General features: G+C 47.6%; 1 protein-coding gene across 1 annotated transcript; it reads left to right on the top strand.

The window, feature by feature from the left end:
- Positions 1 to 53,732: 53,732 nt before the first annotated feature.
- Positions 53,733 to 126,098, top strand: LOC144805767 (uncharacterized). Its single transcript, XM_078672254.1, is given in 3 exon segments — positions 53,733 to 55,457; positions 123,538 to 125,687; positions 125,689 to 126,098. Coding segments are annotated over 3 exon segments (4,014 nt in total). The 5' UTR covers positions 53,733 to 53,870; the 3' UTR covers positions 125,966 to 126,098.
- Positions 126,099 to 144,179: the final 18,081 nt, after the last annotated feature.

Raw genomic sequence — 144,179 nt, 5'->3', positions numbered from 1 at the left:
GAGCGATGACGTCTCTTCGACTTCTTTTTTGAATGCCTCGACTTACCGGAGGACTTGGAGCCCGACGAGTCGTGGTGACTCGACGAGCGGCGATGACTGCAGCTCCGCGACCAGTCCCTCGACTTCCTCCTCGACCGGGACCTCGAGCGGCGTGGAGCCGACTACAGGAGCACGAGCAGCTTACAGGACCGCTCCCGTTTAGCCTTCGAGGTCAAGGCCCGGCAGTCGGGGCACGACTTGTCATCGTGGTCGGGCCCGAGGCAGTAATGCCACCGACGGTGTGGGTCAGTCACCGTCATCAGGAGGTGACAGGCGTCACAAGGCTTAAACCCAGGCATCCCTATTGGCACTGCGAGTCGAAGTCGATTCGAAAAAGTGATCAAAACAGATCAAAAAGTTAGTCAAAAAATGACTAGAGTACTGCTCTTCTCGGATCTGTGCATGCTGGCGTGGAAAAAAGAAGAACTGACGTCAGCACGGGAGAGCGGCGTCTAAGTACTCCAATGACGTCATCCTGGGGATCACGACGCCGACGACGGACGCGGAGCCGCAGACGACGCTTAGCGATGTGCAGGGGTACTGCTGACGAAAACTTTCCAGATCCAGCCTTATGCCTAGGGATATTCTAAGGAAAGGAATCTAACACTAACCTGTTTCTTTCAGATAAGGGTTTACTTGGTCAGTTTGTACAGCCTTACTAGGACAGGTCTTGTGACATCAAATGAAAGTGACCTCAATGCAGTAGCCCCTGCCTATCCCGTGGCCCCGGAACTGGACTGAACACAGAGGCGGGACTGAAACTCGCTTGCTTTGTCAAGCTGAAGTTTGGTCCTTTTATGTTTTCTAGACATTTTATTTTATTTTTTGCTTTATTTATCTTTTTCCAGTATGACATGATTTAACATAACCAGTAACTTGTTAAGCTGACATTGCAGAGATAAACCAATGAGAGTTATATAGCAGATTTGTTTTTAAAAAGGCAGCGTTAAGGTAAGGAACACAGCAGCGCATTGTCATTTACTTATTCACATACAAGGAATTACATATAGGCAGCATTCTAATTAACTCTCTCTTTTCTCTATTTGTCATTTGTCAAGGCTATGGGTTTGATTTAAAGTCCAAAGGGTCACCCGATTTGTTAGAGATCTCTGCTGGCCCTGTGGCGCTCTCTGTCCCTTCAGAGGAGCAGCAGCCATGGTGGCTCCTTTGAAGGCACCGCAGGGGTGGTGAGCGGCTGCCATGTTTCAGGCGACTATTCACCAACTTTTGTGTTTTTCAAAAACAAGCTTCCAAAGCTGGAGTTTGTTTTTAAAAACCAATAACTTATCACCCTCACACCCTTGGAACTTTCTCCCTGATTAATATTCCCCCAGGAAGTGGGGTTCGTTTAAAAAGAAATTCTCATCACGACTGCCAGGTATTCCCTGGTGGTCCTGAATAAAAGAAAAATACTTCAGACTGCGTGATCATAAAAGGAATGGCGTCCGATGTATTTATTCCGACGCCACCCAAGAAAGGCTGGACACAGGACAATCCACCTGACTTGCACTAGATCAGGCAGACCATCTGTTTGTTGGACAGGATACTCCACCACGCGTGTGAAGGAGTACCCTGCTCATCAAACTCTAAATCAAGACCTTTATCTTGTCTGTGCTATGCTTGTATCTCTAGGTCTGCGTCATTATGTCCATCAGTCTTTGTATTATCTACCTGTTACTGAGGCTTGTGTGGTTTAATCTTACGGTGTGTGTGTGGGTTTATTTGAACACTGTGGTTTAATCTGCACTTGTTGTTTATGTGGTGTTATGTGGTGTTGTCACACCCTTGTAATTATAAAAAGTATGTTACAGGCGACCAGGTGTCTCCTGCCCGTGACTTCTGAGGAAGTAAGTGTGCACAGTTAACAGCAGCAACATTGCAAAGTGTCAAGAGCCTGATTTAGAGTTTGCTGGCCGGGTTACTCAGACACAAACGTGACGGATATCTTGGCCGCCGTATTACAAGCACCACTGAATATAATATATGGGAGCCTCATTTCTTTCTTTCGTACTTTCTATTCCCTTGTTTTTATTATCTTTATTTTACTCTTTCTTCTCTTTCTTATTTCTTTTTCTGTTTCTCTCTATTCCTGGTTTATCTTTCATTCATTTCTTAATTTAAGAATGCTTAGCCTCCTAAAGCATTTTATTCATTCATTTCCATTTCTTCTTTCCTGTCATGGGGATGACTGCACAGATATCCTTACTAGTAGGATCTTCTGCATTCTGCATGAACCTGTTTATTAATGTCCTAGTTGAAGGTGTCATTTAGAAGTTAAATATATGTTTCTTATGTGAGGTAGGGAGGGTATGTGTGAGAATGTGTGTGTGAGAGAGAGAGTGTGTGTGTCTGTCTGTCTATGTCTGAGTGTGAGTACTTGAGCGTGGGGAGTCGGCTCTCACTATACTATACCAAAAAGAGGTTTAGTGTGCAGAGAGTCCAGTGGATCTCCAGAGGTTTTACGGAGGCTAAAGTAGATAATACTAATGCTCTTTTGTGGTAGTGGGGGGAGCAGTTAGACGTATCCGAGGGTAGTGTTAAGCATTTGTTGTAAACACAGTGGCAATACATGACACACAGTGTTGTACACAAAGGGGCAATAAATAACACACACTCATGAATAAATTTGAGAACAATTTATAGAATGACACTTGGTTAGAATTATTTTGGGGAACACCAGAATTTTATCTTGAATAAATACATTTTGCAATAGAAATTCTCGTCAATATAAAAAGTGGACAACTAGTGCAATTTCCAGACTTTGCAATGTTAACCTATGGGGTGAAGAAAACATTCAACATACATACAGGGAATATCTCCTTACAAGACCATTCTTCGGAAGTTAAGGTTAGTATTGGACAAGGTTCCGTTCAGAACCAACAGTGCACCACCAGCGGCAATGGGGCGCCCAGGTGCAGGTGCAAGTTCAAGGTTGGAAACCCAATACAAATTAAGGGGGACTGGGGCAATCGGACAGAGGCTGCTTACAGGTAAGTAACAGCGGCTTGGGGGAACTAGTCTCTGGGGGTTGAGGCCAACACTGGACATGGCCCAAGGCAGCACCATGACAACACCACACCACCAGCGGCACAGGGACGCCCGGGTGCAGGATGCCAACACAGCATCAAAGACAGGCCAAATTGGAAAAGGTCTGCAGGCTCGGGCCAGGAGGCCGGTCGAAGGAAACCAAAAGCTGTCATCGTAAGTTTTGATTCTTGAGGATGTAGCAACACCTTTTGTCCTCTTCACCAAAGCCCAGGACGGATGGATACAAGGGTGCCTTTTGGTGTCAGAAAAGGCATACCAGAGCAGGTCACGGTTTAGGGGGTCTCCCTGCAGAGGCTGCAGGTAACGTTGAGAAGTCCATAAGAGGTCAGCTCATGGTGGACTCTCGCTCTAGACTGCTTGGGATCGATCCTCTAGAAAGGAGCTAATCCAGCTAAGGGATGAGCCCTGAATGCCAGCCTATTTGACACAATCCACCAAGATACCATGGTCGACCGTGTCAAAGGCGGCAGAGAGATCCAACAGCACCAGGGCCTGAGGAGTACCCCTGTCAGTCTTCTCTCGCAGGGAGTCCAATAACGCCAGAATTACGGTCTCCATTGAGTGGGCAGGCTGAAACCCAGCTTAATGTGAGTCGCAATAGTTGGATTGTTCAATAAAATTGGACAGGCACTTCGCCACCCACTTCTGCTAGACCTTTAGTGGTACGGAGTATTGTCCTGAGCAGAATAGACTATTGTAATGCACTCCTACTGGGTGCTCCAGGCTCCTTGTTAAAGAACTTACAAAGAATACAGACTATGGCGGCTAAATTGGCATTGACCCGGCCACGTGGAGCCTCAGCCTCTTTGGCCTTAAAAGATCTCCACTGGCTGCCTGTTGTACAGAGAGTACACTTTAAGGCACTCCGTATTGTCCACAGGGTTGTACACAAAACTGGGCCTAAAATCGTACAAAGGAAATTTGTATGGTATGCCCCCGCCAGATCCCTGCACTCTTCCTCTGCGCATCTGGTCTATGTCTCCCGAGCAAAAAAGGTTTGAATGGGTGGAAGATCGTTCAGCTTTACAGCTGCCAGGCTGTGGAATGATCTTCCCCTGGAACTTAGGCAACTGAATGCCCTGTCCCGGTTCAGGAAGGAACTGAAAACTAGACTTTTCCCCAGAAAAGTGATCTTGGACAATTCTGCTCTGTCCCTGCTTGTTGGTAATCTTTAAGCTCCAGGATACCCTTTGGGTGACAGCTGAGCTATACAAGTGTACATTACATTACATTACATTACCACATGAGCCTCCAGTACCTTTGCAAAGTACGGCAGCAAGGTGAATGGGCGGTAATTCAACAGGATCTGGGGGTCTGCCCCTGATTTCTTCAGAAGGGGAACCACAATTGCCTCTTTAAAGGCCTTAGGGACACAACCCTGGACAAGGGACTCATTCAGAAGAGAGCGGGCTGGACCCGGGAGGCCGGTGAAGGCTTCCTTTAGGACGTGTGGTGGGCAGCAGTCCATAGGGGATCCAGGTTTTACTTCATGGTTTAAATCTTTTATTATTTTCATCAGAACAGAAAAAACAAAGAGACCACAGTTGTCAATTGGTATATCAGTACTTAGCCACAAACAAGGAGCTTCTATCATTTGGAATGCAAAAGAAATACAAGCGGCGTCCCTGGAACAGGGCCCCTGTCGTGGGAAGCTTGGGTCTCGATTTCTGCCCCCTCCCACTCCCTCCCTCGTCCCCTCCTTGTCCAGTAAGGCAAAGCCATAAAAAGGAAAAAGAAAAACCAAGTGCAGGGAGATAGTCCTCCATCTCGGGCATGGGGATGTATGTTAAACCCTGGATATGGACTCGCGCTTCCGTGGCCGGGCGTCTACTTCCTCAATTGGGGTGTCAGCCTGTCGCAGTAAGCGCAAGTAACGGGGCAACTTAGTTCCCTGAATTCGCCAGTAAGCAGAGTCAGGAACGGCCGCCAAAGAGTCGCAAACTCTTCGCTCTGTCCCGTCTTTGCTAGAGATAACTTTTCCATCCCCAATATTGTCCAGAGTCTGTGTAGCCAGCCAGTGTGCAGGGGCGGTTGAGCAGACCGCCAGTGTGCCACAATGTTCTGTACAGCTGCCCCCAATGCTATTGCTATGAGTCGCCCTCTCCTGGACTTCAATGGGTGCATTAGCGTGTTAGGGAGGCCGAACAAGACATATGCTGGGAATCTGGGAAGTTGAGTGTCTAGGTGGGAGTCTATCTCATCTAGAATGGATTTACAGTAGGGCTGCAAGCAGTCGCAGCTCCATAGTAGGTGCTCCAAGGTGCCCTGTTCTCCACAGCCCCTCCGGCACCAGTCACTAACACAGGAGTCCCATTGGTGTAGACGTTCTGGTGTGTGGTACCAATAGGTGACTACCTTAGTAAGAGTTTCTGTGAGGCCTGTGTGGTAAGCTGAGTGTCTGGCCCTGTGATATGTACCCCCCACTCCTTGTGTGTGAGCTGCCTTCCTAAGTCTCTCTCCCACCGGACCCTCCCCGCGTTGTGTGTGAATTTGTTGGTGAGGAGGAGTTGTTGGTATAAGTCTGAGATCAGTTTCTTATCTGAGGAGCGCGTCAGGAGCCACTTCTCGTATGCGGTGAGGAAACGTTGTGCACCAGGTCTGACCGTGGGTTGTAAGGCCCAATGACGTACCTGTAGGTAGGGCAGACGATCCTCTTCCGTAATGCCATAATCCTCTTTTACTTTCTGAAAGGGTAGGATCCCATTTAAATCAAACATGTGTCCCAGTTCCCTGCAGGGAGTGCGTCTCTAATCCGTGAATGCCCTGGGGTCCAGGCCCAGAGTAAAGTCGGGGTTATCAAAGAGCAGGGTCATCGGTGAGGGGGATGAGGTCAGTTCATGCCGGACCGCCACCTTGTCCCATATCTCCAGGACTGTGCTCGTGATGTGGGACGCATAGAGGTTAGGTGGTCTATGTCCCTTAGGCAGAAACGGGATGCCCTGAAGAGGCTTAGCTGCCACCGCATGGTCTTGGAAGAGCCAGGTTTTGCCTGACTCTAGCTGATGCCATTCAACCAAGGTGCGGAGTTGTGTTGCTTGGAAATACAGAGTGAGATCAGGAACCCCCACACCTCCGTGTTCAGGGGGAAGCGCTGCGATCGTGTGTTTAAATCGTGGACGGCGGCCGTTCCATATGAAACGTGCCAGATCTGTCTGTGCTCGTTGAAGCCATTCCACTGGGGGGCGCAGCGGGAGTGTCTGGAACACATACAGAAACTGTGGCAACAGGGTCATTTTGACGTCCGCTATCCGACCCAACCAGGAAAGTGAATGCGGCTTCCACCTCCTGAGTTCGTCGGTGAAACGGGAGCGGAGCCTGGTGTAGTTCGCCTCCGTGGTAGCTTGCAGGGTCGAGCCCAAGAGGACTCCCAGATACGGGATCGTGGAGTCGGACCATTTCAGGTCAAATTCTTCTTTGGCGTCGGCGAGCACTTCCGCAGATAGGGATATGTTTAAGGCCTCTGATTTCTCAATGTTGACTTTAAAACCTGATGCCGCTCCGAAGGCATGGAGCTCAATAAAAAGGGCCCTAAGGGATTGCATCGGTTCGGTCAGAGAAAGCAGGACGTCATCAGCATATAGGCTAATCTTGTGAATGTCCTCGCCAAATTTGATCCCTTTGATGAGGTCGTGGTGTCTGATCCGCTGCGCCAGTGGCTCCATATAGAGCGCAAATAGGATCGGGGAAAGGGGGCACCCTTGTCTGGTGCCTCTGCCTATCGGGAATCTCGGGGATGTGTGGCCGTTGACTCGAACCGTAGCGTTAGGATGGTGATAGCAGTTGAATATGCGGTTACAGAGCGTCTCTCCCAGACCAAATCGCCGCAGTACGAGCTCTAGATAGGGCCAATGTACCCTATCGAAGGCCTTTTCTGCATCGATCGTGAGCAGCATGCAGTCCGGCCGTGCCCGAGATCCTGCCTCTATGAGATGAAGGACTCGTTTGGTGTTGTCACTGGTCTGGCGCTGGGGTATAAAGCCTGCCTGGTCAGGCTCCACTAGTTGCTGCATATATGGTGCCAGTCTATTTGCGAGAATGCCTGTGTAGAGCTTAAGGTCAATATTCAGGAGGGAAATCGGCCTATAAGAGCTACATCGGGTAGGGTCACGGCCTGGTTTGGGTATAACTGATATCGCCGCCTCCAACAAATCCCCCGGGATCGCCCCTGCTTGATCAAAGGTGTTGAAGAGGTCTCGCAGAATCGGGGCCACCTGATGGCAGAGTGCCTTATAGACGGCCGCTGGGTAGCCGTCAGGGCCCGGTGATTTCCCTAGTTTGAGGCGGGATATCGCTTTTATCACCACCTCCAGTCCGATGGGCCGATCCAGGAGCTCCGCCTGTGCCTCGTTCAACGCTGGGAGAGACACTCCGTCCAGGTATCCCTGGCTCGCTAGCATATCGGGTGCATCTGCCGAGTCAGCGAATGTCGCGGCAATGGCCGCATCATCCGTGATCTGCTCTCCCTGATCTGTCCTAAGCGTGCGGATACCCTGCCTTTGGCACTGCTCTCGTAGCTTGCTCGCTAGTAATTTCCCACATCTGTTCCCTCTGGTGTAGTAAGCGTGCCAAAGACGTAGTGCGGTGTATTCTGCACATCCTGGTCTAGGGCCGCCAACAGCTTCCTCTCTACGCAGAGTTGGCGCCACGCTCGCGCCGCCCCCGTGCGTTGATGCATCTGCTCCTGCTCCTTAACCCGCTGGGCTATTTCAGCCCGTTTCTGAGCCTGTTCCTTATTGTTGGCCGAGGCTATGGAGATAAATTCTCCCCTAAGAACTGCTTTAAGCGCAGCCCATTGGGTGGCTTTGGTATTGTCTTCATTAGTGTTATGAGAGAGGAATTGAGAGATGGCGGACTATATCTAATTAACGTTAGGAGGGCTCTGGAGCAGATTGTCCCGAAGGCGCCAGTGCCGTTGCGGGCCGGGTGGGCTCGGGAAGAGAAAGGATGCCAGCATCGGGGAATCAGAAAACTACAAAGGGGTGGCTCTAATCAGTATGGCTGAGCCAGTAACTATAACAACAAGAAGGGGATGCCAGTACTGATACAAGTAACCATTTAGTAATTTAAGACACTCAACCTGAAGTAAAATTCAAGGCTTGGAGCTGATCAGTAGCTTTTATTATTTTGCTTAATGTTATCAAAAGAACAATTGGTTCAAAATTAAACAGTATTACATGCTAGGTACAAAAAATGTGGGAAGGAAAAATCTATCGTTCTATCAGGCATGTCACAAGCTTACAACAATCAATCATACAGGGACAGTGGGGGACATGGAAACTCATATATTACAGTGGACAGTATTTACAGTGAACAGACAAGCACAAAAATAGTGCAATAGGCCACAGTCTGCTAAATTTCTAAAAAGTTTAGTTATAGAATTATTTACATAAACTGTACATTCCTAACGCAAGTTCTAAATAATCACAATTTTTGATGCAGTCAACCAAAAAGATGAATAAGGTAATGTACAACTAAGGGTGAAAAAGTGGCAAAACAATTCAGGTCAACTTGTCACCCAGGCAGACTTAGAGGTGGTGGAAGGCCTACGCGTTTCGAATCCTACAGGTGTACGAGGATTCTCATCAGGGCCTTTGGTTCAAAACACGGTGTTATAACATCCGAATGTAGTTTTTCACAGCATATATACTGAAGGGGGTATTTTGTACCTGCTACCGTGTTTACAGATGATGCTTTACCAGGTGCGGGGTCACTTTGGAAAGGCTGAAGGGTTCCTAATATTTTAAAATCTCTATTCTTATTTATAACCGATGTCCCTGTCCTTAGGGTAGCCGTCGCTTTATTTGAGACACTGTCGCCGTGGGAGTAGAAGTGAAGTTGGATCAGAGGCCGTGTTTTAAATTACGGCGGGCGTGGTCCGCTAACCGTGGTTGCAAACGTTCAAACCATTCTACGATCCGTCAACATTACACAGCACGCTGCAGAAAGGTGAATTATTCTTTCAAAGGTTCAGGCTGGCGACCTTAGCGACGGCGAACGCGAACAAAGTGGTAACCTTCAGGCAAGGGCGCCCTTGCCTGAAGGTTACCACTTTGTTCGCGTTCGCCGTCGCTAAGGTCGCCAGCCTGAACCTTTGAAAGAATAATTCACCTTTCTGCAGCGTGCTGTGTAATGTTGACGGATCGTAGAATGGTTTGAACGTTTGCAACCACGGTTAGCGGACCACGCCCGCCGTAATTTAAAACACGGCCTCTGATCCAACTTCACTTCTACTCCCACGGCGACAGTGTCTCAAATAAAGCGACGGCTACCCTAAGGACAGGGACATCGGTTATAAATAAGAATAGAGATTTTAAAATATTAGGAACCCTTCAGCCTTTCCAAAGTGACCCCGCACCTGGTAAAGCATCATCTGTAAACACGGTAGCAGGTACAAAATACCCCCTTCAGTATATATGCTGTGAAAAACTACATTCGGATGTTATAACACCGTGTTTTGAACCAAAGGCCCTGATGAGAATCCTCGTACACCTGTAGGATTCGAAACGCGTAGGCCTTCCACCACCTCTAAGTCTGCCTGGGTGACAAGTTGACCTGAATTGTTTTGCCACTTTTTCACCCTTAGTTGTACATTACCTTATTCATCTTTTTGGTTGACTGCATCAAAAATTGTGATTATTTAGAACTTGCGTTAGGAATGTACAGTTTATGTAAATAATTCTATAACTAAACTTTTTAGAAATTTAGCAGACTGTGGCCTATTGCACTATTTTTGTGCTTGTCTGTTCACTGTAAATACTGTCCACTGTAATATATGAGTTTCCATGTCCCCCACTGTCCCTGTATGATTGATTGTTGTAAGCTTGTGACATGCCTGATAGAACGATAGATTTTTCCTTCCCACATTTTTTGTACCTAGCATGTAATACTGTTTAATTTTGAACCAATTGTTCTTTTGATAACATTAAGCAAAATAATAAAAGCTACTGATCAGCTCCAAGCCTTGAATTTTACTTCAGGTTGAGTGTCTTAAATTACTAAATGGTTACTTGTATCAGTACTGGCATCCCCTTCTTGTTGTTATAGCATCGGGGAATGGCCCGATAGTGAGGTCGGTAGGATGTCGACATCTTGTGCGCGGAGGACCAGCTGTGTGGAGCATAAAAAATAATCAAGTCTCGCGTATGTCTTATGAGCTGCCGAGTAGTAAGTGCATGCCGTGGTTTGAGGATGAAGGTGTCTCCATAAATCTGTCAAACCCAGGTCAGCCAGGTGTGTGCGAGCTGCCTCAGAGAGTGCCCCTACTTGCCCGTATCGCTGGTGAGAGCGGTCAGCTGTGTTGTGGAACACTATGTTGAGATCTCCGCCTAGGAGCAGGTGTGGGTGCGTGTTGGCGTTGGCTGACTCTAGTGCTGCGTGAAGAAATTTCTCCTGGCCCTCATTAGGTGCGTATATGGAACCTATTAGGAATGCGTCCCCCCCATCAGAAAGCAGTGTACTAGCAGCCTACCCTTGAGCTCTGCTTCCTTCTGTAGGGCCTAACCGGGAAAGGACCTGGACACCAATATTGCTACTCCTGCCACTTTCTTAGCTGCTGAGGAGAAAAACTGCAAGGGGAAGGCTCGGGATTTAAGGCGGTGGTGGTCCTTTGGCAGCAGATGCGTCTCCTGTAGAAGGCATATATCGGCTGCAGTATATTCCAGGAGGGAGAGTATCACTTGGCACTTAATGGGGTTATTGAGCCCTCTTACATTGAGGGAAAGAATAGTCAGTGGGCGGGACATTCTAACTGGTTAGAGTGGCCTGTGCTAAGTAGCGTGTCCCGCCAAACAGGACTTGGAACTTCAAAATAAAATGGGCTTGGACAAGGAGGGCCCGCCCCACCCCTTACCCCCCAACACCCCCACCCCACAACACCCCTGGATCCCACCCTAACCCCAACTTCCCAACGCTGCTCCCTCCAATAGCCAGAGATAACCCCCCCAACCTTAACTTGTAAGTCCCAAATTTGAGTCATAGTCCCAGGCCTATCCAGAGTCAGACAGGCCTGTAGAGTCAGTAAATGAAGGTTCAATGTAGAGGAGCGCGGCAACATTAGCTCCCATGGCTCCCCGGTCCCCCCCCACCCCTTCTGTGAATTTGATGCATTAAATCAACCCCCAAACCTCATTCCGTCAGTCCGGGCTCGTTGTGTCCTTGACCACCTCCTGGATAGCAGCAGCCTGTTCCTGGGCTACTGTTTTAGGGTCTGGTTTGAGGCCTTTCTTAGGGTGGCGTTGTCTCCTTACTTGCTGCCATCCATCAGCTTGCGATGAGGAGGGACCCCCGCCTCGCCGCCTCTGCGACAGTCCCCCAGGCGGCTCCTCCTCCTCAGCGTCGAGGCCCAGCAAGGTACAGGTGTCAACGAAGGATCTCATCTGGTGTAGGGCACCCTGCCACTTGAAGATTATTCGAAAAGGATGGCCCCATGAATATGGTATCCCTTTCTCTTGGAGAAAGGTCGTGACAGTTCGGAAGGATTTCCGTTTCTGTAGTGTGATGGCCGAGAGGTCCTGAAATAAGGCCACCGAGTGGCCTCGGAAGGTGAGATGCTGCTTCTGGCGTGCCTCCCTCAGGTTACGTTCTTTCAGCGGGAAATCGGGGAGGAAGGCCAGAACGTCTGGTGAAGGGGCAGGGCCCCGTCTGTTCGGCCCCACTCTGTGTGCTCGGTCAATGCGGACCTCAAAGTCGGCTGGTTCCCCAAGGATCTCCCTGAAGAGCTCTTGTAGGTGGCATGCTACGCTGTTCTCCTCAGCTTTTAATGGAATTCCCCGCACGCGGATGTTGTTCCTCCGGGAACGGTTTTCGAGGTCCTCCGCGTGCGCCTGAAGGTCTACCTGTTGTTCTCGGAGCTGGAGCACCTCTTGCCGCAAGAATTCAACTTCTTCGCTGCGAGCTTGGTCTGTGGTCTCTACTGCCTCCACCCGTTCACCCAGGCTGTCCACGTCTCTGCGGAATTCTCGTTGTTCCCCGGCCAGATCCTGTTTCAGGGCCGTAAAGTCATCCCGCAGGGTATTGAATAGGGTTTCCAGGAACGCCTTCGTGATTGGGGCGCTACCGTCATCCTGCAGTGTAGCGGTGTCCTGGGTGGTAGGCGATGGGGGTGTGGGGGCCTTATCTCCTTTTGTGGCGGTCTTGGCTAGCATGTCCTGTATTATGCGTGCTTCTCTGCGACTTGTGTTTGCCATAACCCCAGTCATCGGGGTGGATCAGGAGGGCTCCAAAGGCAGAGCGTTTCCCAGAGTCTCAGTGAGTGAAGCTGGGTGCAAGTGGGTGCAGAGGTGACGCTTTGGGGGGACTACGTCAGCCAGTCCAGGATGGTGCTGTGCAGCGGGTTAGGGCCCGAGGTATCTTCCACCCACCGCCCAGTCCGGTGTTCCTTGGGGTGCTGCGTGCGGCTGCAGGCAATGGGGGCCGGTGGGGTGGTTCTATCGGTGCTTGCGTGTCCCCCTCTCCTATGGTGTAGGCCTCTCCGGGTGTCTGGGTCTAGTCTTTTATTCCTTGCGCAGTCGGGCCAGGTCCGGCAGGGTCAGCCCAATGGCAGCGGGACACCAGCAAGGCTTGGCTCAGCTCAGCGATGGCAGGGACCTCGGCAAGGCGTAGTTCGCTTAGGCGCCCTGAGCTTATTCCCTGTGATTTCCGCCGTGTGGGTCAGAGGCCGCAGGCTCCGGGGTCTGGTCAACCGCTCTCAATAAGCCGCTTTGGGCCGCTTAGGGTCAAGCTCCCAAGGCCGTGCCTCCTGCGGTATTGGGGGTGCACCAAGGCGCCGCTGCACTGCCCTGAGCTGGGGGTCCTCGGAAGTGTGGGCCCGACTTCATCAGGACCGGGTTCGATAGCCCACCGGGGCGTCGCTGCCAGTCGTAGGCGTCAGTGGTGCGATGCCAGTGTACAGGTGTAGGCCCGTCTGTGCGCTCGGGTACAGCTGGAGGCCGCCTGGCCGGCTATGTTCTCCCGCCTCCCGACTAGGCCCGGCGCCGGGGTCTCATTTGGGGCCTATCCGCCGGGAGGGCTGCTAGCTGGTGTGTGGGACTCGGCCCTCCGGGTCTGGACCCCTCGTCTGTGTCTGGGCGCGGGTCATTGCATCGGTGCAATCTGCGGGCTGCGTCCGCCCAGGGATGCTGCGTGGGGGACTCCGATTCGGCACTCACCTGGGGTCGAGTCCCGCAGATGTCCAGGCTAGGCCCAACGCCGGGGCCTCAGGTAGTGGAGGCCGGCCGGGGCCGTAGGTGGTGCTCGGGCCCGTCGGACCCGTCGATCGCCCAGGTTTGGCCTCCCGCTGCGCCGGCGGTCCAGTTGCCCCTTAAGGTCCCCGGCAAGGCAGGATCCCACTCCAGCGGATCGTCGTCAGGCCGCAACAGGGTCATTTTGACGTCCGCTATCCGACCCAACCAGGAAAGTGAATGCCGCTTCCACCTCCTGAGTTCGTCGGTGAAACGGGAGCGAAGCCTGGTGTAGTTCGCCTCCGTGGTAGCTTGCAGGGTCGAGCCCAAGAGGACTCCCAGATACGGGATCGTGGAGTCGGACCATTTCAGGTCAAATTCTTCTTTGGCGTCGGCGAGCACTTCCGCAGATAGGGATATGTTTAAGGCCTCTGATTTCTCAATGTTGACTTTAAAACCTGATGCCGCTCCGAAGGCATGGAGCTCAATAAAAAGGGCCCTAAGGGATTGCATCGGTTCGGTCAGAGAAAGCAGGACGTCATCAGCATATAGGCTAATCTTGTGAATGTCCTCGCCAAATTTGATCCCTTTGATGAGGTCGTGGTGCCTGATCCGCTGCGCCAGCGGCTCCATATAGAGCGCAAATAGGATCGGGGAAAGGGGGCACCCTTGTCTGGTGCCTCTGCCTATCGGGAATCTCGGGGATGTGTGGCCGTTGACTCGAACCGTAGCGTTAGGATGGTGATAGCAGTTGAATATGCGGTTACAGAGCGTCTCTCCCAGACCAAATCGCCGCAGTACGAGCTCTAGATAGGGCCAATGTACCCTATCGAAGGCCTTTTCTGCATCGATCGTGAGCAGCATGCAGTCCGGCCGTGCCCGAGATCCTGCCTCTATGAGATGAAGGACTCGTTTGGTGTTGTCACTGGTCTGGCGCTGGGGTATAAAGCCTGCCTGGTCAGGCTCCACTAGTTGCTGCATATATGGTGCCAGTCTATTTGCGAGAATGCCTGTGTAGAGCTTAAGGTCAATATTCAGGAGGGAAATCGGCCTATAAGAGCTACATCGGGTAGGGTCACGGCCTGGTTTGGGTATAACTGATATCGCCGCCTCCAACAAATCCCCCGGGATCGCCCCTGCTTGATCAAAGGTGTTGAAGAGGTCTCGCAGAATCGGGGCCACCTGATGGCAGAGTGCCTTATAGACGGCCGCTGGGTAGCCGTCAGGGCCCGGTGATTTCCCTAGTTTGAGGCGGGATATCGCTTTTATCACCACCTCCAGTCCGATGGGCCGATCCAGGAGCTCCGCCTGTGCCTCGTTCAACGCTGGGAGAGACACTCCGTCCAGGTATCCCTGGCTCGCTAGCATATTGGGTGCATCTGCCGAGTCAGCGAATGTCGCGGCAATGGCCGCATCATCCGTGATCTGCTCTCCCTGATCTGTCCTAAGCGTGCGGATACCCTGCCTTTGGCACTGCTCTCGTAGCTTGCTCGCTAGTAATTTCCCACATCTGTTCCCTCTGGTGTAGTAAGCGTGCCAAAGACGTAGTGCGGTGTATTCTGCACATCCTGGTCTAGGGCCGCCAACAGCTTCCTCTCTACGCAGAGTTGGCGCCACGCTCGCGCCGCCCCCGTGCGTTGATGCATCTGCTCCTGCTCCTTAACCCGCTGGGCTATTTCAGCCCGTTTCTGAGCCTGTTCCTTATTGTTGGCCGAGGCTATGGAGATAAATTCTCCCCTAAGAACTGCTTTAAGCGCAGCCCATTGGGTGGCTTTGGTATTGTCTTCATTAGTGTTATGAGAGAGGAATTGAGAGATGGCGGACTATATCTAATTAACGTTAGGAGGGCTCTGGAGCAGATTGTCCCGAAGGCGCCAGTGCCGTTGCGGGCCGGGTGGGCTCGGGAAGAGAAAGGATGCCAGCATCGGGGAATGGCCCGATAGTGAGGTCGGTAGGATGTCGACATCTTGTGCGCGGAGGACCAGCTGTGTGGAGCATAAAAAATAATCAAGTCTCGCGTATGTCTTATGAGCTGCCGAGTAGTACGTGCATGCCGTGGTTTAAGGATGAAGGTGTCTCCATAAATCTGTCAAACCCAGGTCAGCCAGGTGTGTGCGAGCTGCCTCAGAGAGTGCCCCTACTTGCCCGTATCGCTGGTGAGAGCGGTCAGCTGTGTTGTGGAACACTATGTTGAGATCTCCGCCTAGGAGCAGGTGTGGGTGCGTGTTGGCGGTGGCTGACTCTAGTGCTGCGTGAAGAAATTTCTCCTGGCCCTCATTAGGTGCGTATATGGAACCTATTAGGAATGCGTCCCCCCCATCAGAAAGCAGTGTACTAGCAGCCTACCCTTGAGCTCTGCTTCCTTCTGTAGGGCCTAACCGGGAAAGGACCTGGACACCAATATTGCTACTCCTGCCACTTTCTTAGCTGCTGAGGAGAAAAACTGCAAGGGGAAGGCTCGGGATTTAAGGCGGTGGTGGTCCTTTGGCAGCAGATGCGTCTCCTGTAGAAGGCATATATCGGCTGCAGTATATTCCAGGAGGGAGAGTATCACTTGGCACTTAATGGGGTTATTGAGCCCTCTTACATTGAGGGAAAGAATAGTCAGTGGGCGGGACATTCTAACTGGTTAGAGTGGCCTGTGCTAAGTAGCGTGTCCCGCCGAACAGGACTTGGAACTTCAAAATAAAATGGGCTTGGACAAGGAGGGCCCGCCCCACCCCTTACCCCCCAACACCCCCACCCCACAACACCCCTGGATCCCACCCTAACCCCAACTTCCCAACGCTGCTCCCTCCAATAGCCAGAGATAACCCCCCCAACCTTAACTTGTAAGTCCCAAATTTGAGTCATAGTCCCAGGCCTATCCAGAGTCAGACAGGCCTGTAGAGTCAGTAAATGAAGGTTCAATGTAGAGGAGCGCGGCAACATTAGCTCCCATGGCTCCCCGGTCCCCCCCCACCCCTTCTGTGAATTTGATGCATTAAATCAACCCCCAAACCTCATTCCGTCAGTCCGGGCTCGTTGTGTCCTTGACCACCTCCTGGATAGCAGCAGCCTGTTCCTGGGCTACTGTTTTAGGGTCTGGTTTGAGGCCTTTCTTAGGGTGGCGTTGTCTCCTTACTTGCTGCCATCCATCAGCTTGCGATGAGGAGGGACCCCCGCCTCGCCGCCTCTGCGACAGTCCCCCAGGCGGCTCCTCCTCCTCAGCGTCGAGGCCCAGCAAGGTACAGGTGTCAACGAAGGATCTCATCTGGTGTAGGGCACCCTGCCACTTGAAGATTATTCGAAAAGGATGGCCCCATGAATATGGTATCCCTTTCTCTTGGAGAAAGGTCGTGACAGTTCGGAAGGATTTCCGTTTCTGTAGTGTGATGGCCGAGAGGTCCTGAAATAAGGCCACCGAGTGGCCTCGGAAGGTGAGATGCTGCTTCTGGCGTGCCTCCCTCAGGTTACGTTCTTTCAGCGGGAAATCGGGGAGGAAGGCCAGAACGTCTGGTGAAGGGGCAGGGCCCCGTCTATTCGGCCCCACTCTGTGTGCTCGGTCAATGCGGACCTCAAAGTCGGCTGGTTCCCCAAGGATCTCCCTGAAGAGCTCTTGTAGGTGGCATGCTACGCTGTTCTCCTCAGCTTTTAATGGAATTCCCCGCACGCGGATGTTGTTCCTCCGGGAACGGTTTTCGAGGTCCTCCGCGTGCGCCTGAAGGTCTACCTGTTGTTCTCGGAGCTGGAGCACCTCTTGCCGCAAGAATTCAACTTCTTCGCTGCGAGCTTGGTCTGTGGTCTCCACTGCCTCCACCCGTTCACCCAGGCTGTCCACGTCTCTGCGGAATTCTCGTTGTTCCCCGGCCAGATCCTGTTTCAGGGCCGTAAAGTCATCCCGCAGGGTATTGAATAGGGTTTCCAGGAACGCCTTCGTGATTGGGGCGCTACCGTCATCCTGCAGTGTAGCGGTGTCCTGGGTGGTAGGCGATGGGGGTGTGGGGGCCTTATCTCCTTTCGTGGCGGTCTTGGCTAGCATGTCCGGTATTATGCGTGCTTCTCTGCGACTTGTGTTTGCCATAACCCCAGTCATCGGGGTGGATCAGGAGGGCTCCAAAGGCAGAGCGTTTCCCAGAGTCTCAGTGAGTGAAGCTGGGTGCAAGTGGGTGCAGAGGTGACGCTTTGGGGGGACTACGTCAGCCAGTCCAGGATGGTGCTGTGCAGCGGGTTAGGGCCCGAGGTATCTTCCACCCACCGCCCAGTCCGGTGTTCCTTGGGGTGTGCGTGCGGCTGCAGGCAGTGGGGGCCGGTGGGGTGGTTCTATCGGTGCTTGCGTGTCCCCCTCTCCTATGGTGTAGGCCTCTCCGGGTGTCTGGGTCTAGTCTTTTATTCCTTGCGCAGTCGGGCCAGGTCCGGCAGGGTCAGCCCAATGGCAGCGGGACACCAGCAAGGCTTGGCTCAGCTCAGCGATGGCAGGGACCTCGGCAAGGCGTAGTTCGCTTAGGCGCCCTGAGCTTATTCCCTGTGATTTCCGCCGTGTGGGTCAGAGGCCGCAGGCTCCGGGGTCTGGTCAACCGCTCTCAATAAGCCGCTTTGGGCCGCTTAGGGTCAAGCTCCAAAGGCCGTGCCTCCTGCGGTATTGGGGGTGCACCAAGGCGCCGCTGCACTGCCCTGAGCTGGGGGTCCTCGGAAGTGTGGGCCCGACTTCATCAGGACCGGGTTCGATAGCCCATCGGGGCGTCGCTGCCAGTCGTAGGCGCCAGTGGTGCGATGCCAGTGTACAGGTGTAGGCCCGTCTGTGCGCTCGGGTACAGCTGGAGGCCGCCTGGCCGGCTATGTTCTCACACACCGACTAGGCCCGGCGCCGGGGTCTCATTTGGGGCCTATCCGCCGGGAGGGCTGCTAGCTGGTGTGTGAGACTCGGCCCTCCGGGTCTGGACCCCTCGTCTGTGTCTGGGCGCGGGTCATTGCATCGGTGCAATCTGCGGGCTGCGTCCGCCCAGGGATGCTGCGTGGGGGACTCCGATTCGGCACTCACCTGGGGTCGAGTCCCGCAGATGTCCAGGCTAGGCCCAACGCCGGGGCCTCAGGTAGTGGAGGCCGGCCGGGGCCGTAGGTGGTGCTCGGGCCCGTCGGACCCGTCGATCGCCCAGGTTTGGCCTCCCGCTGCGCCGGCGGTCCAGTTGCCCCTTAAGGTCCCCGGCAAGGCAGGATCCCACTCCAGCGGATCGTCGTCAGGCCGCGGGCTCCGCTGGGCAGTTCGGCGCCGCCATTGCGCCAGTCCCGGCTTCTACGGTGTGAAGGCACCTGCCACCGTTGCAGAAGTTGGCGAAAAGTGCGTCGCTTCGTGGCCCAGCCCTGTCCCAGCGGCGTGGAGGAGTTTCAGGGGGATTTCACAGCTATTACTCAGGATTTTCGGGGTTAGGTCCGGGGAGCCACGCGAAACACATCCGCTCAAGCCGCCATCTTAGACACACCCCCCAGGTTTTACTTTAGACAAAAGGTCCTGGAACACCTGTGTACAGTAGTTCTCTGCAATCTTCTCTGCTGGTGCAGATCGATAGTGCCTGGCTCTTCTTAGGTCGTCCGGAACTGAAGTTGAGGGACTGGGGATGCCACCTAAAAACTAGATTTAAGGGTGTTACAAGAGAGTGACAGGTAGTGTCCAATGGGCCCTTTGCCTGGGTGTCTAGGTCCTCTAACATGCCCACCTTCTGTGAGAGGAGGACACAGTCCTAGCCCTAAGTGGATAAGTCCCATCATCTTCAAGATGGTGGGCACTGAAAAGTGTACTTGACCTAGCCTCCAGCACCCGAGGGGTGTAGTTGGCAGAGGTGGGCACATCTCCTATTCTACCAAAGGTTTCCGGACTGTCCTGCCGCCAAAAAGGGGGTGAGGACAGGATGGAGGCCAGCTCCTTCGAACAGGAGAGGCTGGGGTTGCATTACAAAGGAGGCAAGACCTCTGAAGCTCCCCACCACGGATGGCTCTTCCTGTCCAGGGGAGACGTGAACACCTCCACCCAGGAAAGGCATTGTTCTCAGCCTCAGAGTGCGCAGGCTCTCTCCCCTGAGGACAGAACACACTCTGGTGGTAGCAGGCTGGCTCAGGCCAGTCAATGACTGAGAATAACAAGGACCCCCTGGGCAGTGAAAATCTATAGACTCCTAGGGCAGGGTAGCAACAGATGCGAAAAAATTCCTAGGACGTCTAGGTATGTCAGTGTACATATAAGTTGGGCCAGCTATCAAGAAGGAACAATGGAAGTAAATGGCAAAGGTATATAAAAAGTTTACAATTTACTTCCTGAAACACAGTTATAAAAACCTGAACAGTATCCAAGGCTTGTGCTGTTCAATAAGAACTATATCAAAAATACAGTAAAGACCCAGAACACTTATGCTGAAGGCCTGGCAGAATATTCTTTTAATAAACAGTTTTCTCAAAAGATAATCTGCAACTGATACATAACCTTTGTATGCTTATTGTGTGCTAACAGCTCTAAGATTGAGTCTGAATGTTATTTAGAAGTGATTCTACTTCAGTCCTTAAATGGGAATCTGATGGTATTCCTCTTTATTATAAAATGGTACTCGCGAAGACCAAGGGGTGCTATTCGTAGTTAAGTCAGTTATTGTACAATTGACAGACATTATGTGGCTTATCAGAGGCCTTCAGTGTACATAACAATAGTCATGGTCAGCTTTTGAGTTAGGAATAAGGTTTTTTAACATGTTAGTAATAATGTTGGTTTTATAAATTCTATGCATGTTGAGATAATAGAAATATTCTTTTTATAACTGTGTTTCAGGAAGTAAATTGTGTCTCCTGAAGAAGGCGGTCCCCTGCCGAAACGCGCGTCGAGTTCTTATGCTTGTTTTATTTCTGTGATTATTTGTATATTTTTTTGTCAATATATTGCTTTATTTTGTGTATTATGCAATTTATGTGAACCTTTTATGATTATTGCATGTAATGTTGTCATAGATATTTTTACCTATCCATCATATTGTGTGACCGTTGGTCAGTTTCAATATGGTTTTTAATACATAAAAAATAAAAATATACTTTTTATATACCTTTGCCATTTACTTCCATTGTTCCTTCTTGATAGCTGGCCCAACTTATATGTACACTGACATACCTAGACGTCCTAGGAATTTTTTCGCATCTCAGGCCAGTCAATGACCACACTAAGGATTGGTAGGTTTCAGGGGACCCGTCTAAGGGGCACTCTGTGTGCAATGTTTAATAAAATCTACACTGGAATCAGCACAAGTTTATTATGTTGAGAGGCGTGGTGCCAAACATCACATATTTCAGTGAAGCCATCATGGAGCTGGCGAACTCATAGTGACGAGTGTCCAGCCTATGTACTTACTATGACTTCCCTGGTCACTTACAATATCCAAGAATGGACTAGGATATTGTAGGGGCATCAGGGGCATTTCATGCAGATATGCCCTCACAGGGGGGAGAGGATGTGGTGCAGCAGCCAGAGCTGCCGACTCGAGAACTGGGGATCCGGGTTCAAGTCTCTGCTTCAGTGCAACATCCCGTGATTCTGGGCAATCACTGTATCTCCCGGTGCCCATAGACAACGTCTGTAAACCCTCACAGGTGATGAGCTGCAATATATAAATCTGCGAACTTTAACTCACTGCCTGAGATATGTGTAAGACATCCCTCTAGCAGTGTTCATGGGAATGGCACACAGGGATGTGTGCCAGGTCGGCTCTTCAATTTTGTCAGTAGGTGACGGAGTCTGAATTTAATAATTGTCCCACTCAGTAAGGAGGGATCAATCACCCACTCCCCTTCTTCTCTGTTGTCGTCAGTTGTGTGTGCGTCCTCCGGGTGATGAGACATCGATGCCACCGGAGGGGGCAGCCCGATGATTGATGAAGGCAGAGGAAGAGGCGTCTGTGGGACAGATGAGGCCGACTCCGAGGGAGGAAATCGGCGGTAGTAGTCATCAAGCACATGTTGCAAGTTAGTGATGAGAGACATGGGCATCTGCACAGTTGGATTATCAAGTGGTGGTTGAGTATTAGGCTAAGGGTAATAATCATATCCTTGGTCATCATCAATATCTTGTCATTTGATGAGAAGCTCGGAAGGAGTACAAGTAGCACGGAACCGGTCATCCTCTTCCGAAGCCTCCTCATTAGCCCCATAGTCAAAAAGCTCCACAGAAAGATTTGGAGATGGTTGAATTGGCAATAGATCCAAAGAAGAGTTCCTTCGTCAACATTGAAGTAGGAAAACATCTGTCGTTCCTGAAGGTGGCAAAAGTGTTGCTGAAGATTTCAAAGGGACTAGAGACATCAAAGCTGAGGGTGGAACCAAGGATGCGCCGCCGACTCAGCGGTCGACGACGAAGAGCGTGGTTGAAGTTCCGTAAGGAAAGGCGTCTGTGCTGTCGACAAGGCAACCGTCGACGAGGCAACCGTCGGCGAAGCAGGTGGAGCCTTGAGAGCCATCGACCGTCTCGTCAGCGAGGAGGCATCCGTCGACGACTGACTGGAGACAGACCTCTTTTTTGTCGACGACGAAGTGAGGGAGGTGGCAGACGAGTAAGGCTTCACCAACATCATGACAAACGTGGACAGAGAGGACACTGACGACATAATCATTGTAGGTTGAGGAGAAGAGAAGGTGGAAGTCGTCGTTGTATCAGTGGCGACGGAAGTCATCGTCGACGAGGAACTCATTTTTTAGGCAAATTTGTTGCAGGAATAGACTAAGACGTCTGAGACTTAGAGGCAGATCTCGGAGGCGTAGAGGGCATAAGTGGTCCCTTAGAAGGAGCAGGAGCCCTTTTTGAGGAAGAAGTCTGGCCTACATGAGTAGAGGTGTGGTCTTCCTTGAGCACCTTAGCCTTAGCAGATACCATCTCCGCCTCACAAGCCCTCTTCTTAGGGATGACAGTCTCGAGGGAGGATTCACTCTCAACATCTGATAAGGGATTATCCTTGGTGTTGAGTTTCTGTAACCATAGAAGTAGACGTCCCTCTCTGTCTCTTAAAGTCTTTTGAGGTAAAGTCCTGCAGATTTTACAATCTCTCACCTGATGTTCAGGGTGGAGGCCGTAGATACACGTTTTGTGGGGGTCTTCGGAATGAAGCCGGAGTTTCCCACAAGACTCACAGTGTTTTATGAGTGACCTCTTTGTAGTAGACAAAGCAGTGAAGATATTCTGAAGAGTTTCTGAAGGGAAAAGGTAAATGTGCTGAGCAGAGCTCAGGGAGACTCCCTTCACACGACGTGCGGTAGAAAATCTGAGAGCCTGAGCCTCTGAGGAGAAGGTTCCAGAGGGTGCTGTAGCCTGATTGGCTGGAGTTTGTACCATATCTAATGACTTGGACAAGTTATTAAAGTGGCAACTACCAATTGTCTGTATCTACTCGGGTCCAGAGATATATCCACATTCAGGATCTTAGGTCTTCCCATTTGAATCCCCTAGCTACTCCTTCCTTTAAAAGCTAGAAATTGGGGGAACTAAGATTTGCGGTCCTGGCCCCTCAATTTTGGAATTCTCTCCCTCAGGACATTAGATCGATGATATCATATCCTCAATTTTGGAAACTCTCAAAGACCTGGCTCTTTCGCCAGGCTAATGAATGAATCACTTAGCGGCAGGACTCCCTACTCCGCAGCGCCATGAAACCTTGTGGTGTGCGCTCACTTTATAAGTATTTTTAACAAAACATAACATTTAACATTGTCTAAATGGGACAACCTGGGAAGTCCATCTGCATTGGCAGTCCCAGGTCTCTGTTTCACTTCAAAGTCTATTCCCTGTAGGGTGATGGACTACTTTAGCCGTTTGGGATTTTCACCTTTCATTTGTATTAACCATCGGAGACGCCTGTGGTCGGTTGAACTAGGAAGTGAGAGCCAAACAAGTTGGACCAAACCACAGCAAAGGCGTCCATCTAAATGGCACTTCAACCCTGTTCCCTGGGGATTAGCCTTCTACTGCAGAAAGCCAGAGTCTGATCTTGACCTTGGTCATGTTTTTGGGATAGCACTGCTCCTATACCATGTTCAGAGGCATCAGTCTGCACAATGAATTGCTTGACATAATCTGCAGATTTCAGAATAGCTGCAGAGCACATCGCTTCCTTCAGCGTGTCAAAAGCCTTTAGACAGCTCACAGTCCAGTTCACTATTTTTGGGCATTCTTTTGGAAGTCAGTTCTGTGAGGGGTGCCACAATGGTGCCATAATCCCTCACAAACCTCCTATAGTACCAGGGAAGCCAAGGAAGTCCCTCACTTGAGTCTGGGTAGTTGGAGCCACCCAGTCCAGAATGGTCTAGATCTTGGGTTGTAAGGGTTGAACCTGGCCTCCACTAACAAGGTGACCCAAGTATGCAACCTTTCCCTGTCCTATCTGGCACTTGCATGCCTTGATAACGAGGCCTGCACTTCTCAGAACCCCCGGTACTTTCCTAAGGTGGACCAGGTGATCCTGCCAGGTGGAGCTAAAGACAGCAATGTTGTGTAGATATGCTGCACTCAAGGATTCCAATCCAGCAAGGGCTTAGTTCATCAACCTTTGAAAAGTGGCAGGTGCATTTCTCAAACCAAAGGGCATTACAGTGAACTGATAATACCCATACTGGACCCTATTCTACAAAAATTAACACAGATTGAAGAGAGGCTATCTCGTATAGAGGGTCAGGGTGAAATAACTGTGTGTCCCACAGAGCATCCATGCCCTGGGCCTGTGCGACCAGCCGTGGAACTCAACCAACTCTTCCCACACACTAATTTGGACGTGGCCCTACCTTCCTATCTTTGGAATCTCCTACACGGTCAAGTATGTTGCTTCCGCAAGTTAATGTACACTCTAAGACGATAGCGGAAGAAACAACCTAACCATTATCCGTGACAAGTATTTCAGATTGTTTGGCGGTTCCGTGATGGGGTAGAGGTCTGATGCTCGGTTGTTAGCAAGATCAGATAGCCCTATGGTGGGACTAAATCATTACCCACAGCAGGTCCTCCAATTTCCACAAGCGGCCTCTCCACTGGTTTTGGTTTTGGCAAACATACCAATCTTGAGAGAGATCGCTATGCAGTGACTATAAGTCGGTTCTAAGGAAAAGAGATGAGGGAGGAGGCTTGGGAAGGCCTCGATCAGGCGGCTAGGACATGCAATAGCAGAGATTTTTAGAAAGTAATAAACACTCCCTATTTCAAAAATACTAAGGATCCGAGACAGGACTCGTATGTAGGTGAAGAAGCATGGGTGGCACACTGTGAATTTATATTCACCTCAAACACTGCTCCTGTGATGCCCTCTAGTGACACAGATCCTAAATTGCAGGGTTCTTTTTCACTATCAGAAGTCAGAAAAGGGTTGGCGGCCTGTGTTGCTGGGAATGCCCCAGGACCTGATGGGGTGCCGATAGATCTTTTTCGGGAAAACCAAGATTTGTGGGCTCCGCTACTAACAAATGTTTTTAACAGCATAGTTATAGATGGGCCTCTACCTTCCTGGAAGCATAGTGTAATTATTCTGATATACAAAAAAGGGGACTGGGGAAGCCCAAAGAACTGTAGGCCCATCTCCTTATTGGACACAACTGCCAAACTTATGGGTTGGCTCCTTTTATTCAGGCTGGAAGAGTGGACCCAAGAAACATCTTAATGCAGGTGCAGTATGCCTTCCAGAGGGAAAAAGCCATTACAGACCAAAGTCTAAACCTATCACTATGTATAGACAAATATACCAGAGCGAAAGACGGTAAAATCTACTTGGCTTTTATAGACTTGTCAGCTGCATTTGACTATGTGAGCCATCAAACACTTTGGTATTTAATGGAGAAGATGGGGATTGATCCACTTATAATTAACTTTATCCGCCAACTATATGTAAATGCCACTGCATGTGTCCTGTATGGCAAAAATGGGGAATGAACACGCCCCTTTAAGATCGCTAGGGGAGTTAAGCTGGGATGTGTCCTCGTCCGTTTCTTTTTTTTTCCAGCTATACAAACAGAGTTGAGGCAGCCCTCTCAGGCTCATCCCCGGACGTGCCCGTGTTTGACACCAACCCACTACAAATGTTAGCTTACACCAAGGATGCAGTGTTAATAGCAAGCCTTGGGGCTCCCAGTCACACGTCCTCAGGTCTGTAGACTAAAGACTGTTGCAGCTTGCAACTCAGAACTGGCAATTCCTCAAGCTCCGGCGGGCTGCTTTTGGAGGCTTCAGGCATGATTCTGAATGCCGCCATAGTCTGCGAATCTCAAGTTGCACATTCTTACCTTTCTCCTCAGCCACCGCAACCACAGACTTTACCCACTTGCTGACCTCATCTATAAAATAAGTTTTTGACACAAGTGTGTCCACATGAGCATCTTTTAATTTGGCTGATCTAGAGTTTGCTGCAAATATTTTTTTAACCCTTGCGTGCGTTGGCCAACGGCCGTCGCAAGAACTACCTCAGTAGTGCTGCGCATGCCGCTTGGCCGACACGGCCCCGGCCGCTCATTCGAACGCCCACATCGCAGCGGAATTGCCGCCGCAATAGACGGGTTAAAGCCATGCTCTTGTATTTACGATCAACAGAAGCTTGTGCAGTAAGGGCTGGTGCTGTTCCTGACCTCCCATTCATTTTGTGGAAGTGCCTGGACCAGTCTTCATTGAAAACAATGGGGTAAACCCAAGAAATCAATAGGACCTGGGTAACTGTATATGTAAAAGGAAAATGGTCCTAGACACAGATTTCAAAACACGGCTAGTGATGTGAGTATTACTTTTTCACAATACACAGCTAGTCAGACTGAATCTGAACATACAAACACATGGAGATGTATTGTTAGCTTAATTCAGCTCAAAGTTGCCTTCTTTGAGCTGAATTAAGCTAACAATACATCTCCATGTGTTTGTATGTTCAGATTCAGTCTGACTAGCTGTGTATTGTGAAAAAGTAATACTCACATCACTAGCCGTGTTTTGAAATCTGGACCAGTCTTCAGCGCGTTCCTTGCTCCCAAATGGTGCTTCTCAGGCCCTAGACCCTTTCTGTGGTTCGGTGAGCTCCTAAATCAAGCTTTTGAACTCTTCATGAGTGGAAATGAGCCCATTCGTACCGGAATCCCACTGCTCGCACGGAACTTCAGCACAAGCCCCTGCTGCCTATCTCCTTGCACGGAAAGCATCAATCGATCTGGAAGACCAACAACGTAAAGCTCCAGCCCGACCTTCTGCGACACCTGGCCTGCTCTTTGTGCCATGTCCACCACTGCCTACAACTCTCTCCTTACTCCCTGCGACCCTCTCCAATGCGAACGGGACTCTTGGCTCAAAACTTGAGAAGGTAAACCTTCAGCTGAAGTAATCTGGGGCTCTATCTAATTCGCGCTCCATCGTGATCAGTGTGAACTTTTGACTTTAACCTGGTCCAGCATGACCAGATTGCCTCGGTTGGCGCTTTATGTTTTTAAGTGCTATATGGAAGTTTATACTTTAAAAATTCATATCTCCGGTTATACTGATTGGATTTTTGTCTTTTGGGTTTCGATTTGTTGATTAAACTGAGCTCTATTTTTCTAACCTGGTGTTGATTTTGTGTGCTGTTTACGCTGTTTTACTGTTTGAAGTGTTGCACAAATATTTACACATTGCCTCTAAATTAAGCCTGACTGCTATGTGCCAAGCTACCAGGGGGTTGACCACAGTTTAATTTGGGGTTTGCGTGTGCCTTATCCTGACTAGGATTGTCAAATTCTGAAAAGGAGCATACAGTTATAACTAGATTCTTTAATCAATTATGCTCAAGCATGTAATTAAATCTCATTTCCTTTGCAAACTATACAAAATATTATAAGATCCACCAAATCAGAAAATACAGCGCAGAGTCTTGAGATTTCTTTTTTTCAATGTATTCTTTATTTGTACTCAAATGCATCAGCCCAGCCAACGCGTTTCGTCCAACATGGACTTCATCAGGGTTGGAATAGTCTTTTATAGAAGCTCACCAAGGTGCTATTTCTGTAATCAGATGTAGTATAGATATATAGGCAATCACCGTATCATTCATGATTGATTTAATTCCTTTGATCCATATTGAAATAGTTTTATTGAAGAACACCAAGTCGCTTATTCTTATTAAGAGATGCAATATCAATAAGCTTGTAATCACCATCGCATCCAGTCAGATAAAATCATGAAACAATTATTGCCTTTGATAAGTCCTAGCATGTAGTCTCGTCGGGTATGCAAGGCCATCTATACGATCTGATAGACAGACGGTCTTGCATGCAACGGTGATTGGCTAGATATCTATCCTACATCTGATTACAGAAATTGCACCTTGGTGAGCTTCCTTGCACCTGCTTCACTAATGATTGCTGCTCCTGTGTGGGCGTAGGGTGGGCTTCAGTGATCTCTTACCCCTTATTTTTTTTTAAACTTTATTTTGCATTTAGGTATGAGTAAAGAAGTACACTAGGACAAGTAAAATCCTTTGGCAAGTACAGGTAGACATAGTACACACTGTCAAGGGCTCAATCAATGCCGCATAGTGATCACATGTTACATAAAGCAAGTCCCTCGGCTGCTAACATATTTTCTGTTACAATAGTTCTTGACTCTGATTCACATAAATCAGTGTTTACAATCATGGTATGGGAATACATCAACTGTACCGACATTAAAAAAGGAGTTTAGCATCCGGTGTAGTTGATTATTGGCATGTATCTCGGGACAGTCTAAACCACCCCTGTTGGGACTATGCCCTGTTCTTTCTGGGTAGGGGGGTCTTGTCGCTGCACCTCTAGGTATGTTCTGAAAGTTCCCCAGATATCTCTGGGCCTGGAGGTGGGTGGGGGACTGTTATTGTATATAGGTCGCTGTCACCAAGGGTGCTGTTCTGCCACCCCAATGAATGAATACCTCCCTTTTGGCCAGTAGTAAGCTGATGGCAATAAACCTGCGAATTGCCGGTGGGAAATGCTTTACATATCCCAACAGGGCGATCTCGGGCAAGGGGGTCATCGGTACTTTAACCAAACAACTCACTATATTATGTATTCCTACCTAGTATGAGTGTATGTGAAGAACCTGTCCTTTAAGGGCCTAGCGGCGGAGGACACGCCTAAATCTTCGAGTTCACCTGCCTTGTTTTACAGAGACACGGGACACTCTGTTAAGCGTAGACAACAGGATTTATTAGCTGCAGCTATGCACAGTTATCCAAGAAGTACACCAATGGTATGTTCTCAGGAGACTGCCACTTAAATCCGTGGCTCACAGACTTTTATATCTTTTCCACACCTACATAAGAACACATAAGAACACTCCCAAATGCGCAAAATTTTAACCAATGGAAAGATGCAGTTTTTCTGACAAACAAGACGTCACATGATTATATCTTCTACCCCCTATGCCATGTTTTGACTAACCCCACAAGACGTTGATTATATTGTCCCTAAGTTAATGAACAGTGGTAGACATGTTTGTGTATTGCAGAAGGCCACCTTGCTAGGCAGAGCAAGGCGGGGGGATGGACAATGAAAACCAACAGATGGTTTGGCACAAGGATTAGTGAGTCGGGAAAAGAATACTGGAGGCCACCAGACTGTTTGAATAAGGATTAGTGAGTCAGGGAAGGAATACTGGAGCCTAACAAATACTTTAAACAAGGTTTTAGTGTGAGATAAGTTAATCAGACTGGTTCCCGGAATTGACTTTACTGCGAGGACAGAGGTGATATCTGACACGTAATGGTACGAAGGGCAAGAGACTTCAGTTTGCCGGGCTGCCTGAGTGAGGGCAACACAAAATGGCGGAGAAACACAAAATGGAGTCGGAACAGAATTTCATCAGGCCTCCTTTAGCCTTCACGCAGGCAATAAATAAACTCATGTTAGTCTGAGTCTATTTCAACAGCCATAAGGTCTCTAATTTGCTGTTGCAACATCATCTTGATGTTCTCTGTTTCCTGTGGAACTGGTTTTGGAACACACATAGTAGCGACAAGGCTACAGATAGTGGGGCCACATTGTACACAGAGACAACATGTAAAGATGATGGCTAGAATTACTCCTATGAAAGTTAGTACTTTCCATCCCCATGTGGACAGTAATCCCCAAAACCATCCCATCAGAGACCAATTTCCTTCGTCCTGGTGAATGGACTCAGCAATGTGGTGTAATTTAGACATGGCCTGGTATACTGTAGGTGCGTTATCAGGAATGTAAACGCAGCAACTGGATCCGATTAATTTACAGACTCCACCACGGTCTGCAAGAATGATGTCTAACACCATCCGGTTCTGCAAGGTCATAAGGCGATCCGCCTGAAGCACAGCGGTGATATTACTTAAAGCCCCGACAGTCTCATTAATTGTTGCTTCCACAACTCGAATGAGGTGCCTGGCGTTTCAGCTATTGATCATAGGCCCCCAGAAAGGGAGGAATCCTTTGAGAAAGTCACCTCCTTCTTGTTCTGCTGTGTCTTTTTGATCAAAGTCACCTCTCTTGTATTTATTTTGATGATGTCTTGAAGGAGCAGTATGTGTTGGAGGGAGTAGAAAAGCTATATAACCAGTTCCTAAGAAATCGGCTGGTAGCCATGTATAGGCCCTATCATGGCAGACAAAGTATGTCCCTTGAGATGCTACCAACGGAGGAGAAGTTAGAGATGCATAGGTGCATGTGATAGTACAATTGCTTTTTCCTAATTGGGCCTATTGGCTCTGACCATTACCCTGGAGACATAGGTGACCTTGGTGAGGTACAGTATATATAGGTGGGGATCTTTTCTTTTTGGCTCTGTCTGTAAGACTTGTGACATAATGTGTTACATTCCAGTCTATGTATGCTTGTCGTTCGTCAGCGGGAAACTCAGTAAGTTTGTTGTAATGTTTTGACATAGCCACTATTCCTTTAATTAGGGCATCATGACTTTTTTTGGGTCCATGTGTAACCTGAACCGCCGTCTTTGGTCCCTTTCCAACATGGCCGCCATTCTCCTTTGATGATCGAGCCAATTTGTTTATGATGCCAAAAAGGGACGTATCCCTTCTTCTGCACATACAGGAGACTTACCCTCATTATCTTGGAACCTCCATAAGACTCTATTCTGTATATTCCATTATCGGATTATTGGAGCGAAACGAGCCATTCCAACATGGCCGCCATCTGACCCCTCTCCGGCTCTGGGTAGTGCTAGCCCTTTAACTGAGCTCACCTGTGCTCACTTATGCCGGCCGCCTCCCTATGTATGTCCTCCGACCGGACCTCCTTATCCCTGTTATCTCGGGACCCGCAGAAGACGCTGCATCGCGGTCCAAGACCATCCCCCTGAAATGAGGTAAGCATAGCGATCGCTTAGATGCTATCGGCCCGCCCGGCCGTGGGCCATATTTACTAACCTGAGGTCATTCTTTAAACTGCAGGATCCTCAGGGCGACCATTTGAATCTCTACCCCCTATGCCCCTGCAGGAGACGTTATTTCTCAGTTCGCGAACGCCAGGTAATCGGAGCATCTGAGATTGGATGTCATAAATGTGGTGCAATCTACTCATGACCCATATTAATTAGAGGCCCCCTTATGTTTTGCAGGACCCTTAGTCTGATTCAACATATTTTTTGACAGTCTCGCCCCTGCAGAGACGCCGCCCCGCGGTCCCCATTCACGCCCCCTATATCAGGTAAAACGTTAGGTTGCAGCTAGATGTGATATGATCGACACCTCATATGTGCTGCATACTTTACCAACTAGCGGTCCTCTCACGATTTTTAGGATTCCCTGAAAGATCACAAACCTAAAGAGGACGCCACCCGGTGGTCTGCGCGAATATCACTTTATTAGGTAACTAGATCGTTAACTACTCTCAAGCTCTGAAGCTAGATACAACCGCGATTGAATCTGCTATGTATGCAGTATGTTAACTTTATTAACTAGAGGTCCCTTTATGGTTTGCAGGATCCCCTGGGGTAACGCATTCATTTCTGACGAAACCGACCTTATCAACGGACGCCACGTAGCGGAGTGCGCCCACACATATCTATCAGGTAATTAGACAGGGCACTCCCAGATGGGGACCTGACTTGGTCGGCCCTAATTTTGAATTGAGCTCGTTTGATATCCCCTATTTGCCCCACAGGACCGCTTGGGACTTTGTGCGGTCGGCCCGTGTTACCTGAAGTAAAAAGGAAGTTACCTCGTAATCTATGTCCCCTATAAGGTAGATATAAATCCCCTCTGTAACTTCAAATGCCCCCCTTACCTATTAATATGTTACTGTGCACGCCAGGGCCCAAAATATACATTGAACCCTATGCGTGTTTAGATCCATGACCCTGAATGTATGATGTGGATGCCTGAATTTGTTTCTGAACTGGTGAACACATCTCCTCTGAATTATCTTGCTATATATATAAACCCGAGTGACGTCCACCTATCTGAGGAGTGACAGGGATGTGGAAATTTGTCAAAAATCTACTTCATTTTACAGAAATCTACTTGTCCTGGGAAGATATCTGCTTGCCCCACTTATTCCATAAATCACTAAGGGGGATCTGCACGGCGAGAACCTGCACTGTAATCAGTGCAGCATACAGTGCAACATTATTTCAAGCACAAGTCCAATTATGCAGTGCATGGTCATGCATCCTTAAATGCAACTGTTGTACAGTATGTGGGTGGATGTGTCAGTGTGCACTGCACCCAATTATCAACCAGTATGAATGTGACAACATTTCAATTGTAGAGAAGGAGTACCTAAAGACAGTCTATGCCAAGCATACTTCAATTAATGTAGTCAATTACTAGTCTGCACTCTGTGTCGGAATATGAACCTGTAGGACAGAAGGGTGTTCTCCATCCTAGGGCCAACTCATAGCTGTCCAGCTTCAAAAATACTCACATGTGAACATGATCTGATAAACGTTTGTGTGGTTGGAATAACTGCACTTTTTGGTGGAGCTTATGAACTTTTAATGGGACAGCCAAAATTGTGTGGCAGAGGTGCTGTGGTTCACTGAGGCAGTATCCACAAGTACAAATACACAAGAGGCAGTACTGGGCAGTTAAATCAATCTCCCCATTTACATTCCTGGGCAGGTGAGGTGTGATTATACTACTGTGCACTCACTGATAAATCTCCACATTCTTCTCCCACACAAGGAGCATATGCAGCACATGCATTAGCTACAGGGTTGTCTTGTGCACAGTAGTGGTATAGTAATGGCACACGAAGAGTAAGCTCCCCAAACATGAATAGATGCAGCTCCACAATAGATGTGCATGTTTGTCTCACTTAGATTTGTGAAGTAGTCACTTTTTTCTTTAAAATCCGAGTTCTCTGCCACTTGTCTCTTTCCCTCCAATGTCCCCAACCCCCCACTGCCCGCCCAGATGTGCCCGTTATCTTCTTGGAAAATCCTGTAATTCTGTTGCCCGATGCAGACATACGAGTATTGGTAAGCCTGGTGCAATCAGTTTTTTTTTTCAGAAGTTGAGCATTCTGAGGGTCTAAGGGATGATGCTTGGATATTTCGAAATGGGCACAGGCATTAAGAAGGCACAAAGGCAGGCACACAGGGAAAACACTCCTTGTCAAATCACGTAGGGAAAGAAAAACAAGCCTTTATGTCTACGTAGGACGAATACTCACACAGGTGGCAGTGTCACTTTTCCTTGGATCTGGTATGGGCTCATTTTTACTGCTGACATAACTGTGCAACAAAAATGAAACAATACAGCGGTTGCATAACATTAAGGTGGGAATATTGTATCATTTCACGCAGTTGTCAATAAAACGTGCCATAAAATTCTAGTTGGTTCGGGCGTCGGGCGATATGATTCCCCCACCCCTGCTCGTTGTGTCCCTATTTCGATCTCTGGTAAAGCACCTTTTACACTCATGAGGGGGAGGAAAGAGGTGTCCTCATTGTGTCCTTTTTGAAGATGGAGGTGATGGGTCAAGGATGTGATGAATGAATACAGCAAGTGATGATGCCGGGAAATTGAGTGACAAACAGTGTTGCTCGGTGTCAAAGGGACGTGAGGTGTAAGGAAAAATATGTCCAGGAGGTCAAAATCGCAATGATTGATTTGGCACGTGTCAGGAAGACACCATTTTGCTAAGAAATGCATCTTCGAAATCTAGAGATCCTGTTAGAATCATCGAGGTTAGAGGCAATGCTGTTCGTGGTTCGAATGGACAATGGTGAAATATGACAAGAGTGGCTAGAAATGGAAAATGTGAGAATGAAAGCTAAAAACATGTAAGTGACAACCAAGTGTCTGTTGCAGGGAATGGTGCAGAGTTCTTGGTTAAGAAGGAGTTCTCGTGTTATCAAAGTGCCTAAAAGATACGCTCCTCTTACATGTTGACTGCGTGGCATCTGGTTAGTTTTTCATATTTACCTTGGGTATTGCTTTTTTCTGGTTCTCTGGGTTGATTTATTGTCCTGTTTTGTGTGTGGTAGTGTCTCTGTGCTTCTGTATGTGTGTGTGTATGTGTGTGTATGTCTGTGTGTGGTGTTAAAAAGGGGCAAAGATGTGTAGCCTCTGCAGATAGGATGCCTTTACTGTTTATTGTTATATGATGTAATATGGCAGTGTACAGACATTGGTCATGTTGTGTTCTGTTATGGAATTTTGTTATGTAATGCTTTGAATAGTGTTACAGATGCAAGGATCCGCTGGGCCTTCTACAGCTGTGTAACAACTGGCTCTTCTGGGACTTCTCAGATCTCTACCCCACCCCGCCCCCCACCTTGTGGATTGGCGTAATTTCCACATGGTTTCTACCCCTCTGTTCTGGGGGTTCTTGCCTGTCCTCCCCATGGCCTCCGCATGTTTGCCGCCACTGACCCATACAGTGAATAGTGGTGGGAAGGTAGAGTATATTTGTTTGCGAGTTCCACAAAGTTCCTTAGTTTTCCACCTGTTACCCTCTCCTACGCTGATGACACTCAACTGATCCTCTCACTCACCAAAGACCCAACCACCGCCAAAACCAACCTCCATGAAGGGATGAAAGAAGTAGCAGAGTGGATGAAGCACAGCCGTCTGAAACTGAACTCAGACAAAACAGAAGTCCTCATCTTAGGTGCATCCCCTTCCGCCTGGGACGACTCTTGGTGGCCAACGGCCCTAGGAAAAGCTCCCATACCGACGGACCACGCACGGAACCTGGGCATTATCCTGGACTCCTCTCTTTCGATGACCAGACAAATCAACGCCTTCTCCTCGTCATGCTTCAACATCCTACGCATGCTCAAAACAACATTTCGCTGGATCCCCACCGAAACAAGAAAAACGGTCACCCACGCACTGGTTACAAGCCGTCTGGACTACGGAAACACCCTTTACGCCGGCACCACCATAATACTGCTGAAAAAACGCATCCAAAACGCCTCAGCCAGACTCATACTAGACATCCCCCGCGCAGACCACATCTCCGGCCACCTGAAAGACCTTCACTGGCTCCGCGTCAACAAAAGGATAACGATCCGCCTCCTCACCCACGCACACAAAGCCCTCTACGAACTTGGACCTGATTGCCTCAACATGCGCCTTTCCTTCTACACTCCCACCCGCCAACTGCGTTTGTCCAACCAAACCCTCGCCGCTGTGCCGCGCATCCACAAAGCCACCATGGGGGGAAGATCCTTCTCCTACTTAGCGGCCAAAACCTGGAACTCCCTTCCCATCCACCTCCGCATTACCCAAAACCACCTAGCCTTCAGAAAACAGCTTAAAACCTGGATATTCGATAGGTAAACTCCCCCCCTCCCTCAAGCGCCTTGAGACCCTCTGGGTATGTAGTGCGCTATATAAATTCTGACTTGACTTGACTTGACTTGATAGCACTATCATACCCTTTCTCTCCAACAACCTAGACCAATATCCCTCATGCGAGAGATGTAGTAATGCCGACAGTGTAAGGTACTTCGCACACGGAACCCTCATTTGTGTTCGCTGCAAGACCCAGGCCCATTGAAATTGCAGGATGTCCAGCAAAAGACCAGATATTTAACTCTTGTTTGAGCATTAGGGCTAATCAATCTGGCCCACAGCATGGTACTGGCGTAGAGAAAGTGTACGCCAGTCTCTATCACGCCCCTCTCCCCCATCGACAATGTCATCAGTAAGCTGCCCAATTCAGGTGCGCCGCCAGGCAATAAAGCTCCAAGTCAGGGACCGCTAACCCACCTCCATCAGTGGGGAGCCGTACTTTGATTAATGCCATTCTACGACGTCCTGTGCCTTATATGAGGTATATCAATAGGCTGTTAATCTCCAAAAAGATGGATTTTGTGAGCCAATTTGGGCGAGCTGCAAAGTAATGAAAGAGACTGGGAAGGAAAACCACCTTCACAGTATCACCCTGCCTGCGACTGATAGAGAAAGTATTAGCCAGAAATTTATGGATGTCTGCAAAAATCAGTGCCAGTTGAAGATTGCTCAAGATCGGCCAAGTTGTAGTAAATATGAATGCCCAGGAAGCATAATGTGACTGGTTCCGAGCAGAGATCCTCCCCCATTTCTGGCAGAATAGTGGCTGGTGTCAGAGCATGTATCGGGAATGCATTTGACTTATCCCAATTCACCTGGACTCTCGACGTCTGGCTAAAATCATCCAAAGCTCTAAATCCGTGATCCACATTTGCGTGTTCCCCACGCCGGTACACTTATAGATCCTCTCCATATAGGGGGATATAGGTAGGGTGGTCGTCAATCACTATTCCTCGATAATGATGGATGGTGCAGAGTGTCAGGGCCAGGGTCTCAACAGCCAAGGCAAACAGCACTGGCGACAGCGGGCAACCCTGTGTGGCAATGGCCTCTACCCTACAGGGTGCTGATATCACACCCCATTTCGGACCGGAGACATCAGGGGCACATATAGCAGACGTGTCCAGGTGAGGAAGCCATTCCCCAGTCCCATACTGGCCAGAGTAGCATCAAGAAAGTCTCAGCGCCGATAGTCACATGCTGTCTCTGTGTCAGTGTTGATCACTAGTGCTCTAGGATAGTCCACTAATGGGGTATGGAGCATTAGGCGAATGTTAGGGATCAAACTGCGTTTAGGTATAAAACCCATTTGATCCGTGTGAATAAGATCACCTGTATGGTTGCCCAGTCACCAACAATTTACTAGGTAGTTTATAATCTACATTCAATGTGGAGAGCAGTCTATAGGATGGTATCTTATCACTCTACCCTTTTTGTGGAGTGGAACAAACAGGGACTCTCCCTTCATTGGTGGTAGTTCCCCCACTGTTTTTGCTGCATTATACAGTGTAGTCAAGATTGGGGGAAGCGAGTTTGCACAAGATGCATAAAATTCCAGGGTCAAGCCATCTGAGCCTGGTACCTTGCCCAGGGCTTTACTCGCCCCCTTACCTCCTGGATTGTGATGTCACCTCCTAGGGATGCAGCCACTACCTGTGCCATTTGCTTCGTACTTGCCGATAGAACATAATCCTGCACTGGCAGGCTTGGGTCCACATCAGAGCACCCATAGATGTCAGAATAATAGACAGCAAAGGCGTATTAATCTCGGCTTACCTATAACGCTGGTCACCCTCCCCTTGTATTGCATCTGCAATATTTGGGAACCCTGTCTATCAAGATTGAGCATCCACACTAGTAATCTGCTGGATTTATAACATTCTATGTGTGCCCTAGTTTTATATATGCTCACTATTCGTATGACGTGAGTCTCTCCACTAGTTTTAGGAGTTTTTCGCTTTCTGCTCTCAGTCTGTCATGCAGCACCTGTTCTCCCTCTGTCGGTAGATCCGGTTTTATTAAGAGGTGCTCCAAGTGTTTGATCTCAGTGTGACGCTGGGACCGAGTCCCTACTACTGCTGAGATTCTGTGACCACGTACCGCTATTTTGAATGCCTCCCACTCCGCTAGTGGGGAGGAAGTCGTACACGTATTTTCATTAAAGTAATAACTGATCATGTTCCCTAGGGTAGATCTGAAGACTAGGTCATCAGCTTCGCAGTATTGAGCTTCCATGTCGCAGTGCGGGGTCTGGACAGCGCCCAGGCCAGAAACAGTAATAACGGATGGTGGTCGCAGTATTTTTCACCAGATATTCAACCCTTCTAGCTCTTGCATGTACGCTAGCCGAGCATAAGAAAGCATTTAAGTGTACTGATAGCTCGTGTGTACCCAAGTAATAAGAATCGAACCCGCCCTCCGATGTTAAGGCTCTCCAGGTATCAACAAATCCTCAATCGTTAATCCAACGTGGGCAGTTTTATGTAGTAGGGATGTGAGCAGTGGGGGTGTGATCTATCTAAAGGTACACCAGCCATGCAGTTAAAATCTCCTCCAAGTAACATAGGGTAATGATGTATTCGGGTGAACAGAAAATTAGGGAGAAAAGGAATGATAGTTTGGCCCACATTGGGGGCATAAATATTCACACAGGCCATATCTTTGCCATCCAGTTTACCTGTTAATATTACGTAGTGACCTTCTGGGTCTATGATCTCGATCTGTGAGAGAAACAGGGAAAGAAGGAAACAAACCAGCACCCCCTAGCAAAGGCGGAGTACATGGTGGCAAAGATTTCCTCCTTCATCGCTTCTGCAGCGCTAGGCCCACAAAGCAGTTCTGTTTGAGGTATCTGTGGGGGATGATGCAGATATACCACCTGCGGTCCCCTTGACCACCCACAGTTGTTGTTTCAGGAGTACCCAATTGATGCGTTCCAGATCTGTGGCAGAATGATATACTTGATGTGAGACCTGATGCGCCATATGATATATTTCCATCTTTGGAAGTCTCAGTCCGCCTGAAGTAGCGGCTTGGAGTTTCGACATGGCCAGTCCGCGTGTCTCACCTTGCCGGAAGTATGTTATAAGGGCTGCGTCTATTAGGCATAGTTCTGATGCCAAGACCAGTATAGGCAGCATGCTGAAAATGTAGTTAAACCTTGGACTACCACCATGTTCCCAGTTTAGACTCGTCCCCACAGCGACAATTGCCATTTGATCAATTTAGTGAAATCCCTGTGCATTTGATCAGTCAGTGCAGTCATATTGTTTTTGATCATCATTGGAAATCAATACTTATACTATTTCATCTTTGTGTCGATTTACCGAAATGGATGTGCACGGAGGGCTTCCCTCGTGGTATAGAACATCAAGGGTAAGACTTCACTTTTGGTCTAGTTCATTTTGTACCTGTAAAATACTGTAAAGTCTGATATGGTGAACGTCGGTGCTGACAGCGAACGTTTTGGAGAGGGTAAAGTGAGGAGTATGATGTCCGCATACAGTTAAATTTTCAAGTCGCTGGCTATGATTTCAGTTTCCCAAATGTCTTCTGTGCAGCATATGGTGAATGTGAGGGGCTCTATGACTATCAGGAAGAGTGCCACGACCAATGTGCTTCTTTCTCTCCCTTTCCCTTTTGCCCTTCTCCACTTGTTTTCTTGGCTGCCATCTGTTTGTTTTAATCCAAGTGCACACTTCACATTATGTGTTGTATGCATGCTCAGAATTGAGATTTTCCTAAGTGTAAAGATTCAGAAAATCTCAACAATTATGCATTTCATCCCTTGCTTTATCAGCATCCACGTTAAACACAGTTATAAAAGGACTACACTTCCCAGAGACCATTGGAATTCATGACTACAGAAAACTGCACCTGTTGCACCATCATGGCACACTAGATCTCTTAGTTAATCCTCCCATGCATACAGCAAGTCCTCTTCTCTGATCATAGGCATTGAAAACAAGATGCATAGGCTTTTCTGTTTTCAGTTTCTATAGGTTCTAAATTGTGTTTTTTTCAGTACTTTGCTAAATTTAACTTTTTTTTGCTCTATAAAAAAATCACAGGGCAAGTGAGTTCATTTCCTTATCTTGCTTGTCCCTATTTTATTTTCTAATATCCATCTATCCACTCCTCACAATTATTTTTTAATTTGTTCTTTCATGTAATGTGTCAGTGTTTTGCTCACCTCCAAACCTATCTCATTTCTCATCGATCTCTTTCCAGCAGTCTTGTCCCAGGATGTGCAGGGTGGAGGTATGTTTGCATCTCATTATCTCATAAATATTTGATTGCATGTTTTATTCTTGTCAAACATCAACAAGAGAAACCCCTTTGAGCAAAATTGGTTGCAGGGAGCATCAATCACATAATATATTTGGCAGATGTAGAGCACATCATGGTTGGGAAGCATTTCCAGTTACATCAGTGTCAGAGCTAGATCTACTAACCCCTTCCAAGCCTTGGACATAACGGTTACGTTCAGGTTTGTGGTGCTCCTGTGCCATGGATTGAACCATTACGTCCAAGGCCCACTATTTTGAAATCTAGCTGCCCAAGGCTCTTTTTTCCAGTATACTGACAATCAGCGTGCATGGTGTGCTGACTTCCTTATAGGGAAAGTGAAATTAGCTGATCGGTCCATTTAATTTTCACTGCCTATATGCTCTTGGCACCGCAAGAGGGCGATCCCCTAGCAGGGATCCACCACTAGACACCAGAGAGGGGGGATTGGCCCCTTGGGCAAGAGCATTTGCTCCCCCATAATAATTTGGCCATATTCAGTCTTTCCGCCCCCCTCCTCCCGGGTTCGGGCTGCCCAAAATGGGCATTATAATGCCCCAACTGTCACAGAAAGCCAACTAGGCACCAGGGATTATTGTCTTTTTTTAATAATAGAGAGGTAGAGGATGCCCACAATGGGCATGTCTATGCCCATACCCCAACCACAACAGCGACCGTCTGCTTGCCCCTCTGGGAGGTAGATAGGGATTGTTAGACCTGGCATCCTTGGCGGGGGTCTCCCTTTCCATTTTCATTATGCCTCCTACGTGTATGACCTATTTTTGTGCTGGACAAGATGTTCTGAGCACTGTGCCACTGCTGATCAGTGCCACAGTGCAAGTGCTCCTTCTGATAAATATGACATCTTATATTCGTATCTGACCCAGTGAAAATGGTAGAGATCCCAGACGAGTGTCCCTGAACTCAGAAGTTCGTAATGCATTCTTTTAGGGGAATGATTTTTAGACGCTTGGAAAAAGCACTTTTAAAAAGTAACTATTTTCTTACCCAAACCTTGCTGTGTGCTGCCGAAGATGTGTAGTCAGATGTCTGGGAAAAGTGACAGGGTCTGGGCCGTCTCCAGAGCCTGGTGTTAGCTGGCTGCATTTAGATAGGAGGGGTGGAGTAGTTTCTGTTGAGCATCCTGCCTTCCACAGGGCCGGCCCCACTTCCAGCTGAGCGTCTGGCGACCCTGCCTCCCTCCTTCAAAGGAAAGAGGTGTCATCTGGCAGGAAACACCCACAACAAGGACCTAGGTACCGGGGAACCCCCTGCCGGATCAAACAACTTCAAAAGACCCCTTTTGCCCTACATCTAGGGGCCTTTTTGGCTGTAGTTTAGATTGCTTTGGACTAAGAAGAGCCCTGCTGAATTTGTCGGAGCTAACACCCTACGAACCGTACCTTCTGTACGCATCGCATCTTATCTATTGAGCCCTGCTGACATTGTCGTGGCCTACACCCTATGAACCGTACCTCCTGTATGCATTGCATCACATCTGACAAGCCCTGCTGACTTCGTCGCGGCTCACACCCTACGAACCGTACCTCCTGCACGCATTGCAACGCATCTGACGAGCCCTGCTGACTTTGTCGCGGTTCACACCCTACGAACCGTACCCCCTGTACGCATTGCATCGCATCTGACGAGCCCTGCTGACTTCGTCGCGGCTCACACCCTAAAAACCGTACCTCCTGTACGCATTGCAACGCATCTGCGAGCTCTGCTGACTTTGTCCCGGCTCACACCCTATGAACCGTAACTCTTGTACGCATTGCATCGCATCTGACGAGCCCTGCTGACTTCGTTGCGGCTCACACCCTACGAACCGAACCTCCTGTATGCATTGCAACGCAACTGACGAGCCCTGCTGACTTCGTCGCGGCTCACACCCTGCAAACCGTACCTCCTGTACGCATTGCAACGCATCTGCGAGCTCTGCTGACTTAGTCCCGGCTCACACCCTATGAACCGTACCTCCTGTGCGCATCGCATTGCACATCTACAGCCCAGCAGTATTTTAGCGCGGCTCGTATGCCTCGTACCGACATCTACAGCCCAGCAGTATTTCAGCGCGGCTCGTACGCCTCGAGCCGAACATCAAGTACGCCTCGTACCAACGTCTACAGTCCAGCAGCTTCTCATCGCCGTTCCCCAGAACCGTCTCGTACTATCGAACACATCGTACCAGATGATTCCACATCACACCCCTGTCGACTGTGAGTATCCGAGTCGCCACAGCCACTCGAAACCGAACTGAACTGAGTCTTGTTGCAATCATCTTTTTCTTCTAACTTATTGTGGATTATTTTTTACCGGTATTGGCCTGATGATAAAGATTATATAAAGAACACTATTTTTTCATATACAACTGGTGTGGTGTCCATTTGTAGAGTGTCAAGATATTACTGTACATGGTCATAAATGCGTCATACCTTTCCTCGAAGATAAGTCTAACCGCTCGGTAACACTACTAAGGGGGTAACCTTCTACCCTAACTAGAGGAGGTGGGTCCCTGCTTGGTCAGAAGTAACTACCTCTGCCAACCAGAGACAGCCAAATCTAACAGGGATTATTACCCCTGATCAGCCCCCCCAGGGGGGCAGAAAGCCCACTAGACGCCAAGGTTTTTTTTCCCTCTCTGAAAGAGGAGTGGGGGCTTCCCAGAATGGGCATGCTAATGTCTCTACACCCCAAAACTAAAGGGACAGTCTTTCTGTCCCTCCCTGGGGCAGATGGGGGTTATTACCCCTGATCTCTGCCCCCCGGGGGGAAGCCCACTAGACACCAGGGATTTCATTTTTATTAGAAAAGAGGGATGGGGGGCTACCCATAATGGGCAAAGCCATGCCGCCATTCACAATTATAAAAATAGAAGTCTTTCTGCCCCTCCTCAGGTTTAATTGAGGGTACTAGCCCCCGCTATGCCCCCATGGGGGCAGAAAGCCCACTAGGCCCCAGGGATTTCTTGTTTTTAATATGTATGCCAATGCCCCCAACTCCAAACAAAAAATGGGATAGTCTTTCTGCCCGCCTTCAGGGGGCAGATGGGGGTAATTGCCCTTGATTTGCCCTCGGGGGCAGGAAGCCTATTAGACACCAGGATTTGTTTTAACCCCTTCGATGCTTGTGACAGAACCATTCTGTCATCAGTCACGGTTGAGCTGTGCTGATGACAGAATGGTTCCGTCACGACCACACCCAGTTATGGAATGTCCAGCACCGGGGGGAAATCGGGGCAGCACGCAAGGTGTTAATAAATGATGGGTGCGATGCTAATGCACCCTCCCCCAAAGGGGCAATAGCCCCTGATCTGCTCCCTGGGGTGCAGAAAGCCCACCAGGAACCAGAGAAATGTTTATAGGCTTAGGCTGGGCCGGTCCCCTTTTTTTGTGAACAAATCTTTGCTGCTTCTGTCCCCCTCCACACTCTTGGGGGCAGATCAGCAATATTTTTAGGCTAATCTGCTGAAAACCTCTAGACACTAGCTTCTGTGTGTGAACTGGAGTGCGGCTGATGGTCGGTGTTTACTGGTGTTTGGCTGCCTGTGTGTGAACCTGCATTTTGCTGGTGGTGTGTGTGGGCTTGTGCTTAGCTGGCAGTGTGTGTGGACTAGTGCTTGGTTGGCAGTGTGCGTGGATTGTTGCTTGGCTATCGGTCTGCATGGATGGACCATGTCTTGAGGTGTGTGTGTTGACTTCAGCTTTGCTTGTGGTATGTGTGGGCTGTCACTTGGCTGGCGATGTGCGTGGATGTTGTGTTGCTGGCGGTTTACATGGATGGTGCTTGGCTGCTGGTGTGCATGGATGGTGCATGAATGGTGGTGTGCATGGATGGTCCTTGGCTAGTGGTGTGCATGGATGGTGCTTGGCTGGTTGTGTGCATGGATGGCGCTTGGTTGGTGGTGTGCATGGATGGTCCTTGGCTGGTGGTGTGCATGGATGGTGCTTGGCTGGTGGTGTGCATGGATGGCACTTGGCTGGTGGTGTGTATGGATGGTCCTTGGTTGGTGGTGTGCATGGATGGTGCTTAGCTGGTGGTGTGCATGGATGATGCTTGGCTGGTGGTGTGCATGGATGGCGCTTGGCTGGTGGTGCGCAAGGATGGTCCTTGGCTGGTGGTGTGCATGGATTGTGCTTGGCTGGTGGTGTGCATGGATGGTGCTTGGCTGGTGGTGTGCATGGATTGTGCTTGGCTGGTGGTGTGCATGGATGGTGCTTGGCTGGTTTTGTGCATTGATGGTGCTTGGCTGGTGGTGTGCATGGATGGTCCTTCGCTGGTGGTGTGCATGGATGGTGCTTGGCTGGTGGTGTGCATGGATGGTGCTTGGCTGGTGGTGTGCATGGATGGTGCTTGGCTGGTGGTGTGCATGGATGGTGCTTGGCTGGTGGTGTGCATGGATGGTGCTTGGTTGTTGGTGTGCATGGATGGTGCTTGGCTGGTGGTGTGCATGGATGGCACTTGGTTGGTGGTGTGTATGGATGGTCCTTGGCTGGTGGTAAGCATGGATGGTGCTTGGCTGGTGGTGTGCATGGATGGTGCTTGACTGGTGGTGTGGGTTGCGTGAAACCTCCAGCGTTTTGCTACCCAGAAGCTCCTGCAAAACGTCAATTTAGATAAAAAATTCACACTTTCCTCACATTTCTGTGTGGAAAAGTTGTGGGATCACCATGCCGGCACAAATTTCCCACCACCCAGCGTACTCCTCAGTTTCCTGATAAAAATGATACCTCAATTGTGTGGCTGCCCAAAACAGAGAACTTAAAAACTTATAAAATGAAACACTGATGGGGACCAAAGAGGGTCCAAAAGGGCAGTTTTATTATATAAGTTATTAGGCTGCCTCTGCTTTGGGCACCCACACAAGTGAGGTATCATTTTTATCAGGAGACTGAGGAGACAATGGGTGGTGGGAAATGTGTGCCGGGCAGTGATCTCACAAACTTGGCACACAGAAATGAGAGGAAAATGTGACCTTTTAGCTAAATTTGAGCTTTGCAGGGGATTCTGGATAAGAAAACTTTGGGAGATCCATGCAAGCCACACATCCCTGGACTCCACCAGGTGTCTAGTTTTCAGAAATGTCTATGGTTAGTAGGTTTCCATTGATAGCATGCAAGCAAGGGCCCAAAAACGCAGATGCTCCCAATCTATCAGAAAACAACCTATTTTTGCAAAGGGAATTTTGTTACCAAGCACTCACACATTTCCTACCACCCAAAGTTCTCCCAGATCTCCTGATAAAAATGCTACCTCACTTGTGTGGGAAGGCCAAGGGCCTGCGACAGGGAGGGTCCCAAAACACATTGTGAAGACATCAAAATTATTTATCACAAAATTACCTTGTTTTGCAATGTGGGCATCTGCATTTTTGGTCCCTGGCTCTGTGACTATCTAGGGAAACCTACCAAACTCAGACATTTATGAAAACTAGACACCCGGGGAGTCCAAGGATGTGTGGTTTGCATGGGTTCCCCAAAGTTGACTGAATTCCCTGCAAATCTGAAATGTAGCTAAACAATTACATTTTTCTCACAGTTCTGTGTGGGTACACCATGCTGGCACAAATTTCCTACCACCCGGCATTCCTCTCGGTCTCCCAATAAAAATGTTGCTTCACTTGTTTGGGTGGCCAAGGGTCTGTGACTGGGAAAGGCCAAAAACGTAGAGACTGAGGAAATAGCACAGCAAGCTCTAAGCACCCTATTTTTTTTATTTTTTTTTAGGCGATTCTGCAATGGACACCCAAACAAGTGAGGTATCATTTTTATTTTTTAAGGGGCACTCTGGGTGGTAGGAAATCTGTACCGGCATGGTGATCTCAAACAGAAATTTGAAGATTATATAATTTTGATTAGCAAAATTTGAGGTTTGTAGGGGATTCTTGGTAAGCAAACATTGGGAGATCTACTCAAGCCACACCTCCCTGGACTCTCCCAGGTGTCTATTTTTTAGAAATGTCTGGGTTTGGTAGGTTTCCCTAGATGGCTGCCAAGCCTGTGACCAAAAGCGCAGGTGACTCCCTTGCAAAACCATATCTTTTTGTGATCAATACTTTTGAAGTCTCCACAGTACTTTTTGAGAAATTTCCTGTTGCTATGTTTCCCTTCGTGCCGGCTGAACTAGGGTCTAAAATCCACAGGTAGGCACGTTGCGAAAGAAGGGTCTGTTTTCCTTGCAAAAAATTATGTGACCACATTTCTTTTATTTTGGACCGTTTCCTGTTGCGGGCTCTAAACCTACCCACATAAGTGGGGTACCAATTTTATCGAGACACTTGGTGGAATGCTGGGAGGTTGGAAGTTTGTGGCTCCCCACAGATTCCAGAACTTTCCATCACAGAAATTTGAGGGAAATGTTTTTTGTTTTACAAAGTTTGAGGTTTGCAAGGGATTCTGGGTAACAGAACCTGGTGATAGCCTCACAAGTCACCCCATTATGGATTCCCCTGGGTGTCTAGTTTTCAAAAAATATCCATGTTGCATTTGGACCCATTTCCTGTCACAGGCATTAGGCCTACTCACACAAGTGAGGTACCGTTTCTATCTGTAGACTTAGGGGAACCCAGAATAGTAGAACAAGTGTTATTAGCAGCTGTTTTTCTAGGCATTTCTGCCTTCGAAAATATAACACAGTTGGTAAAAAAGACATTTTGAAAAATGCCCCTTAATTCACATGCTGGCATTGCTACCCACAAATTCAGAGATGTGCAAATAACCACTGCTTCAAAACTCCTTATCTTGTTCCCAATATGAGAAATATCTACGTTTCTTTGATACCTATTTTTCTCTCTTTATATTTTACCAAATGAATTGCTGTCTCCCTGGTACACAATGAATAACCATTGCAAGTTACAGCTCAGGTATTGGCTCTGTGTATCTCGGGTTCTTGGTGGACCTACAAGCCTGATTTATCCCCGCAACCAGAAGGGTCCTGCAAACATAACGGTATATTGCTTTAAACAATCTAACATAGTTTGAAGAAGTTACAGGTGAAAATGTAGGCACAAATGGCTGTTGTTTTGAACTCAAATTCAATATTTTTTTATTTGAACTGTTACTTTCTATAGGAAAACCTTGAAGGATCTACACAATTGACCTCTTGCTAAATTCAGAATTATGTTTTTTTTCATAAATCTATTGCTTTCCGGGATCCATTATTGGTTTTACACCCATTTCTACCACTAGCTTGAAGGAGGTTGAAAGCACAAAAAATATGAAAATAGGCTATTTCCTAGTAAAATGCCAAAACTGTGTAGAAAATGTTGGTTTTCTGACAAATGTCTGCCTGTTGCTGAAAGCTGGGAAGATGGTGATTTTAACACCACAGGCCCTTTGTTGATACCATTTGCAGGGAAAAAACTGACGCTGTCTTCTGCAGCACTATTTTCCCATTAAAGTTTTTTTTGTGGTATTTTGCCTAATTTCTCTCTCCCCTCCAGGAGAATCCACAAACTTCGGGGGCCTTCAGAATACTAAGAATGTTGGAAGAAAAGGACGCTAATTTAAGTGGACAAAAAGATACGGGTGCCTAAGCGCAAACCCCCCCAAATACCCAAAAAAGGGAGTGGCACATGGGGACAAAAGGCCTGGCAGCGAGGGGGCTAAGGTAATGGGTGATCACAGGGAAAGGAGGATGGTGCGTCAATAAAACATGCCAATCCTAAATAGAAGACAGTGCGTCAATAAAACAATACATTATAAGGAAGTAGGATGTAAGGAGGAGGCTGCCGGGAACACGTAAGGGTAGATCAACATAATGTCTAATCCATGCAATCTGCCAGCGCGGCTCCCGGCCCCACCATCGACAGGGAAACAGAGATCACATGAACAGGAGGATATACATCATACTTGGGTACAATTGTACATGCACCAACTCACACAGGCTGCAATGTAGTCAGAGTTTGGAGGGTCCCTTATGGGTGGCATAACACATGGTGCAGCCTATGGGGGTCCCCTGGAGTTCCTTGGCCCCAGGTATCTAGTACCATATACTAGGGACGTACAAGGGTACATCAGCAGCCAATTAGGAATGTACCAAAGTACTCACCTTAGCCAATTTAGGAAGGAAGCACAGTGACTGGGGTCCTGATTAGCAGGATCTCAGTCAGACTAGTCAGGAAAAACTGTATGACACCAGGAAAAAGTGGGGGTAACAATGAAAGCAGATCCTACTTTCCCACCCCCTACCCCTTCTCCCCACCCCTCTAGAGAGTAGCATGGGTAGTGTGTTGGTCTCTGCTCGGGCACAGTGCAGGGGAGTATGCAGCCACCTCTTAGTGTCCGGCACAGAGGCCGCTTTCCAAGACATTGCTATTCGTCACTTGAAAAGTACGTATGCAAGGTCTTTGAACCTGTGTAAGTGTTTGCCCCCTCTTTGCTTTAGGGTGAAGGCCTAGCAGGCAGGATTCAGGGGTAGTTGACAGTGTATGATCTGCAAGTTCTGCTATGGTGGCTGTAACCTCGAGCCATGACACCTGTAGTGGTGGGCACTCCCACACCATATGTTAGAAACCGGCATCAGCCAGTTTACAGCACCGATATTCTGGTGTCGAATCAGGAAACACGCTCTTGATACGGTGGGGGGAGAGTTAACTTTAATGTGTGTAGTTAAATTGAGTAAATTGGAATCGAGGGTTCCAGGACACTTGGCTAACATGTTGTAGCGCCTGTATGCATGACTTGAGCGGTTGCGGGAGCACAGCGTTCATCTAGCCAATGCTGTCCCCCGTGTTCAGCTGGTGAAAGGTTGATTGTCGGCATTTAAAACACCTTCCTGTTGCCCTATTATTCAAACAATCGTTAAAGATTGGCTGAGGTGGAGTGCTCAGTGCTGTGTTATTGGAAGCCAGCATCCTACTTTCCGCTTCTATATCTCAGAATATTACTGAGCTAGAAATGTTTTATTTCTGAGAGATCTTGGCCGCACCCGCTCTACATGTCATAGAGGGAAAGCTGCTGAGGAATTAGCACGCATGCTGCTAGTTTCAGGCTCTTCGATCACAATGCAGTAACAATCCACTATCCAGCTACCTCACCTATCACTCGTTGACTCTGTGCCTGCCTTGGACCCGATAGGGAGCTCAGCTGCTTTTTAGTTAGGTTTGTGCTGTACAAATACCACATGCATAGCACCTTTTTCAAAGGAAGAGCACTTTGGTGACATCAACTTTGCTGCTGCATAACGCAGTTGAGATAGTAAAGAACCTTGGTGGCATGCTGCACGCTTCGGATCATTTGGCGGTGCATTTCACACTGTGAAATACTTTGATTTTACATTGTTGAGCTGTGCCTATGGCATTTTGTGTGTATTTGAAAAGCAATGCTAAGCATCTGGCCCTTTGTAAAAGCTGTGTACTTGCCGGGCATGTGTGACAGTCGCAGAGGGCACTTTATCTTTATCTTATGTGCAGGCTGAACGGGAGGGGAGGTGGGGTTGGGGTAATTTATAAAGATACCTTGAAGACGGGGACTATTGATATTGATGTGGTTACTGGACTGGAACCATTCGTTATGACCATTAAAAATGATTCTGGTCTTATTTCGATGGGGATTATCTGTTACAGACCCCCCGGGCTTTTAGTGTTCAGCAGCAGCAATCACTATTGGATACCCTCACTAATATGGCAGCCACGCATCATAGATTAGTACTTTTGGGTGATTTTAATTTGTGGTTAAATGGCTCTCTCGGCTCTGGTTTTTATAATGTACTTCACTCATATGAAGGTCTTGGCCTCTTGCAGCCGGTCTCCAAGGCCACTCATAAAGCAGGGCATCTTCTTGATTTCATTTTCTCAGAAGCCCATCCTCTGCATATTGGCGAAATTCTGCTTATGGAATGGACGGATCACTTTCTGATTAAATTCGTTGTTAACTTTAAAACCCTTAATACTCAGGTATCTCACTCCACAACAGAATATATCAGTAGAGATTGGAAGGCTCTCACACGGATGAGGGGTTCTGATATTGTGTTCAAGGTCAGGGATTGTTTCTCATTAGACAAGCCAGTTGAGGAGAATTATGCCTCTCTGTGTCTGAGATCACCTCGGCCTTGGACTCTTGTGCCCCCCTAAAAAAACATAGATGTAGGGGCAGGGCCCCGTGGTTTAACGATACTTTGAAAGACCTGTAATTAGCGTGCAAACAGGCTGAGAGGAGATGGAGGAGAGGCTACAAGGAGATGGACAAGCTCCTGTGGAAACTCGAAATTATGGATTATAAGAAGGAGATCAGAAGGTCTAAGGCTGACTATTTCTCTTCCTTAATCTGCAATGCCTCTAACAGCTCTAGAAACATTTTTCACATCCTGAGCAGTCTTACTAGCCCTGACTATTCTAAGAATGTGATACCCCCTCTCAAGAACTCTGTGAGCACCTGGCCAGGTTCTTCCAGGAGAAAATCCAACTGATCATTGATGATCTGGAGGGTGGCCATCAGGCAGCAGGGAGTGTAGTCTCAGGCTATGAGCGTTGACGCCCCTGTGGTGAGTGACTCTGAAGGTGTGGATATTAGCACCGCTTGTCAGGCCGCTAAATATCTATCTGAGTTTGTGCTTCTGGCGGCGGAGGATTTCAGTAGGGTGGCACGGGGTATTTCCTCCGGTTCTCCCTTGGACCGAGTATCACACAAGATTTGGAAGGAGTTTGAGGAAGAACTGTTTCCAACTCTCCGCTTGATCTGTAATCAGTCTTTAGCCAGTGGTGTGGTCCCTCCCCAATGGAAGCAAGCTCTGGTGACACCTCTGCTGAAGAAGTCTTCTCTTGATCCAGAGTGTTGTAAGAACTATAGGCCTATTTCCTTGTTGCCGTTCCCGGCCAAGATTGTGGAACATGTGGTCAGTAACACTCTTTCTAGGCACCTGGAGCAACATAACTTGCTGGAGGAGGTGCAGTTCGGATTTCGGCCAGTCCACGGTACCGAGACGGCCTTGGTGACCGTTATGGATGACCTTCAGAGGTGGGCAGACAGGGGTCAGGCAGCAGTGCTGATCCTGCTCAACCTGTCTGACGCCTTTGATACGGTCAACCATGAGATCCTGCTAAGAAGATTGAGCGAGGTTGGGGTGAGGGGCTGTGCCTTACGATGGTTTCGGTCTTTTCTACAGGACAGACAGCAGGTGGTGTCACTCCCTCCTTTTCAATCTGCCTTCTCCAACGTGTCGTATGGTGTGCCACAGGGTTCAGCAATTAGCCCTTTTTTATTTAATATTTATTTGAAACCCCTGATTGCAGTCATCAAAGCATACAATATTGACATCGTAAACTATGCTGACGACACGCAGCTGATTCTCTCCTTTGAGGGAGAGGACTCGACGTCAGTGGATGTGTTTCACAACTGTCTGCGGGACACAGCCCTTTGGCTTAAGGACAACTCATTACAATGTAATGCAGGGAAGACTGAGGTGATTTCCTGCTCAGTGAGCAGGATTCATCATGTCCTTCCTTGCAATTTTTGGCCCTCTGGTAATTCAACCGCAGTTCGGCCTGTAAAAACGGTCCGTAACCTGGGCATTATGTTTGACAACAAACTTACTATGGAAGCTCAGGTTACAAAAATGACAGTTTGCTGTTTTGTGATCATTAGATCCCTGCAGAAAATCTTCCCTTTGCTACCTCCTCAGGCGCGTGCGCTAGTGGTAAGGTGTCCGATTCTCAGTAGGTTAGACTACTGTAATGCCCTATTGCTTGACTCCCCGAAGTTCCTTTTGGACAGACTACAGAGGATCCAGTCAGCAGCAGCCAAGATAGTCCTAGGGCTGCCTAGAAAGTCCTCTACATCTACGGCCTTGGAAGAACTGCACCGGCTTCCTCTGAGACAGAGAGTTCAATTTAAATCTCTCTGCCTTGTCTTTAAAGCCCTTCATGGGATGGGTCCTGCGCTCACGCGGAAAAAAATTGATTGGTATATCCCTACAAGAAGGGTCTGCTCCTCATCAGCGAGACTGATGAAGGCACCGAGGTTTAGGAAAGTCAGGTCAGGGGGTAGATCCTTTTGTGTGGCAGCGGCCAAACTGTGGAACGAGCTCCCGTGGGAGATCAGACAAATTTGGGAGCTCCTCCCTTTTAGAAGAAGTTTAAAAACCTGGCTGTTCCCCAAGACTAAGGGCCAGATGTAGGAGCCCTAATACCGGTCGGAATTCGGCCGTTACGACCGGTATTTGGGTTTTGCAATGGAGGGGGCTTAAAATTACAGAATCGGTATATTTACCGATTCGGTAAAATTACTGATTCGGTAACTTACCGAATCGGTAAATATACCGATTCTGTAATTCTAGATGTAGCTAGCACTTCAAAGAGTGCCACAGGCCCTTAATAGTCGGTATTTTACCACACAATACTATTGTGTGGTAAAATACCGAATTCGGGTGTGCATGCACATCTGTGCATGCACACCTGTGCCATGTGACATACAGACATGCCCTTAGGGCCTGCATGTGTGCCACATGTCACACAAGCCTGTACTTGGGGTGCTAGAGGGTGTCAAAGTGACACCCCCTGCACCCTTGCAGGATTCGGTATTTACCGATTCGGTAAATACCGATTCGGTATTTCCAATTGATTCCTATGGGCTTCAAGGCCCATAGGAATCAATGGGCAATACCTACATCTGCCTCCTTCTAATTTACCGATTCATAAATACCGAATCGGTAAAATTGGGTATTTATGAATCGGTAAATTAGAATTACCTACATCTAGCCCTAAGTCGCCTGGCCATGTATCCGACACACCTGTACTCTGAGTTGCTTAGCACCAGGATGCCTTCAAGGTGACAGTGCTCTTTATAAGCTGTATAAATAAAAATAAATAATAAACAGTGTGTGCTGTTCTGGTGCATTCTCCATCTTGTGGAAAGAATGAGCGCACCTCAGTATTGTTCCATTAAATGTGGCCACGGTGGTTTGTACAGGTGATGTTGAAAAGCTTGAGTAGGAGGGGAGACCCATGAAAGGTCATGGGAATTGCATGGTTGTAAAATCTTGTTCGCAGGTTTTGTGCTGGAAAAGGAATGTTGAAAGCAGGGCTATTCATGTGAGATGCAGGTGAATACATTTAAGAACAGGCCCTACCTTGTATGGAGGGCAGGAGAGGTGCATGGTATATGAACAGAGCAGTTTGACGTAAGAGATGTTTTTAAGAGAGTGTTTGGGGTGCTTGGCATGGTCCAGGGGGGAAAGGGCGATAACAGGCTTGGCTTTGGCGCACCATCTCTGCTCTTGCTACGCTGATGCACAACAGCTGTCTACTAGTAGGCCGCCCGGCTAGTGTGCTATCTCGAGCTCTAAAGTTAGAGGTGAGACAACTAAACAACAGAGCAGCCCAGCTCAATCTGCTAGTCCATCCGTGGAACTCCCTCCCCAGTGGATAATACTGACAAATATTTGAGAGAAGTAAAACCACAAAGTAAGTTACAATCATTAAACTGCTGCTCTACTGCATATTGTGGGTGTAGTGGATGAAGCCAGGCACCTCTGCGAGCAGCAATATTTGATTTATGGCACAACATCCTGATGTCCACCCTGCTGTCTCAAGTCTTCCTGATCCATCTCACATCTCTTACTCAAAGAGCTGTTCTTGTTTTAACAAAACCTTGACCATATGCATCTACCTAAAGCTGTAACTAGTGTATGAGTGCTATGCGTGCGCCCTTTTTTTTTTACTAACTTACTCATGAACACCTTTGCTGAAATAAGTAAGATGTGAAAGTCAAAGCACCTTTTATGTAAATTTCTGTCTATGGTTAAATATGCCTTCATAAGTTTCAGAAATGGTATTTAAGAGATATTTATACAATCAATTAAAAATTGTGTATGCACATTCCGTTATGTTTCCCTTTAAGTAATTTTAAATCTCTTTACATCCAACAGAAAACAATCTTTGATTGTACGAAATGTTTCAGAATGAGGAAGATAACACTGTAAATCTGCAAAGACGAAGTCCGAAATATTGAGTTCTAGTATTCAGGAAAACATAAGTGCCATCAGAGACAGCCGAACCTGAACATAAACTGAGACATCCTGAAAGAAGAGACAAGGGACACGAGAAATTCAGTGATTCCACGAGTCTCAGCTGTGCACCTACATGCCTCAAAACAAAGAAATAACCTCTAGGAAATTAAGACAACACTGATAAACCTCCTCTTGTGTAAACATGTCCAATAACAGCTTTGATCATGAGGTTAGTATGAGGTGGTTACAGCAGTGCTCTGCTTCCTAAAATAATACCAGGCCACCATTCAGTGCTAGAGGTGTATTGCAAACTGTTTCCGACCAATCCACAGCAACCATTGAAAAGCGCAACGGAGTGGAGTCAGACAAGTGAAGGTTAAAAGAAATAGGGGTTCAGCTGTCTAAAATACAGAGCACTGTTCCACTGTGCACCGGCCAGAAGGACAATGAATCTTTACCCGCAAGCATGCAGAACCATTATCCAGTCTAAAGACACAATCGCCCTCGAAGAAGCCTTACACACGTTATGTGATTGGAAAGTAGTTGGTGACCATTGCACTTTATTCTTTAATCGTAAAACAAACGTGCAAAATACGACTCATACAGGGAATGCAAGAATAACACAAGTGCTTTATCAGTCATGTTGGCCCTTCAGGATGTACAGTCAATGGATGTAAACAAGTATATACCAGAGCAAGAGACGCTAACCAAGAGAGAAGTCTCAGACACATGCAGTGAGAGCTTTAGTTTGTCATCAATATTAAAACCCCATCAGCAAGCACACACAGGGAAAAAACTATTCAAATGCACTGAATGTGTAAAGAGCTTTATTCAGTTATCAGGCCTAAAAAGACATCAACGAACACACCCAGGGGAAAAACCATATCATTGCACTGAATGTATGAAGAGGTTTAATCAATTATCACACCTAAAACAGCATCAGCGAACACACACTGGGGAAAAACCATTCCAGTGCAGTGAATGTGGAAGAAGTTTTAGTGATTCATCAGCATTAAGGAGACATCTGCGAACACACACAGGGGGAAAACCATTCCAGTGCAGTGAATGTAAGAAGAGGTTTAATCAATTATCACACCTAAAACAGCATCAGCGAATACACACTGGGGAAAAACCATTCCAGTGCAGTGAATGTGGAAGAAGTTTTAGTGATTCATCAGCATTAAGGAGACATCTGCGAACACACACAGGGGAAAAACCATTCCAGTGCAGTGAATGTGAGAAGAGGTTTATTCAATTATCAGACCTAAAACAGCATCAGAGAACACACACTGGGGAAAAACCATACCAGTGCAGTGAATGTGACGAGAGGTTTATTCAATTATCAGACCTAAAACAGCATCAGAGAACACACACTGGGGAAAAACCATTCCAGTGCAGTGAATGTGGAAGAAGTTTTAGTGTTTCATCAGCATTAAGGAAACATCTGCGAACACACACAGGGGAAAACCCATTCCAGTGCAGTGAGTGTGGAAGAAGTTTTAGTGATTCATCAGCATTAAGGCAACATCTGCGAACACACACAGGGGAAAAACCATTCCAGTGCAGTGAATGAGGAAGATGTTTTAGTGAATCTTCAACATTAAGGATTCATCAGCAAACACACACAGGGGAAAAACCATTCAAGTGCAGTGAATGTTTGAAGAGCTTTAGTCGATTATCAGACCTAAAATACCATCTGAGAACACACACAGGAGAAAAACCATATAATTGCACTGAATGTGTGAAGAGGTTTAATCAATTATCACACCTAAAACAGCATCAGCGAACACACACAGGGGAAAAACCATTCCAGTGCAGTGAATGTGAAAGAAGTTTTAGTAATTCTTCAACATTAAGGATTCATCAGCGAACACACACAGGGGAAAAACCATTCAAGTGCAGTGAATGTTTGAAGAGCTTTAGTCAATCATCACACCTAAAACAGCATCAGAAAACACACACAGGAGAAAATCCATTCAAGTGCAGTGAATGTGAGAAGAGGTTTATTCGATTGTCAGACCTAAAACAGCATCAGAATACACACACTGGGGAAAACCCATTCAAGTGCAATGGGTGTAGGAAGAGCTTTATATATTTATCAAGCCTAAAACGGCACCAGAGAACTCACACTGGAGAAAAACCATGCCAGTGCAGTGAATCTGAAAGTAGTTTTAGTGAATCTTCAACATTAAGGATTCATCCGCGAACACACACAGGAAAAAACATTCAAGTGCAGTGAATGTATGAAGAGCTTTAGTCGATTATCAGACCGAAATCACCATCAAAGAACACACACAGGAGAAAAACCATATAATTGCAGAGAATGTTTGAAGAGGTTTAGTCGATTATCACAACTAAAACAGCATCAGAGGACACACACTAGGGAAAAACCATATCATTGCCATGAATGTAAAAGTAGCTTTAGTGAATCATTAACATTAAGAAAATATCAACGAATACACACTGTAAACACCATTCAAGTGCAAGGAATGTGACAATGGATATATACACATGTGAGCAAGGGCTTGCGTAGCCCGGAACGCGTAATGCACTTTTTCCAGCTGTATCTGCCAAAATAAAGAAAACCTGTAACTGATCCTGTGGTCCGTCTCCTGTGTGAACGCCTCGCTGGTCCGTGTGGATTGGAAGTGGCGTGGAGGAGTTTTCGTGTGTATATATATATATAGCGTTCGTGTGAAATCTGAGGATACTATTTCTGCCAGAACCGCTGCTACGATGGAGAAGTGTCTGCCAAACTGGATTGTGACGACACAATGGACAACCGATTACTGAAACCGGCTTTCCCAGACACAAACATCCGAAGCAGCTGACGAGTGGGGAGAAAAGCGGATTATAAGGCTCCCAAACTACCCAGAGATACAACAACATCAGAGAGGCATGTTTCATTTTCAAAGCGAGAATTGTAAGCTGATAGTAAAGAACCAACATCGCTATTAACAAAGACAATGAATGAAATAACCAAAGAAACAGACACTCCAAGATGGCGGCCAAAAATCTCAATGTATTTCCCTCGGGCCGAACACTGGGTGGGAGGAGCCCAACCTAGGCTTTTTAAAGAACTGAAAAAACATATACCTCTTACGTTACAAGACAGCATCTGAGGAAGTCGGAAAGACGAAACGCGTCATGCTGTATTTAATAAAAGACGTCAGAACCCCCACGTGTGCTCCGTGACTGTTCCTCGTGATGGGACAAATGGTGGAAACTTATTCACGTGCATGCTGCTTGCACGAAGGAGGCACCCGTCAAATCAAAGTGTTCGACAGGACAGGCAGCGTTCGTGTGAAATCTGAGGATACTATTTCTGCCAGAACCGCTGCTACGATGGAGAAGTGTCTGCCAAACTGGATTGTGACGACACAATGGACAACCGATTACTTAAACCGGCTTTCCCAGACACAAACATCCGAAGCAGCTGACGAGTGGGGAGAAAAGCGGATTATAAGGCTCCCAAACTACCCAGAGATACAACAACATCAGAGAGGCATGTTTCATTTTCAAAGCGAGAATTGTAAGCTGATAGTAAAGAACCAACATCGCTATTAACAAAGACAATGAATGAAATAACCAAAGAAACAGACACTCCAAGATGGCGGCCAAAAATCTCAATGTATTTCCCTCGGGCCGAACACTGGGTGGGAGGAGCCCAACCTAGGCTTTTTAAAGAACTGAAAAAACATATACCTCTTACGTTACAAGACAGCATCTGAGGAAGTCGGAAAGACGAAACGCGTCATGCTGTATTTAATAAAAGACGTCAGAACCCCCACGTGTGCTCCGTGACTGTTCCTCGTGATGGGACAAATTGTGGAAACTTATTCACGTGCATGCTGCTTGCACGAAGGAGGCACCCGTCAAATCAAAGTGTTCGACAGGACAGGCAGCGTTCGTGTGAAATCTGAGGATACTATTTCTGCCAGAACCGCTGCTACGATGGAGCAGTGTCTGCCAAACTGGATTGTGACGACACAATGGACAACCGATTACTTAAACCGGCTTTCCCAGACACAAACATCCGAAGCAGCTGACGAGTGGGGAGAAAAGCAGATTATAAGGCTCCCAAACTACCCAGAGATACAACAACATCAGAGAGGCATGTTTCATTTTCAAAGCGAGAATTGTAAGCTGATAGTAAAGAACCAACATCGCTATTAACAAAGACAATGAATGAAATAACCAAAGAAACAGACACTCCAAGATGGCGGCCAAAAATCTCAATGTATTTCCCTCGGGCCGAACACTGGGTGGGAGGAGCCCAACCTAGGCTTTTTAAAGAACTGAAAAAACATATACCTCTTACGTTACAAGACAGCATCTGAGGAAGTCGGAAATACGAAACACGTCATGCTGTATTTAATAAAAGACGTCAGAACCCCCACGTGTGCTCCGTGACTGTTCCTCGTGATGGGACAAATTGTGGAAACATATATATATATATATATATATATCCACTCGATCCTCCCGCTGAACGAAGGGACGACAAGCCACACCAGCCAGGTACGATTTAGAATTTCTTTATTGGGCACAAAAACAGACGCGTTTCGAGCACACGGGCTTTTGGTCACATGACCACCACGGACATTTTGCAAGCAATATAGTGAGCAAAATAATAACAAGGGAAGAGAGACTCTGTGTTTAACGCCACACAGAGTTCCCAAATGCGCCATTACAAAAATAAATTAATGTAAAAGGAACATTGTGTTTAACAGTGTAGGGCACATTTCCAAGGTGTGTGGTATAAAGCAGCAAATTACATTAATGTTTACATTTGAAGACAATGAAGGGTATAGTACCCCAATTCCATACTGCGTTCAAAGGAACTTAAAGAACATGGAGGAGACAATGTCCGACTGGTGAAGGAAACGATTCATAAGTGACAGACAGTAGATGCTGAGTAGTAGAACAAAAAGAATTATTAAGTGAAAAAGAATAGTAAGAGATAAGAAAGGAAGGAGAGGGAGCTCTAATCCGGTCAGGTATAGTACCCATGACGAACCCATCTTGCATGCTATTTAGCTAGCCACTACTCCCATATCCTTATATATCCTAATTCCTTTCTACGGTCAGTAGTCTGAGAGTGTCACATTTGAAAGCAGAGACTAAAGAGACTAGTGGTTGTAAACTCTACGGCCTTCGAAAATAATGTACTCTTTACCTACAGAGTATCACCCCTTCTACTCGTTTTACCGATGGGAAATCAATATTGAAATGTGGTATCTATATTAAGATTCGATATAGATCCGTGCTCATATCTCTAGTGTATATAGTTTTGTGGATTGCGTTGTGCTCGTAACAATATCTTCTATCCGTGATATACATTTGTGCTCCATTCACAGCCAAGTTTCTAAAAAAGATAAAGATAAGAAAAAAAAGGTTTTTTTTTATTACTATTCATAAATATTTCAGGTCAAAAAAGGCATCAGAAAACACACACAGGAATCATTCAAATGCAGTGAATGTAGAAGTAGATGTTATGTATATATAAGTACTGACCAGCAAACACACACGTGAAAAGCCATGTCATTGCAGTAAATGTGTGAAGATCTTTTGTCAACTTTCAAAGCTACAAAGACGTCAGCCTCTCTTCAGAAGAGTGCAGGATCAATAATGACGGTTGCAGAGCTACAACTGTGTGACAGCCAGGCCGAGCACTTCACTTCAGAAGAGTACAGGATCAATTATGAAGGTCACGGAGCTGCAGCTGTGTGATAGCCAGGCCGAGTACTTCACTTCAGAAGAGTGCAGGATCAATTATGAAGGTCACGGAGCTGCAGCTGTGTGATAGCCAGGCCGAGCACACTTCAGAAGTGTGCAGGATCAATAATGAAGGTCACAGATCTGCCGCTGTTTGATAGGCAGGCCTAGTACTTCACCCCAGAAGAGTGCAGGATCATTAATAACGGTGACGGAGCTGCAGCTGTGTGATAGCCAGGCCGAGCACACTTCAGAAGAGTTCAAGATCAATAATGAAGGTCTCAGAGCTGCAGCTGTGTGATAGCCAGGCTGAGTACTTCACTTCAGAAGAGTGCAGGATCAATAATGAAGGTCTCAGAGCTGCAGCTGTGAGATAGCCAGGCTGAGCACACGGTGTCTGTTCACCAGATACAGAATATTAATGAAAGTCTCCAACCTGCATGCTGTGTGATAGACAGGGTGAGCACGCGGCTTCTCTTCAGGAGTGTGAGGAATCATTTATAAAAGTCACTGATAGTTGACACTGTTTGTGTGATAGTTAAGCAAAATCACCATTTTACATTCTTGGACGACGATTTGTTGATGGCTAATGGAGCTCGATTTTGACATGATTGTTCCACAAAAGAAATGAAAAAAAAGATTGATTGTATAAAAATAATATAAAGGTAGAACCAATCACAATGCTATAAAATGTACACAATAATGAGTACGTTTTACATATTAAAAAGAAAGGCATGTGTTTAAGATATGTAATAGAATAAAAAAATGATTTGGATTTTGGCATTTTACTGCTGATTGTAAAGAAATGATATTGCGCCCCTAAACTCAAGATAATTTGTGTTGTCAGCATGGAGTCTAGCAGAGGTGGCATTAGAAGGGGGCCCTGTCTCGACAGTGTGACTGCTGTCAGCATGGAGTTTGGCATAGGTGGCATTAGAAGGGGGTCCTGTCTCGACAGTGTGACTGCTGTCAGCAGAGAGTCTGGCAGAGGTGGCATTAGAAGGGGGCCCTGTCTCGACAGTGTGACTGCTGTCAGCATGGAGTTTGGCAGAGGTGGCATTAGAAGGGGGTCCTGTCTCGACAGTGTGACTGCTGTCAGCAGAGAGTCTGGCAGAGGTGGCATTAGAGGGGGGTCCTGTCTCGACACTGTGACTGTTGTCAGCAGGTAGTCTGGCAGAGGTGACATTAGAAGGGGTTCACGTCTCGACAGTGTGACTGCTGTCAGCAGGGAGTCTGGCAGAGGTGGCATTAGAAGGGGGTCCTGTCTCGACAGCGTGATTGCTGTCAGCAGGGAGTCTGGCAGAGGTGCCATTAGAAAGGGGTCCTGTCTCAACAGTGTGACTGCTCTCAGAATGGCTCTGCTTTCGGTGTTCACATGACTGACAAGGTTTCTTTGAGATGGGACTAGCTCTTGTGTGTTAATAGAGAGATAAGTGCTACTTGTGATACAAAGACCTGGGCTTCACTTCTTTCAATTCAGTCCAGGACCAGAGCCACGGGTCACGGAACAGGAGGGACTCACCGGGACTCACCGGGCACACTCCGTCGCTGCTGCTGCTGCTGGGGCCCACATGCTGTGAGTGCTGCACGCCGCCGTTGCTTTCCACCTGCACGGCCGCCGGCAGACTACAGCTCCCAGCAGCCTGTGAGGGGCATTTCCGGTAGCTACGCGCCCGGAGGCGCAGAAAAAGAACGAGGCTCCCACTGAGGAGCGGGGGGACACAGTCCAGTCCAGGACCAGAGCCACGGGTCACGGAACAGGAGGGACTCACCGGGACTCACCGGGCACACTCCGTCGCTGCTGCTGCTGCTGGGGCCCACATGCTGTGAGTGCTGCACGCCGCCGTTGCTTTCCACCTGCACGGCCGCCGGCAGACTACAGCTCCCAGCAGCCTGTGAGGGGCATTTCCGGTAGCTACGCGCCCGGAGGCGCAGAAAAAGGACGAGGCTCCCTCCGCGTCGCGGGACGCGCGCGGGACTGCGCCGGGCGAAGCCCGGGCAAAGGGCGGGCCCTCTGTGGCCCTCAGAGGCCAGAGGAGGACGGGACGGGCCACTACACTTGGTTTTACTACAGGAGGAGGTACAGTCAGATGCTAACCTTTCCCCCTCTATTGCTTTGATCTGTACATTGTTGCCCTCGGTATCCTGTCTCCCAACCACGATGTCAATCTGGGAAGAATTGAATGCCATGTGCGGTACAAACTATGCCCAGGATTTATTAACTCCCCCTATAGTGGTCAGAGACAATGAACAAGTAAATTTCACACCTCCCGCATCCCCCGAACCAACTTTCTGCAGCCCCCATTTATCCGCCCCAAACCCTGTCTCACTAACTTCGGATAAAGCGGAGACTCGATCAAATGACCCCGTATCCCCCCTTCATTTGACCCTGCTGGCCCAAATTGAACGAATGTTAAACAGTGCTCTATCACCACTGGTCGTAAAAATTAATGATCTGGGGGAGAGGCTGACCAGGATCGAAAACACTGTAATAAGGTCCCTCCCACCAAATGCCAACACCATGATATCCACATGTTCTACCCTTACTAACATCCATGAAAGGCCTATGAACAATGCTTCCAGCATACTTCCCACTTGTGACCCCCCTCCTATACCACCCACTCTAAGTGGTCGCAACGCTCCTCTTAATCTAAAACATACCCCTCACAGACTCCTGGAAAGAAGGCATCAAATGGACCTACCCCCGGAAGCCGCGCCATACGTTACCGTGCTTTCTGGGGTCCCTGAACTCACCCCGGGTAAACGTGAACTACAGCAGGACCTAATGAATAAAGCCATTTTCTGGCTTAAAAACCATAGACATTTACCATCTGTTTTAGACGGCGGGATATTGAGCGTCAGGAGGGTGGGGTGGCTTGGTTCTCTGCCCAAAAATGTTCCAGGAGATCTGATTTTAATTAAGTTTAAAGACAGAAACATTGCCCCCTTTTTACGTTCTACCCAACACAAAGTTGGAGATGGCTCCATCCGTATCTGGGATCTGCATGACTTTTATCCTGGCCCCGGTGTATCAAATTACTATCATACCTGATGATAAAGGAGGATTCTGTGTATTTTGGAGTAGGATCTTGAATAGTTGATTCGTCAAACTGTTTTAGCTTGTCCTAAACAGTCTGTTTTTCTTTTAACTATGCTTTGATTTGCTGGACTAGTTCTTTGTATGTTTGTATCTTTTCTCTGCTGCTTTTATGGTTTTAAATTCAAAAGCCGAATAAAGCTTACTTGAACAGTCATTTTTGTCCAACCAATGTATCATCTCTTAGGAAAGTTAAAAATATGTCTGTGGCTTGGCACTCCCCTTGTTAACAATTCATAAAAATGTCATAAAATGTTCAGTACTTGTAAGTATTCTGCTACAAGAGGGATGTAGACATAGATTTGTCATATTCCAAAGAGACTTTTTTTAAGGGTCTTATTTAGTGCAACTTTATATACTGGGTGTTAGATTGTGTTATATCTAGAACAACGGTGCCTGTGATGGACGTGGAATAAAGGAGTCGAGTACAAAGAGTTTCTCAGAAAGCTGTGAGCACCTTGTAAGGGTGAACAGTTATAAAGCTATGGTTATTTAAGGGTTGGCTTTTTGTCGAAATCTTTATGCCACAATCATATCCAGAATGTCGGTCTTCCTGTGTCCAGGACTAACCGATTGTTTCAAGCTTTTTCATAGTATGGAAGGAAGGCTGTTCCTCAAAGCCCCTATAAGAACATACGGTGCTAAAGTTCGAGCAAAAGCAATTTATGGCGCCCTCCGCTGGTGTTACTGAGCAGCACCTGCTTGAACTGTTGTCGTATGTAACTTGTAAAAGAGAATTCTGTGGGTTCCTCTGGGGAATAATCATGCCATAGTCCTATGAAAGCTTAACTTTAAATGTATAATTGACTAGAATGGAACTGAAAGCCCTCCTGGACTGAGCCAAGATAGGGATAAGTAAGTAGTCTCTACTGATGATTGTCTTTGTTACCTGATGAGCTCGAGTGTGGATGATCGGCACAAGGATCGCTGTCATCACACAGTTTATCCAGATCAAATCTGTGTATGGAATTGTGTTAAAATGTCCTCATTCTGTGCACATATTCACATCAGTACTTCTAAAGCCAGTACACCATATCTAATTGATATGACAATGATTGTATTTGGTTCTTTTGATTGTGTAAACCTTTTTCTGCCTCTGGTTCTCTTTAAAACAGGTGCTAGCCTATATGCCTATAAAGCTGGTTTGAGATACAGCCTAGCACACTAGTACTATGTCCGGTAGACTAGGACGAGGTCACTGTCAGAATTTGGAAATGAAACCTTTAGTTACCGTTAAATGCTAGAAAGAGCATAGCACATATACAGCGCCAGAGTTCCGTCCACCATGGCACTTTTGGTATGGAAAGCTTTGTGAACCAATGATATTCAAGTTAAGAAAGATTACTCCCTATCGACTTGGCTACCTGTCCTGTATGACATGGTGGGTGTTCACCGAGAACTGGCTTCTCAATCTAGGTGGAGAGCACTGGGGATGCACAAACTGATTTAAAAGGTAGTTTGGTTGATGAACAAGACAGCTGTCCCTAGCTTTTACTGCAGTATACAGAGTAAATAGGTCATACATTTCTGAAACACCTTGTTGCTGAGTCCGAGGGAATGGATAATATGATAACTAAGTGGCAATTTGCCAACAGTTATGTATTCAGATACATTTTCACTGGATTAAAGCCCTTAAAATGAAAATTAATTTTTTAAGAAAGCTAGTGTGAGACTCTAACTTTCCTCCTAACCTCAGATGATCTGGACGTTCTGTAGTAATTGGCCAACAGTATGACACGAACAAACTATAGAGTTTTAGGTCAAAAAGTGACTTCATTAGCCTAAAAATTCCTATCACCCATAAGTTGGAGGATGCTGCTCGTAGCATATTTCTACAGGTTTGATTTAACTAGAGGCGTGTGTTGGACTTTGGCCCTTAGGGCAGGTTCACCCCTAGACTTTTTGCTTGAAATGGTGACCTGGAGATGGTGATTTTTGGATTGTGCGCACTTTCACTGTGTCCCAGTGGAAAGTGCGTGCGCACTCTGAGTGCATGTGCTGAGCTAGGCCTGCCCGCCCATAGGAATGCATGGGGAATGTATGTGTCCCTGGTAGTTCCTGATGTGTGGGGTGTACAGGCTTGAGTCTGGTATGTGTGAACTCGTGAGAGTGAATGCTGCGAGATGGTGTATGCAGCATGTATGTGTCTAGTAGCGAAGCGCCATTTCTAGACATGGCTGTACGTGTGCTGTGAGGGTGCTGGCGTGTGATTGGCTGGAGCTGGCTGGCATGCTAGGCTCCAGGAAGTCTGGATGGGTCTGCCCGGTGGCGAGTGGGAGATCTGCATGAGTAATGTGTGGGAGGAGTGTACCTGTGTCCTGGATGGGCTGGGTTTTCCCCACACAATGCTGGCTCCGCCCCCCTGTGGTGTGTCTAATGACCCAAGCCCTGCCAGTGAATAGAGAGGGTGGTTGAGGTAAACAGAGTACTCAAGAACCAGCTGCGACTGGTTCCGCCCCCACTCTACACCCTTGAACAAAGGAATGCACTGTTTAAAAATGGGGCTGTGTCCCCACAGATGTTGTTCTCTTCCAGGATCCTGAGGGGGCTGTTGTTGCTGCTGCTGGGCCAGAGGACCGCCACTTGGGGTGTCTCCCTGCCTGGAGACCCAGTGTGCTGGCTCTGGGCCCAGCCTTGCCCCCCTGCCTGCCCAAGGACTGCTGGGACTCTGCCCTGCTTGCTGAGGGCACCTAGGAGCGCTTTATCCTGTTTGTAGCGCTAGGAGCGCGCTTTATGCCCTCTAGCGCTTGGAAGCGCTTTGTTTTTGATTATAGCGCTTGGAGCGCTGTGAATTGCCTGTTAAGCGCTGAGGAGCGCTTTGCCTGCCTAGCGAGTGCCACCTCGCTTATTTTTGGTTAATTTGCCCCCTGGCAGGTGCCCACCCTGCCAGGGACCTTGCCGCTGTATTTTGCTTTTAAACTCGAGGTAGCCCTCGGTTTATTGAGCCCCCGCCTAGAAGTGCCTGAAACGGGCCGCCGCGCTGCCCGCGACGACCCGGAAGTGCAGGGCCCGTCGGCCAATCACAGCGCGGCCCCGGGGGAAGCGACCGGAAGTCCCGCCCCGCAGCCACGACCTGGAAGTCAGGCAGGCCGGGGGCAGGAGAGAGGAAACCAGAAGCAGACGGGAGGCCACCCCGTGCTCCGGTAAGGGGAAAAGCCGGCGTCTTTCCTTGTCCCCCCCAGGCTCCCAAAGCGAGGGAGAGCCCAGGGGAGAAGTCTGCAGAGAGCCCCGAGGAGCGGGAGCTCTCGGGAAGCAGCCGCCCGCCGCAGGAGACAGCCGGTGAGTGACAACCTGGGAGGGGCGCCGGGACACATTGTCGGTGTCCGGCCCCCCCCTTCCCGGTAGCGCGAGATCGCGCTAGTTTGCAGAATGAAGCCACGAGGGCTTCAAGGGAGCAGTATTTGAGGCTGAGTCCCCCGTGAGGGACTCCACCGAAGCCCACAGCCGGGTTGAGGAGCCCCGAGGCTCCAGGTGGCATTTCCTTCATTTTCGAGCCTAAGAGAGGCTTGTGTGGGCATTGTTGGTTCTAGAGCCCTGAGAAAGGCTCAAAGGTGCCACATGCGTGTTTGAAAGCTGTAGAGGCTCAGGGGCACCCCTGTTCTTCGAGCCCAGAGAGGCTCTTGCCCCCACAGTCGTCTTAAGAACCCAGAGAGGCTCTGAGAGTGCCCATTTCGTTTTGAGAGCCCTGAGAGGCTCTGGGGCCCAGTGGTCCTGGAAAGAAGTGCCTGAGAGAGGCTTAGGGCACCAGTTCTTGTCCAGGAGCCCAGTGAGGCTCCGCAGTGCCACAGTGGTGGTTCTTGAGCCCAGAGAGGCTCCAACGTTGCCCTAACTTTCCCTGCACCAGTTGCCCAGCACTTTGTGGGCAACTGCTACGTTTAGGCCCTGACATTGGGACACAGGGACTGTCACAGGTGGTGACTGATCTAAGTTTTGCGCAATGTTATTTCTATGCACCTCTGAATGTATTGTTTATGCGTCATGTGCCTTTACACCTCTGAATGAATGTTATGCATTGCATCATGTGTTTTCCTCTTACACCCCTACAGGTATTGTAATACATAGGTGGTTGTTTTCTCCCTAGTACAGGTGGTGCTAGTGAGATCCTGGTTACCAGTAATTACTGGTTGTGCGCTCTATTGTTATATTGTGTGCTATTTTGTGCTAAAGTAATTTTACTTTCTGAAAGTGCTACTTCTGATTCCTGACAGTGGTCCAGGTGGCCCTGTCTTGTACATATCCCCTGTAAATTCTGCCCGTGCCTCTGGCACATTGTAAAGTGTGTGTTTTATCTAATGTGTTTTGGTGTAATACAAAGGCTATTTTTATATAACCTTGTGTGGAGTTTCCTTTGTGGTGGGCCTTTGGTTGTTGTTGCTGGGGTGCGTGCGCAAATACTTAGCCTACATCGCCTCCAAGTTTAGCCTTGCTGCTCGCGCCACGTTACCTAGAGGGTGAGCAGGGGTTATCTTGGCGTGTAACTCCCTTGCCCTGACTTGGGAGTGTGGGTCTCTGACTGACTTTGGCGAAAGCCCTGGCCAGCCGGGGATCCCATTTCCAACATTGGCGGCAAGCGGTGGGATAAGGATTTGTGTTTGCCTTGTACCTTAGTAGCAGCTGGCTGCACCACAAGACTCTGCATTTTAGATGACCACATTTTAAGGGGATTGTGTTTTTGGAAGTTTCATTATTTTCTTCTCCTGAAGAGTGTCATTTGATTATGTTCAGTACATTTGTCCCCCGCCCTGCTTCCAGAGTTTGGTACCTGTGTCGCTTTTGGTCAGGTTGAGAAGTCAGGGGTGGTAGAAACTGCCTTACCGATCCGAGGGGAGGGTGTGTGTGGATGAATGGTGTGTTTTCCTGGACGCATGAGTATGAGTTCTCTTTGATAAGGAGATTGTTGAAGTTTTGGAATTGTGTCCTCTTACTTCAGATTGTTCAGTCCCCTGTGTTGCACGTGTCTGTGAGCATCTTGCCAAGATGGAGTCTGCTTTTAATGTCTGGGGTCTGTTTTTGCATGAACTGAGAGAGTTTTGCGAAGAGAGAGACATTGCAGTGAATGAGTCAGACACCCAGTCCCAACTTAGGGGTAACCTGATCCAATGGCAGAAGGATGACTGGGAGCGTGAGCACAGTGCGGAGAGGGCCCGGGTCTCACACCATGAGGGTGGTAGGTCAGAGGGGAGCCCTGAAGAGTCTGAGGAGGAAGAAGATGATAGCACAGGGACGCCAGCAGAGAGTGAGGACCCCATAGATAGGGAGTCCCTTGCTGGGTCCAGTTTAGGAGGCAGCGCCTCATCCCTTTCCCTGTCCCCAGAGGAGCTGGAAGATAGGAGGAGAGAAAGGGAGCACCAGCTGGCTTTAGAGAGGCTCAGGTTGGAGCATGCCCAGGCTATGGCACAGCTGGGCATTAGAAAGCAACAGCTGGAGGTTAAGAAGCAACAGCTGGAGACCGAGAGGGTCTTAGCGCAGGACAGGATAGAGGAGGCTGAGAGGGCCGCCACCAGAGGCAAAGTAGCTCTGGAGGGTAGACTATCCCCTGCGCGCAGTGTTGAGTTTCTGGATCCCCCAGGGAGGGTTGGGTCCAGTGGTGGCAGCTATTTAAATCTCAGTCTAGAAAGTCCCAGTTCCCAGAGTATGGTTCCTGTTTCCCCAGAGGAGGAGAATAGGTTGAGGTTTAGGAACCTTAGGAAACCGTCTCATCAGTCTTGGGAAGACTTTGAGGATGACTGTTGTAGAGCCCTGTGTGATTGGGTACGGGAGCCCACGAAATGTGATTGGGACCTATTGCTCGATATGTTTCTCAGAGAGCAGTTGCTCAGTTGTTGTTCACCAGGGTTGCGCCAACACCTGTTAGGGTGTGGATTGTCTGAACCATGTGAGCTGGCAGAGGAAGCAGACCGCTGGGAAGGGACCAGAGGTTCTGTAGAGTCATTGGTGAGTGACTCCAAAAGTAGTGGGTCAGGGATCTTCCAGCCCAGCGTGGTGGAAGAGGCTCAGTGTAGCCCAGCTAGGTCCCAGTATAGTGAGAAGGGTGGAGGGGCTGACTGCCTGGCTCAGTGGAGCAGGAGTCAGTGGCTGGCTGAGAGCCCCCAGAGGCCCGAAGCCCTGTCTCAGAACCTGGGTGGTTTCTTGAGGGAACACCAGGTTGGGGACCTAGGCTGTCCTGTTAACCCAGTTGAGGAGGATCTCCTAGTGAGTAGAGGACCTGGAGCGTCTGTAACCAGAGCTCCTGTGGTTCTAGAGTCTGGCAGTACCGCTCCGATAGGGAGGGTACAGGAGTCCAGAGTGAGGAGTGATTGGGGGAGTTCCCCAGTGGAAGGACCAGTGGGTCAGGGACTACCCAGTTGGGCTAGGTTCCCGTGTAGTGACCATGGTAACACCACTTCTGGTCTGGGGGATCGTCACGCACTGTCAGGTGGACAGAGGGCGGGAGATCTGCGCCAGACAGACAGTCACGCAACAGATGTGACATTTGTTAGCCTCAGGGGGATTGCGTGTGAATCCCCAGAAGTCCTGGAGTGCCAGGCAATTGTTCCACCGAAGGTTCTAGACCAGAGGTTGGGAGGCCAGGTTCAGGATCAGCCTGACCTGAAGGGTAGGACGACTGTAACCAGTGTCCTGACCGGTTCTTCTTCCAGAGGAACTTCTCCAGGTGGGAGAGGGCAGACCTCTGGAAGGGGGTGCAGAGGGTGGGAGAGCCCACCTCTGACCCCGGTGCAACCTGAGTGGATCAGCCCTGGGTTGGAATGGCGTTCTAGGGGTACCCCTCGCAGAGGGAGGAGGAACCCTAGGAGAAGAGGTAGGGGGAGGAGAGCCTTCTCTGAGACTCCTGGTCCGCCTGAGGTTGTAGGCCCTAGGCTGGAGTACCAGTGGCAGTCTAGTCCTGTCTTGCAGACAGGAAGAGTGGAAAATGGCTCCTATGTGCCAGGGGTTACTACCCCCCCGCTCTGCGAATTGGCATGGACCAGTGGCACCTGGGTGGCCCAGGGCCTGGTCCTGGCCGCGGACAACTTGGGAGTACCAGTGGGGTAGCCCAGTTGGTCCAGACAGTGTGTTTAGAGGGAATCCCATGGGTTCACCGTGGCGTAGAACAGGAGGGTGTCCCTGCAGTTGCGGGCCTGCGTCCGTGTTCTATCGCCCCAAGCAGGGAAGTCCATCACGGTGGTGATTGTTCTCCCCTGCGTTTTGGCTGGAAGGGGGTTATGTTGGACTTTGGCCCTTAGGGCAGGTTCACCCCTAGACTTTTTGCTTGAAATGGTGACCTGGAGATGGTGATTTTTGGATTGTGCGCACTTTCACTGTGTCCCAGTGGAAAGTGCGTGCGCACTCTGAGTGCATGTGCTGAGCTAGGCCTGCCCGCCCATAGGAATGCATGGGGAATGTATGTGTCCCTGGTAGTTCCTGATGCGTGGGGTGTACAGGCTTGAGTCTGGTATGTGTGAACTCGTGAGAGTGAATGCTGCGAGATGGTGTATGCAGCATGTATGTGTCTAGTAGCGAAGCCCATTTCTAGACATGGCTGTACGTGTGCTGTGAGGGTGCTGGCGTGTGATTGGCTGGAGCTGGCTGGCATGCTAGGCTCCAGGAAGTCTGGATGGGTCTGCTCGGTGGCGAGTGGGAGATCTGCATGAGTAATGTGTGGGAGGAGTGTACCTGTGTCCTGGATGGGCTGGGTTTTCCCCACACAATGCTGGCTCCGCCCCCCTGTGGTGTGTCTAATGACCCAAGCCCTGCCAGTGAATAGAGAGGGTGGTTGAGGTAAACAGAGTACTCAAGAACCAGCTGCGACTGGTTCCGCCCCCACTCTACACCCTTGAACAAAGGAATGCACTGTATAAAAATGGGGCTGTGTCCCCACAGATGTTGTTCTCTTCCAGGATCCTGAGGGGGCTGTTGTTGCTGCTGCTGGGCCAGAGGACCGCCACTTGGGGTGTCTCCCTGCCTGGAGACCCAGTGTGCTGGCTCCGGGCCCAGCCTTGCCCCCCTGCCTGCCCAAGGACTGCTGGGACTCTGCCCTGCTTGCTGAGGGCACCTAGGAGCGCTTTATCCTGTTTGTAGCGCTAGGAGCGTGCTTTATGCCCTCTAGCGCTTGGAAGCGCTTTGTTTTTGATTATAGCGCTTGGAGCGCTGTGAATTGCCTGTTAAGCGCTGAGGAGCGCTTTGCCTGCCTAGCGAGTGCCACCTCGCTTATTTTTGGTTAATTTGCCCCCTGGCAGGTGCCCACCCTGCCAGGGACCTTGCCGCTGTATTTTGCTTTTAAACTCGAGGTAGCCCTCGGTTTATTGAGCCCCCGCCTAGAAGTGCCTGAAACGGGCCGCCGCGCTGCCCGCGACGACCCGGAAGTGCAGGGCCCGTCGGCCAATCACAGCGCGGCCCCGGGGGAAGCGACCGGAAGTCCCGCCCCGCAGCCGTGACCTGGAAGTCAGGCAGGCCGGGGGCAGGAGAGAGGAAACCAGAAGCAGACGGGAGGCCACCCTGTGCTCCGGTAAGGGGAAAAGCCGGCGTCTTTCCTTGTCCCCCCCAGGCTCCCAAAGCGAGGGAGAGCCCAGGGGAGAAGTCTGCAGAGAGCCCCGAGGAGCGGGAGCTCTCGGGAAGCAGCCGCCCGCCGCAGGAGACAGCCGGTGAGTGACAGCCTGGGAGGGGCGCCGGGACACATTGTCGGTGTCCGGCCCCCCCCTTCCCGGTAGCGCGAGATCGCGCTAGTTTGCAGAATGAAGCCACGAGGGCTTCAAGGGAGCAGTATTTGAGGCTGAGTCCCCCGTGAGGGACTCCACCGAAGCCCACAGCCGGGTTGAGGAGCCCCGAGGCTCCAGGTGGCATTTCCTTCATTTTCGAGCCTAAGAGAGGCTCGTGTGGGCATTGTTGGTTCTAGACCCCTGAGAAAGGCTCAAAGGTGCCACATGCGTGTTTGAAAGCTGTAGAGGCTCAGGGGCACCCCTGTTCTTCGAGCCCAGAGAGGCTCTTGCCCCCACAGTCGTCTTAAGAACCCAGAGAGGCTCTGAGAGTGCCCATTTCGTTTTGAGAGCCCTGAGAGGCTCTGGGGCCCAGTGGTCCTGGAAAGAAGTGCCTGAGAGAGGCTCAGGGCACCAGTTCTTGTCCAGGAGCCCAGTGAGGCTCCGCAGTGCCACAGTGGTGGTTCTTGAGCCCAGAGAGGCTCCAACGTTGCCCTAACTTTCCCTGCACCAGTTGCCCAGCACTTTGTGGGCAACTGCTACGTTTAGGCCCTGACATTGGGACACAGGGACTGTCACAGGTGGTGACTGATCTAAGTTTTGCGCAATGTTATTTCTATGCACCTCTGAATGTATTGTTTATGCGTCATGTGCCTTTACACCTCTGAATGAATGTTATGCATTGCATCATGTGTTTTCCTCTTACACCCCTACAGGTATTGTAATACATAGGTGGTTGTTTTCTCCCTAGTACAGGTGGTGCTAGTGAGATCCTGGTTACCAGTAATTACTGGTTGTGCGCTCTATTGTTATATTGTGTGCTATTTTGTGCTAAAGTAATTTTACTTTCTGAAAGTGCTACTTCTGATTCCTGACAGTGGTCCAGGTGGCCCTGTCTTGTACATATCCCCTGTAAATTCTGCCCGTGCCTCTGGCACATTGTAAAGTGTGTGTTTTATCTAATGTGTTTTGGTGTAATACAAAGGCTATTTTTATATAACCTTGTGTGGAGTTTCCTTTGTGGTGGGCCTTTGGTTGTTGTTGCTGGGGTGCGTGCGCAAATACTTAGCCTACATCGCCTCCAAGTTTAGCCTTGCTGCTCGCGCCACGTTACCTAGAGGGTGAGCAGGGGTTATCTTGGCGTGTAACTCCCTTGCCCTGACTTGGGAGTGTGGGTCTCTGACTGACTTTGGCGAAAGCCCTGGCCAGCCGGGGATCCCATTTCCAACAGCGTGATTAACCATAGAATCTTTTTAGTCAGTTTGTGTATCTTCGAATGTTTAATCAAACGTGTAATCTGTTTTTGAAGTTGGATGTATCTTATCCATTTGATCCACCAGTTTCTTGTTTCCTACCAGTGTTTATGAATTGATTATTTGATGTTAAAATGCATTTCAGTTGTTTACTTGTTCTTCTGTGCTATTGCTGTATCAATTTTGTGAAATATTAATTAATTCCTAAATAAATCTTGATTGATTCATTCACTCACATTCTGTCAGCTCTTATGTGATTTTTTTTTTGAGGAACTGCAAATGCTTGAAATGTATGTCTCGGACAGGGGGCCTCAGACTGGGGGAGGGCCCTCCTAGAGGGGCCTGAGATGATTCCAGGTGGGGCGCTAGGCTCTGATCAAAAGAAGCATTATGCTGATAACGGTGCTTTGTTTTAGGCTGAAAATAATGAGCGGCAGTAAGCTGCTCTCCAATGGGCCATCACAAACATGTTTTGTCCGTTATATCCTAGCTACGAGTATATGTCAAAAGGGACGGAACTCCAAATGTTCTTCAAAACGCCCACCCCCACTTCAAATAAACACACTGTGGGTACTTGTACCTGTTATTGTTGTAATCGAATCTACGACCCTAGTTTAATTTTCCCGATTCATGCCCTTATATAGGTATACTTTATCAGACCCTTATATAGGCATAGAAATCATTACCCTATTTAGGCCTGAACCATACAGCCCAAAAATGGCACGGCTACTTCCACTAAGTTCCGAGAATCAACAACGATTTCTTGGAAAAACCAGCCTTCAGCAGCTAGGGACTTCCCCCTGCTTGAATATTAAGTTATCCAAGAAATCCTGGAGATTTCGAGGAATTGGGTCTTTGAATGACGTTATTAAGTCCAATGTTACGTCAAACTCAGCACCTTCAAGGTATACATATGCCTACATTTGCCCAGACAAACACACAGTGGTTTTGGAGCAGATTGACTAACTACTTGCCGACGCCCTGCAGCCGCACGTGCCGAAGGAAGCCGACCCTCCAGCAGACGCACTGAGAGACGCTGTCTTCTCTCTGACCAAGAAATCCAGCTCCAGTGTTTCCGGACTACCCTTGCGGGTATCTGGGAAATCGAGTCCTGAGAGAGAGATACAAGACCTCCTTCATTCTAAACTAAGGTACGGAGCTGATTAGACCCTAAGAGAATTCTTGCTTAGATCCTTGCTAAGAAATACTAAACTTAAACTACTCCTCACTTACTTCTTCCCTAGTGCTAGGCTTAGGTCAGGTACAGTAGGCGTATTTTAGAACCACTAGTTGAGTACTTTTAGCTATTTTTTTATCACTGTATGTATTTTATATATTTTAGTCAATTTATGGCATAGAAACAATATCATGCTTTTACAGTACTACTTTATAATACTGTTCGTATTATATGCCCTTTACTTTATAACCAGTATTGCTGTTGGAGCAGTTCATTTCTTATGCTTGAGAAAGAAGACTGTTCAATAAATACTTTTTATTGAAAATGACTGTCTCTATTTTCTCAGCACCTCTGGTGAAACGAAGCATGCACGATTGACTGAGTGAAATAGTTATCTATTGTTTCCGCGACTCTAGAGATTGATTTCTTATTTCATGGGAAACAAAGTTGTCATGTTTATGCGGTTGTCAGAAACTAATCCCTTCTTGTGAATTCGAGAAAGTTTCTAGTGACCTCTGAGCTAGCTGGCACTCACAATTAAGTTTAATATATTCGGTAGAGACCTAGTAGACCTCAGTCCTACGTCTAACCTACAGTATATATTATTCCAATGCGCAGAGCCTATTGGGAATATAGGAACTACACTACATTATTAGAACATTGGAATGTTGGGAGCTCCATTGAAGCAGCTCCGGGCTTGTAATGGCTGGTATAAGTCCGTAGCTCCAACATTCCAATGTTTGTCTTCATGTTTTTATCTTTTTAATTTAATACTTTCTACCCTTAGTGGGTGGAATGTTCCAATAGCCTTATAGCCCTTCTGCCTTGGGATATACCGCTTGTTAAAGGCCCTGAAACCGTTATAGTCCCGAGACGTAGGCCCTCGGCAGCGGGCCATAAGGCTATTTTAAAGCCTGCCTGACCAGAATAGTATGTTTGGCAATCATGTATTTGATTGCATTCTTAAAACAGTACTTAACTGCAATGTTTAAATAAGTCTAGACATATTTAAACATTGCCAAATTAATAGAATAATTTTCAAAAATTCTGAGGGGAGCCCGACGATCGCTGTGGGGTTGGGGGCGTGGCATTAGAACATTTTAAGACCACTGGTCTAGGGTGTTCCTCATCGGAGAGGTGTGAGGGGCCTGATGTAACACTGTTGGTTAGTCAAATCTTAAAGGGGAGGGCACAGAGATTCAAAGCCGATGGATTTCAATGTCAAACCTGTTCATCACGACTTAATCATCCTCACTGATCGCAATAAGTGACTGGATCGGGCCCCTCCTCCCACGACCAGATGGGCTGCTGGCTGAGTATATTCAGCACAGGTTTGGAAATCAAGGTTTGAGATGTTAAACATGAAAGTAATAAAAACATGTACGATTTACAAAGGAATGGTGATGGTGATGCCAAGCCCTGATCAATACTGTTAGTACTGCTAGCAAGAGTGTCTACATTTATCTGCTAACAGCGCCGCTCCATGGAAAAGGTCAGCCATACCGTGACTCTCTCCCTGTCAAACCCACCCTATTCTAGACTCTCTCCAGCAGGTCCTGTAGGAGACTGGTGAGTGAACAACAGACAGTCCCTCTGTCAGTTCCAATGTATTACAACCCTCTTCAGCAACACCTGTAGCAGACAGGGGGGTGAACACTTCAGGATAACACAACAAAACTAGGGCTGCTGATCGATCCCGATTGGAGGCTCAGAGCAGCTGGTCCCAGAAATCCACGAGGACTAGTTTGATCCCGTGTGGGGGCAGAAACTTCACCGGTTCCTGTCCAGAAATGCTGAGTGTTCACAAGGGACAGACAGACCTTCTTCTGGAAGATCATGGGCGTGGAATGCTTATGACCGATGGCCCTCTCAAAATAATTTACTGACAGTACAGATGCCACTAGTACAGCGGCTGGTGTCAAACTCTTGAAGGGGGAAGAGTCGCATTCCCTAAACCGCTGCAGTTTGAGCTGACCCTAGGAAACCACTCAAACTTCACGCAACTTGGCCTCCACTGGTTCTTTTGGTATGGCACCGCCAAAACCTCCTTTAGGCTTACTTAAGGAAGTAGTTATGTTATTGTTATTTGTTGTGCGCACAGCTACTCCAGCTAAGGAGCATCCTGGCGCATTTGACAAGGTAAGGCATAACACAACAGGTGCTAACAGAAAACTAAAGGGGGCACCTAAAACAGAAAGGTTTTTATGGCTTTCCGGAAAGCCGTGAGATCCTCCAGCAGGCGGATTTCAACCGGAAGAGAGTTCCAGGTTTTTGCAGCTTTAACGCTGAAGGAACGTCCCCCCACGCGGCAAAGCCTGTATCTAGGAACTACAGCAAAGGCCTGGCCTTGGGAACGGAGAGTGCGTGTTGGGACATAAAAAGAAAGAAAGCTGGACATAATTTCAGGGCCTATACCTCTCAAAATCTTAAAGGTCAAACAAAGGACCTTGAAAAGGATACGCTTCCTCACTGGAAGCCAGTGTAAGGAGCGAAGGACACTTGACACCGAGCAAAATCTGCGCAGGCCAACAATTGCTCTGGCCGCAGCATTTTGTACCCGTTGCAGGCGAGTAAGCTCAGCCTGATTAACCCCAACCAGGAGAGAGCTAGCGTAATCCAGTCAAGAGATAATAGTGGCCTGGATTACCAGCTGCCTGGTTGGGGCATCAAAATATTTGAGGACTGGTCTTAAGCCTCTCAGCAGGCCAAAACAACAGGCAGCTGTTTTTTTGGTGTGTCCTACAAAGGTAAGGCCAGCGTCCAGCCAGACTCCCAGATTTTTTAACTCCGACACCGGCGTCGGGGTTGGTCCCAACTCTGGTGGCCACCATTGATCACCCCATAGTTCCACTCCCCTTCCGACAATCATAACCTCTGTCTTAGTGGCATTAAGCTGGAGACAGTTCCCCGTCAACCAGCTAGCCACCGCCTTCAGTCCATCCTGAAACCTGGGGGCATCTTGTTCCGCATCCCCGCTGAGAGTAACCGCCACCTGAGTGTCGTCGGCATATGAGACCAAGGTTAGGCCCCACTGCCTGGCGACCACAGCCAGCGGTCTCACGTACAGATTGAACAACGTGGGACTCAGCGAGGATCCCTGCGGAACCCCCATGGCCAGTGGCTGGAAATTGGACTTGAAGGGAGGGATGGCAACACAGAAGGAACGATTGCCGAGGAAGGAGCGGAACCACTGTAACGCCTGGCCCCCGACACCAATCTCCTCGAGCCGACACAGAAGGATATCGTGAGAGACCGTGTCAAAGGCGGCGCTGAGGTCTAACAATATCAGCGCCGCCGTCTGACCGGCATCCAGCACCGCCCGTAGATGCTCTACCATCACGAGGAGAGCAGTCTCCGTGCTGTGGCCAGCACGGAAACCATTCTGTGTGGGATCAAGGGCGTTGGTCCGGGCGAGATGTTCTGACAGGGCCAAGTTGACATGAGCCTCCGTTATCTTTGCCGGCCAGGGTAACAGTGAGATGGGACGATAACTTTCGGGCTTCGATGGGTCCAAGGAGGGCTTCTTGATGATTGGGGACACGACCGCCTGCTTCCACTTAGTTGGAACCACACCCGACTCCAGTGAGAGGTTGACTAGGGAGCGTACGACTGAGCGTCCCATAAAGGCCTGGTCTCTAAAAAGAGCAGGCCTTACTGGATCCGATGGAGAGCCAGATTTAACTTGCAAAGCAAGTTTGTCAAACCCCTCCAGAGAAAGAGGGGGAAATGAAAGCAGGGTAGTATGACAAAGTGCCCCGTTGGAACTTCCCAGCCCGATCCCTGTGCTGGGGAATGCCCGATAGATAGCTTGGACTTTTCCCAGAAAGTAAGAAGCAAGGGATTCGCAGTGGGAGATGGAACCCACAGTCACAGAGGAAGTCCGCTTTGCCAAAAGATCTTTCACGGCCTTTAAGATGGTCTTCGACGGGTTTGAGCTGTTGCAAATTTCTGCAGCATAAAATGCCGCACGGGCTCGACAGATGGCCCAGTGATAGATCTTGACGGAAGCAGCATACGCAGCTTTTAAATCAGCCTCATACGTCTTCCGCCATGCTCTCTCCGCCCGTCTACAGGCTCCCTTCAAGGCACGTAAGGCGCTGTCATACCAGGGACTCGACTCTCTAGTACTGATTTTACTCGATACGATGGGAATCAGAGTGTCTAGAGCCCTGGTAATCCAAGAGCAAAAGTGGTCATAGCCCTCTTGCACGCCATTCAATGGGTCCAGCGGATCTTCAACTAGAAGGCGATGAAAGTCTTCTAGCCTGAGTTTGTTCCAGAATCTCCTGGATACCCGTCTGCCCATAGGGATGGAAGGGGTCACAGGTATAGGACATTGAATGGTCACCAGGGAATGGTCGGTCCACGCTAATGGAGAAATAGATATGATTTTAGTCTCCGGCAGATTAGTAAAAAAGGGGTCGAGGATATGTCCCCCCATATGGGTAGGCTGAGAAACCAGCTGGGAGAGCTGAAAGGCCTCTAAATCGGCAGCAATGCTGCGTACCGTCAAGTTGGAAGGAGTATCAAAATGTAGGTTCAAATCACCCAAGATGGAATAGTTGGCACAATCTATAACAAGTGTGCCAACAGCATCGGGGAATGAATTTCTGAACACCACATCGCTACCCGGCGGACGATACACAACCATCCCAGAGAACGTAAACTGAGGACTGACTGAGATCTTAAAAGATGCACTTTCACACCCGGCAATGTTAAGGCCGCTCCACACGCAGGAAAAACAGGACCTCACTATGAGAGCTATACCACCGCCTCTAGAAGATCTATTAAGAGTAAACATAGAATAGTCAGGGGGGCATGCTAGATTGGAAATAGCCGCATCCGCGTCCTGGAGCCAGGTTTCAGTGATGGCAAAGACATCGGGGGCTTCATCCTCAATTAGATCGTGGATGTCTTGATGGTGTCTCAATGCCGATCTAACATTCAGGTTTAGAACCCGCAGAAAGGGCGGAGGGCCCTTAATACGGTGGGCAACTAACGAACCCTTCCGGAGGATGGGCCCCGGAGGGTCAAGCGCCCAACCGTTGCAGCGGCAACGGTACGGGCCACAGAGCGGATCAACAGGCGGGAGGCTACACCTCTGACTAACCTGTCCGATGGAATATAGACTTTCTCTAGAGTATATCAGCATCGTGGCTCGAAGACAGATGTCTCACCTGCCACAGTCCTCCTACCCGCAGCGTCCCGCACGGCCTGAGCGCGGACGGGCGCAGACGGGCAGGACTCTGGCACGACTCCGGCCACGCGAAGGCGCGCCCGCTACGCGGTCCCGCTACGCTGGGGGAGGAGCTTTAAGTAGGCGTTCCTCGCTGGCTACTGCGCACTAAAGCGCAGGTAGCTGATGGTGACTACAGCAAACACTCACCCCACTCAAAGATGGCGCCCAAAACCGGCAGCCCACCCCAGAACCGGACCCGCTCTAGCGGCGGTGAGCAACCGATTAATGTGCAAGTGAGGGGATAAAAGCAAGGGTAAACAAATAAAAATAAAGCAAATAGAATAACAGGCTTGGCTAAAAATCGCTAGAATGCGTGGAAATGCGCGCGCAGCGCTCCAGCAGTGGTACGCTCCTTGTCAGGGCGGGCCACAAAAGGACTCGCCTTAAGTATGCATTCCTCGCTGGCTACTGCGCACTAAAGCGCAGGTAGCTGATGGTGACTACAGCAAACACTCACCCCACTCAAAGATGGTGCCCAAAACCGGCAGCCCACCCCAGAACCGGACCCGCTCAAGCGGCGGTGAGCAACCGATTAATGTGCAAGTGAGGGGATAAAAGCAAGGGTAAACAAATAAAAATAAAGCAAATAGAATAACAGGCTTGGCTAAAAATCGCTAGAATGCGCGGAAATGCGCGCGCAGCGCTCCAGCAGCGGTACGCTCCTTGTCAGGGCGGGCCACAAAAGGACTCGCCTTAAGTAGGCGTTCCTCGCTGGCTACTGCGCACTAAAGCGCAGGTAGCTGATGGTGATTACAGCAAACACTCTCCCCACTCAAAGATGGCACCCAAAACCGGCAGCCCACCCCAGAACCGGACCCGCTCAAGCGGCGGTGAGCAACCGATTAATGTGCAAGTGAGGGGATAAAAGCAAGGGTAAACAAATAAAAATAAAGCAAATAGAATAACAGGCTTGGCTAAAAATCGCTAGAATGCGTGGAAATGCGCGCGCAGCGCTCAAGCAGCGGTACGCTCCTTGTCAGGGCGGGCCACAAAAGGACTCGCCTTAAGTAGGCGTTCCTCGCTGGCTACTGCGCACTAAAGCGCAGGTAGCTGATGGTGACTACAGCAAACACTCACCCCACTCAAAGATGGCGCCCAAAACCGGCAGCCCACCCCAGAACCGGACCCGCTCAAGCGGCGGTGAGCAACCGATTAATGTGCAAGTGAGGGGATAAAAGCAAGGGTAAACAAATAAAAATAAAGCAAATAGAATAACAGGCTTGGCTAAAAATCGCTGGAATGCGCGGAAATGCGCGCGCAGCGCTCCAGCAGCGGTACGCTCCTTGTCTTGTCCTTGTAGTGGGTTTGAAACTCTGTGACTTGGATTACAGTCCCGCTTTGTGTAAGTATTTATTTATTTTGTTTTTATTTTGAAGGTTTTATATAGCATGAAGCAGACTTGCGAGTATCAGAGCGCTTTACAGGTCATCAATAGAAGGCAAGATATAGTATACAAAGACACAACCAATAAAAGATACAGTCATAAATACAGGCAAAAATACAGTAAATAGTCATAGAGTTCACATGAATTTAGCCATGAGGATAGCTTTCATTTCTCTTTGGAAGGAGGCAGTTGAAGGGTTCATTCTTGTTTCACTGGGCAAAGCGTTCCATATCCTCGGAGCCATACCAGAAAAGGACCGGTAATAAGTTTTTTTCTGGGCAAACGTTGAGGTTGTAGGAGAAGAGTATTGGCACTCCTGGAGGCTCTGCTGCCCGCAGAGAGCACCAGTTTCTGAGCTAGGTATTGTGGGGCATTGTGGTAGAGGGCCTTGTGCGTCATGCAAGCGATTTTGAGATGAATTCTGGCTTCAAACGGTAGCCAGTTGAGGGCTCTCAGGTCTGGGGAAATGTGGGCGTTTCTCTTAGAACCAGTGATGAGTCTCGCAGCTGAGTTGATCGTGGCTCTTAGCGGGCTGTTGATGACCTTGGGAGGCGCATAAGGTTACTGCTCCATATTCCACGTGGGGGATTACTAGGGCTTGAACTGCTTGTTTCAAGTCGTATGCGGGCGGAAAGGTTTTCAGTTTTTGAAGGGTCTTTAGATGTAATTTGCCTTTTGTTGAGGCGCTAATGTGTTTCTGCATCTTTAAGTTATTGTCCAGCGTTACCCCTAGATATTTCGCTGAGTCGACTATGAGCGGTTGTCCATTTAGAGCTGTTAGGTGCTTCATCGAATCCATGATAGTTTGAGTTTTGTTAGGGGGAGCGATTAAAAGGAATTCCGTTTTGAGGGAGTCAAGTTGCAGCTGGTTTTCGGCCAGCCAAGTTGGGTTTTTTATAGTGTGGTGTTGAGCGGTTTGATGTCCTACAGTGAGTGTATCTTGATGTACATTTGGGTGTCGTCTGCATACATGTGGAAGTGTATCTTAGTAAGGCTGAGAAGATCAGTAAGAGGTTCCATGAACAGGTTGAACAGGGTGGAAGAGAGGGAGGAGCCTTGTGGAACTCCCAGTGTGACGGGCTTGGGGATGGACAGGGATTGGTTGACCTTAAATCTTTGGGATCTATTTTGGAGGAAGGAGGCGAACCAGTTAAATACATTTCCAGACATTCCCATTCTGTGTTTCAGGAGATCAAGCAGGTTGTCGTATTTGATGGTGTCAAAAGCTGATGACAGGTCGAGTAGGATTAATAGACAGGCTTCATTTTGGTCGAGGATTTTTAGAGCGTCGTCTAATATATGTGTCATGGCCGATTCGGTGCTGTGATCTGAAGCCTGATTTAAATTGGTTCAACAAGTTGAATCGATCAATGTGATTGTTCAGATGTATATTAATGCATTTTTCCTGGAGTTTGGCTAACATAGGGATTTTAGAGATCGGACGATAGTTATTAGGGTCCGAGGGGTCCGCTGTAGTTTTCTTAAGGAAAGGCGAGGCCTGCCCAGTTTTCAGGATGTCTGGAATGGATCCTTGAAGGAGGGATGTGTTAATGATCTTGGTCCACAGGGGTTGTAAGAGAGGAATGACGTTTTTTAGGTAGTTCGCAGGGAGCGGGTCAGTGAAGTGATTGGAGGGTGTCAGCGCGCTTAGCGTCTTTAATATGGTGTCTTCACAGTAATTTACAATAGTTTATAGCGATATGCACTCCTTTTTTTAACACTTTAACTGTTTTCAACAAATTATTTTAACAAATTATTCAGGTGCTAACCCATGTCTTGACTAGCTCCTAGTCAAGTTGGTACAAATGAAAAATATCCACAGAAGCCTGTGGTATGGGAAGCACTATGCACTCGTTCACAATAACGTGATTAGTTCTTCGTGATTTTCATCATATATTCAATTCAGCATAAACTTTACAAATTAAACCGCCTCTATTTCATCAAAGGTTCAAAAGATTCAAAAATGAATACATTCACAGTCTTTTTTGTTCAAAAATGAAAGCTTTAACCCATTCAAACATAAAAGCTTTTGAAACAATAAAGGTGTCTCTTTCCTTCAGAGATATTTTTATTCTTCTTGTTCGACAATGAATACGATCGTGTGTTCTTCAAACAACTCTCCAAGCGTTAACAAATAATGCCATGTCCCAATGCATTTCGGTATGCACCTTCGTCAGGGGAATGCACTATAAATAACAAAAATCTTTTTCATATATACATTCAATGCATGTATCATTAGCAATCATATGTACAATAGTTTCATAATTTTTACATTTAAGTGTCACCCAGAGAATCCCCTCATGTGATTTGAAAATCTGATGTGTATTCAAAAGTCATGCTCACCAAAGTTCACCTATCACCATCTGAATTAAATAAATCAAACTGAACCAGACCGATAATAGACCATGCAGCCCAAAATCACCAACGCCTCGTGCTCACTAAGATGCAGACCTCACCAAAAGTGACAACATCGTGTATGTCGCCTACATATAAACTCATACCTGATCGAATGAAAAGTATGTCAAAACTGATCCTATAAAGAGTTGTCAACCATCAAGGTCCGTACTATTCTTTTGCTAAAAAACAAAAATAAATAAATAATCCCTTAATGTTTTGTGTATATGACTATTTTCCTCCTTATACCGGTACTAACCAATACTTACTTGGTCACGAAGACCCCAACTTTAAATCACTGCGGCACTTTTTTAACTATCTCAGGCTGTATTCCAATCACATCAACTTCGTGATCTGTAAAACATTCAAGGAGAATATTCCTTAGTATCCAAACGCCTTACGTTATTAAATAGCCTCTCACTAATGCGCTTTTGCCAGGTAAGATGCTGGCAAAAGCGCATTAGTGAGAGGCTATTTAATAACGTAAGGCGTAAAACATTAAGGGATTATTTATTTATTTTTGTTTTTTAGCAAAAGAATAGTACGGACCTTGATGGTTGACAACTCTTTATAGGATCAGTTTTGACATACTTTTCATTCGATCAGGTATGAGTTTATATGTAGGCGACATACACGATGTTGTCACTTTTGGTGAGGTCTGCATCTTAGTGAGCACGAGGCGTTGGTGATTTTGGGCTGCATGGTCTATTATCGGTCTGGTTCAGTTTGATTTATTTAATTCAGATGGTGATAGGTGAACTTTGGTGAGCATGACTTTTGAATACACATCAGATTTTCAAATCACATGAGGGGATTCTCTGGGTGACACTTAAATGTAAAAATTATGAAACTATTGTACATATGATTGCTAATGATACATGCATTGAATGTATATATGAAAAAGATTTTTGTTATTTATAGTGCATTCCCCTGACGAAGGTGCATACCGAAATGCATTGGGACATGGCATTATTTGTTAACGCTTGGAGAGTTGTTTGAAGAACACACGATCGTATTCATTGTCGAACAAGAAGAATAAAAATATCTCTGAAGGAAAGAGACACCTTTATTGTTTCAAAAGCTTTTATGTTTGAATGGGTTAAAGCTTTCATTTTTGAACAAAAAAGACTGTGAATGTATTCATTTTTGAATCTTTTGAACCTTTGATGAAATAGAGGCGGTTTAATTTGTAAAGTTTATGCTGAATTGAATATATGATGAAAATCACGAAGAACTAATCACGTTATTGTGAACGAGTGCATAGTGCTTCCCATACCACAGGCTTCTGTGGATATTTTTCATTCTTTCGTCTTCACAGTAATTGTCAAAGTGGGTCCAAGTTGCCTTGTTTTTTAGTTTAAATAATGGGAGGTTATTCGCAAGAGCACCAGCCAGGGGCAGTGATGGACTCTTTTTCAAGTCTGAGATGGATATTAGTTCCTTGAGTAGATCTGATTTAATGGATTCTCTCTTAGAAGCGAAGAAGGAGGCACATTTATCACAGGTGGGAATAGAGAGAGGGCTGACGTTGAGGACATTAGGTAGGCTCTTAGTTTGAGCTTTGATAAGATCGAATAGCTTTTTGGGGCGAATCTTGGCTAGGTCTAGTTGAGACCTGAAGAAATCGGTTTTGGATTTTCTGATCTTTCTAAAATAGGCGTTTCTGGAAGTTCTTAGAAGTTTGAGGAGGTCGGCTGAGGGTGTAGCTCTCCAGCGTCGTTCAATTACTCTAAGCGAGCATCTGTCAACGTTCAGTCTCCCATCATACAATGTTTTTGAGTCTTTTGCAGATGTTCTTTTCAGTTGCAATGGGGCCATTTTGTCTAGAAGGTTGTTCATGTAGTGAATAGCCCTAAAGTTGTAGGGTGCTTCATAGGGTTAGCATTAGAGTTGACATAGGAATGTCCCCTGCCTTTATTTCGGAGTTTCATTAAGCTCGCACTCAACCCAGAGCTATCGGGGATCATAGTGCTTTATATGAGCACCAGTTGCATTACAGATCGACACATTCATTTTTGTTAGGCACAGGGATATTGAATGATTTGCCCAGAATCACAGGATGTCTCATGTGATGGATCGGAGTACTGTGCCTGATTGTAGCTAAACCAGAAGCCTTAAATGTATGAGATCGGCTTTGCTCAGTTTGACTTCTAATTATTATAGCAGTGCTCCAGCATTTGACAGCTCAGAAAGCTATAAAAATGTGTGACTGCATTTCATTACAGTGATGCAGACCACCACATTGAAATGCGTTAGTCTAACCCCTGATGCGTGGTGCTTGTCAGGCCTGTTCCCCTCAACTCAGGCAACCTTGCACTATGGTACAAGGCTGCCTGCATTGAAGCTATGCAGCTAAATGTAGCATCAACGATTTGGCTGCCTAAAAGTGCCACTGTGAGGCATAACTGTGTTGGTTGACTGACCTCCCGCTTCACCTGACTCAGACGTATAACGCATTGCTGACACCTGCTCTTCTCAAGGAGCTGCTTGGAACAAAGTATGATCTGAACTCCAATTACACAGTGGAAGACCAGAGGGATACGCTCTGTTGACGATATAGTAGGGGACGGTGAGTTGGCCCCCTTTGCTACTCTCATGTGTGATTGTGGTCTGCCACAATCGCATCACTGACAGTACCGACAGCTCCTGCATAGCCTGCGACACATGCTGGGTGCTCCCCCTTATGATCTTGAGACTGCCCCAATGTTGCATTATATCCTGATGTGGAAAGGATCTAAGGACACCATGGTTGGATTGTATGTTACAACTGTGGACAGCCTTTTTTCGAGCACCACTGCCCACAATTGATGCTGTTTGTTGGAGCAGAGGCTGTGCCTCTCACTGTCTGAGCAGGACGGACACGACCTTTGGAAAGACCATGGAAGTTTCCTCCAGGAGGTCAGGTTGAAATTGAGTTATTTCAAGTTCCTACACTGGATGCCGGAGTGGATCTATAAAGCACATACGGCAGACGATTCCAAGTGCTGGAGGTGCTGAAGGTGTAGTGCACGGCCTGTGACATTTTGCATTTCCTTCGGACTGTACAGTACTTTGTGCTACTAGGGCTCCATTTCGGATACCTTAATCACCCACCTAGGGGTGGCACCGCAATTCATGGCCCGTCTGACCTTGATTCACAAAATGTAAATATTCCAGTATTTAACCCACCATTGTAAGAGTTAGCTGTCTATGGCCTTCATAGTGGGAGTTGTCTTTTTGGGGGGCGACCATGGGGCCTGGCACCCTGACATTTTATTTTCCTGTTCCCATGTGCATTCCCTTGTGTTCCCCCTCATTCTCCTTCCCTGATCATTTGCGGGATCTTCTGAGCCACATCACCTCTATCTAGAGGGGTTATTTCATTTATTGTTTCTCCTGTTATCAATGTCGTATCACAAGTTCTAGTTTACACAGTATCTTGGGCTCTGCTGAATCGATAAACTTTCATACCTGTTATATGCTCATTGTATATGAAAAATCAATAATGAAATGAGGTATATAAAATATACACAGGGAGTGCTGTCACTTAACATTTGACTTTGACAATACCAAAGAGACATTCCTGAATTTATAGACATGATCAGAACACATGTAAAGTGATAAAATTAACAACCAAGTCTCACTGAAATAGACATTCAATTTAACATTCTACTGAACTGGGTGCAGTACTCATGGTGAAATATGAGAAAAGTTTTGCAAACAAAATGTGGGACAGAGGGTCTGCTCTGTGCTGCGTAGTTACGTGTGAAGTTCTAGTTAATCCCTAAAGTTTTGAAGAATGGACTAGGTTTGAGTGAGACTTCAGACCGACCTCCAAATGTGCTAGTGTCACTCGTGATGAGTGAGGCTTGAGGGCTCTGATGTATGCACGTCCAAACTAATGTCGCTGTTGAGGCATTCATGGCTGCTTTCATGACAATGCTACAAAGAGTTGACACACTCACTAATCAACGGTGTACTGACGACGAATGTACTATGATATGAAGGAGTACAATATTTTCAAGTAATTAAATGCCCCTCCCCTGTTCTTCAGACCAGTAATACCCACTCATTTTTATGATACAATGCAAAGTGTGTGAGAAATTTCTGGTTCATACTTGATATCTCTATCTTAGGAATTAATTGTTTCAAAGATAAATTGCTTTATTGTTTGTCAGTGAATCTTTGTTGAGAGAGGATGGTGGTTACTGTAAACAAAACAACAAAGCCTGGAAGAGGCCTCTATCTTGATAATTTAGGAGACAGTTGTGCTCTTAAATCAGAAACTCAAAACCTAATTAGTGCCTCAATTTCAGTCTTGTGCGAGGATATAAAACCATATCCAATATAAGGAATAAGCCACATTCACAGAAAATTAGAAATAAGCTGTTCCTTTCAGTCCTGCCAAGTGCCATGCATCAGGCGCTAGACTAACGCATTTCAGTGTGGTGGTCCGCATCACCGCACTGAAATGTGAAGTCACGCATAAAGCACCTGTGCCAGTCAAGCGCGGTGGACCGAGTGGAGGCTGGTCTTTTAATAATACTAGTGTTAGTGGGCCAGGTAGGCAGCCTGCGCTATTCAGAAGACTGCTTGGGAGCTGGGCTCTGAGCTGCCTGCTTGCTACAATGCACAGGCTGGTTTGAATCACTGCACAGTAACGCATCTTACTTTCACTTGTCATGGGCTGCCTCCCGTGACACGTACTCTCTGCTGCTGGTGCGGTAATGAAACTTGGCGGTATCGCTGCATTGCGATTGACCAACTCTCAGCCGTCTCACCACATCCCTGGGTGGTGGCAGAGTCACTTAGAACATTCGGACTGACTGCCGTTGATTGAGTGGTTAGTTCGAGGTCCAAGATCACTGGTACCCATGACTGTGAAGTTGAGTCCACTACCCGAGAGAGGGAAGCCAGGCGGCAGACATCACGTGAAATGCAGCTGCTCTTGAGCTGGCCACCACTGAATTAATTTCAAGTAAGTGTTTGCTGAACCCTGCTAGGAGTCAGTGAGGGCCATAAAATAACAATTGCTGCCAGTAACCAATTTGAAAATCTGTGCTTGACTTGCCTTCTGACCTCTATGTGCCACACACACACACGAGTCACACCCACACTTGCAGTCAAACACAAACTTGCACATAGCGGCCAGTCAGTGACTCGCACACACAACATGCACGGTGTAGGAAGGTGGATACCTGACTATGGTTACCCCAGATTGTTTGCCTTGTGTTTAGCTGGTTGTCGACTTAGTTGGCCTGGGATCCTGCTAATCAGGGCCTCAGGCTATCTGCTCTCTCTATAAAATGGACTCCATGTACTTTACTGGATGTTGGGTCACTCTTATGAGTCCCTGTACAGTGTACCATAGGTACCCAGGGCATAGGTGCACCCAAGGCCGACCAGGGGCTGCAGCATATCTTTTGCAACCCCTGGCTGGCCATCCAAACTGACACAACTGGCTGATCACTCAGCTGGGGCAAGGTCGTGTAATCACCCCTTGCTTAGATATAGTATTCCTATGTCTAACCTTATATCTAGACACATATACACCTATAAGTCACTCCTATGGCAGGCCTTAGCAATCCTGAAGGGAGAGTGCTTGGTTTTATGTGAGATGGTGCTCTAGCATGAGCTGAGCCTGTCTGCAGCTTTCGGAACCATGTCCCTATAGCTGTTCTAGGATATTGCCATACCATATACTCTTAAGTGCATTATGTCAGATGCTAACTTTGGTTTGGCGTTATCAAAACATGTCGTGTAAGGTGTCATACGCTTTAGAATACTACCCCCTCGCCAGTTCTGGCAACGGGGGTAGCATTCCACCCTTCTAGAGGGAGAAGACATGTTACTTCCATTAATTCCAGTTAAAGTTAACCAGAACCTCAGCATCACAAAATGGATGCTGCTGCCACAGACACAAGTCTGACCTCCTGCTGCTGGGAGTCCTTCCAGCGAGGGAGGCTTGGACAATAGGTTTCCTGTCACAGGGAGGTGCTAGCACCACCCCAGACAGGCTATAGTGTATTGGGGCAGGGAGGGCTGAATGAAATGAGACACTGCCTGGGGCACACAAGGTGTCCCATGCATAGTCCAGTTCAAACCGGTGCTGGGGCACTCCAGCCCCAGCTCTGGCGTGAAACTGGACAAAGGGAAAGGGGTGTAAGCACCCCCTTCCTGGGTCCCACCCATAGGAGGGACCTAGCAGGTAATCCAGCCCCTAGATTTGGTATATAGGTAGGAGCTGAGTCCCAAGACTTTAGATTTATCCTGACTGAAACTCCGATACGAAACTCTGGACCTTTGACATCCTACTCGATGTAGAAGACTGAAGAATCTCCCTTGTGGTCAAGGAGTGACCACCCTGCACAAGCAGGCACCATCAAGCACTCAACGGTTTGCTTTGTCGTTGCTCCCGCCGGAGCCCGAACACAGAGCCTGACAAGACACGGACTTCCAGACATCCAACAGCGCGATCCACATCCACGGCAAAGCTGAGACCCATGGAGGCGACGAGAGACGTGGGACCGGCCATCTTGCAAAGCCAGTGAATTGCTTTCCGTGCAACTTATGAGGCACCCTCGAAGTTGTGCATTGGGGATTGAGAAGCCCCAGCCCCGAGCATCAGCTGCACCAAAATTCACCTCAACACACTCACCGAGTGCTGCGTGGGGCCCTTTTGCATTTTCCTGCTTGACGGGTCTGTCCGGTCACTTGCCCGTTGGCTAGTGGCCTCTGTGATGACGAAACCCGAAATCTACACCACTGGTCTGGTTGCTCCAGACTGGCCCTTGCTTCCCTTTGAAGGAGAAGCCCCTCAGTCCTTGCAGGCCTGAGTAAGAAGCCCTCTTCAAATCCTGCGTGGGTTGCCTTTGCCAAAGCTTGTTGACTCCAATCCGGAAACCGACACCGCCGACAGCGAGACCCTTTGTGGGACAGTCCGTGCCCAGCTCCTGGTTGTCGTCGACACCTCCTGGTCCACGTGGCAGCAGAGACAAGCTTCACGACATCACCTGATTGCTTCCCGACATCGCCTGGTTCCTTCCTGGTTCCATCCTGGTCACTGGCTAGTGACCCAGACTCTGTCCCCTCTGCTTTCAGGTACTCCTCATCCTTGATCCGCCCTTGGATCCAACCGGACTCTTCTCTCCTGGTCGCCTGCAGCATCTTTTCTCCAAGGCTCCATAGAACTCCACGACGAAACCCGACACACTTTGGGACCTATGCACCTGCTTCCTGTGGGTGACGTAACGCGAGTACTGCTGTTCTCCTGTGAAGATTAACTCTCCTAGTGTCCTAGTTTCAAGTGGTTAGCTTCTAGTCCAGTCAAAAGACTCCTAAACCTTTAACTTTCTAACTTTACGCACCCATTGACTTCTATGTGTGCACGCGTGTGCATTTAGACTCTGCACCCGCATCCCGTGGGCCTCCTGCTTCCTAACTACTGTTAGTCCAGTGTAGCCCCAGCGATTACCAAGGCCCTAGGCCTTCCAACTGTTCGTGAAGTGGTTCTTATACCACTATTTTAGTATATGGTTTAGCGGGCCACCAGGGCCTATCCATATTTGTGCAACTTATTGTATGTTATGTTAAGTTACTTGTTATGCGCTTGTGCCTCTGCCCTCATAAAGAGTTCAGAGGATTGATTTAAAAATAAATACATATATATTTTGAATATATAACCTGTGTGGTGTCGTTTCATTTGGTATTAAAGGGATTACATAATGGTAAAACAGCTGGCTTCACATGCCCTCTAGAGTTTAGCCTAAGACTGCTTTTGTCCATTCTACCACTAGGATAACTGGTCTATAAGGTTGACTTTACAACCATCACCATAAGGGTTGTTTGCCTGGTGCAAGGTGCTCACTAGAATAGTGAACATCATATATCAGGCCAACTTCTCACACACAGCACAACACTTTTCTCAGGCCGGCTGATTTAACATGATTTCTCTGGCCTGAACGCTCACTTGACACTGTTTACTGATCCCACTACACCTGATCTATCATCTTCCACATAATAGCCCACTGGCTCCACGAGGCTGTGACTAAGGGGGTCATTAGGATGGCGTGCTGACCTGAGTCTGCCCGCCATCCCCGCGGTTTTGGGACCGGCCGCCAGACCTGCGGCGGTCCCGCACCGCAAATTAGGATGCGACCGCCACCATGGCAGTCGCATTCCGCAATTTAACATTGTGGCGGGTGTTGCTGACAGCAGTACCCACCGCGATGTTAAGATCGCATGCCTAACATTTCCCTGCACCACATGGCAGGCACCACACTGTGCAGCGAAATGTAGGGGGTACCATAGATACCCCCAAGTGCACCCCACCTCCCCCAGATACAAGGGGGGCCCTCAACTGGCCCCTAGACCCAATCCTCGATGCCGCCATGGGAAGGCCTTTAATTTCCCACATCCTAATATGGCGGACGGTGCCTGGTAGGCACTGCCACCATATTAGTGCCCCTGCTCCGTCTGCTAGACAATTGTGATGATTGCCACCGGCAGAAATGCGGAGGACGGACTTTCCGTCCACCGCGTTACCCACTGCCATCCTAATTTGGCGGTGGGTAAATCAACATTTGAAGGCGGAAGGATCGCCACCGCCGTCCCGGAGGTGGCGATCCTCCCGCCATCATAATGAGCCTCTAAGTGTGTGCTTCAAAGAGACCAAAATGCCTGTGGTGCGTGCTACTGCTCCAGTCTGTCCCCCCCCCCTTAGTTATCACTTGACTTTATTCTGGTGAGCCAACAGCAAAATTGTGCTTTACTTGGGTGATGATAGGAAATTAAATTCAGCGCTCTCAAGAAGCTGGTAGGTGTCTCTAGAAGGTAGTGCCCATGTTTGTGAGGCAGCTCGTACCCGGATGTATACGTGTGGTACATGAATGCTAGCTAAACTAAAGTGCAGCAAAAATACACCAATTATTGGAGCATGTGGATGGAAAATAGAACAGGTAGTTTATTTTGTATATTTACTAATTTGTGCTGAGCTGCCTCGAGTTGAACGAGCCATTCCTTGAAATACTTCGAAACAACTGTGTAAATGTTATGTTATGTTATGTTATGTTAGGATTTTTTTGTAAAGCGCACGTACGCCCGTGGGCTTCATGGCGCTGTTGAAGTAGGAACCTAACACAACAACTTACTGAAAATAAGCCTGTCTGAACAGCCAAGTTTTATAAGAACGTCTAAAAGTTAGAAAGTCTGGGCTGAGCCGAAGGGAAAGTGGTAGGGAGTTCCATAGGACAGCATGTTAAAAATAGCAATGTGTATGTACATAAGCGACGTTCATTTATGTTATGTTTTAGCGATACCCACAGAATGGGTATCGCTAAAACTCTGACTGTGTTGTCCCACTGGCATAGACCCATGCACACACGTACACGACAGCCATTTTAGGTACCATGGTCTCTCAGTTTGCGGTCGATCGCCAGCGCCCCTTCCCTGACCCTGCAAGCTTCCCCCATGCCCCTGACTGCTCCCTCTCCCACATGCGCGAGTCATGAGCCCTCCCCTCCCGCATGACTCTGTCCCTAAAGAATCGCACCCCGCGCCTGACCAACACCTCCTGTCCCTCCATGAATACCCCTCCTGTGATGACCTCTTCCTCTGAGCCTGAATGTCTGCACGGACCGCTGGTCATCCCTTAGCCTGAGGATACAGTTCATTGTCCACTACTGTATGCATTCGTCTCTCTTGAAAGGAGCCACTATTGATCATGACCACCCCCACCCCTGAGATTCGATCAGGAGCACACATTCCAATGGAATCAGCAGAACACTCAGCCGCATGACAGCCCCCTCCTATTGCATGGAGAATAAGGGCCTACTGTAGCCATGTGTTGGAATACCTCCATACTTTACAATGCCTTGATTATAATGAAGGATGTGTGTGTGTCATAAACCTGTGTATAAAAGACGAAGCCTCAGAGAAACTTGTTAGAGCACCTCCCGAAGACACCATGCGAGTGTTCCAAAGGACATGCTCTCCTCATGAGTAATAAACCTTTTTCCTTGTCTTCCTACTTCCAGTGCCCGTCTCTTTATTTGGTAACTACTCAAGAAGGAAACAAAGAGTCGCCCTGCACCAGCAGCCTGGGCATCGGGTGCGATCGGGGCTGACCCTTTTTACAATTGGCGCCCCAAACGCGGGGCCCATCAGCGACATAAGGTCCGGTAAGAGAGGTCCAGACGACGGGGTGAACATCTAAATGATTGGAGTATACCTGCCTTGAGAGGGCCCTCGTCCGGCTGCCGATTGAATGAGCTTCACCGATTCCGAACGGACCTCTCTCAAGTGACCTATTGTCCTGACTGGAATCCCACAGGAATGCTGCGGTAAAAACATGGAGAAAGAGAACGATCGGGCGCTGGAAAAAGGAAGGCGAAGAACTGCCCACATGGTCCGGTCCGGGTAAGGTCGCGATACACGACAAATTGCGAAATTGATTGATTGATTGATTGTTTGAAAATACTAGTATTGCCTATTGATTGCTTCTGGGAGATTCTCTATTTGCAAACAAACACAGAATCGCCATACTCTGTTTAATCTTTGCAGATAGTGAAGGGTAGGCAACGCAAAACTTTAACACGTCGTGCCTATTTTTTTCCTCCCCATTGATTGATTGATTGAATCGAGCATTACATTGTTCGAAGCTGGTTCTCTTAGGAATCTTCTCTGCCTGCAAACGGGGAAGAATAGGAATATTCTCTCTCCCTTTGCAGAAAGTGAAGGATAGGTAACGCAAACCTTTAACACGTTGTACCTGTTTCGTTCCTCATTGATTGATTGTTTGCCCGAACATTGACTGTTTGGGAATTGGTTCTTTTTTGGAGGTATTCCCTGTTTGCAAAGAAACGTAGGAAAAACTTTGCAAGTAGTGAAGGGTAGGTAATGCGGACCTTTTGTCCCCCGTTGTAATCTGCCATGCCTATCTACTCCCCACTGACTGATACGCCAGTCTCACTCGGACCATTTACTAGAGGAAGATCATCTGGCCCGACCAGAGAGCACCCCTAGTGAAAAGGACATATGAGATAATAAAGTGATCACTGTAACCTGTTAACAGAAAAACTTTAGCATGAAACAACCTGGAAAGAAGGGAATAGGAAAACGAATTCAGTAGGCCACTAATGAAAAAACGAACTCTTTTTATTAAATAACGAAACAAGGAAAACGATAAACAATACTTAATGGTAAAACCTATTTAGTAACCCGTAATGAGAAACCTGAAAACAATAAGAACGATAAACTGGGGAAAATGCAAGTCAACAGAACATCCGCCCCCACTCTGGAACCTTCCAAAGTGGAGCAGGGTTGCGGCCACGCCCAGCCGAAAGCAACCCATATGAGGCGGGTCCTGCTGCCAACGGTTGGCCAGGAGATCCTAACGTAGGGTGTAGCCGGAGGAGAGGCCGAGGCCAGCGGGGCCCGGCCAGGGGATTGCCTTGACAACACCGGAGAGTTGCAGGGGGGGGAATGTCCTCGACCCTCCCCTCTCTCTCCCAGTCCGGCCGCGGCGGCCCTTGAGAGTTGCAGGTAGTCCCGCCACATGCTCTTCCGGTCCGGCCACCAACGGCCGGGGGCTGGGGCCGATGGGATCCGGCTGCAGCCGATAAACCAAGGAACCCGGTCATGGGGCCAGAGCAAGGGACGTCCGGCCGACATCCACCGGAACCCCGGCCCAAAGACGGACGGGACATTGTTTCTTTTCTCCTTCGTAACGGCAGCGACAACACGCCAGACATTTCTTCTTTCTTCAATAATTACTGCGACAACTCTTGGGGGGATGTCTTGCACATGCCTCCGACCCCCCCCCCGTCCTCATCGCCTGGTCCGGCCATAACAAATGTCAAGCAAGACGCCGTGGGGTGCACTGGGAGGGAGAGACGGTGCAAACAGGCCTCTCCCGCCTCCTCAGGTGGAGGCTTCCCAACTGCACCCTCAATGTTCCAGGCGCCCGGAAAAGGGTTCTTCCACTGTGGCGATGCTGCGGCGCCTCGCCCGGCAGGGTGGAGCCCATCCGCTCACTTTACCCCGCGATCTCCGGTAGCTGCCGAACTCTCAAAATGGCGATCGACCTGGCAAGAGCGGGCCCAGCATGAAGGAATGGCCCGGTCACTTATTGACTCCACCGTCATAGTTCTCCACAACCTTGAAGATTCTAGAGGAGCCGCGGGAGTCCCCGACCCCCGCAGATACCCCCGATGGGGAATGACTGCCATGATTGCCCACGGAACGATGGAAATGTAGCCGCAGGACGTCGGCGCTCCCATGCTGGCGCCAGCCTCAGTTTGAATGACTAGAGTCCTATAGACCACAATTCGGATCAGTTCCGGTGAAAGCACAGTATGACCCGGTAGGAACATTGTTGCCTCCCCCCCCTTTTTTGACTGATGGTTCGAACCACAGATCCATTCTTTTGCCCTTTTAACGGAACCTTTGGACTGCCAAAGGAAGCTCTGGGCCAACCACGAGTTAATAGACATTTAGACTATGCCTGGTTCTGCCTGACTGCACTCAAAATGGCGCCGATGCAAATGAAACTTTCAACTCCTTGTTGTACCCCGATTGTTCGGCCCTGGTGTCATGAGTTATGTATGAAGGTTTTTTTTTTAACCGCATGAATTGATATAGGATGTGCACTGATTACGTGTTCAGACAATTAAGGAATTCAAGATGTGTACTGTCAGTTCGGGAAATGAATTGATATGGGATGGGTACTGGTTATAGGTTCGGACAATGAATTGATATTGGATGGGTACTGATTATGTGTTCAGACGGTAAATTGACATCAGATGGGTATTAATTGAACATTCGGACAATGAATTGTTGTTTGAATTTTGCACGTCATGATTATTGAAAGTTGGAAGCCCAACACTTATGACACTCGCTCACACTGAAGTCTCGATATGATTTTATTGCGCTTTTCACACCTTTTAAGTGAAATAAACGACCACCGACTCCGCTCCAGCCTGCTCCGTGGCCGGTCCACGGGGTTGTAGGCCCGTATTTATGCATCGACATTCTTATTAAAGATTTTTGAGAAAGCAACTATAATTGTCCGTGTAAATTGATAAAGTCTTGAATGAATGATCACTATCTTCGATATAACTGAAATGTAGGTGGAATGACTAAGCTCGATTAGATAAAGAGTTGAAAAAGTATAGCACGTAGAAATATTGCAAATATGAAGGGTCGAATTTTAGTTGTGTATTTTTCCTTTTGATACAGCCAAAAGCAACAGCTAAAGATTCTGGTATTTAGCCTATACTTTATATGCTACCTGCATAAGAAAAGTCACACTAACGGTCCACCTGGGCTTAAACGCCCCAGTTGGCAGTGACTGCATCCTGTGGAAATAGGCCGAGTACGCAGTAAGTAAAAACCTTTCTGGGTTTATGCGCGCGAGTGCGTATCAATGTAGCCTGCTCTCCCCTCCTTTCTTTTCCCTCTCTCTGCAGGTCACCTCGGAATGCCGACGAAAATGGTGATCCAGCGGACGAAGAGACGGGAAAAAGGGTCTGATTATAGTACCTGACCGCGACAAACCCCGAATAAAACAAAAAGAATAATGTACACACATGATTAAGCATTCTTACGTTTTAAACTAAGTAGGGAAAAGTTTAGGGTATTTCGAGGTAGGGGTTACACAAGTATGCCCCGCCGAGAGGACTAGGGATATTGCCAATATTTGAAAACCTACTACTTCCTATAACTAAAAGCTGCCCCCTTGCTCTCCAATTGACATCAACTGTTGTCTCAGCCTGGAAACGCACTTGCTAAAAATGACTCGGATTAACCACCGTGAGCATTAGCCCGACCAGGTTAGTTCGTGACCAATTGCCAACGGCGTGAGTATGTACAAAGAAAGCCACTAGTGAAGACAGCCAACGATAAAAGAGAAGAAAAAAGGGTAAAAAGAGCTTAGGATGTTAAGAGGCGCACAACGTACAGGAAAAGATAATTTTGGCCAATAACTGTTTTATGTCTTGTCTTGGATCTTTGTGTGTGATACATGTGCTGTCTCCCCCGTCTGAATTTATGTGTGCATGATGCATGAATATATGTCATCCCTCCGCTTGTATTTACGCATTACTTAGCCCCTGCCGTTCTAAGTTGTGTGCGCACTGAATGGACCATTATTGTACACGACTCTCTCTCTCCCCACGGCATACGTGTACCGAATGGTTCGTTTAGAGTACGACTCTCTCTCTCTCTCTCTCTCTCTCTCTCTCTCTCTCTCTCTCTCTCTCCCTCCCCCTCTCTCTCTCTCTCTCTCTCTCTCTCTCTCTCTCTCTCTCTCTCCCTCTCTCTCCCTCTCTCTCTCCCTCTCTCCAGAAGCCCCCCCCGTTTCCTCTTTTTCTTGTATGGTGGCGTTGTGTCCCTCCGACACAAACATAATTGGGTTCCCTCGAACGCAAAGGTGTTCAGCAAAATTGACCAAAACCAAAACGATTGAGACTTGCCATATTACTACCTCTCCCTTCTGCAAATAATAGAACCCGAGTTGGTAATGAAGGAAAGGACGGGTAAGACGACGGATGTCCCCTAATCTGGCCTTTTATAAGGGAACTATAACGTCAATGGTCTTCTGTTTCTCAGTTCGTTAGAAAATGCGATCCCCAATGCCCCGATTGCCCCACCCCCTTGCGCCTAAGCGTGGATGTCCAGAGTACCCCACTTCTCCCGATCGACCCCAGCTCCCTGCCCAAATGTCCCCATTCCCCCGATTAACCCCAGCTTCATGTCATCTACCCCCGAAAGCGAAATCAATGACTTCGATTAACGATTCACTCCCCAAGAAGAGCATGTCTTACGTCCACCCCCTTTTTTTCATGACAATAACGCCCCACATACAAGAGTTAGCCGATCCCGAAGGGAAATGTAAGATTGTCGATACTTGGGTTACAGGGAAGAACGAGTCTCTACATAAGGACTCGACTTTGAATTTTCTATAATGTTACACTGTGTGTAAAGGTCCAATTTCTCTCCACGAACGTCATGAATGAGCACCGAATAGGGTTACGAATTCCATAGCAATGCACTCCTACAGACTGCATAAATAACGACCTCTGACTGTGACCGGTGAACTTATCCCCCACCTACACAGGATTGGGGACGGAATTAAGATGTATAAATGTCTTCTCCTGCCAGTTGTTCTAAAAACTTGTTTTCTACTCATTTAAAGATATAATAACCGGAGGAGAGGAGCTGGACGTGACGCACAGGCTGGCCACAGATCATGAAGCACACATGACCGCAACCAAAGGTGGAGCCGCAGAGCAACGAGACGCGGGACGAGGCACAACTCTCAGTCTCGGCAGATGAAAGAATGAAGGGCTGTCTTGAAGCCCTCGACTTGCTGACCCACTTGTGCCTGAAGGTCCCCGTCCCCTTTTTCGAGTCCGACTGTTGGGCTTGCTTGCTCATCATCCTTTGCTCCCTTGGTCCCTTGGTGTGTTCGAAGATCTGGCCCCACTCCGCCCTCTCTTCCCTCGGTTATTCAACAAACTTTTTCATATAAACTTTGACTATGGACTGGGATTTTGCCACGGAAAAACAGAAAGACACGCAGGTGCCCAGCATGAGGCACCCCTAAGAAAATGAGTTAGGAAACAGGACTGTGATCTAACAGCAGAGGACTGATCGCACCCTGCAACGCGTAAGGACGATTCCGAGCTGGATTTATAGCTCCACCGCCGGTGCTCAAAAGCGCCAACGAAAGGAAAAACGGACTAACAGAGTCTACCAGTGGTGGCTCGTCGTTGAAAAAGACATTTTCGCTAAGACCCCCCCTTCCAGAACTTTCCACTCACCCCTTGACTAGTTGTTTACATCGAATTGCATTTCTCCCTCAATTTTTATTGCTTACAAAAATGTTTTCATCGATCACTCAAGTCCAAAGGTCACATACGGCACTTTTTACTGTATATTGATGTCATCGGAGAAAAAGTCCTTTTAAACCCTGACTAAATATTATGCCCATCTTTAGGCTTGTATTTAGAACTCAACAAATGTAAATTAACATGTATTATATTTTGCCTATCACATCGACTGTGTAGAAATTGAACGTGCTTATGTAAAAAGCGGCGACTGTTAAAAATAGCAATGTATATGTACATAAGCGGCGTTCATTTATGTTCACCGTACCCCTTGGTGTAAACAGAATGGGTATCGCTAAAACTCTGACTGTGTTGTCCCACTGGCATAGACCCATGCACACACGTACACGACAGCCATTTTAGGTACCATGGTCTCTCAGTTTGCGGTCGATCGCCAGCGCCCCTTCCCTGACCCTGCAAGCTTCCCCCATGCCCCTGACTGCTCCCTCTCCCACATGCGCGAGTCATGAGCCCTCCCCTCCCGCATGACTCTGTCCCTAAAGAATCGCACCCCGCGCCTGACCAACACCTCCTGTCCCTCCATGAATACCCCTCCTGTGATGACCTCTTCCTCTGAGCCTGAATGTCTGCACGGACCGCTGGTCATCCTTTAGCCTGAGGATACAGTTCATTGTCCACTACTGTATGCATTCGTCTCTCTTGAAAGGAGCCGCTATTGATCATGACCACCCCACCCCCTGAGATTCGATCAGGAGCACACATTCCAATGGAATCAGCAGAACACTCAGCCGCATGACAGCCCCCTCCTATTGCATGGAGAATAAGGGCCTACTGTAGCCATGTGTTGGAATACCTCCATACTTTACAATGCCTTGATTATAATGAAGGATGTGTGTGTGTCATAAACCTGTGTATAAAAGACGAAGCCTCAGAGAAACTTGTTAGAGCACCTCCCGAAGACACCATGCGAGTGTCCCAAAGGACATGCTCTCCTCATGAGTAATAAACCTTTTTCCTTGTCTTCCTACTTCCAGTGCCCGTCTCTTTATTTGGTAACTACTCAAGAAGGAAACAAAGAGTCGCCCTGCACCAGCAGCCTGGGCATCGGGTGCGATCGGGGCTGACCCTTTTTACAAGCAGCTAAGTAATGGAAACAGCTGCCGCCCTGACGCTTTCTCCTGTAAGAGGGAACAACCAGCAAGTCTTTATTGATGGATCTAAGATTGCGAGTGGGCTTGCATTTGGAGACCAACTGATTGATGAACTGAGGCCCTATGTTTTGTAGACTCTTGTATATGATACAGCCGGACTTAAACATGATTCTTTGAGATACAGGCAGCCAGTGTAATTGCTCTAGGCCAGGCCTGATGGAACATCGCCTAGGTTGTTTAAGAACAAGTCTGGCTGCTTGGTTCTGCACTAGTTGAGGGAGACTCATTTATAAAATTATAAACACTACAGCGCACTAGCTGTTGGCTATGCCTGAGACTTCTTTGCGCCTCAGCCTGAGCCTTAATGCGTTTCAAGTGCTTTGCAGCAATTTAAAGATTTTGTTATTGCTCAAATTTAATTTAATTAAATATGTTTCCCTCGTCTTCATTGCTTGATTTTTTCTCGCGAAAAAAGTGTCACTCATTGTCATTGAAATGTCCCTCATAATCACACTGAAATTATGAAAATGTCACACATAGCAATATAAAACCTTGGCAGCTATGTTCTTTAATTGTCGCTTTGACACATGACCTATGCTGTATTGTCACTGATCTGGTGTTTAAAACTCCATGGTATTTTCCTCTGTTTACGCTGTGGATTTGAAAAAAACTGCAAATAAATAATTAAAAAAGATTAATACGATGTACAGTTTAATTGCAAAACTAACTAAAATACATATATATTCATTGAAATACTGATATATTCATTGAAATACAGATATATTCATTGAAATACGGACTATCACTTCCAGTTGTCACCTTTCTGTAAATACTCTTAAGTCCTTTACATCAGTGTTTGGAAGATGCTCATCTGAAGTAAAGCTACAAATACGTTTTTTACAGCAGCAGCCAAGTGTGAGGCCCTGTACTTGAACTGTCTGACCCTTAAAAACATTCACGTCTGTGACATCTGAAATCCCAGGTCTTTACAGGTATAAAGGCTTGTTTGTGTGAAATGTATTCACTGCTGGAGCATGGAGGCGGCGGTTCCGTCAGCGGTCACCAGAGGGCGCTCCTTGCTTGCTGTTGAAACCACTGAGCTGCACATTAGATGAAAGGGAGAAGGGTTTCCTCTTCCGGGTCAGCGGCGGCAGAGACAGCACCAGCAGTGGTGCTGACATCACTTCCGGCCTCTCCTGGTGTGTCCAGCCTGCTGCAGAGGAGGAAGGAGCCCTGTCTGTCTAGTGGGCAGATACCTTCATCTTCAGATCCCCTATCAGACCCCTGATCTGCCCCCCCCATCAGCCCCCCAGGAGGAGGAGAGAACCTGGACATGTCTGCACAGGTCTCTGCTCAGGTAGGAGATTGTCAGCACCTTCTGCTGTGTTTGAAGAAATAGACTGAATAATCCTGGGGGGAATCTCTGCAGGAGCCGGGCTGAGCTGGGCTCTTCTATCCGGGGCCCCTTGGGCTGAGCTGGGCTCCTCTATCTGGGGGCCCTGGGGCTGAGCTGGGCTCTTTTATCCGGGAGCCCCTGGGAGCTGAGCTGGGCTCTTCTATCCGGGGGCCTCTGGGGCTGAGCTGGACTCTTCTATCCGGGGGGCCCTGGGGGGCTGAGCTGGGCTCTTCTATCCGGGGGCCTCTGGGGCTGAGCTGGACTCTTCTATCCGGGGGGCCCTGTGGCTGTGCTGGGCTCTTCTATCTGGGGGCCCCTGGGGCTGAGCTGGGCTCTTCTATCCGGGGGGCCCTGGAGCTGAGCTGGGCTCTTCTATCCGGGGCCCCCTGGGCTGAGCTGGGCTCTTCTATCTGGGGGCCCCTGGGGCTGAGCTGGGCTCTTCTATCTGGGGCCCCTGGGAGCTGAGCTGGGCTCTTCTATCCGGGGTCCTCTGGGGCTGATCTGGACTCTTCTATCCGGGGGGGCCCTCTGGCTGTGCTGGGCACTTCTATCTGGGGGCCCCTGGGGCTGAGCTGGGCTCTTCTATCTGGGGAACCTGGGGGGGCTGAGCTGGGCTCTTCTATCTGGGGAACCTGGGGGGGCTGAGCTGGGCTCCTCTATCCAGGGGCCCCTGGGGCTGAGCTGGGCTCTTTTATCCGAGGGCACTGGGGCTGAGCTGGGCTGTTCTATCCAGGGTCCCTGGGGCTGAGCTGGGCTCTTCTATCTGGGGTCCCCTGGGTGGCTGAGCTGGGCTCTTCTATCCGGGGGCCTCTGGGGCTGAGCTGGGCTCTTTTATCTGGGACCCTGGGGCTGAGCTGGGCTCTTCTATCCGGGGGCCCTGGGGCTGAGCTGGGCTCTTCTATCTGGGGGCCCTGGGGCTGAGCTGGGCTCTTCTCTCCGGGGGCCTCTGGGGCTGAGCTGGGCTCTTCTATCCGGGGGCCCCTGGGGCTGAGTTGGGCTAGTCTATCTATGGGCCCCGGGGCTGAGCTGGGCTCTTCTCTCTGGGGGCCCCTGGGGCTGAGCTAGGCTCTTCTACCCGGGGCCCCTGGGGCTGAGCTGGGCTCTTCCATCTGGGGCCCCTGGGCTGAGCTGGGCTCTTCTATCCGGGGTCCCCTGGGGCTGAGCTGGACTCTTCTATCCAGGGGCCCCTGGGGCTGAGCTGGGCTTTTCTATCCGGGGCCCCTGGGGTTGAGCTGGGCTCTTCTATCTGGGGGCCCTGGGGGGCTTTCCTTCCGGCCCTGGGGTTGTTTGTGGGCATCATTTGTGTTAAAGAGGGGATCCTTGCACTGTTGCACTGCATTTTACTGCACTATGAGGAATCTGTGCACAGTACTGCATCTTACTGCACTGTGAGGAAACTGTGCACACTACTCTCCATCTTACTGCAGTGTGAGGAATCTGTGCATGCTGCTCTACATACTATTGCACTTTGAGGAGTCAGTGCCACTGCACTGATCTGTACTGCACTATCCATGCATTCTACACCGCATCCTACTGCACTGGGACACACCTGTGCATGCTGCGCTGCTTTTTACTGCATTGAGGAATCTGTCCACCCTGCTTTTACTACATTTTACGAAATATGAGCACGCTGCGGTGCATCATACTGCAATATGAGGGATCTGTGTACACTGTACTGCATCTTACTACACGTTAAGAAATGTGTGCGCGCTGCACTGCTTCATACTGCAATGTGAGGATTCCGTGCACACTGTTCTGCATCTTACTACTCTTTAAGAAATATGTGCACGCTGCACTGCATCATGCTACAATATGAGGAATCTGCGCACACTGTTCTCGATCCTACTAGACTTTAAGAAATCTGTGCACGCTGCACTGCACCTTACTGCACTATAAGAAATCTGTGCATGCTGCACTGCATCATACTACAATATGAGGGATCTGTGCACACTGCACTGCATCTTACTGCACTATAAGAAATCTGCATGCTGCACTGCATCATACTACAATATGAGGGATCCGTGCACACTGTACTGCATCTTACTACAATATGAGGGATCTGTGCACACTACACTGCATCGTACTGCACTATAACAAATCTGTGCATGCTGCACTGCATCATACTACAATATGAGGGATCTGTGCACACTGTTCTGCATCCTACTAGACTTTAAGAAATCTGTGCACGCTGCACTGCATCTTACACCACTATAAGAAATCTGTGCATGCTGCACTGCATCATACTACAATATGAGGGATCTGTGCACACTGCACTGCATCTTACTGCACTATAAGAAGTCTGTGCATGCTGCACTGCATCATACTACAATATGAGGGATCTGTGCACACTGCACTGCATCTTACTGCACTATAAGAAATCTGTGCACGGTGCACTGCATCATACTACAATATGAAGGATCTGTGCACACTGCACTGCATCTTACTGCACTATAAGAAATCTGTGCATGCTGCACTGCATCATACTACAATATGAGGGATCTGTGCACACTACTGCATTTACTACACTGAGTAATCTGTTCACACCACACTGTTTTTTCTGTATGACGGCAATATATGGGCTGCACTGCTTTTTGTCGCACTGACGAATCTGTGCACACTGCACTGCTTTTTACTATGCTCTGTGTACACACTTCATTACTTGTAATTGACTATGATAAAGCATTGCATGCTGCTGTTTACTGCACTATGAGAAATATGTGCGCACTGCACTACTGTTTGCAGCACCTTGAGAAATAATGGGACGCTGCACAGCCTTTTACTACTCAAGGAGAAATCAGTGTACACTTCAGTGATGTTTACAGTACTCTGGAATCTGTACACACAACGCTGCTGTATGAGAAATATGTGCACAATGGATTGTGCATTCTGAACTGCTGTTTAATACACTTTGAAAAATCTTTTAACACTACTGAGAATTGTTCTGATCAATTAGTAATGTGTGCGTACCTCACTGCTTTTCTGCTACACTGTTGGAGCACTATTAACACTATGAGAAGTCTGTTATCCCCTTTGGTTTAAAAAATGCCCTTGTCACCTTCCAGAGGTTGGTGAATCAAGTCCTGACTGGGTTGGAATCCTTTAGTGCAGCCTATCTTGATGATATTGCTGTCTTTAGTTCCACCTGGCAGGATCACCTGATCCAGCTTGGGAAGGTTTTAAAAGCCCTGCAAACTGCAGGCCTATCCATCAAGGCATCCGAATGCCAGCTAGGGCAGGGCACTGTGGTGTAGTTGGGCCACCTTGTTGGTGGAGGCCAGGTCCAACCCTTACAGCCCATGAGCCAGGTAATCCTGGACTGGGCATCTCCAACAACCCAGGCCCAAGTCAGGGCATTCCTTGGCTTGACTGGGTACTGCAGGAGGGTTGTGAAGGGATATGGGTCCGTTGTGGCTCCCCTCACAGAACTCACCTCCAAGAAAATGCCCATAAAGGTAAACTGGACAGTTAGTTGTCAAAAGGCTTTTGGCACCCTGAAAGAAGCAATGTGCTCAGCACCAATTCTGAATGCTCCAGATTATACCAAGCAGTTCATAGTGCAGACTGATGCCTCTGAGCTAGGGAAAGGAGCGGTCCTATCCCAGACCATTGATGAAGGCCAACACCAACCTGTTGCTTTTATAAGTAGAAGGCGTCTCCCCAGGGAGCAGCGTTGGAGTGCCTTTGAGAGGGAGGCCTTTGCTGTGGTTTGGTCCCTGAAGAAGTGGAGACCATTCTTGTTTGGTACTCACTTCCTAGTTCAAACTGATCACAGACCTCTCAGATGGCGAATGCAAATGAAGGGAGAAAATCCTAAAATGTTGAGGTGGTCCATCTCCCTACAGGGAATGGACTTTGAAGTGGAACACAGACCTGGGACTGCCAATGCTAATGCAGATGGACTTTCCAGGTTCTTCCACTTAGACAATGAAGACTCTCTAGGGAAAGGTTAGTCTAATCTTCTTTCATTTGGGGGGTTGTGTGAGAACGTGCCCTCTTTCTTGCATGGTATGCCCCCACTTTTTGATGAATTGCTGATGTTCTTTGACTGAGTGTGCCTTGGGCTCCTGCTAATGAGGTACCCAGGGCCTGTTTCTTCCCTAAAACTGTTTTGAAGCCTAACCCCAATTGCATCTCTGGTCACATGTCAGCCCCTAGTAAATGGTACCACAGGTACCAAGGGCACTGTGACCAGAAAAGACCCCTAAGGGCTGCAGCACTTATTGTGCCACCCTTAGAGGCCCTGTACCCTGACACTCACACACGGCCCTTGCAGGCTGCGTGTCTTGGTGCAGAACAAAGTGAAGAGTCGATATGGCAAACATCCCTGTGTGCCCTGCCCACAAACCACTGCCCTGGCATAGATCAGTCACCCCTCTAGCTGGCTGCCCTATGCCAGTGGTGAGGGTACAAGTGCATGAGCCCTGTGCCCCTACAGTACCCAGTGCCATTCCAGGGCACTGTAAGTGCAGTGCTGCCATTCAGAGTATATGGTGCTAGGAGTTTGTCATCACGAAATCCACTACACCATAATGGCTACATTAAAGACTGAGAGGTTGTTACCAAACTTCTCAGTATTCCGAAACAAAATGAGAGAGTAAGGGTATTAAACTCAGTGTAAGGTAGGAACTCCTGGTCCCCTGCTTCAATATTAAACAACAATTGGAGGAGTACCCCCTGGAAGAGTGACAGAGAAACTCTCTGCACCCGGAGCTTAAGGCTCAATGGAGCACAGTGTGTCCAACCTTATGTCAGGGCAAAGCATGTCCTTTTAGAAGACCCCTCACTCACCAACCTGGTTGGTGACATGCTTCATCATCGGGGTCCCACCCCATAGGCCGAGTGCCAACAGGGTGTGCTGCGACACCTGATTACAGTGGAGCGGGTTTTCTTTTTCTTTTATATGTGCAATGATTCTAAAAAGTGACTAGGTGGATTAAGAAGGGAACAATACTACTCACTGCAAGACTTTATTCTTGAGTGATTGCACCCTGATAAAATTACAGTGTGACACCCGTGTCTAATTAGGTAGACTTTGATGTCTAAGACGTGTAGTGTTTAGTTAAAATAGTGACGTGTGCTATGTGATTTTAAAATTAGGTCTACATGTTTCAACCATCTTGCAATTGTGGGTTTTCGTCAGGACCGAAGGAAGTGATCTGGGTGGTACGCACACGCTAAGGTGCGTCCAGTCCTCGATCACGTGAGAATATATGGCCCACAAAATTATGAACCTACACAAAAATACAAAAGTCTTCTCCCCACTCCGGAAGAAAAACTGACACAGCGGTGTAAGCTGCTACATGGGTGTCCGGGTTCCAAGAGAAATGCTCACGTAACTCATGGCTTCTGCTAATCGGACCGAAAACCTACTTGGTTCCAGTTCGGTACACCCCGTGGAAGTGACGTGAGCATTTCTCTTGGAACCCGGACACCCATGTAGCGGCTTACACCGCTGTCTCAGTTTTTCTTCCGGAGTGGGGAGAAGACTTTTGTATTTTTGTGTAGGTCCATAATATTGTGGGCCATATATTCTCACGTGATCGAGGACTGGACGCACCTTAGCGTGTGCGTACCACCCAGATCACTTCCTTCGGTCCTGACGAAAACCCACAATTGCAAGATGGTTGAAACATGTAGACCTAATTTTAAAATCACATAGCACACGTCGCTATTTTAACTAAACACTACATGTCTTAGACATCAAAGTCTACCTAATTAGACACGGGTGTCACACTGTAATTTTATCAGGGTGCAATCACTCAAGAATAAAGTCTTGCAGTGAGTAGTATTGTTCCCTTCTTAATCCACCTAGTCACTTTTTAGAATCATTGCACATATAAAAGAAAAAGAAAACCCGCTCCACTGTAATCAGGTGTCGCAGCACACCCTGTTGGCACTCGGCCTACGGGGTGGGACCCCGATGATGAAGCATGTCACCAACCAGGTTGGTGAGTGAGGGGTCTTCTAAAAGGACATGCTTTGCCCTGACATAAGGTTGGACACACTGTGCTCCATTGAGCCTTAAGCTTCGGGTGCAGAGATTTTCTCTGTCACTCTTCCAGGGGGTACCAAACTTCTCAGCATATAAAACCCACACTGATACCAGTGTGGGATTTAATGTAAAATGCACCAAAGAGGGAATCCTAGAGATGCCCCTAAAACTCGACCAACTCCTAGTGACCTGACTGAGTGGCTGCTTAGGCTGCCACCAATTGACATGTTTCGGGACCCCTGGGTCGAGAGCTTGCTGCTCTCGGGGACCTGAAACAATGCACATCCTGGGACGAGGTACCAAGCCTCCTCCCCCAGGATGGGCAGGGTTCACGAAGGAGAAGATTCAAAGGCATACCGCCTTTGTGAGCTCTCCAGACAATTTGCTGCTTTCAGCAACTGGTCCCTAGTGGTTCTACCTCCCACTTTGGGCGGGAAAAACAAGTGAGGAAGAGGGGTGTTGCCAACTCCACGTCTCAGGTGGGGGAAGGGGGTTGAAGCACAGCCTCGAGTCCCCGACATCTTGAGGATGGGGGACCCAGCCAACCAGGGACAGACTCCAGCCGCCCTCCCACTGGAGAGTGGCATAATAGGGGGTGTACCCACCCCAGGGAATGGACCCAATGGTCCATGCCCTTTACCCACCTGTAATATCCCTAAATCTAGTATTAAGGGGGCACCCTGAACCTCGCTACCTCAGATCCAGAAACGACAAGAAAAGAAGATAAGAAGAAGGACCGAAGAGCCGTGCAGAGCTAACAAGAGGACAGCGCCCACTAACTTGCCCCAGTCCTACAGGCCTGTCTCCCCTCGAACCTGCTCCTGCAAAATCCTGGTGTGTCTTGCAGCCAGCAACCTCAAAACCATGGAGGACCTGCCTGCCTACACTTCAAAGACTGAATCTCCCGTGAACACTGGACTTGTTCAAACAGCAACCCCTGGCAGCAGTCATGGACCGTAAATACAGCCCACTCTGCACCCGCCGAACCAGGCCCGGACTCGAGTGGAAATATACCACAAGGAGGTCACCCCGGTGATCCTGACCCGAGATCCGGTGACCCCTGATCTGCCTCAAGCCTCCAGCTGACAAATGCAGCCTAAATCCAGAAGGCCCCCTTAAACGCGACCAGGAGCTGGTAAGAAGATCCGACCCCAGAAGTCACCCCTGCACCCGACGCCCCGCGGCCGTGTGTGCCCAAACCGACGGTGCTTAACCAATCCTTAACTTCCCAACGTACCTCTCCCAGTGGTGGTCGCACCCAGAAGCCCTTCGTCTCCCTGCCTGAGGTTCTCCATAGAAAAAAACAGGGCGCCCAACGTCGAATCAGCACTCTGCACCCGGCCGCCCCAGTGCCGCTGAGGGTGCACCTTTTGTGCTACTTTGTTTCCCCATTTGCCTTGACCTTAACCCCAGGAGCTTTGCTCTCACAACCCAGTGACCTGCTTGCCAGCAGCTACCAACCGGAGACCCCCTGTCCCCCTTTGGATAACAGTGGGCCTCAACACTCTGCACCCCGCCGCCACAGTGCCGAGGGTGTAACAACAGTGCAACACTGACCATGGGGGACCCCTGCGTCTGACCCCAGAACCTTAATTCCCACAGTCGATTACTTACCTATGGACTGTTAACCTGTTTTCTCTCCATAGGATAACATTGACACTTTTTCTCAAAAAAGTTTCTAAGTGTGGAGTTTTGAAACCTAAAAATATTCTTTAAAAATCATGTGAATAACCAAAACGTATTTATGTACCTGTTTCCAGGAAATGTCCCAGTGCTGAATCTAGGTATCCAGCACTGAGTAAGAAAAGCAACGTAGAAAGTAACTTACCTGTAATTTACTGAAAAAGCATATTCATTTCAATGTACTGTATTTGCTAACTGTTGCATCCTTCTGTTTTCCTGCATACCCTGTAAATCAAACAAAGTACAATTTATATTGCATTTTCAAACTGTTCTATATCTAGTAACTTATTACTGAAAAGTATTTAATGCATACCTGTGCCATGTTTATTTGTCATTTGCTGACTGCGTGTGTACATCAAATGCTTAACACTGTCCTCTGATACTGCCTTACTGCTCGACCAAGCTACCACTTTAGAGAGTAAGGTTCTATCTAACCTTAACCTCTGCCTACCTCTGGGTTCACTTGGTCTCTATACAAACTATACCTCATTTTTGTGTAGTATATATATATAGCCAGTTTCCTACAATATGGCATTGAGTTTTTTTGCTACAAGTAATGGATGGGACAGAAGTTTCTGTAGGGTTTGCTTCCAGAAGCATGAAAGATTTGGAAACACAATATTCTGTAATAGAAAGTGATGTGTTGGAATGCGTTTGGGGTGTCGGCAAGTGTAAGCCATATCTCTTGGGGAGAAAATTTAGCTTGAGGACCGATCACAGACCACTCGTTGGTATTTTGTCTAGGATCCAAATTAAGATCCTCAGCCAGATTATCTATCAAATTATTGGAGTTATAGTGTGATTCATATTACAGAAGGAAAGAACATTAGAGTGGACTTTCTGTCTTGGTTACCATTAGATTTGTGTTCAGTAGATTTACAGGAAGAAATTGAGGCATGTATCATTGCATAAGTTGAAGATTTGGTCATTTGTTCCAAATTAATGGAATTGTGTGATCGGTTGAGGGAGGATACTGTATTGACCAAGGTCATGAATTTTGGGAAATTTGGGGGGCAGAGGGAAAAAACTTTGGAGAATTCTTTGCAATCTTATTGCAAGGTGGCGGATGAGTTATCTTTGCAAGGAGGATCGTTGGTAAGAGGTGATAAGTTAATTCCCCCAGGATGTTACCACCAAAAGATTTTGAAGACAGCTCATGTAGGCCACCTGGGTATGAGCGCCACTAAGCGTAGGATAAGAAATGATTTCTGGTGCCCTGGAGTGGATGTGGAGGTAGAAGGATTAGTGAGAAATTGTGCACCATGCTGTTTGAGTGATAAACATTTGGTGACCTCTGTGCCTACTGCTGTGCCTGTTTCATGTCCTGGTAAGGTGTGGCAGAGAGTTGTGGTTGATTTTTTTTCCCGACCCTTTTCATGTATTACCTTCCATTATGAGACACTTTATTGTCATGATGGATCATCTTTCCAGGTGGGTGGAAGTACGTGGTGTAGCCGAACCCAACACAAACTCTGTGATTCCTTTTGTTTGTGAAGTGTTTGCTAAAGAAGGCACTCCCGAGGAGCTGCTCACTGACAATGGAGTTCAATTTACTTCTTCCACCATGACAGAGATTTTAGGCAAATGTGTAGTGAAACATTTATGCACGCCATTGTACCACCCTCAGGCCAACTAAAAGTGGAGAGATTCAACAGGTTTCTAGTGGAGTGTATCCAGAGCGCGGTGACATCTAGAGTTGACTGTGAAGTAACAACCAGCGATTTAGGGTGGGATTATAGCTGTACACCTCACTCGATCTCTGGTAAAGCACATTTTACACTCATGAGAGGGAGAAAAGAGGTGTCTTTGTTGTGTCCCTCATTTGATCTCTGATAAAGCACCTTTTAATCTCATGACGTGGAGAAAAGAGGTGCCCCCTGTGTTTACCTCATTTGATCTCTGGTAAAGCAACTTTTCAATTCATAACTTGAAGAAAAGAGGTGTTCCCTGTGCTTCCCTCATTTGATCTCTGGTAAATCAACTTTTAAACTCATGACGGAGAGAAAAGTGGTGTCCTCGTTGTGTCCCTCTTTTGATATCTGGTAAAGCACCGTTTACACTCATGAGGGGGAGGAAAGAGGTGACCTCGTTGTGTCCTTTCTGAAGTTGATGGGTCAAGGCTGTGATGAATGTCTACAGCAAGTGATGATGCCGGGAAATTGAGTGGCAAACAGTGTTGCTCGGTGTGAAAGGGACGTGAGGTGTAAGGAAAAATATGTCCAGGAGGTCAAAATCGCAATGATTGATTTGGCACGTGTCAGGAAGACACCATTTTGCTAAGAAATGCATCTTCGAAATCTAGAGATCCTGTTAGAGTCATCAAGGTTAGAGGCAATGCTGTTCGTGGTTCGAATGGACAATGGTGAAATATGACAAGAGTGGCTAGACATGGAAAATGTGAGAATGAAAGTCAAAAACATGTAAGTGACAAACAAGTGTCTGTTGCAGGGAATGCTGCAGAGTTCTTGGTTAAGAAGGAGTTCTCGTGTTATCAAAGTGCCTAAAAGATGCGCTCTTCTTACATGTTGAGTGGCATCTGGTTAGTTTTTCATATTTACCTTGGGTATTGCTTTTTTCTGGTTCTCTTGGTTGATTTATTGTCCTGTTTTGTGTGTGGTAGTGTCTCTGTGGTTCTGTGTGTGTCTGTGTATGTATGTGTATGTCTGTGTGTGGTGTTAAAAAGGGGCGAAGATGTGTAGCCTCTGCAGATAGGATGCCTTTACTGTTTATTGTTATATGATGTAATACGGCAGTGTACAGACATTGGTCTTGTTGGTGTTCTGTTATGAAATTTTGTTATGTGATGCTTTGAATAGTGTTACAGATGCAAGGATCCGCTGGGCCTTCTACAGCTGTGTAACAACTGGCTCTTCTGGAACTTCTCAGATCTCTGCCCCCACCCCGCCCCCCCACCTTGTCGATTGGCGTTATTTCCACATGGTTTCTACCCCTCTGTTCCGGTGGTTCTTGCCTGTCCTCCCCCATGGCCTCCGCATGTTTGCCGCCACTGACCCATACAGTGAATAGTGGTGGGAGGGTAGAGTATATTTGTTTGCGAGTATCACAAAGTTCCTTAGTTTTCCACCTGTTACCCACTCCATAGCACTTTTATACCCTTTTTCTCCAACAACCTAGACCAATATCCCTCATGCGAGAGTTGTAGTAATGCCGACAGTGTAAGGTACTTCACACACGGAACCCTCATTTGTGTTCGCTGCGAGACCCAGGCCCATTGAAATTGCAGGATGTCCAGCAAAAGACCAGATATTTAACGCTTGTTTGAGCATTAGGGCTAATCAATCTGGCCCATAGCATGGTACTGGCGTAGAGAAAGTGTACGCCAGTCTCTATCACGCCCCTCTCCCCCATCGACAATGTCGTCAGTAAGCTGCCCATTTCAGGTGCGCCGCCAGACAATAAAGCTCCAAGTCAGGGACCGCTAACCCACCTCCATCAGTGGGGAGCCGTAGTTTGATTAATGCCAGTCTACGACATCCTGTGCCTTATATGAGGTATATCAATAGGCTGTTAATCTCCCAAAAGATGGATTTTGTGAGCCAATTTGGGCGAGCTGCAAAGTAATGAAAGAGACTGGGAAGGAAAACCACCTTCACAGTATCACCCTGCCTGCGACTGATAGAGGAAGTATTAGCCAGAAATTTATGGATGTCTGCAAAAATCAGTGCCAGTTGAAGATTGCTCAAGATCGGCCAAGTTGTAGTAAATATGAATGCCCAGGAAGCATAATGTGACTGGTTCCGAGCAGAGATCCTCCCCGATTTCTGGCAGAATAGTGGCTGGTGTCAGAGCATGTATCGGGAATGCATTTGACTTATCCCAATTCACCTGGACTCTCGACGTCTGGCTAAAATCATCCAAAGCTCTAAATGCGTGATCCACATTTGCGTGTTCCCCACGCCGGTACACTTATAGATCCTCTCCATATAGGGGGATATAGATGGGGTGGTTGTCAATCACTATTCCTCGATAATGATGGATGGTGCAGAGTGTCAGGGCCAGGGTCTCAACAGCCAAGGCAAACGGCACTGGCGACAGCCGGCAACCCTGTGTGGCATCAGCCTCTACCCTACAGGGTGCTGATATCACACCCCATTTCGGACCGGAGACATCAGGGGCAAATATAGCAAACGTGTCCAGGTGAGGAAGCCATTCCCCAGTCCCATGCTGGCCAGAGTAGCATCAAGAAAGTCTCAGCGCCAATAGTCACATGCTGTCTCTGTGTCAGTGTTGATCACTAGTGCTCTAGGATAGTCCACTAATAGGGTATGGAGCATTAGGTGAATGTTAGGGATCAAACTGTGTTTAGGTATAAAACCCATTTGATCCATGTGAATAAGATCACCTGTATGGTTGCCCAGTCACCAACAATTTACTAAGTAGTTTATAATCTACATTTAATATGGAGAGCAGTCTATAGGATGGTATCTTATCACTCTACCCTTTTTGTGGAGTGGAACAAACAGGGACTTTCCCTTCATTGGTGGTAGTTCCACCACTGTTTTTGCTGCATTATACAGTGTAGTCAAGATTGGGGGAAGCGCGTTTGCACAAGATGCATAAAATTCCAGGGTCAAGCCAACTGAGCCTGGTACCTTGCCCAGGGCTTTAACCGCCCCCTCACCTCCTGGATTGTGATGTCACTTCCTAGGGATGCAGCCGCTACCTGTGTCATTTGCTTCGTACTTGCCGATAGAACATAATTCTGCACTGGCTGGGTTGGGTCCACATCAAAGCACCCATAGATGTCAGAATAATAGACAGCAAAGGCCGTATTAATCTCGGCTTACCTATAACGCTGGTCACCCTCCCCTTGTTGTGTATCTGCAATATTTGGGAACCCTGTCTATCAAGATTGAGCATCCACACTAGTAATCTGCTGGATTTATAACATTCTATGTGTGCCCTAGTTTTATATATGCTCACTATTCGTATGCCGTGAGTCTCTCCACTAGTTTTAGGAGTTTTTCGCTTTCTGCTCTCAGTCTGTCATGCAGCACCTGTTCTCCCTCTGTCGGTAGATCCGGTTTGATTAAGAGGTGCTCCAAGTGTATGATCTCAGTGTGACGCTGGGACCGAGTCCCTACTACTGTTGAGGTTCTGTGACCACGTACCGCTATGTTGAATGCCTCCCACTCCGCTAGTGGGGAGGAAGTCGTACACGTATTTTCATTAAAGTAATAACTGATCCCGTTCCCTAGGGTAGATCTGAAGACTAGGTCATCAGCTTCGCAGTATTGAGCTTCCATGTCGCGGTGCGGTGTCTGGACAGCGCCCAGGCCAGAATCAGTAATAACGGATGGTGGTCGCAGTATTTTTCACCAGATATTCAACCCTTCTAGCTCTTGCATGTACGCTAGCCGAGCATAAGAAAGCATTTAAGTGTACTGATAGCTTGTGTGTACCCAAGTAATAAGAATCGAAGCCGCCTTTCGAAGTTAAGGTTCTCCAGGTATCAACAAATCCTCAATCGTTAATCCAATATCGAAATGCGTGGGCAGTTTTATGTAGTGGGGATGTGAGCAGTGGGGGTGTGATCTATCTAAAGGTACACCAGCCATGAAGTTAAAATCTCCTCCAAGTAACATAGGGTAATGATGTATTCGGGTGAACAGAAAATTAGGGAGAAAAGGAATGATAGTTTGGCCCACATTGGGGGCATAAATATTCACACAGGCTATATCTTTGCCATCCAGTTTACCTGTTAATATTACGTAGTGACCTTCTGGGTCTATGATCTCGATCTGTGAGAGAAACAGGGAAAGAAGGAAACAAACCAGCACCCCCACCAAAGGTGGAGTACATGGTGGCAAAGATTTCCTCCTTCATCGCTTCTGCAGCGCTAGGCCCACAAAGCAGTTCTGTTTGAGGTATCTGTGAGGGATGATGCAGATATACCACCTGCGGTCCCCTTGACCACCCAGAGTTGTTGTTTCAGGAGTACCCAATTGATGCGTTCCAGATCTGTGGCAGAATGATATGCTTGATGTGAGAGCTGGTGCGCCATATGATATATTTCCATCTTTGGAAGTCTCAGTCCGCCTGAAGTAGCGGACATGTCCAGTCCGCGTGTCTCAACTTGCCGGAAGTATGTTTTAATGGCTGCGTCTATTAGGCCTAGTTCTGATGCCGGGACCAGTATAGGCAGCATGCTGAAAATGTACTTAAACATTGGGCTACCACCATGTTCACAGTTTGGACTCGTCCCCCACAGCGACAATTGCAGTTTGATCCATTTAGTGAACTCTATGTGCATTTGATCAGTCAGTGCAGTCATATTGTCTTTGATCATCGTTGGAAAATTAGCAGTAATCAATACTCGTAATATTTCATCTTGGTGGCAATTTACCAAAATGGATGTGTAAGGAGGGCTTCCCTCGTTGTATAGACCATCAAGGGTGAGACTCATATGGTAACATCGGCGCTGGCAGCAAACGTTCTGGAGAGGGTAAAGGGAGGAGTATGTTGTCCGCATACAGCTTAATTTTCAGGTTGTCAGCTTTGGTTTCAGTTCCCCAAATGTCTTCTGAGCAGTATAGAGTGAATGTGAGGGTCTCTGGTGCTGCCAGGAAGAGTATGGGTGAAAGGGGACATCCCTGCCTCATGCCGCAACCAATTTGCTTCTTTCTCTCCCTTTTGCTCTTCTGTTTGTTCTAATCCAAATGCACACTTCACATTATGTGTTGTATGCATGCTCAAAATTTAGATTTTCCTAAGTGTAAAGATTCAGAAAGTCTCGTGTATTAAGCATTTCATTCCTAGCTTTATCAGCATCCAAGTTAAACGCAGTTACAAAAAGACTGCACTGCCCAGAGCCCATTGGAAGGCATGACTACAGAAAACTGCACCTAGTGCAACGTCATGACACACTAGGTATCGTTGATAATCCTTCCGTGTATGCAGCAAGTCCTCTTCTCTGATAATGCACATTGAAAATAAGATGCATAGGCTTTTCTGTTTTCAGTTTCTATGGGTTCTAAATTATGTTTATTTTCCAGTGTTTTGCAAACTTTTAAAACATTTTTTATTTTTTTTGCTCTGTACAAAATCACAGGGCTAGTGAGTTTATTTCATTCTCTTGCTTGTCCCTATTGTCATTTCTAATATCCATCTATCTTCTCCTTACTAATTTTTTTTATTTGTTCTTTCAGGTAATGTTTTGTTGATTTGATCACCTCCAAACCTTTCTCATTTCCCATCGATCTCTTTCCAGCAGTCTAGTCCCAGGGTGTGCAGAATGGAGGTATGTTTGCATCTCATTATCTCATAAATATTTGATTGCATTTTTTATTCTTGTAAAACATCAACAAGTGGAAACTCCTTGAGCGATACAGGTTGCAGGGAACATCAATTACATAATATTTGGCCCATATGTAGAGCACATCATGGTTGGGGAGCATTGCCAGTTACATCAGTGTCAGAGCAAGATCTACTAACTCCTTCCATGCCTTGGACGTAACGGTTACGTCCAAGGTTGTGGCGCTCCGTTGCCAAGGAAGTAACTGTTACATCCAAAGCCCACTATTTTGAAATCTTTCTGCTGCAAACAGCCTTGAGATCTGGTGAAGAGCTTTCCGAGCTGCCCAAAGCACTTTTTTTCAGTGTACTGACAATCAGCACGCATGGCGTGCTGACGTCACAACAGTGAAAGTGAAATTTGCCGATCGCCTCATTTCACTTTCACTGCCTACATGCTCCTGGGGCTATCTCACCCCGAGCACGTAGGCAGACAGGAGAGGTATCATTGAAAAGGGGAGAATCGAGTGGATCTCAGCTTGGGGATCGCTGCAAAAAAATAAAAAATTTCTCACAGTTCTGTGTGGGTACACCATGCTGGCAGAATTTGCCTACCACCTGACGTTCCCCTCGTTCTCCTGAAAAAAAATGATGCCTCACTTGTTTGGGTGGCCAAGGGTCTGCGACTGGGAAAGGCCAAAAACGTAGAGATTGAGGAATTAGCACTGTGAGCTCTAAGCACCATATATTTTTTTACATTTGTTTAGGCGATTCTGCATTGGACACCCAAACAAGTGAGGTGTCATTTTTATTTTTTAAAGGGAACGCTGGGTGGTAGGAAATTTGTGCCGGCATGGTGCTCTGAAACGGAAATGTGAAGATAATATAATTTTATTAGCAAAATTGGAGATTTCTAGGGGATTCTTGGTAAGAAAACATTGGGGAATCCACTCAAGTCACCCCTCCCTGGACTCTCCCGGGTGTCTAGTTTTTAAGAAATGTCTGGGTTTGGTAGGTTTCCCTAGATAGGTAAGCGGCCGCCTCGCACTCGCTTGCCAGCGCACACCCAGCTAGTCTGATAACAACACGCGCATGAAAAGCAGCGTCAGCCCTTAACAGCAAACACGCATCCTGCGCTGCCACTAAACTTGAACTCCTCCATCTGAGTTTGCCTACATGTATACAAGCGGAATATTTCTGCGGTACAATTCCTTTTTAGCTATTAGTTCGACCGCCGGGGTATAGTACTGGCGGGGCACCCACATATAATCAGCGTAAATGTTGATGGAGTATCCAAAAAGGCCATCTTTAAACCTCCGTGTAAACCTTTCTTTTAACTCTATGTTAATCCAATTCTAAAAGTAATTTCATAATTATTTTTAGAGCGGTGCTCCTCAAACCTGAGCTGTAGCCAGGGGGGGGTGAAGCCTCTCAACCATCATTTATGGGTGAGTGCACTTTGGAACGTTTTGTCCGAGTAGCTGTGAATGTGTCTTCATCACACTGTGGTTTTTATTGTAAAAAAAACACAACGAGAATATGATTCATTTATGTTTTTTGTCTTTGTCTGTTTGTCTTTCTGTCTGGATCCAATACCGTGTGATACAACGCGATAACAGTACACGGTTGAGTACACACCTGGGACTTTCAGGTGACATTTTTTCATTATTTATTCAAAGCAGTAGTGTTGTCTATCAAGGTCCTGACGAATGCATTGGAAACTTGGTTCTATTTAATGCAGAAACATGTTGACCATCATCAAGTACGGTTATTATTTCAAACCCGCACTTGCACTTGCTTTTTAACCTTAGGGATTGGGAGATACTAATAAATTTTGCTTTTCTACCCGATTTACCTAATTTTACGACAATCTTTCACTTTTCACTACCATCACCATACACTGCTTTATTCAGGAGCCTCTTTAATTTTTGCACTATATATACCTCCCACTTGTCACATTTATCGGTTACGGTAACATTAGACCAGCCGGTCTCCTGGGTAAGGAGAACTCAAATGATGAGAAAGAGGGCAGTACAGTGTGGCTTCTGATGGGAACTATTTTCTCCATATGCTCTTGAGCCTTGAATTGGCCTGCATTCTTTAACATGCACAATGTCCTCACAGGTGTTATTTGTGTAGTATTGGTGTTGTGATCCATTCTGTTTGACTTACGTATTTGACCCCCAGGTATTTCTTGTTGTGATAGCTATGTTTTGGGGCATGTACCTGGTTGGTCGATAAACCTGCCCTTGGACCCTCCTCCAAGTGTTTTGTTGTGTATTCCCTAGATGGCCGCCAAGCCCGTGACCAAAAGCACAAGTGAGTCCCTCGCAAAACCTTGCCTTTTTGTGATCGATAATTTTGAAGTCTCCACAGTATGTTTTGGGCAATTTCCTGTTGCTATGTTTCCCTAAGTGCCGGCTGATCTAGGGTCCAAAATGCACAGGTAGGCACATTGTGAAAAAAGTGGAGAGGAGTTGGCCTAACGGCTAGGGCTGTCGCCCTCGAACCTGGGGAACTGGGTTCGAGTCTCGGCAATGACAGATGAACATCCTGTGATTCTGGGCAAATCACTTAATCTACCCGTGACTAGCAAAACTGAATGTGTCCTCATGTAATGCAACTGTAGCGATCTAAGGCGCTTTGATACCCAATTCGGGTCAAGTTTGCGATATATAAAACTCTGTAAAAACAAGCACTGGCGTTGCCAGTAGGTCTCGTAGAATGCAGTGCATCCTTCTTGCTGTAGTAGGGCGATTGGGTGGCTGTTGGTAATTAGAGAGTGGCCGGAGGGAAGCAGGATTTGGGCAGGAGAGCTGAGATAGCATGTTAGGGGAGGAGAAGCCGCAGAGCGCACGCTGGGCGAAGCCCTTTGATGTGCTGTGCGGCCGTGAATGCCAGCGTGTTAGGGGAGGAGAAGCCGCAGAGCGCACGCTGGGCGAAGCCCTTTGATGTGCTGTGTGGCCGTGAATGCGCGTGCTTGTTTGCTCACGTGATTCACGTGAACTTTAAGAAAACTGCACGAACGAAACCCTTGGTTTCACGATTGTTTTCAGCACTTGAATTCTCGCTCCCTCAATGTGCTTGCGCGCATTGATAGGTCACGAGACCTAAAATAGGGGTCAGTTTTCCTTGCCAAAAAATATGTGACCACTTTGATTTTGTTTTTGGGCTGTTTCCTGTTGCGGGCACTAAACCTACCCACAGGTACCAATTTTATCGAGAGACTTGGCGGAATACTGGGTGGTTGCAATTTTGTGGGTCCCCACAGATTCCAGAACTTTCCATCACAGAAATGTGAGGAAATTTCTTTTTGTTTTACAAAGTTTGAGGTTTGCAAGGGATTCTGGGTAACAGAACCTGGTGAGAGCCACACAAGTGCCCCCATCCTGGATTCCCCTGGGTGTCTAGGTTTCAAAAAATGCCCATGTTGCATTTTAACCCATTATCTGTCACGGGCACTAGGCCTACGAGTGAGGTGCCGTTTGTATCGGTAGACTTAGTGGAACCCAGAATAGTAGAACAAGTGTTATTACCAGTTGTTTTTCTACACCTTTCTGCCTTCCAAATGTAAGACAGCGTGTAAAAAAGAAGACATTTTGAAAAATGCCCCCTAATTCACATGCTGGCATTGCTACGCACAAATTCCGAGATGTGCAAATAACCACTGCTTCTAAACTCCAAATCTTGTTCCCAATATGAGAAATACATAGGTTTCCTTGATACCTATTATTCACTCTTTATATCTTACCAAATGAATTGTAGTATACCCAGTACACAATGAACACCCATTGAAAGGTGCTGCTTAGTTATTGGCTCTGGGTATCTCGGGTTCCTCGTGGATCTACAAGCCCGATATATCCCGGCTACCAGAGGGGTCCTGCGAATATAACGGTATATTGCTTTAAAAAATCTAGCATAGTTTGAAGAAGTTACAGGTGAATATGTAGGCACAAATGGCTGTTGTTTTGAACTCAAATTCAATATTTTTTTATTTCAACTGTTACTTTCTATAGGAAAACCTTGAAGGATCTACACAATTGACCTCCTGCTTAATTCAGAATTATGTATTTTTTTCATAAATCTATAGCTTTCTGAGAGCCATTATTAGTTTTACACCCATTTCTACCACTAACTTGAAGGAGGTTGAAAGCACAACAAAATATGAAAATAGGCTATTTCCTAGTAAAATGCCAAAACTGTGTAGAAAATTTTGGTTTTCTGACAAATGTCTGCCTGTTCCTGAAAGCTGGGAAGATGGTTATTTTAACACCACAGACCCTTTGCTGATACCATTTGCAGGGAAAAAACTGACGCTGTCTTCTGCAGCACTATTTTCCCATTAAAGTTTTTTTTTGTGGTATTTTGCCTAATTTCTCTCTCCCCTCCAGGAGAATCCACAAACCCTGGGTGCCTTTAGAATACTAAGGATGTTGGAAGAAAAGGACGCTAATTTATGTGGACAAAAAGGTACGGGTGCCTAAGCGCAAACTCCCCCAAATAGCCAAAAAAGGAAGTGGCACAAGGGGGGCAAAAGGCCTGGCAGCGAGGGGGCTAAGGTAATGGGTGATCACACGGCAAGGAGGATGGTGAGGACTATAAAACAGGCCAATCCTAATAGCAGACCGTTCGTCAATAAAACAATACATTATAAGGAAGTAGGATGTAAGGAGGAGGCTGCCGGGAACACGTAAGGGTAGATCAACATAATGTCTAATCCATGCAATCTGCCAGCGCGGCTCCTGGTCCCACCATCGACGGGGAAATTGAGATCACATGAACAGAAGGATATACATCATACGTGGGTACAATTGTAGATGCAACAACTCACACAGGCTGCAATGGCATGCCTGTGGTCAGAGTTTGGAGGGTCCCTTACGGGTGGCATAACACATGGTGCAGCCCATGGGGGTCCCCTGGAGTACCTAGGCCCTAGGTACCTAGTACCATATACTAGGGACGTGCAAGGGTACCCCAGCAGCCAATTAGGAATGTACCAAGGTACTCACCATAGCCAATATAGGGAGGAAGCCCAGTGACTGGGGTCCTGATTAGCAGGATCAAAATCAGACTAGTGAGAAAAACAGTATGACACCAGCAAAAAGTGGGGGTAGCCATGAAAGCAGATCCTACTTTCCCACACCCCCACCCCTTCTCCCCACTCCTATAGAGAGTAGCATGTGTAGTGTGTTGTCCTCTGCTCGTGTACAGTGCAGGGGAGTATGCAGCCTCCTCTTAGTGTCCGGCACAGATGCCGCTTTCCAAGACATTCCTATTTGTCTCTTGAAAGGTCCATATGCAAGGTCTATGAACCGGTGTAAGTGTTTGCCCCCCTTTGCTTTAGGGTGAAGGCCCAGCAGGCAGGATTCAGGGGTAGTTGACAGTGTATGGTCTGTGAGTTCTGCTATGGTGGCTGTAACCTTAAGCCATGACACCTGTAGTGGTGGGCACTCCCACACCATATGTTAGAAGCCAGCGTCAGCCAGTTTACAGCGCGGACACTCTGGTGTCGAATCAGGAAACGCGCTCTTGATACGGTGGGGGTAGAGTTAACTGTAATGTGTGTAGTTAAATTGAGTGAAATGGAATCGAGGGTTCCAGGACACTTGGCTAACATGTTGTAGCGCCTGTATGCATGACTTGAACGGTTGCGGGAGCACAGCGTTCATCTAGCCAATGCAGTCCCCCGTGTGCAGCTGGTGAAAGGTTGATTGTCGGCATTTAAAACACCTTCCTGTTGCTCTGTTCTTCAAACAATCGTTAAAGATTGGTTGAGGTGGAGTGCTCAGTGCTGTGTTATTGGAAGCCAGCATCCTACTTTCCGCTACTATATCTCTCAATATTACTGAGATATAAATGTTTTATTTCTGAGAGATCTTGGCCTCCACCCGCTCTACATGTCATAGAGGGAAAGCTGCTGAGGAATTAGCACACACGCTGCTAGTTTCAGGCTCTTCGATCACAATGCAGTAACAATCCACTATCCAGCCGCCTCACCCAGCACTCGTTGACTCTGTCCCTGCCTTTGACCGGTAGGGAGCTCAGCTGCTTTTAGGTTAGGTTTGTGCTGTACAAATACCACATGCATAGCACCTTTTTCAAAGGAAGAACACTTTGGTGACAGCAAACTTTGCTGCTGTAGAACGCAGTTGAGATAGTAAAGAACCTTGTTGGCATGCAGCACGCTTTGGATCATTTGGCGGTGCATTTCACACTGTGAAATACTTTTATTTTACATTGTTGAGCTGTGCCTATGGCATTTTGTGTGTATTTGAAAAGCAATGCTAAGCATCTGGTCCTTTGTAAAAGCTGTGTAGGGACTGTGTCATTGGCGGGCATGAGTGAGAGTCGCAGAAGGCACTTTATCTTTATCTTATGTGCAGTGTGTGCTGTTCTGGTGCAGTCTCCATCTTGTGAAACGACTGAGCGCACCTCAGTATTGTTCCATTAAATGTGGCCACAGTGGTTTGTACAGGTGTTGTTGAAAAGCATGAGTAGGAGGAGAGACCCTTGAAAATTCATGGGAATTACATGGTTCGAAAATGTTGTTCGCAGGTTTTGTGCTGGAAAAGGAATGTTGAAAGCAGGTCTATGCATGTGAGGTGCAGGTGAATGCATTTAAGAACAGGCCCTACCTTGTATGGAGGGCAGCAGAGGTGTAGGATATATGGACAGAGCAGTTTGACTTAAGAGATGTGTTTAAGAGTATTTCGGGTGCTGAGCAAGATCCAGGGGTGAAAGGGTGCTAACAGGCTTTGGCCCGCCATCTGTGCTCTTGCTACGCTGATGCACCACAGTTGTCAACTAGTGGGCCGCCTGGCTGGTGTGCTATCTCAAGCTCTAAAGTTAGAGGTGGGACAACTATACAACAGAGCAGCCCAGCTCAAGCTCCTAGTCCATTCGGGGAACTCCCACCCCGGTGGATAATACTGACAAACGTAAAAATATTTTAGAGAAATAAAACCACAAAGTAAATACAATCATTAAACTGCTGCTCTACTGCATATTGTGGGTGCAGTGGATGAAGCCAGGCAGCAATATTTGATTCATGGCACAACATCCTGATGTCCACCCTTCTGTCTCGAGTCTTCCTGATCCATCTCACATCTCTTACTCAAAGAGCTGTTCTTGTTTTACAAAACCTTGCCCATATGCATCTACCTAAAGATGTAACTAGTGTATGAGTGTTATGCGAGCGCCCTTTTTTTTTACTAACTTACACATGAACACCTTTGCTGAAATAAGTAAGATGTGACATATTCAAAGCAACTTGTATGTACATTTCTGTGTATGGTTAAATATGCCTTCATAAGTTTCCAAAAAGGTAATCAAGAGATATTTATACAATCAATGAAAAATTGTGTATGCACATTCCGTTATGTTTCCCTTTAAGTAATTTTAAATCTTTTTACATCTGACAGAAAGCAATCTTTGATTGTATGAAATGTTTCAAAATAAGGAAGATAACACTGTAAATCTGCAAAGACGAAGTCTGAAATATTGAGTTCCAGTAGTCCGGAAAACATAAGTCCCGTCAGAGCCAGCCGAACCCGAACATAAACTGAGACATCCTGAAAGAAGGGACAAGGGACATGAGAAATTCAGTGATTCCACGAGTCTCAGCTGTGCACCTCCATGCCTCAAAACGAAGAAATAACCTCTAGAAAATGAAGACAACACTGATAAACCTCCTCTTGTGTAAACATGTCCAATAACAGCTTTGATCATGAGGTTGGTATGAGGTGGTTACAGCAGTGCTCTGCTTCCTTAAATAATACCAGGCCACCATTCATTGCTAGAGGTGTATGGCAAACTGTTTCAGACCAATCCACAGCAAAAATTGAAAAGCGCAACGGAGTGGAGTCAGACAAGTGAAGGTTAAATGAAATAGGGGTTTTGCTGTCTAAAATAAAGAGCACTGTCCCAGTGTTCCCTGACCAGAAGGAAAATAAATCTTTACCTGCAAGCATGGAGAACCATTATCCAGTCTAAAGACACAATCGCCCATGAAGAAGCCTTACACATGTTATGAGATTGGAAAGTAGTTGGTGACCATTGCACTTTATTCTTTAATCGGAAAACAAATGTGCAAAATACGACTCATACAAGGAATGCAAGAATAGCACAAGTGCTTTATCAGTCATGTTGGCCCTTCAGGAAGTACAGTCAAGGGATGTAAACAAGTATATACCAGACCCAGAGACACTAACCAAGAGAGAAGTCTCAGACACATGCAGTGAGGGCTTTAGTTTGTCATCAATATTAAAACACCATCAGCAAACACACACGGGGAAAACACAATTCAAATGCACTGTATGTGTAAAGAGCTTTATTCAGTTATCAGGCCTACAAAGACATCAACGAACACACACAGGGGAAAAACCATACCATTGCACTGAATGTGAGAAGAGCTTTAGCCAGGTATCAGGACTCCAAACACATCAGCAAACACACACACGGGAAAAAACATACCATTGCAGTGAATGTGTGAAGAGGTTTAATCAATTATCACACCTAAAACAGCATCAGAGAATACACACTGGGGAAAAACCATTCCAGTGCAGTGAATGTGGAAGAAGTTTTAGTGATTCATCAACATTAAAGAAACATCTGCGAACACACACAGGGAACAAACCAATCAATTGCAATGAATGTGGGAAGAGCTTTATATATTTATCAAGCCTAAAACGGCATCAGCGAACACACACAGGGGTGAAACCATTCCAGTGCAGTGAATGTGAAAGTAGTTTTAGTGAATCTTCAACATTAAGGATTCATCAGCGAACACACACAGGGGAAAAACCATTCAAGTGCAGTGAATGTTTGAAGCGCTTTAGTCGATTATCAGACCTAAAATGCCACCTAAGAACACACACAGGAGAAAAACCATATAATTGCACTGAATGTGTGAAGAGGTTTAATCAATTATCACACCTAAAACTGCATCATCGAATACACACTGGGGAAAAACCATTCCAGTGCAGTGAATGTGGAAGAAGTTTTAGTGATTCATCAACATTAAGGAAACATCTGCGAACACACACAGGGGACAAGCCATTCAATTGCAATGATTGTGGGAAGAGCTTTATATATTTATCGGGACTAAAACGGCATCAGAGAACATACACAGGAGGAAAACCATTCCAGTGCAGTGAATGTGAAACTAGTTTTAGTGAATCTTCAACAGTAAGGATTCATCAGCGAATACACACAGGGAAAAAAACATTCAAGTGCAGTGAATGTTTGAAGCGATTTAGTCGATTATCAGACCTAAAACGCCACCTAAGAACACACACAGGAGAAAAACCATATAATTGCACTCAATGTGTGAAGAGGTTTAATCAAATATCACACCTAAAACAGCATCAGCGAACACACACTGGGGAAAAACCATTCCAGTGCAGTGAATGTGGAAGAAGTTTTAGTGATTCATCAACATTAAGAAAACATCAGCGAACACACACAGGGGAAAAACCATTTAAGTGCAGTGAATGTGGAAGCCGTTTTAGTAATTCATCAACATTAAGGATTCATCAGAGAACACACACAGGGGAAAAACCATTTAAGTGCAGTGAATGTGGAAGACGTTTTAGTAATTCATCAACATTAAGGATTCATCAGAGAACACACACAGGGGGGAAACCATTCCAGTGCAGTGAATGTGAAAGTAGTTTTAGTCAATCTGCAACATTAAGGATTCATCAGAGAACACACACAGGGGAAAAATCATTCCTGTGCAGTGAATGTGAAAGTAGTTTTAGTCAATTTTCAACATTAAGGATTCATCAGCGAACACACACAGGGGAAAAACCATTCCAGTGCAGTGCATGTGGAAGAAGTTTTAGTGAATCTTCATCATTGAGGACTCATCAGCGAACACACACAGGGGAAAAACCATTTAAGTGCAGTGAATGTGTGAAGAGCTTTTGTCAATCATCACACCTAAAACAGCATCAGAAAACACACACCGGGGAAAAACCATACCGGTGCAGTGAATGTGAGAAGAGGTTTATTCGATTGTCAGGCCTAAAACAGCATCAGAGAACACACACTGGGGAAAACCCATTCAAGTGCAATGGATGTGGGAAGAGCTTTATATATTTATCAAGCCTAAAACGGCACCAGAGCACTCACACAGTGGAAAAATCATTCAAGTTCAGTGAATCTGGAAGTAGTTTTAGTGAATTTTCAACATTGAGGATTCATGAGCAAACACACACGGGAAAAAACATTCAAGTGCAGTGAATGTCTGAAGAGCTTTAGTCGATTATCAGACCGAAAGCAGCATCAAAGAACACACACAGGAGAAAAACCATATAATTGCAGAGAATGTTTGAAGATGTTTAGTTGATTATCACAACTAAAACAGCATCAGAGAACACACACTAGGGAAAAACCATATCTTTGCCATGAATGTAGAAGTAGTTTTAGTGAATCATCAACATTAAGAAAATATCAGCGAATACACACTGTAAAAACCATTCAAGTGCAAGGTGTGTGACAATGGATATATATATATCAGGTCCAAAACGCCATCAGAAAACACGCACCGGAATCATTCAAGTGCAGTGAATGTTGAAGTAGGTTTTATGAATATTCAATATTAAGTACTGATCAGCGAACACACACGGGAAAAGCCATGTCATTGCAGTAAATGTGTGAGGTTTTTTTGTCAACTTTCAAAGCTACAAAGACGTCAGCCTCTCTTCAGAAGAGTGCAGGATCAATATTGACGGTCGCAGAGCTCCAGCTGTGTGATATCCAGGCCGAGCACACTTCAGAAGAGTGCAGGATCAATAATGAAGGTCACAGAGCTGCGGCTGTGTGATAGCCAGGCAGAGGACACTTCAGAAGAGTGCAGGATCGATAATGAAGGACACAGAGCTGCAGCTGTGTGATAGCCAGGCCGAGCACACTTCAGAAGAGTGCAGGATCAATAAATAATGAAGGTCACAGAGCTGCAGCTGTGTGATAGCCAGGCCGAGCACACTTCAGAAGAGTGCAGGATCAATAATGAAGGTCCCAGAGCTGCAGCTGTGTGATATCCAGGCCGAGCACACAGTGTCTGTTCAGCAAATACAGATTATTAATGAAAGTCTCCAACCTGCATGCTGTGTGATAGACAGAGTGAGCACGCGGCTTCTCTTCAGGAGGAATCATTTATAAAAGTCACTGAGCCGCATGTTGTGTGATAGTTAGGCAAAATCACCATTTTACATTCTTGCATGACGATTTTTTGATGGCTAATGTAGCCGAATTTTGACATGATTGTTCCACAAAAGAAATGGAAAAAAAAGATTGATTGCACAAAAATAATATAAAGGTAGAACCAATCACGATGCTATAAAATGTACACAATAATGACTAAGTTTTACATATTACAAAGAAGGGCACGTTTTTTAAAATATGTAATAGAATAAAAAAATGATTTGGATTTTGGCATTTTACTGCTGATTGTAAAGAAATTATATTGAGCCCCTAAACTCAAGATAATTTGTGATTCCAGCAGGGAGTCTAGCAGAGGTGGCAACAGATGGGGGTTTTGTCTCGACAGTGTGACTGCTGTCAGCAGGTGGTCTGGCACAGGAGGCAATAGATGGGGGTCCTGTCTCGAAAGTGTGACTGCCCTCAGCAGGGAGTATGGCACAGGAGGCATTAGAAGGGGGTCCTGTCTCGACAGTGTGACTGCTGTCAGCAGGGAGTCTGGCAGGGGTGGCATTAGAGGGGGGTCCTGCCTCGACAGTGTGACTGCTGTCAGCAGGGAGTCTGGCAGAGGTGGCGTTAGAGGGGGGTCCTGTCTCAACAGTGTGACTGCTGTCAGCAGAGAGTCTGGCAGAGGTGGCATTAGAAGGGGGTCCTGTCTCGACAGTGTGACTGCTGTCAGCAGGGAGTCTGGCAGAGGTGGCATTAGAGGGGGGTCCTGTCTCAACAGTGTGACTGCTGTCAGCAGGGAGTCTGGCAGAGGTGGCGTTAGACGGGGGTCCTGTCTCGACAGTGTGACTGCTGTCAGCAGGTAGTCTGGCAGAGGTGGCATTAGAAGAAGGTCCTGTCTCGACAGTGTGACTGCTGTCAGCAGGTAGTCTGGCACAGGCGGCATTAGAAGGGGGTCCTGTCTCGACAGTGTGACTGCTGTCAGCAGGTAGTCTGGCACAGGTGGCATTAGAAGGGGGTCCTGCCTCGACAGTGTGACTGCCCTCAGCAGAGAGTCTGGCACAGGAGTGTTGGCTTTTTGTCGAAATCTTTATGCCACAATCATATCCAGAATGTCGTTCTTCCTGTGTCCAGGACTAACCGAGTGTTTTAAGCTTTTTCTTAGAATGGAAGGAAGGCTGTTCCTTAAAGCCCCTGTAAGAACATACAGTGCTAAAGTTCAAGCAAAAGCAATCTATGGAACCCTCCGCTGGTGTTACTGAGCAGCACCTGCTTGAGCTGTTGTCGTATGTAACTTGTGAAAGAGAATTCTGTGGGTTCCTCTGGAGAATAATCATTCCATAGTCCTATGGAAGCTTAACTTTAAATGTATATTTGACTAGAATGGAACTAAAAGCTCTCCTGGACTGAGCCAAGATAGGGATAAGTAAGTAGTCTGTACTGATGATTGTCTTTGTTACCTGATGAGCTCGAGTGTGAATGATTGGCACAAGGATCGCTGTCATCACACAGTTGATCCAGCTCAAATCTGTGTATGGAATTGTGTTAAAATGTCCTCATTTTGGGCACATATTCACTCCAGTACTTCTAAGGCCAGGACACCATATCTAAATATTCATACATTTAAATATAGTTACTAGAGTGAGGCCGAGTCATTTGTAAATTTTAGAGAACCAAAACATTTGACACAAATAATTGTGATATGAAATTGAATGTATTTGGTTCTTTTGATTCCGTAAACCTTTTTCTACCCCTGGTTCTCTTTAAAACAGGTGCTAGCTGATATACCTATAAAGCTAGTTTGAGATACAGGCTAGCACACCAGGTCAATGTCCGATAGACCAGGACGAGGTCACTTTCAGAGCTTGGAAATAAAACCTTTAGTTACTGTTAAATGCTAGAAAGAGCATAGCACAGCCACAGAGCCAGAGTTCCATCCACCATGGCACTTTTGGTATGGAGGGCTTTGTGAACCAATGATGTTCAAGTAAAGAAAGATGACTCCCTATCGACTTGGCTACCTGTCCTGTATGACATGGTGGGTGTTCACCGAGAACTCAAGCTAGGGCACTGGGGATGCTCAAACTAATTTAAAAGGTAGTTTGGTTGATGATCACGACAGCTGTCCCTAGCTTTTACTGCAGTGTACAGAATAAAAAGGTCATACATTTCTGAAACACCTAGTTGCTGACTCTGAGGGGACGGATAAAATGATAACAAAGCAACAATTTGCCAACAGTTATATATTGAGATACATTTTCACTGTATTAAAGCCCTAAAAATGAAAAAAAAAAATAAGAAAGCTAGTGTGAGACTCTAACTTTCCTCCTAACCTCAGATGATCTGGACATTCTGTAGTAATTGGTCAACAGTATGACACGAACAAATGATAGAGTTTTAGGTCAAAACGTGACTTCATTAGCCTAAAAATTCTTATCACGCTGCTGGTAACATATTTCCGTAGGTTTGATTTAGCTAGCTGCGTGATTAACCATGGAATCTTTTTAGTCAGTTTGTGTATCTTTGAATGTTTAATCAAACTTGTAATCAGATTTAGATGTAGGATGTATTCTCATCCTTTTGAATCACCAGTTCCTTGTTTCCTACCAGTGTTTATGAATTGATTAGTAGATGTTAAAATGCATTTCGGTCATTTACTTGTTCTTCTGTACTATTGCTGTATCAATTTTGTGAAATATTAATTAATTCTTAAATAAATCTTGATTGATTCATTCACTCACATTCTATCAGCTCTTATGGGATTTTGTTTAGGATCTGAGAATGCTTGAAATGTATGTCTAGGGCGGGGGGCCTCAAACTGGGGGCGGGCCCTCCCATAGGGGCCTGAGATGATCCCAGGTGGAGCGCTAGGCTCTGGTCAAAAGAAGCATTATGCTGATAACGGTGCTTTGTTTTAAGCTGAAAATAATGAGCGGCCGTAAGCTGCTCTCCAATGGGCCATCACTAACATGTTTTGTCGTTTATATCCTAGCTAGGAGTAGGTGTCAAAAGGGACAGGACTCCACTTCAAATAAACTCACTGTGGGTACTTGTACCCATTATTAGAACATTGGAATGTCGGGAGCTCCATTGAAGCAGCTCCGGGCTTGTAATGGCTGGTATAAGTCCGGAGCTCCAACATTCCAATGTTTGTCTTCATGTTTTTCTCTTTTTAATTTAGAACATTCTACCCTCAGTGGGTGGAATGTTCAAATAGCCTTATAGCCCTTCTGCTTCGGGATATACCGCTTGTTAAAGGCCCTGAACTCGTTATAGTCCCGAGACGCAGGCCTTCGTCAGCAGGCCATAAGACTATATTAAAGCCTACCTGACCAGAATAGTATCTTTGGCAATCATGTATTTGATTGCATTCTTAAAACAGTACTTAACTGCAATATTTAAATAAGTCTAGACATATTTAAACATTGCCAATTGAATAGAATAATTGTGAAAAATTCTGAGGGTAGCCCGACGATCGCTGTGGAGTTGGGGGCATGGCATTAAAACATTTTAAGACCACTGGTCTAGGGTGTTCCTCATCGGAGAGGTGTGAGGGGCCTGTTATGACACTGTTGGTTAGTCAAATCTTAAAGGAGACAACACAGAGACTCAAAGCCGATGGATTTCAACGTCAAATCTGTTTATTACCACTTTATCATCCTCACAATTGCAATAAGTGATTGGATCAGGCCCCCTCCAACCATGTCCAGATGGGCTGCTGGCTGAGTATATTCAGCACAAGTTTGGAAATCAAGGTTTGAGATGTAAAACATGAAAGTAATAGAAACATGTACACTTTACAAAGGAACGGTGATGGTGATGCCATGCCCTGATCAATACTGTTAGTACTGCTAGCAAGAGTGTGTACATTTATCTGCTAACAGCGCCGCTCCATGGGAAAGGTCAGCCATGTCTCATCATACCTGCAAATCTAACCTATTCTAGACACTCTTCAGCAGCACCTGTAGGTGGCTGGCGAGAGAACACTAAACTCTCTCTCATAAACCCAACTTTAGCAGACATGGAGGTGAGCACTTCAGGCGAAAACAACAAAACTAGGGCTGCTGATCGACCCCGATCACAGGACCAGAGTTTTTGGTCCTAGAGATCCACGAGGACTAGTTTGCTCTGTGTGGGGCTGAAACGTAACCGGTTCCTTACAGAAATGCTGAGTGTTGACAGGGGACAGGCAGCCCTTGGTCTGGAGCAGCATGGGCATTCAGTGCTTATGACTAGGGGTTCTCAGCCCCTTAAAATAATTTACTGACAGTACATACACCACTAATACAGCGGCTGGTGTCAAACTCTTGAAAGGGGAAGAGTTGTGTTCCCTAAACTGCTGCAGTTTGAGCTGACCCTAGGAAACCACCCAAACATCACGCAACTTGGCCTCCACTGGTTCTTTTGGTCGGGCACCGCCAGAACCTCCTTTAGGCTTTCTTCAGGAAGTAGTGGGTTTGAAACTCTGTGACTTGGATTACAGTCTGTCTTTGTCTAAGTAGCCCTAAAGTTTTGGGTGCTTCATGGGGTTAGCATTAGAGTTGGAATAGGAATGTCTCCTGCATTTCTTTTCGGAGATTCATTAAGCTCGCACTCGACCCGAAGGTATCGGGGATCATAGTGCTTTATATGAGCCCCAGTTGTGTTACAGATGGACGCATCCACTTTTGTTAGGCACGGGGATATTGAAGGATTTGCCCAGAATCACAGGATGTCTCACGTGATGGATCAGAGTGCCATGCCTGAAAGTAGCTAAACCAGAACCTCTAAATGTGCGCTGCCAGCTTTGCTCAGTTTGACTTCTAATTATTATAGCAGCGCTCCAGCCCTTGACAGCTCAGACAGCCATAAAAATGTGTGACTTTGCATTTCAGTACGGTGATGCGGACCACCACATTGAAATGGGTTAGTCAAAACCCTGATGCGTGGTACTTGTCATGCCTGTTCCCCTCAACGCAGGCAGCCTTGCACCATTGGCGTTAGGCAGCTAAATTTAGCACCAGCACAGGGTGAAATTCAAGGCTGCACCGTATTCTTGTAAATACGGTGTAGCCTTGCATTTCAGCAGTGGAGAGCGTGGCGTAAACCAAAGAGGCCAACGCTGTGCTCCACCACTTCCTTGTAAATATGCCCCTTAATGTCAACAGCCTGACCCATTTTATCAAGAGACAGAAAATCCTCTCATTTCAGAAGATACACCGCCTTGATGTAGCATTGCTGAAGGAAACACACCTGTCACCTATTGAACATGATACATTCAGAAGGGATTGGATGAGTACGGTACTACATGCCAGCAGGATCCAGACTACCCTTACACACCCATCTACTCCTTTGGAACATAGGGAGAGTGGGTTGGACATCTTATTTCACAAAGCCCTGGGGGTTTGTACGCTGCGGACATGGCGGGACCCCCTGGGCAGATATATTTTTGCCAAGGTTCAGATCCTCAATGAGTCTTTGTGTGTGGGCTTTATCTATTCCCCGGCGGCTGACCAAACTCCTGCTCTCCTTTGGGGCAGCCGGGGATTTAATGAGTAGGGGGGCTGGAATATGGCACCTTGACAAGTCCAGAAACCATAAACCATGCAGCCCCGCGACCGGTTCATCCTCCTTGACATTATTGATGATCGTGCCTTGATGGATACATGGTGATTGACGCACCTGAGGGACGCGGTTATCTTTTCACCTCCTGCTTCCATTGTAAACGTTTACGCCTTGATCCCCCAAACAGTACCTTTGATCATGATCTTCTGCAACTCGACCATAATCTTCGACGGTTGCAAACTCCTCAGGCCCATTGGAGAACGTATACAGCACGGTATAAAGCCCCTGAAAATAAACACAGACGGTCACAATATCTGAGCCAGTACTGGGAGGCGAACGCTGGGTCCATCTCCTCTGCACAGGTGCTGTCAGCGGACAGGAAGGCAGATGAACGATTTGGCTGCCTATAATGCCACTGTGAGGCATAACAGCGTTGGTTCACTGACCTCTCGTTTCACCTGGCTCAGACGTATAACGCATTGCTGATCCCTGCTCTTCTCAAGGAGCTGCTTGGGGCCAAGTATGATCTGAACTCCGATTACACAGTGGAGGATCAGAGGGATACGCTCTGCTGACGATATAGTAGGGGACGGTGAGTTGGCCCCCTTTGCTACTCTCATGCGTGATTATGGGCTGCCACGATCGCATCACTGACAGTACCGACAGCCTATGCATAGCCTGCAACACATGCTGGGTGCGCCCCCTTACGATCTAGAGCATAGCTCTTCAAACTGTGGGGCGCGCCCCCCTGGGGGGGGGGTACCACATCCCTTCAGGGGGGGCGCGCACTACACCCAACACTGTTGTTTCCTGTCGCGAGACGTGCCTCTCAGCCCAGGCTGCTGCAGCTGCCCGGGGCTCGCTCGTCTGAGAGTGTCAAGAGTCACAGGTCTTTAAAGGCCAGAGGCAAGACGATTTCGGAGGGGGTAGGACGCTAATTCTCATGGAGATGCAAGGGCTCTAAGAAAGGAAGGAAAACAACAAAGCCTCATTAACGCTTAAATGGTCTTTTAAAGACCTGTGAAGTACTCGGATGCGCAGCTCCAAAACTGTCTATTTCTGTGCTGACACACACAACTAGGGGGGGTGGGGGAGGAGGGAAGCATGCTGAAGCCTTTTGTGCCCATGGGTGTTGTGTGCCTGTTAAAAAACATGGGGCTTATTTACAAGCCCCTTGCGCCACTTTTGCGTCACTTTTAACATAGAAAAAGTGACACAAATGTGGCGCAAGGGGCTTGTAAATCTGCCCCATGTGCATATTTACATACTTTGTAAAATGATTAAAGAGGCTGTTTGTTTTCTGGTTCCAGTACCCCCTGTGTCCCCGCTCTGCCTATTCCTTACCTTTTACTTTTTACTGCCTTAATGTGAGAATGCATTTCATGAAAAGGAATATAAAGTAGGGTTACCAAAATAAAAATGACAGCCATGTGCTGTTTAAAGAGTCTGCAAAGGCCCTGTCTTGACACTAAATAGGGTTATAAATAAAATAGTATGTCTTCTTTTGTAATGTGAAGTTTCAAATCTTTGTTCCCTTTAATTATATGTCATAGATCATTCAGGCAGCCTTAGAACACAATTAAAAATACTTTCTATGTATTTTTGCTGTTCCAAGTGTGCACCAATCAGTGCTGAAAATAGGCTTATGGGGACTGCTTACTTTTGTACCTTCTGGGACATCAATATAATGAGCTGGCAACCCTAATCGCAAGACTGGAAGTTTATTGCAGGTTGAGCACAATATTTATTTCCCCCACCCTCGATCCCTGGACCTTGCCATAAACGCAATAGTTTAACTTATATCTGAAACCCTATGCCAAGCCTCAATAACATGCTGAGTAACTTCAACTGTGTCTGGGGATGCACCCTGCATTCAGACAACTCACTCCTCATTCTCGTCCTTCACTTTCACACTCACCCTGCACTCACTGGGATCACAATGTACTCACACTGATCACTATGCCCTGAACCCACCCTCTCACCCTGTACTCACAGTGACCACACTGCACTTAAGCCACTCACCATGAACTTACACCGTTCTCCCTCCACTTACCCTGCGGTCACATCAGCACACTCTGCACTCACAGTGATCACTCTGCACTCACAATACTCTTGCGCTGTTTACCCTGTACCTCACCCTGCAGTCACACAAGTTCACCTTGTACCTCACCCTGCTGTCACACGAGCACACTACTCACCCTGCTCATGCGACACTTCACTCACCTGTCCCTCTCATGTGTGCGATCAGTGTTAGAGCCAGCCCTGGCTGGGAATCTTAGTCCCCCCCCCCAAAGTTCTGTCTAGTTGCGCTCCATGTTGCTTCCCAAATCGGAAGTACATTTCACTGCAAGGAGTTTACAACGGTTACATCCTTCCTGTAGATTCCATTCTCTGGCAGGTAAGAGTGAAGAGCTTTTTGTATTATTTTTTTTAAGCCGCGCTCCTTTCCCCTTCGTCCCAATACTAGTGGGAACATTGGATATTTCAAGGAGGAGTGGATTTGGCATTAATGCCATAGGTGCTGCCTTGAGTTCTGAGGACCCAGGTTCGAGTCTTGGGTTCGGCTCAACATCGTGTGGGTAAAATCACTTAATTTACCAGTGACTTACGAAAAATGAATTTGACCTTGATTAAAGTCGCTGGTGCTTGTTTGATATGTTCCAATCCCTAGAGCTGAGTCCACAGTCAAATATAACAAATATTGTTAAGTGTGCCTACCATCTGTCCTCACTTCTTTCATACACCAAATTAAAAAAAATTATTGTGCAACTATTTCTGAAGCTTTGGAAGGCGATCTTCTTTATAAGCCAACTATGCTAACAAATTGACTCTTGATGCTACTAGAAAATAAAGATGTATATATCCTCTTGAATCACTTATATCACATGTGTATGATGTAAATGTCCCCTAGGCTTCTTGGAAAACTGCGGCTGGCCTCCTACTGACATGGCAACACCTGGCCATACTCCACATAATCATGGATTTTTCGATTGTGTCAGAAAGCATGTTTTGTGGAACTTCTTTTTCTGATATCTTGTTTAGAGGCAAGGATGTGGCACAACAGCTGGAGCTGATGACTGTAGAGCTGGGAAACCAGGTTCAATTCTTGATGTCTGCTCAACATCCTGTGATTCTGGGCAAATCACTTAATCTCCCTGTACTTACAAAAAATTCATGTGTGCTTCTGTAATATAAAAGATGCTCCTGTAAAGCGCTCCAATACCTTTAGGTCATGTTCACCCTATATGAAACTTCAAAAAATATATTGGAAATGTTGTGAGCAGTCCCATTTCCAGGCACTGCTCAAGACTGGTAGTGCAGCACAACCTAAGGATGGCAGAAGCAAGAATACGTCCACCCATTGTCTCTGTGGAGAAAAACAAGCACTCCCACACATGTGTTTTGGGAGTGTTTTTGCAGATCTATCTTAAATTTTGTGTTTTATGTGAAAAATAAAGCACCAATGTAATTTGTTGTGCTAATTTGTTTCTTGGAGACTTTTCATTTTAACTTTAGGATAAACACATGCACTACAAAAGCTTCAGTTTACTAAACACTCTTACTTTATTTAATATTATTTGCCCTATACAACCTGGGCTCTGCAGGAGGGAATGGCCATCAATGATGCAGAGTACCAGCTTCCAGAACTTTTTTGTCAGGTGGTAGTGGCGGTGGGGGGGCTCGACGCGTAAAAAGGTTTAGATGGGGGGGCTTGGCCGACTAAAGTTTGAAGACCTCTGCCTTATATCAATAGAAGCATTTCTTTTAATAGTAATGACCCATTAAACATTTCATCAAGGATCAAGCCACCTTTAAAGAAAACAGTAACAGACCCCTATGCAGGACTAAGCATTTCAACAGGCAAGCATAAACATTTCATGTAGCGAGAATGAACTTATGGAACTTGGCTTGCACATATAAAACCTTTCCTTATGTATATTGAAACATCTCCTTGGGCAGTAACGACCCATTCATCAGGCAAGGGTAATCTGGGTATAGGTCAGGGCCTTAAACTGGCTTATTAAGCGGGGGTAACCATTACAATCAAGCCGGCCACTCTAATATTAGTCACCATCTGGAGCAAATGGGGCCAGTGAGCCCGGAATACCCAGCTCCTGCCTTGGGGTGGCCCAGTTCGAACCGTAGGGTCCAACTAGGCCCAACAACAGCTTCCCAGTCTCAAGGGCTCTCAGGGCCAGCAGGGCCCAACTTCAACTTTCCCCCGCGGTGGGGCAAACTCGGGCCTTCTCCGGCCTTCCGCCCACCTCCCCGGGGTTCACCTTATTCTCTTCGGCCTCTCGGGACCCTTGCGTAGGCTCAGGGGGCTGGGGGAGGGCTCCGGCTCCTCTTGGAGCCCTCTAGTGAGGTCACGCGACCGCAGGGGTTAACCGGGGTTCTTCGGCTCCTCGGGGAGCCCTTGCGGAGGTTTCAGCTGGCCTCGGGAGGGAAGGGGGCTTTCTAGGGAAGCCCGATTGCTCCGCTGCTTCTCCCGAGGCTGGTGGGGGCTCCTGGGCTCCTCCGGGGCGTCAGCACTGGCTCCTCTCCTGGTCCCGGGCCTCCAGAGGCTTCCGAGGCCCGGGAACCAATCCGGGGGCTGGAGGGGAGGGGGCTCGGCCTCCTCGGCCCATCGCCGGGCAGGCCCAGTGGGCGCGGCAAATGCAGCCAATGGCTGCGTGGCAAAGGGGCGGGGGTGCGGCCGATGACGTGCCGGGCGCCCCCGTCACGTGAGGCGCGGAGATCTTAGCCTCAGGCCTAGCGCGGCCTGACATAAATTCGCGGTGGCCCTCTCCTGGCTCCGAGGGCCGCCGAGGGGGTACTGAGGACAGCACCGGCCGGCTGGTGATCGCGGCGGCCTCCCCAAGTCTCCGGGGGCCGCCGTGAGGATGGCACACAATCGGGCCGGGCGCGGCCCATCACGATGCGGCGGCGGCCCTCTCCTGACACCGAGGGTCGCCGAGGGGGGCACAAGAAGGCACCGAGGCTCCCACTCTGGAGTGGTAAGTCGGGCAGCCACTTCCAGGGCAGAACGGCGCGGGACAATAATAGCGCCTCGGGGCAATTTCACAGCAGAGTTAGCGCTCGGGTGCAATTTCACAGCGCTTAGAGGCACAACAATTCCAGCAGTCCACAGCGCTTCTCAGGGGCACCATAGGAGAGCGCTGATTAGGCAGGATAGTCAGATTTGCAGATCAGATAAGGCAGGACAGGCCACACGACAGTGGCAGATCAGCAAAGGGGGGCCCAGGTGGAGTCCGGGAGCGCAGGGGGTGACAGAGCGCCAATACCTGGTTGTTCCCCCAGCAGTCCTGTGGTAGGGCAGTTAGACTTCTTCTTGGCGCTTGGTTGTTCTGGCGCCCTTGGGGATAGTTCCTTCCTTCTTGAAGGGGGGTTGAGTTGAGGGCTGCTGACAGGATTCCTCAGCAGGTCACTGTAGATGGTCCCTGGGTTCCCCTCCCGCCGGGCCAGATCAGTGGGCTAGCTCAGGGTACCTCACTCAACTTGGAAGGCAGCACCTAAGCCCTGTCACTCCCAGTGGCATAAGTCCCTGACTAGGCCGTACCGCCTAAATCTCCTGCGTGGGTCCCCCAGGTCAGTGATGCCCCAACTGACTGGAAAGTTTCCCTCCCTTTCTTTTTATAGGCCCAGGTCAGGTGACCACCCTCTAAGGTGGCAAAAATAGGTTCCGCCCCTATTCTAGAAGGTGCCAGGAGCCTCCCTACTCTAACTGTGGGCAGTCAAGGCAGGCTGGAATGGCAACAATGTTTGGAGTCCCTGCCAGCTCCTGGGAACTAGAATGCACCTTAACAAGACCACGCTGCAGTAACAGGGGCCTATAGCAGCCATGTTGAGGGTAGAGAGCACCTGCACCTAGCATTGATTTTAATAATACACAGGGCCTTTCAACCTCACAGGGTCTATACAACTACATTACCATGGGGGGACATCCGGAATTAGGGGAAGCAAAAAGCAAAACATTTCTGGGAAAAGGGCCAAGTCCAACACAACTCCCCCCCAGCCAAAAGCCAGGGTAGACCAATCATCACAGTGATGGGCTTCGCTGCTTGGGGCGGAAAAAGGTGGACGCAGGCCCGTTACTTCAATGGCATCTGCCAGCTCTTCACCACTCAAACCACCCCACTGGTGTTCCCTAGTGGGATGTGGCCAGGACTGGCCTCTAGACAGTCCAAAAGTCTCTGGCCCTAGATCTCTCACAGAGTGGGGGGCAGTAGCCCCAGGCCTGTAGTACAATTTGACCACTCTCCTTCTCCTTGCAGCTCCAAACGGCCACTGGTCATCCCACCTGGAGTCCGAACCCTCAGGCTGACCAGCCACCAGGGGCGAGGCTCTCCTCCCCCTACCTCTCCTTCTGGGGTTCCGCCCATTACTCCTAAGCGGGACACCCTCAGAACAACACTCTCTACCCAACCTAGAGTCTAGACCCTTAGGTTCAACTGGTGACAGGGGTGAGTCCTCCCTCCCCCTGCACCCCCTCCCAGAGTTCCGCACTCTCCTCATCGGAGAAGTACCCCTGAGAGTCAAATCCGAAGGGACTCTGATTACCGATGTCCCACCCGCCAGTTCCAGCAAACCCTCAACCTGGCCACCCAACCCGGGATCTGCGCCCTGTGGCTGAGCCGGTGACAGAGGAGAGTCTTTCCTCCCTCCGCACCCCCTCCCAGAGTTCCGCACCCTCCCACCGGGAGAAGTACCCCTGGAAGTCAAACTGGTTGGGACCTTGATTACAGGTACCCCACCCTCCAAGTCAGGCAACTCCTGAACCTGAAACCCCAGTCCAGGATCTAAACCCTGCGACTGGTCAGAACCCCGAACCACTGGAGCTCCGATTACTGATGCTCCGGGTTCTCCTGTCACAAGGGGATCCCTTTTACTGGAAGGCACATCAGGACTGCCTAGGCTCCCAACCTGGGGTCCCCTTATGGAACTCTCCAGACCCTGTGACTACGGTTGGGGCACCTCGGGACACCTCCCCATCTCACTCCCTCCTGTAGATGGGATGTGAGGGGCTACAACCCTCTTACTATCCTGGGACCTAGCTGGCTACTCCTCACCTCTCCCGCCTCGGTGGGTCAGAAGATCCCTGCACCACTCCCTTCAGGATCACTCCCCCGAACCTCGGGTACGCTGCCACCATTAGAATTTCTTGGCGCACCTAATTGTAAGGCTCTCAGCTCTAACTCTTTAAGATGAAGCTCGTGCGCCAGCTTCTTCTCTTCCAATGCTAATTTCTCTTTTTCCATTGCGAACTCCCTATCTTCCCTTTCTCTCTCCCTCTCGTGCTCTAGCTTAGCAAGCTCCAATCTCAATCGCCTCTCCTCCCTCCTGTCCTCATACACCTTTGACGACGCACTCCTCCTAGATACCCTACTGCTTGTCCCGGAACGTCTTCCCGGCAACACATTTCCACTCATCACAGTGTTCAGTAGGTCTAGTCCTTCTGGAGCGCCCGCCTCCCCTTGTGTGACCTGCCCCTCCTGTTCCCCATCCCCTCTCCCCTCTGGGTGGGCCCTTACCCATGCCCTCAACGCGGTACGGAGCTCCTCCTTTGCGGCTCTCCGCCCAAACGGCACCCTCATCCCCTGACAAAATTCCCATGGCTGTGCCCCTGTGTACTCTTTCAGGTCGGCCAGCCGGAACTCCATTTTGCCAGGTGGGGACCCTGATAAAATAAAGGGAAAGCACTAGGACGTAGGTAACAATGCTGGGTCAAACAGGTCTCTACACACTCTACAGGCTAGACAGTGGGGGGCAATTAATTATGCTTGCAGGCACGAGAGGTGGCCAGTCTAATTGCGGCGCACTTCGTCTCACTGGAGGGTGCTGTATAGTCACAGGTCCTGAATCCCACCGCTCAGCACCAATGAAGGAACTGGGGTCACCAGTTCCCCGGGGGTAGCCTGGCACGAGCAGGTAGGCACCTGAAAGCTTAGGTGTTAAGTGACTATACAGCACACACAACCACTGAGACAATAAACGCATTCGCAATAACTGAGACCACACGAGTGAGTTTGATTTAAAACAATACACTTTTATGTAAGATCAAGGTTCAGGGTAATCAAAAATTGCAGTATCAATTACTCATCAAAGCATTTCATCGGAGGGGAGTAAAGGGAGCAGTTAAATATCCAATTTAACACGGCGCCATAAACATTTAATTAGGATTAGCATGGACCACCAGCTCATCAGGTAAGGATGAGCATATCATGTAGCAAGAGTCCACATGTCATACGGTAAGTAACCTGTTCAGTAGGCAAATCAATTAACTTCTCACCAAGCAAGGGTGAACATTACATAAAACTCCTTAGCAGGAATAAAAACCTTCCCTTAAGCAGGCGTAGAACATTCTATGAAGCCAACGTAGAACATTTCCTTAGGCATAGGTAAACCATTTCATTAGGACTGAATTACCCATCTCATCAGGTAAGAGTAAAACGTTTCATTTGTTAGCAGTACCTCTCAGTTATCCCCTTTGCGCAGAGATAGATACTTCCTTACGCCAGGGTACACATTTCCTTGACTAGGAAGAACATTTTAATAATCATTTCCCTGCAGGAGTAAAGGGTGTGATTCCCTAATCAACTCAGCATATTGCAATAACCCTGCCAGGAAAGTTATAACGTTTCTTTACACAGCAGTACACATGTAAGTAGGTAACTGTTGGCTTCCAGGAAACCTGGCATTAGGCAGGATAAACATTCAACAGTTAGGAGGAACCCCCTCCTAGGCATAGGTACCACATTTTCTTAATCAGAAATAAACATCTCCGCACACAGGTAAAGATAACCATCTCATTATGGGAGGCACACATTGCATGGGGTCAGAATAAACATGTCCCTAGAAATCAGGCAGGAATAATAACATTTCCTTACTCAGGAGTCATCAGGGCATTAAGCTGACTCATTCAACAGTGGTAGACCTACCATTCGCCACACTAGCCATTTAGCACTTTGGGCCAGGGTGCCGTGAAACTAGCCCAATAGCGGTACCTTCCAAGGACCTGCCTAGGGGCAGGTTAGCACAACTCGACCCCCAACCTGGGGTTAACTTCAGAAGAATTCAGTCCCCAAATGGCTTACAGGATCCTGGCCCCGTCTCATTAGGGAGGTAACGGAAACATTTCATTATAGAACTGAAGGCATTTCAATCCCCAGGTCAGTAGGTCAGAATCAGCATTTCAGTACCTACACTAAGCAGGCATAAAAATTTCAGTAGGAACTCATATCTATTTCCTTACACAACCCTAGACATTCCTTGAGACACTGATAAACAATGCATTCAAGCCAAATGAGCTTTTCCTTAAGCAAGAATTCAGATTTGGCAAATCATTCAAGGTAATGTCGATAATGCAGGTATCACTATCTCCTTAAAACATTTCATTAGTACATTTCCTTATCCTTGATGGGCTGGGATAACCCTTTCATTCAAGAATACACTTTTCATTAAACAGGGCCTAGCAGTAGCCTGGAGATGAGTATTCCCCATCCAGGGGCTAACATTTGCTACCATGTGAGGTACTGGGTTTTTCAGAACCGGTACCGAACCGGTAACCCAGTGGTGTCAGGGTATACCCAAAGACCTCGAGTACTTTCCTGATTCAGACCACAGAAACTCAGAGTCTTCTAGGTGAAGTCAAGGATCGATTTTATTGGCTGCAACCAAGTAACAGGCGTCCTAGAAGTACAACAACACGGGATGTATATTCTCAGGAGACTGCTCAAATTTACAAAGTCAGGCTTCTCTTTTTATACGAAATATTGTGCTTTAGGCAAACATTCTTTGAATTTTAGTATACCATTCACATGTTCCCATTACAAAGAAAAAGCAGAGTCATGAAGACAAGCCCACATTTCAGTTTGTCCAGCCCACAACAAATTACCCGGCAAGGCCCAACATTTCCATCAGATACCGGTGGACCCCCAATAAAAACGGGCACCTCCCCATCATAAAGCAAGTGAGAGAGAAAAGAGCAGGGACAGGTGTGAGCAAGATTCGGCAGGGTGTGTGTGCAATGAAAAGGGTTTATGGCATGTTGTGCCTTGATGCTATCTCGTTCGGCCACTGGGAGAGGAACTGGCCGGGCAGGTTCGGCCTGGGGCAATGGTTCCAGCTTGCCCAGGTCACAGAAAAGTCAATTAAGGTGTACGTGTCCTTTGGAATCGAATTTGGCTTAATCATCTGCCTATGTGAGGGCAACTCACAAAATGGCTGCCGTGCCCAAAATGGAACCCAAGGGTTCAGAACAAAAATTACGATTTCGAGGTGAAATCGTTACTTGAGCAAGACGAAAATGCTTGTACATAGTGTACTAGCCATTCTCGGTCTTTTGATATCAAATTCGTCATGCTACGACAAAGTTTTATTCACGAGTCCAGAATTTTCAGAACTACAAACCCTCCTTTTGCCCTTACATAGGCAATTTAACCTAATCGCATGCTAATCTGAGTCCAGGTCTATATTCCTAAAGTCATTGAGATGCTGCTGTAACATCATCCTAGTACTTAGCTCGTCTCTTGATACAGGTTTCCTTACACATGATGTAGCACAGAGGCCACATATTGCAGGAGCACACTGCACACACAGACAGAACGGGAAAAGAATGGCTAAGACCATCCCAATGGCCATCAGAATTTTCCATACCCGGCCGGATATCAGTTGCCAGAACCATCCCATTAACGACCAATCTCCTTTATCCACATGAATAGATTTGGAAATCTTATGCAGTTTGGAGATGGCCTGGTACACTGGTGGAGCGTTATCTGGAATGAAAACACAGTAACTCGATTGGATCAATTTACATACCCCACCTCGGTCTGCAAGTATGACATCTAAAGCGACCCTGTTCTGAAAGGTCATAAGACGATCCGACTGGAGCTCAGCAGTCAAGTTACTAAGTGCACCAGCAGTTTCAATTACGGTGGACTCAACCACCCTTGTCACTTGCCTTATGTTCCTGCTGTTAACCATGGGTCCCCAGAACGGCAGAAAACCCTTTACAAAGTCCCCAAATCCTTGTCCTGCAGTGTCTTCTTTACTCAAGACACCTCTAACTATCCTTGTCTTGTGGTAATCTGCCGCTGCTGTGTAGGTGGGGGGCAACAGGAACGAAACAAAACATGAGCCCGAAAAGTCAGGGGGCAACCATGTATAGGCTCTATCATGGCAGATGAAATAGGTACCCTTAGCTGCTAAAAACGCAGGGGAAGTCTGAGACCCAAAAACACGTTTCCGTACAGACACTCTTCCCTAACTGAGCTCTGGGATTCTTGCCAGTACCTTGCAGACACAGTTGACCCTGATGGGGTACAATCCAAATCGGGGACGATCTCTTAGCTTGCTGTTTCTCACTCAGAGTAGCTCCATATCCGGTCACGTTCCATCCTATATATGCAAGTGTCTCATCTTCGGGGGTAGTTTCATAAGAAATATCTTCCTTAATCATGTCGACTATACCCTTAACTAGAGCACTATTCTTAGGATTGTCTTTTACAGAACGTAGGGGGTGGACTTCACGTGCATAGATGAACATTGTTCTGTATGCCCACACAGAACCATTATGGCTGAAAGGCAGGACCAAATAAGGGATACCTTTATCCTTTGTGTGACACATAAGACCACACACCCAACAGTTAGTCGTGTTTATTACAAGTTGGTGTTGGTGCAAGAGCTGAACAAAGGAGTTATTAATAAACACTAATCTCCTAGCGGATTCATGTTCAGGAAGGGGTTGAAAAGAGTGTGGGGAAACAGTAGAAGGAGGAAGTGCAGGCGATGTAGTGGGTGCAAATGTCACTTGAAAAGAGAATAAAACATATCATAATAAAAATATCATCACACTGAATAACATGAAAATGCACAATATCAAAAAACTTTTCTTTGTCATCATTTTACATATCTTGGCTTTAAAGTTCATTGTTTTGGCAGGTCTCTCCATCTCGAAAAACTCCATCCTCTCTAAAGTGCTGCCCGCGATGGGAGGTTGTTTCTGCTAAGGAATGCTTCTG

The sequence above is a fragment of the Lissotriton helveticus genome, assembly GCF_964261635.1.
Source record: "Lissotriton helveticus chromosome 1_1 unlocalized genomic scaffold, aLisHel1.1 SUPER_1_unloc_24, whole genome shotgun sequence".
Lineage (NCBI taxonomy): Eukaryota > Metazoa > Chordata > Amphibia > Caudata > Salamandridae > Lissotriton > Lissotriton helveticus.
This window is presented reverse-complemented; position numbering and strand designations above follow the sequence as displayed.